This window comes from Scardinius erythrophthalmus (genome assembly GCF_964197995.2).
Source record: "Scardinius erythrophthalmus genome assembly, chromosome: 17".
NCBI lineage: Eukaryota > Metazoa > Chordata > Actinopteri > Cypriniformes > Leuciscidae > Scardinius > Scardinius erythrophthalmus.
The window spans coordinates 11,106,965-11,251,143 of record NC_138237.1 but is presented as its reverse complement, the minus strand read 5'-3'; the positions used below and the strand labels follow the sequence as shown (position 1 = coordinate 11,251,143).

The following is a 144,179-nucleotide window of genomic DNA, read 5'->3' as shown; positions in this document are numbered from 1 at the left end:
TGTGAGGATGAACTCTTGGACCTCTTACCAGGAGTCACGTCCCCTCCGGCCTCCTCCACTTCCTGTTCCCTCTCGGCATCCTCATCTTCAGAGTGGTGCTTTCGTTTAGGACTGGGTAACTGAGGATACAAAATAACAACAATGCTTAAAGGTCCCGTTATATGCCCCTTTTCACAAGATGTAAAATAAGTCTCTGATGTCCCCAGAGTGTGTATGTGAAGTTTGAGCTCAAAATACCCAACAGATAATTTTTTACAGCATGTTTAAATTGACATTTTTTGGGGCTCAGAAAAACGAGCTGTTTCAGTGTGTGCCCTTTAAATGCAAATGAGCTGCTGCTGGACAAATGTAGTCAACTTCTGTTAAATAAAATATCTCGCTTGGCATTGAACTTTGAGCTTTATAATTTTACAGATATTATTTATACTCTAACAACAACATTACACACTAACTAAAGTTTGAAACATGGGATCACGTAGAACGGGACCTTTAATGCAATGCTAAAATATTTAGAATGCACTGACATTGAAAAATTCTGGTTGATAATAAGAAGCTGATAATAATTTCATGTTCATGTTAGTTTCATACATCATGGATGCCAGATATACACTGCTCAAAAAAAATTAAAGGAACACTTTGAAAACGCATCAGATCTCAATGGGGAAAAATATCATGCTGGATATCTATACTAATATGGACTGGGTAATGTGTTATGAACGAAAGGATGCCACATCGTTTGATGGAAATGAAAAAGATCAACCTACAGAGGATTGAATTCAAAGACACCCCGGAAATCTAAGTGAAAAAATGATGCAGCAGGCTTGTCAATTTTGCTGAAATTTCAGTGCAGCAACTCAAAATGTTACTCAGTAGTTTGTATGGCCCCCACGTGCTTGTATGCATGCCTAACAACGTTGGGGCATGCTCCTAATGAGACGATGGATGGTGTCCTGGGGTATTTCCTCCCAGATCTGGACCAGCGCATCACTGAGCTCCTGGACAGTCTGAGGTGCAACCAGGTGATGTCAGATGGACCGAAACACAATGTCCCAGAGGTGTTCTATTGGATGTAGGTCAGGTGAGCGTGGTGGCCCTTCAATGGTATCATTCCTTCATCCTCCAGGAACTGCCTGCATGCTCTCGCCACATGAGGCCGGGCATTGTTGTGCACCAGGAGGAACCCAGGACCCACTGCACCAGCATAGGGTCTGACAATGGATACAAGGATTTCATCCCGATACCTAATGGCAGTCAGGGTGCCATTGTCTAGCCTGCAGAGGTCTGTGCGTCCCTCCATGGATATGCCTCCCCAGACCATCACTGACCCACCACCAAACCGGTCATGCTGAACGATGTTACAGGCAGCATAACATTCTCCACGGCTTCTCCAGACCCTTTCCTGTCTGTCACGTGCTCAGGGTGAACCTGCTCTCATTTGTGAAAACCACAGGGCACCAGTGGCGGACCTGCCAATTCTGGTGTTCAATGGGAAATGCCAATCGAGCTCCCTGGTGCTGGGCAGCCACTAGAGGACGTCGGGCCCTCAGGCCACCCTCATGATGTCTGTTTCTGATTGTTTGGTCAGACATTCACACCAGTGGCCTGCTGGAGGTCATTTTGTAGGGCTCTGGCAGTGCTCATCATGTTCCTCCTCGAACAAAAGAGCAGATACCGGTCCTGCTGATGGGTTAAGGACCTTCTACGGCCCTGTCCAGCTCTCCTAGAGTAGCTGTTTGTCTTCCTGGAATCTCCTCCATGCTCTTGAGACTGTACTGGGAGACACAGCAAACCTTCTGGCAATGGCACGTATTGATGCCTGCACAACCTCTGTAGGGTCCAAGTATCGCCTCATGCTACCAGTAGTGACACTGACCCTAGCCAAATGCAAAACTGGTGAAAAACAGTCCAAAGGGATGAGTAGGGAAAAAATGTCAGTGGCCTCCACCTGTAAAACCATTCCTGTTTTGGGGGTTGTCTTACTGTTGCAAATCTAGTGCACCTGCTGTTAATTTCATTAACACTTAAGCAGCTGAAACTGATTACCCTCTGTTACTTAACTGACCAGATCAATATCCCAGGAGTTTAACTGACTTGATGCTATTCTCTGATTAAAAAGTGTTCCCTTTATTTTTTTGAGCAGTGTATATATATATATATATATATATATATATATATATATATATACTGTATATATAAAAGTGTTTGCTAAATGATTAAGTGTGTGTGTGTATATATATATATGTATGTATATGTATGTATATATTAGTATTTTGTTAGACAATCATTATTTAAAAAAAAAAAAAAAACTTTAAATATAATCAATGGTTTTTAAGGCATCACAGCATTTTAATGGATCTTAAAATTAGCGTGCACAATTAAATATGCAATTTTGACCTATATCGGTAAATAAATTAAAGAATCTAACCTTCGTAAGGTCATTTACATGTTCATATACACAACAGTTTAAAAGTTTTTTTTTAAAGAAATGAATCCTTTTTATAGCAAGCATGCATTACATTGATCAAAATATTTCATTTTCAAATAAATAAATTCTGTTCATCAAAGAATGTATCGTAGTTTCCATAGCTTAAAAAATTAAGCAGCACAAATGTTTTTAACATTAAAAAATAAATGATTCTTGAACAGCAAATCATGTGACACTGAAGACTGGAGTAATGATGCTGAAAATTCAGCTTTGCCATCACAGGAATAGATTACATTTTAAAATATGCTAAAATAGACAACAGTTATTTTAAATTGCAATAATACTCGACAAGTTCAACATTACTGTTTTTACTGCATTTTTGATCAAATGCAAGCCTAGATGAGCGCATTCTTTCAATAACACTACAAAAATCTTCCTGATTCCAAACTTTTTAACAGTAGTGTACATCTGTCTAATGCACTTGCAACATTCCCAGACAATCCAGATGCATATGTGTTAGTCTGTCTGGTGGTTACCTGCTCTTTGTCCACGATGGCCTCTGTGCTGCTGGAATCTGCTGGAAGCTTGGCCTCTGTGTCTTTGATGCCATGCATCAACTGAATGTGTTTCTCTAGCAGCAGTCTTTTGGTGAAAGTGCGACTAGGTTCTGGACAGTGTCTGCAAAAACCCAAGAGAGATCAGTTTGATGTTCATAAATGTTTGTGATTAGCTTTAGAGTAAAATGAAGTGTTTTAAGCATGAAACCGAGGGACCCCTGCTCCAGGCATGAGGGACCTAGAACTGAGTTCAAAAGCATGAATGGTACAGAAACACATGATACTCACAGACATGAGTAGACCTTCCGTAGGCCCTTGTGTTTGATTCGGTTGTGTCTACATAAACTGTGAGAGGAACTGAAGGACTTTTCACACTGTCGACACGGATGCTTTTTCAATTGCTGGTGTAGCAAAAAGAAAAAGATTGATCACAATCACGCCTATACGTGTGCAATAATGTACATACATTCAATTAAAGCTCATAATGTTTCTTCCAGACTTCCTATAGCCCTGGGTCTCTCTGAGCTGAGTTTGTAATAATTTTTAGAGTTGCTTCTCATTATATTTTACCTTCCCATGCTCTCTTTTCATGTGCACGATGAAGACTTCTCTCTGTGTAAATAAGCGGTCGCACTCCATGCAAGTCCAGCCAGGGCAGGAGGTGGACAATGGGTCTTTTTTGGGAAGGTCTGTCCCATTACTTTTCTTCTTTGTCAATGATGTTGGCTTCTTCTCTCCCTTTTCAAGGCTGTTGATAGAGCCACTCTCCTTGTTGTTGTTGTTGTTATTTAGGCTTATGGAATTAGTAGGTTTGGAGCTGAGAGGGAGATTGATGCCCAGGTTTGGAGGGCCCTCGATGGTCTTTAAGGTGCCATGCAGGGACTTGAAAAAAAAAAAAAGTTATATTATAATATATTATAGATTTTTTTTTAAATAAATATGAATATTTAAAAAATATAATGGTTCATATTAAATAGTAAATAATAATAAAATGCCAAAAATTACAATGAGTATCAAGATTTTATATTTAAATTAATTTACTTTATTAATATATATATATATATATATATATATATATATATATATATATATATATATATATATATTTATTTATTTATAACATATGGATAAAAATAAAAAAGGAAAAATTGATAAAGAGAAAAAATTCTAATAAATATAATAAATATAAAAATTAAATAGGATACATAATTATGAAAAAAAATAGATCTATAATATTTTCTGTTTCCAATAGTATAAAATAATAATAATGAATAGAGAGTAATGGATAAAATAATAATAATAATGCAAAAATAAATAAAGATACAACATTATTAATATCATAAATATAATATAAATAAAAAATATGATGATATGATTTTAATTGAAATATTTGAATGACCTGTTAATACAATTTATTATGGCAAATGACAATTAATACATTTTTTACAGATTTTAATCCCCTTACTTTAATATGATCCAACATGAGCTGCTTTTGGGCGTAGTGCACCGAACAATCTGGACACTTGAAGACAGACACTTTCTGATTAGATATATGCTGGTCAAAGTGCGTGTAGAGCAAAGTCTGCTGGGTAAAAACGGTGTCACACATGGAACACTTGTAGATCAGCCTGCAAAACAAAACATAATACATTGCCAGTGAAAACAGTACTTTCTAAAATATTTGGTTGCCTGTTTCTACTTGTGTAGGTGTACATTCCTACTTCTCAGTACAAGATTAAATAGCTCAGGCCGAACAGAACAAACAACATTCTCTGTCTAAAGTGTAAATGATGTGTTGAAGGAATTATGCCATACGGAAACTTGTCAGCTCATTTATGTATCTGACATCTGCATTAAACGGTCACTTGTCAATAAACCAGCTGATCATGTTTCCAACATAGATACAGGTAACACAGGAAGTGCAAACAAACCATCTGGCCTTTTCATTAAAAGTGCTGACAGGCCTCTTGTTCAAAGAGAGGGCACAGTAATTAAAGCCACCGTACATAATTTCTTTCTGCACCTGAAAAGGTCAGTGGTGTATGAGTTCTAAACGAAGTGATTTGACACACCTATTGAGTTTCTCTCCTCTCAACTACTACTACTAAGAATTACCGCAAGCTTGTTTTGTCAGAATGATGGCAGTGTTTAGTGCATGCGTGCGTTTGCACGATAGGAAAATAACACTGAAGATAGATAGTGTTTTACCTTAGTGAAAACAATCCACAAAGCATAAATATCCAATAGTATCATCTGCTATAAACAATATTATCCAGATCTATGAAATACTTGTTTCTGATTGGTCTATTGTAGCACTCTGAGGTCAAATATTTTTATATAATGACTGCTCAAACTGTATAACAGACCATTATTCCAGAAAAACACAGCTGTGTGGGTTTCACGTCACAGTGTTTCTTCTCACATAATACAATTACTTCAAGTCAAATCAATATTTAATGTCTATTATTTACTCATCTGTCAAGTAATAAATAGAATATAAAATCAGATGACCCATTTGGGGTTATTTTGGCATATTGACTGGCTATTTATACATTTTCCTTTACTTCATGTGGTTTCTCAAAAAAAAAGAAAAAGAAAAAAAAAAGACATTTTCAACCTTCAAAACAATAAGAAAGAAAAACAGAAACTGGACAAAGAAGATATCATGAATCACACACTATTTTATAAATTCTGTAAATTTTATAGAGAAATGACTCACTTAGGCTCTCCAATTTTAACTCCTGGATGCTGGGTGTAGGCGTGGGAATGCGTACTGGGGGCCGATTTAAAAGCCATGGGGCAGATGGGGCATTTGTAGAAGATTTCACAGTGGGACCCCTGAATGTGTGACTTGAGAGCAGCAACGTCAGCGAAGATGATGCTACAGTGAACACAGCTACATCCAAAGAAGAAAAAAAGAAAGTGTTACTCTTCTAACCATCTTTTTTGTTTCCATTATCGATGCCAGTCACCCTTAATGCGGCATCAATCATGGGTGAATGGCAGAATAATAACAGTGAATAGCTCTGTGATTGCCATTTTGAAAGCAAGACGAGCCCTCATTTCATGTTCCACTCAAAACCAATTAAACAGCTTTTTTATTTTTTATTTCAACACGTTTTATGCATAAATAGGAGCTTTTAAGTCAACTCAGAAATAAGAATAAAATTAGGTCAGTAGGGGTGGATACACTCATCTCACAATTTGGTTCAATACATGACACTGAAGTCGTGACTCGATACTCTCATTATACTTTTTTCTTGTAAAAGAATGCATGATTTATTGCAATCAACTTTTCATATCCTCAATGTATGTTGCTGCATTTTTTAATTGTGATTTAATGTGGCATCATTCATTGCTACACCCCTAGTGGACAGTGAAAATAACTACACAGTTTTGCTGATCTCCGGCTGAGGTTACAAATCTCCCATTTTGTATTCATTTGCTTTGCATAAATAAATAAACAAACATCTTTTACATGAAAAATAAAGCCATTTCTAGGAATCATGGAGCTTGTTTTTGCCTTGACAGTTATAGAGAGTAATGCAGTACTAACCGATAGCCCACTCTGCGCGTGTAGTGCAGGCAGTTCTTGGTCACATGGGACTGAAAATGGACAGACCGACAGATGGCTCCACATTCAGGGCAGATATATGGAGACTTGTGCTGATGGATCCGCAGATGGGAAGCAAAGCTACACTGGTTTGGCAGTAGCATTTGGCAAATGGTGCAGGTTTTCTGTTTAAGTTGAAGGAAAAGCACAAGCAAATTGTTAAAAAAAAGTATTTGAAAGGATAGTTCACCCAAAAATGAAAATTCTGTCATTGATTACTCACCCTCATGTCGTTTCAAAACCCATAAGACTTTCGTTCATTTTCAGCACACAAATTAAGATCTTTTTGATTAAATCTACAAGCTTTCTGTCCCTCCATAGACAGCAACGCAACTACCGATTGAACTGAGTGGTTAATCCAAATGTTCTGAAGAGACTCAATCCCTTTATATGATGAACAGATTAAATTTAGGCTTTTATTCACATGTAAACATTGATCAGCGAACAAACAGAAGCTCAACCGAACATGCTTGACATGTGAGAACAAACCTTTTGCAGAAGCTCAAACGTGCTGCGTAACACTTGAACTTCATTGGTTGTTGCATGTCAAGCGAACATGTTTGAGCTTGCGTTTACCGCAACTGATGTGTGAGTTGATGAATGTTTATATGTGAATAAAAGCCTAAATTCAATCTGTTCATCATATAAAGCGATCGTGTCTCTTCAGAAACTTTTTACTACACCGCTAAATTCATATGGATTACTTTTACGATCTCTTTATGAACTCTTAAAATTGTCAAAGTGGTAGTTGCATAGCTGTCTATGGAGGGACAGAAAGCACTCAGATTTCATCAAAAATATCTTTATTTATGTTCCGAAGATGAACAAAAGTATTACGGGATTGGATAGACATGATGGTGAGTAATTTATTTTTGGGTGAACTATTCCTTAAACACAACTTTTGTAGTACTCAAGACTGGACTCCACCCTGTTCTGGTCTTGGCCTGGACTCAGACTCAAAACTCTTCACAAATAATACATACACTCACCTGTCCGCCTGACTCAGGAGCCTGCTGGTAGTGCATTGCAAGAGATGACTCTTCCTGAAATGTCTCACTACACTCCAAGCACTTCAGATTCGATTTGCAGACCTTGGCGGTGTCCTTATCCAGTGGCATGGCAGCGACAACGGGGGTTGAAGAGGGTGCGGAGATCACTGTGGTTGGGTTTCCCTTCCCTTGACTTCCCACAATGGAGGATCCAGGATTAGCTGAAGAGGTGGGAGCGGTGGAGGTTATTGATGGCGCTAGGATCATCTGGTCAGCTGGAATTGGCTTCAAGATGAGATGTGAACACTGCATGACAACCCCTTTGTCTTTGTGTCCTCTAGCATGTGACAGAAGGCTACACTTGTTGTAGAAGACCAGGTTTTTGCCGCAGTGATTGCAAGTGACCTCAATGCGAACACTTCTACGGTCATAATGCTGAGTTAGGCTTTTTTCTAGGGCAAAGGAATCACCGCATTCCAAGCACTTGTAGCCACGGGATGGTAAAGATATACAGGCAGAAGTCGGAGGGCTGAGATTGGGTACATAAACTGGCACAGGGTTAATGCTACTCAAAACCTTATTGAAGGCCTCTACCACTGAGCTCTGGGAGCTAGTTAGGACCTGGACCCGAGACACTTTCTTTTGTTGTTGTTGTTGGGCCAAAATGGCTTGTTTGATGGGTTGTTGAGACTTGGTCAGGACCTGGTGGAGCTCAGCTGCTGATGGATTTTGAGGCAAGAGATTTAAGTTAGTTAGGTGGACTGTCTTTGGCACAAGTTTGGTGTTTGTTAGGCTAGAAGCAGGCACCATGACAGTTTGTTGCTGAATGGCATTAGCAGCTTTGAGGATGGCACTGCTGGCACTCTGAACGGATGCCGCCGGTATGACAGTGGCTTTTACAGTTGTATTGTTGGCAAGTTTCAGATTAATTACTTGGGAGCCTGCCGTCTTGACAGCTGAGACGGGTAAGAAGGCAGTGGCCACGGGTTTGATGGTCATTTGTTTAGTTACCTCAATGGCAGAGCCTCCAGAAGTAGCTACTACTGTGGTTGGCAAAGTTGTTCTAGTGGGAGATGAGAAAACAGAAGTCGAGTTTGGAGTGGACAGCAGAGAAGAGAAAACATTGGATGAAGAATCAATACCTTTCTTCAAGACGTCAGGATCAAACTCGGGCAGGACTCTGGTAACTGTCCTCTTAATCTGCCCTGATGATGTCTTGATCGTTTTGATGCGGACTTTGGGAATGACTGGTATGGATCCTGCTGGAGATGCTGGAGACCCTTTGCTGCTGCTTTCACTGGTAACACTGCAAGGACTCTCTGGTTGTTTTGAGAGCATCTTCTTGCCAAGCTCCAGAGCTGACTCCTGCTCTGGTGATTTCTCTGTAACCTTAGGGATCTCTTTAGCCTCTCTGGGTGAGTCTTGAGGTGTGGCAAGGGATTCTGGAGACATTGCTTCTGTGTTAGCTTTCTTTGCACTGAGTGCTGCAATTGCAGCGATGCAGGATGAGAGCTTTGAAGATGATTTGGCCTTGGCTTGGGAGAGGTTGGTCGCACTCAACTCAACGACTGGTTCTCCAGGCTCATTTGCTTCTTGGGATCTGGAGGTTTCTTTGGAGGGCTCCTCAGTTTTTCTTGGTTTTCGAGAGTCATAAAGGTTTGAGTGTTCCACTGTGCCATTAGTGCTACTATTCTCTACTTTCATATGATTGTAGTTGCCATTTGTTCTTGGTCTAGATGGACCATCGGGTTTAGTGAGTTGAGAACGAGGCTCTTTAGCCTTTGTGCTCAGACCGGTTAGAGGGTTCGGTCTAAATGGTAAATTACTTTGTTTGTCGGCAGGGTCATCTACTTCAATCTTGTCGTCATCATCAAACTCCTCGGCACTAGAGATGGGACTAAACTGGTTGAATGTGGAGATATTTCCTGCCATCCCATGGATTTCACTTTTTTGAAGCTTGTCACTCTCTTTGCTGTATCTATTGTTGGGTGAAACAGGCAAGAAACCGTTGTGCAGTCCATTTTCGACAGTAGGATGAACATCCTTCTCTGAGAGATGTTCAGTGGTATCAAAATTCCGGACGTTCTTAACAATAACACTAACCCCAACATCTGGACCAGAGGAGACATGGGAATCCTCTTCATGGTGGTCATGGTGTTTGAGTTGTCCTTCATGATCATCATGGCCGGACTCAATGGCAGCCTTGGGATCGACCATGTCAGGAATGTCAAAGGCTGCAAGTAGATCATCAAAGTCTGGGGTTTTCATGTCGCCCATGGTCTTAAAAGAATGAGCTAAACACCTTTGAAAAAAAGGGGAAAGACATTTTATATTACACTCTATTACAAATATAAAAAATTGCCAGTATTCTTGCCTTTAACATTATATTCTTGCATTGAACTATGCAATATATAAAATGACCACAACCAGTGCAAAATGTCTTATGCACCAAAATGCACATTACAATCATTATATTATCATGCTAATATCTGTTGTTACTATAAAAAAGTAACTCTTACTTGGATACAAATTGAGTTAAATACATGTAAATAAAGGAAATTTGGAATTATTTAGACATGACATTCTGTATAGGACTTTTAGTCTACCAGTATATAAAGGTGCTGAAAAATATTAGAAAGCCCCAAATACAACATGAAAAAAATAATATAAACATTAAAATATAGAGAAACAGAAAACTGTTTATTAAGCCTAAGCATTTTTTGCAAAGGTACTAGTATGCAGGACCAAATCTACAAAAATAAAAGCAATAAATAAAACAGATACTTATAATAACCGAATACATTTGTATAATACAAAAACAACACAATGTAAGAATAACAGTTACAGATTATTTAAGAAATGAATAAAGGACTTAAATACATAAATTATAAAATAAGGAATATATAAAATATAAAAAAGAATTCGAATTTTAAGAAGACCACATTGTGTAAATAATACAAACAACAAAAACAGATTTGGTCCTCCATAAGGTTGATTCTAAAATATCAGCACAAACTAAAAATCAAACAACGTAATTATGAACATCAACATTTTGGAATATTTAAAGTGGTAAGAGAAGAATAAAAAAATATATATATAAATATATATAAGGAAAATAAAGCTGTGTTGTGCTAGTAGGGTTAGCTACCCCCCTCTGCACTGCAGCCCTGCCTCCATTACAGTTAATAACATCTGCACGCACAGGGTATGCAGGGCCAAGACGGCCTTCCCCACACACAATGAAGCCAATGTGGTAAGGCATGTAAGCAGAGGAGCAGCAACAAAAGACAGAAAAAGATATAACACAAGGACAAGAGTATTTTAATGAAAGACATTAAGCTGTTAAAGCTAGTATGGGGCCTAAACACATTTACAGCCGAGCAGCCTGATTTCAGATGAGGGTGCCGCTCACAGGAAAATGACTGTGATTCTCGGATTTCTATCCGAGGCCTTTTAAATCAGGCCACTGTACGACGCAGTAGTCCAATTATTTGAATATCACACATAATAAAAGTGAACACACAGACACACACATGCAAACATATAGAAGTGGAAACATGCAAATGAGCCACTCCTCACCCTTGTTGTTCCGACAACTACAGCAAACAATCTTGCTTTGCTTCCCTTCTTCCTTCCTTCCTTCCTTCCTTTTACCACCTCCACAACAAAACACCACCACCCTCCTCCTCCTCCTTTCTCTCTGACAGCAGAGGGAAAAAAAATCCACTTTTTGCACTAGGCAGGGCCCATCAAGAAACAATCCACCAGGAGGGACACGGGACGGCACGCCAAAGACCATTCTGGATGGTGACCACTATGAATAACAGCACACAGTGACCCACGGTCACCATATCTGCTCAGTTCTCATGGCTGCCTCCCGACCCTGACGTGCATAACCGTCTCAAGGTGTGTAAAGACTGTCTTTCTAACATCCCTGCTCGGGGCTGTATCACTCCTGAAGACCCCTTTGCCATTTTGGCTGCCATGAAGCAGTCAGCTATCTGCCTGTAGCACAGTGACTGTATTGTTTCCTAGCCTCCTCGTCTGCCTCAAACCGGTTTCAGCCGGTTCCGGTCACCCTGCATAATGTGTGTGCTGCAGTGCAGCCACACAGGAGACACAGGAGCTGCCAGTTTCTTCATCAAATCTTCAATATTCCTGCAAAATATTCCAGCTTAGAGTGTGTGTTAATATTATCGAAGAGGTTTGTGTTCAGAATGCGTGTGCAATTCACGTTGCCGAGCTGAATCAAACGCTAGGCCTGAGAAACACAGACTATGGAAGACGTTTATGAAAAATACATGCACACCAGAGGCTCAGAGCTGGCTTATATGGATGGATGGATGGATGGACGAGAGAAGGAAAAATGAAAAGCCAAAAAGCAGATGCACATTCCAAAGGAAAACCACAAGCACTGTGTAAACCAAAACCACAAGATGAGCACAGTTTCCTGACAGAAGAAAACAAGACACAGAGACAGCAAGTAGAATTTAAACAGGCTCGGTACCTGACCTCTTTTTGATTGTGCCTCTCGCTTTTACCCCATTCTGCAGCACTGGACTGTTTCTACTTCCTTCTCTGCCTCCCCTCTCCCTCTCTCTCTCTCCCTCACTCTCTCCATGGTCCCTGTTCCTCTCTTCTAGCCAGTGTCCCTGCTTCCTCCTCTCGTGTTTTCCCCGGAAAACCAGTGAGAAACACGGATCTTTGTCAATTAAAATCAGCTGCTCGTCCCCTAATCCTCCAGCCCTGGGCAACCGTGTCCGGTCTCTGCCAAACGAGAGAGAAAACAAAGGCCGTGACACGTATAAAAACACACACACAGAGACACACAAACAGGGAAAAAGTAGGCTCTCGCCCTACCCCGCTTCTCCTCGGCCCTACTACCGGGAATCTTCGTGGAAAGGCTTATGCAAGACGTCAGTCCAGCCAGGCCCCATTCTGTATGAGTGTGATTTTTTTTCTTCACTATGAGCCTGCTGGTTCCTGTTCTATAGGTCACTCTCTCCTCTGCAGATGCACGGCAGCGCAGGGAGGAAAGGGGCAGTGTTCTGACAAGCAGCCCTGGCCTTTTGTCTTTGCGTGCACTCGTGGGGGGGAGGGGGATGCGGGATGAGACTCTGGCTCGAGACTGCAACCAGCTGCTGCAGCCAAAGAAGACAAACAGATTTGAGGAGAAAGACGGAGTGACGAGAGAAACAGGCAGTGGAGAGGTGGAGAAATAATGAGGGAATATGAGACGGGACTGGAAGGAGGGGTGTAAGGGGAGAAGGGAAGCTCTTCTGGAGTGACGTTTGCTTAGAGAACAAAGGCCCATGATGGCGTTGGCTAGATTGAAGATAGAATGCAGTCGAATCACGTATGCGTGTGGTTTTTTCATGCATGTGCATTCAATCCTATTGGCTCAGGCATGTTTAAAAAAAATAATAATGAAATTAAGAATAAAAAAAAGAACCTCTTTAGTGACATGATCTACAATAATCATTCAATGATTGTGGATGTTTTCTTAATTTAGGACCCTGTGGCACTATTTATAATAAAATAAGCTCTAGATGTTCTTGTTTCTTCTACTAGGCCTTTTCCAAGCAAACAAACTAATCTGAGACACTTAACAAAGCAGAAAATACTAAAGTCAAAACCAACCAAACACTATTACCAACACTAGAAAGACTAGCCCATGAACTTATGAACTCATGAGTCACAAAGCAAATTCCGTTTTGTTATTTTTCTTCAAAGTCAACATGAGTTTCCATTTGCAACCTATTGCACTACTGATCTGATGTATATCCATGTAAAACAATATTCATTTAGATTTCATTCATTCATACGTACCAGTATGCAGTCGAACCAAATGTAAAATGTAAAACAATGTAAATTAGTTTAATAATACAAAATGTTTGGCTATCGGTTAGCATTATCAAATAGCGTTGCACGGCCTATGTGATGACATTGGTAGTATAGTCATTTCACAGGATAAGCAAGTTACAGCATTTTGATTTAAAGGTGCAGTGTGTTAATTTTAGCGCCACCTAGTGATGAGGTTACGAATTGCAACTAACAGAAGTTACGGTGGCCGACAGGAAGAGATGTCGTCGTCTGAGACAGCAGAGAGTAGCCAGTTAAGCAATGAGGTTTCTTTACAAAGATAAATTAATTTTTCAGTAGAACGATGTTATTGCAAATATTATTATTAATTGTTCATCAATGTGTCAGTGTTTTATTCGCTGACTTTAGCTAGCTTCTTTGCACGAAGAACAACATAGTGACGAAACGCGCTCTGCAGTAGTTCGTCCGTTTAGGGCTACTGTAGAAACATAGTGGCGCAAAATGGCGACTTAACGTGTAAGGGGACCCGCGGTGTACGTAGATAGAAATGACTCGTTCTAAGGTAATAAAAACATAACGGTTCATTATGTCAGGTCTTTATACACCACTCAAAACATAGTTATGCATATGATATTGCACAAAGGTTTTTGTCCAAAAATCATTTATAACATGGGCAAGACATGAATGAAGAAAGTAAATGGGGTCCATTTTGATTTCCTGTTGACTTTAAATAAAAATGGAAAAAGTTATATTCCAACTATAATTAATCATTACAAACAATATTGTTGACTGAATATTCAATATTCAATGAGAAAAAATCCAGGACGGGACTCGATTTTATCCATTTGGGAATTGACTGTATTGTGAAAAGTGGGCGTTACGTACCAGTATGCAGCCAAACTGAAAGCGAGTTTACAAAAACACAATGCCTAAAAAGTTCTTTTTAAAGCTTTGCACGGCCTAAGTGATGAAATCGTTTCACAGGATGAGCAAGTTACATCATTTCGATTAAATATTAGATATAAAATCAATTAAATATATTTACTTTATATAAATATATTGATACATTTTTATTAAATATAGGCATTTTCTAAAAAGAATCATTACAAATAAAGTAAATGGGGTCCATTTCGATTTAATTTTGACTTTAAATAAAAATGGGGACATTTCTACTGCAATGGAATATAAAAAAAAAATTATATTCAAAGAAAATGATGATCATTTCTTGTGTTTTATAAAGAAAACATTGGTGGTTGTTCATTGTGGCCTACCAGAGGATTCTTTAGCCCTGGACCCTGAATCATTTACAGGGAGGTTCACTTCTGATGATTTCTGGAATGAGAAGAATATGAATAGATGTAGCTATTGTATGAAAAACCAACAGATTCAAAGTCCAGCTAACAAAAACCTCCAGTCATAAAATCATAAAACCATGACGGCAGCAATGCTATGGTAAATAAATGCATGTAATGTATACTCTCCACACTACACCCCATTATCAGCAACCCTCTTGGCCTTCCACAATGACAGCTATCAGAAGTATCAATTCAAAGAGCAAAGAACAGATGCTGACCTACCTGTGGGTTTTTGTAAGAAAGAGCTTTGTCTCAATTAAAAGCTTGCATGTGAGGGCTCTTCTTCTCAGCAGGGAAGCAAAGGCAAATATCAAAAGCAAGAAGGCCAGCCATGATTCTTGCTGTTGCACCACCAAATTCAGCTATGCACAGCACAACCTAGAATGACAGACATCATCAGTATGCATGAAAGAGGGACTCAGGAATACATTGCAGTGCTGTCAAAAAGCACTGCAAAACGTTGCTCATGGGTGCAAGAAGCCCTCATGACAGCACTGCTCTAAAATGATCGAGAATGCATGGCTTTCCCCCCGCCGAATACAGCAGTAACATGGAGAGGTTGCTGCACACCCCCCGAGATGTAAGCGCAGTCACATGACCGCCTGTGTCCTATTGATTCCTCAAATCGTGTAATAATACTGCCATCTGCAACACTGAACATTTGAGTAGCAGAACGTACTATGATGCCACCACGAATATCTCGCCCACCGCGGAGTATTTATTCGCTCTTTTTAACGGTAAAAAAGACGTTTTTTTTATTTATTATTTATTGGGAAGTGTTCTCTCAAAGCTTGCCCATATATTGCTGCGCGTTTTTAAAAGGATTCGGTATGGCACGAACATTTGTGTTTTATAATCTCGCTTTTTGTACTTCACTGCTTTAATGTTGTGAGCTGAGCTTTTTTGTGACCGTCAATCCCACAAGCCCTTGCGATTTTCACAGCGGCATGATTCAACAAATCGGCTCTTTTGAACCATGTTTTGAACAGATAATTTCCAAAAATGATTCAGGGAATCTTTTACGTCATGACGCAATTGCGTCATACGTATTCCAGCGTAGCATATTATGCTCTAACACATTTATTACGTTTTTTATAAAGTGTTATTTTATGTGTCCTGGTAAAGTTTGTTGCAGCCTTGATTCAGATTCAGAAGTATTTATTTTAGAACCTAGATATTCACAGAAGGCAACACTATTAAGCTGAAATAACCGATTTCCTAATCTTTTTTGTAACTTTTTTGGTGTTTGGCAAAAAGTTATTTTTCACTTAATCCGGATCCCTTTTGAATGTGTGACTTGAGGTTTTGTTTTGAGGAGCTGACTCGAGAAATTATAGGACCTCACCTCTGTTTCGTGAAACATTCGTTCTGTCGGTTCAGCAGGATAAGATCGGCCATAGACATCATATATATGATGTCTATGAGATCGGCTATGTGAACCGGTTCAACTGATTCATTGAAAAGATCCGATTCATACGAGCAATTCATTTACCGCACTTGGATAAAGAAAATCTACGGTTGGTTAATGATCTGAGATCATATATCTCGAAACAAGACCACGTATTAAAATGACTTTATTATGGCGAGTGGCGAAATGCTGGAACATTTAGTGGATTGTTGGTTTTGTGCCACACTTACCCATGAATCATTTTGATTAATAATTGTCCTTTTAATCGTGATTTTAAATGCGGTATAGGCCTACAGCAATTTGCAATATTGCAAATAAATGCTGTTTTTTACAATAATCAGAGCATTATCAACATTACCATAATCAGCTGTGACTGGGATTTTATTATTATCATCGGTTTTTATTATTAATATTCCATAATTGCCATATGGAAGTTTTTGTCCTTGTAAAGGACATCCTCTCATCAACAGATAAGCCACCAGACTAGTTAGTGTAGCCTAATGTGGTTGGTAACCTTCAAATGAAACCAAATAGTTCCATCTAGTGGTGAAAGTGATGCTGTGTTTATTTGCATAAATTACATTTTATGGGTTGCAGGCTATTATATTTTTTACAGTCTATGGTTGCAGGGTAATACTGTTTGCAGTTAGGTCTAGTGTATATATATATATATATCATTTGTGTGTGTGTGTGTGTGTGTGTGTGTGTGTGTGTGTGTGTGTGTGTGTGTGTGTGTGTGTGTGTGTGTGTGTGTGTGTGTGTGTGTGTGTGTATTAGTGCGTTTTAGACCAATTGTGACACAGTTATCTATTATTTATATCTTGCAAATATTTTAGTTCATACATTTAACGCAACATATATGTAAAGTATACTTTGATTTGCAAGATTTTTCAAATAATTAATTCCACTCACTTTTATAACCTAACATTTCTCTTTTGACATTCAACTTCATTTCATAAATTAGCCATTATGATGACGTAAACGACAGCATGAGAAATCCACCTTGCCCGTCTTGCATTTTGCTGGACTGTTTACAAAACTGACAGTGCCTTTGAGTCTCATCCATTCTTTCAGACTTTGCTATCTGGGTCACACTGAACTATTATATCTTTAAACACATCCCTCAATATTATCCCAATATGATAACTCACAGAAAAGCACGCACGTCGCCTCATCTGCATGCACGCATTGTTCACTTGTTGGTTTTTCCATCCAAGTGAAACCACAAGCATCAAAGCGCATCTGTTCTTTCTGATTTACAGAACAATACAGGTTTTTAGGGGATGTTGTTCTCCTTCAGTGCCATTGAATGCAGGCATGAACAGTGTTTACCATGTAATTAACACTATTTAAATTTTGAGGCTTTTCCTATTATCCATGGCATGACATGCTTGTTTGTGGGCTTTGCAGGAACTTCCATTCTGCCATTGTTTGCTGGGTGAGAGATGTGAAATTAACAGCGGATATCATTGAAAAGTGCCAAGTAATTTCATCACGCTTACTGTCCTCAAAAATTCTTAATTCTTCTCCCAGTTATACATCTGCACCAAGCACTTTACAATGATGGACAGTGTTGTATGTAGCCTAACTTCTTCCCTGTGGTATTTAAGCTTTTAGGTAGTGCTTTCACTTCATCCACTATAATGCCTTTTTTTACAGTAGCTGTCAGCAAAATATGAACTCCTTATTTCATAATTGTGTGCAGTCCTTTGTATGGCACTAACTGGGGTTTTGTGACCATTTTTATAATCATTTTATTTGAATCAAAATGCTTGTTTAGCAGTACTAAAAAATATAAACACACACACACACACACACACACACCAAAAAAAAACTGTATTTTCACGTTTTATGAGAACTTTCCATAGACATACTAATTTTAATACTGTTCAAACTGTACATTCTATATCTCCTAAACTTAATCCTTCACCTAACCCTTACAGAAAACTTTCTGCATTTTTACATATTCAAAAGCACACTTATGATTTATAAACTGTTTTCCTCATGGGGACAAAAAAATGTCCCTACAAGGTCGATAATCACTATCTTTGTAGGTCCCATTATGTAGGGTTTACCAGGTCCACACACACACACACACACACAAGAAGATGACGGTGAAGAAAAAAATGTTGATCTTTCATCTTTCTGCAGAACCAACCAGTGTTTTATGTATTGCCTATAAAATTCATCTATTATAATATAAACAGATTTGTAACTGGAGATCTGTTGACAGCTTTAGGCTGCAGTGTCCATTACCAGGAACTTCATTGTTCATAAAAAAAAAACACACACACACAAAAAAAACACTGCCCTTATCTGGACTGTTGGCTGGTTTTACAGGTGTTTTGGGCACTATTTAGCTGGTCAGAATGGGAGACCAGTTAAATTAGCCAACTGTTTTTTTTTTTGTTTTTTTAATCACCATTTTCCTATGACATAAAGCAACTGCAGGAGAAAACAATAAGGAGCCATTTACAAGTTATTTTTACCCCACATCTAATGAAATACCGATGACACTTCACATTTAATCTGTCTTGGGGAGCATAATAGCCCGTGGCTGAGATAATGACAGGTTAGCTCAACATGACATTCTGTTTTATTTTATATCAAGTAGCCTAACCCATCAAGATACTGACGCAGAACCCCTGGGAGGGGGCATTAAACTTTCAGCGTAACACCCTCACGAACCATCCAGACATTGGCACGACAATTTCTCTCTATAGCGCGCAGGAAATTATCGCGTCATTTTCTTTCACTTTCTAAGTGGTCGTCGTCACGGGAGTATATAAATGAACTGATTATCCAAATGCACCATTACAGGGGCCTCTACTAGCAATAACTGTACGAGTAGTTACAGGAGTAGCCAACTGATCAAGGAAGGTGAAGGGACTTGAGTCTTAATTGGGCGTTATGTGCCTCGTATGGAGATCCAGATTAGTGGTGTCCATGATTCTGGTTGTTATACTCTGTGGTGTGTATGCATCAGACGTACAACCAATTGGGAAAGTTTATCCACGCGGGAATCACTGGGCTGTTGGTGAGTGAAAATCTTATTTTTAATTTTCCCAAACCAAAAACAACAATAGCCGTTTGGGTCATATAGCTATATATATAGCATATACTCGGTTTTGGAGCCGAGTAAATGCATTTAAATTGATGTTACGTTACATAACGCAGCAGTTATCCTGCATATTTTAAACATCCAAAACAAGCTTTACTCTGCGTTTACATTTGTTACTTTTTTAAATAGAAAATTCTATTAAATGCGTAGAGTCACTGTTGTGCTTAAATACTGAATGTTGAGAATTTAAGTCAAAGTCAAATGAGCAACAACAGTAGCCTACTTGTTGAAAAGAAGTGTATTTATTTTCTATACAAATAAGTAGTAAGATGTGTACAATAACAGGCTGTTATCAAATATAAGCTATTAAATTAAAACATCAAATTGTAAAATATCAATTTTAAAGTGGAATAAATAAATGATAATACGTTTTTTTTTTAAACAAATATGCTGATCTAGAGGACCTATAATGTAACCTCTAGAACTTTTGATCTCCAAAAAAACATACGCAAAAATGGTTCTGGATAAAAAGATTTGTTGCTGAACGGAGCTGCATGCAAACCATTGAAAAACTGAAGAAATGCTTTAAGAGTTTGCAGTAAATTAAATCAGTATAACTACAGGCAATGATAACAATATAAACCACTTGATTAAACATACCAGTGGAAGTTTATCAAGTGCATGTATTATGTATATCTGGAGTGATTGCAAAACGCTCAAGTGTCACTTAAGCTTTGAGACTGATGAGTGAAAGTGGATCCGTGGGGTGTAAAGAGCAGACTAACACCTGTATCTTAACTGGATGAAAATAGGAGGTGTGCAACTGGCTTTTTCTAGGTTTGTGTGATGAATTTGCTAAGATAAGAAGGTATAATAGGATATGTTCTTTTGATTCTGTTTTTGAGTCTGAATGCATTCTGTTGAGATGTATTCTGTGCTACTGAACTCGTGTTGTATTCAACATTTTCTCATGAAGTCTATCTTTACATGATGAATAGAAGGAATTATGGATAATTTGGCTCAAATTACATTTTCTTTGCACATTAATACCAGACTAGATTCAATATGTGTGTTTTCAAGATATACATAATCTGCATTGTTATGCTTTTTGCTTGTGTAATGGAGGCCATCTAGTAGCTGTGCGTGTAAACCTCACTCCCCCGGTCTCAAGAAGCACACTAGCGACTGACACTAGAGGCTGCGGTTTTTAGTGTCCTTATTAGTGCGCCCGCCTCCTATGACGGTGACTCTGGTTTGAATCCCGCTCTGAGCTGTAAGAGTAGGACCAGTCACATTGGTGCCGTGACCCGGATGGAAGTGAGGCGAGTGTAACAGAGGCCAGCTGTTCAAGTATCTCTCACTCCCCTGGCCTCAAGAGGAGCACTAGCAACTGATGCTGGCTGCAGTCTTTAACATCCTTGTTAGTGCACAAACCTCTATGACACTGGTTCGAATCCTGCTCAGAGTGGGTAGGAATAAGACCAGTCAAACTTGCAACCACATGAAATCCATATACGTTTAGTCATATTTATATTAAGAGCATGCATTTGACTTAAAGTCAGAGCAACAATCAGCCTATAATGACCTATATTTGTTTTAGGGCACTTAATGGGCAAGAAAAGCACAGATGAGCAGGTCAGACCAGAGGAATCAGAAGGTGACGATAAGACCTTTATGACGACCCCAGACCAGGATCTGCTGTTGGAAAGATTCAACAAACATCTGCCCCCACTCCTGTATGCGCTCATGAGAGGACGGACAGGAGCGGAGAGCACGCAGGATGGCACAGAGGAGGTCGATGCTCCGAAACTGCTCGAGCGCATGCTGACCAGGAGACGTCAGTGGGAGGAAGATCACGAGAGAGACAGACAAGTCAAACTGGTGAGAACATAGGAACTAAATCCTTAACAAAATCATTATGTTCATGCATAAATGCATGCAAAACGCATGTAAAGTGCATAAGGTTCTCATCTAATAGTGCTTTTTTATCACATAATTGGTCTGCAATAATGAACAAACATTATTATTATTATTAACCTGTTAACTCTCGTGCATTCACAGCATGAATTTCGAGCGTTTAAGCTTTCGATTGATGAAATTATGATGATTACTAAAATATGTGATAGGGAAAGAAAGCAATAAAAAAGTGTCCCGCTACCAGGAAGACAGTAAACAGGCTAGAGTTTTTATTTGACAAAATAACGATGATCACTGTTGGGTTTAATGCATTTCTAAGTAATTCATTACTGTAATTTAATTACTTTTCCCTTGAAAAAGTAAAGCAAAGGATTACTTTAAAATTTTGTGTAATTTAATTGGTTACTTCGGATGTAATTGCATTAAATATCGAATAGATTATAGAACAATAGTGGATTTAACAACAAAATTTACGTCTAATGTTAAAAATAATGCAATAGAGAGTAATTAGTACAGTAATCTAATTACACTATTGAAGATGTAATTAGTAGCTAGTAAATAATTACTTTGTTTTTTGTCCTTTGTTTCTTCTATACTGTAAGAATGTTTATTTTTGTATATATTTCAGATACAGATTGAGGACTTCTTGTTAAAGGCTTTGAGAATGCAGGATGACAACCAAAGCTGAGGACAAACTGGACGAAAGACTGTGGTTTGAAGTTCACTTGTCCACTGGCTCAAATACAAATCACTTTATTCCACAACATATAAATAAGCATGTTATATTTTTGTATGTCACTATCTCAATGAAATATACATAAACTGAGTGTCATCATTCTGTATATTTAATGCTATTATTTTATAAATGAATTCATCTTCTTGGTAACTGACACCATATTAGCTTTGTAGTCATAGTTCATCTGAATAATATCTATTATCTGCGGTTTATAAAAATGACAGTGTGTATTATGTAGATATGCTACATATAAATACATTGCTTTCCATGCATTATGATTAAACAGTAAATGTACTAAGCTGAATGCGCTAGTATGTGTCACAGAAGAGTAAAAAAAAACTGCATTTCTCATTCTGAGAGTAAATTTATTATTGGTTATGATTGATCTATTGAGGTGACTGGCCATAAACGGCCTATTAGTCAAGCGTTCACTTAACAGAGGCAGGCAGGTTACAGGAAAGCTCTTCACCGCACACCAATGACCATCTGAATAACTAAATCACAATTGTCTGTGAGAACTGGCAGGAAATTGTTGATGGCCTGTCTCGCCCGCTCTCAGCTGTCTGTGCGCAATAATGGCTCCAATTATTCACACCAGTGTTTCTAACAATGAAAAATGTCAATTGGAGCCACTTTCATTTGGTTAAATTCATCGAGTTCACAGGGATGTGTGCTTTTCTCATTTGTCACAGATGAGCGACCACTAATAGAAATTAAGCATCAATCAGAATCTAATGCATCATTGATAAAGTTACTGCAAAAATGCCAAATGTTAGATTTGGTGATGACAGTCGTGATGTGTGTTCATGCAGATGTACATGGGTTTGGTACGGGTGTCTTGTATATTGTAATGCAAACAACTATATTGACTGTATAAATTTGTGAAATTTGTGTCTCTATATGTACCTCTTGAGAGGGATTTTAAAACAAACCTCTATTTTATTTTAAAGGTTTACACATCTTAGTGTGTCGAGAAATAATTATCTACATCATACAACTTTATAATACATGCTTCATTTGAATTTTACACTGTATAAATTACAAAAATTACAACTATGGGGTTGTTATTTGAGGAGTGTATTTGGGGACTAACCCTTATTTATTATAACTCCTGATTATAATAAAAATAAAAAAAGTTGAATGAAGGCGGGAAATAGAACACAACCTAAAAATTCACCACAAATTAAAAAATGTGTAGATTGTAAGCAGTGCTGGGCAGATTGCTTACAAATTGTAGTCAGTTACTGATTCCAAATTACATGACAATTTTTTTTTATTAGTAACGTAATCCACTACATTGCACATTTAGGTAAATATAATCTGACTACTGTTTTACTTTTAGATTACTTTTGAGGAAAAAAAATTTCCATTCCTTGTTATAACTTATCAACAACATGTAGTGCATTAAACTGCAGGGGTTCGTAAAGGGTTTGTTCTCCCAAAAATGAAAATTCTGTCATCATTTACTCACCCTCATGTTTTTCCAAGAGTTATGAAGAATGTTGTTAACCAGACAGGTGACTGCACCCATTGACTTCCATAGTATTTTTCCCGAGTATTTTTTAAAAAACAAAATATGATCTAGTTACAAATACTTAATTTTGGAATCTGATTACGTAATCCAGTTTACTACCCAGCACATTAGTCTATTGCCACAGTGTGGGCGGAGAAGAATGTTCCAAACGCAACCACTAGATGGCGGCACAATGAAGGAGAAGCGCCACAGTGAGCGAATATTGATATATCATTTCTTTCCATTGCTTCACTTGTCGTGTCTCCCAAAATGCCTGATAAACAGAAGTTCTGGTGTCCTCTACAGTGGAAATGTCGGAAATCAACGGCCTGTGTTGTATAACAGAAAGCCACATTTTGATTATAAACCCCATACATTTTCCTGAGATGTTGATTTAAGACAAAGAATTTGAAAATTAGTCCGATTTAAACGATAATTACAAAATATTATCATTTTCCATAAGAGTGCTAAATTTGTCAGTCAGTCATTTTTAAAGACCAAGGAGAAGTTATTGTCATGGTGAAACCTCCATATATTTGTATCTCTGAAGCCCTGGATGTGCATGCTCTTTACAGGACGTCCAGACTGAGACATGTGTGGTGTCAGAGAAATTCACTAAAATATAATGTACACTACAGAGGACAAATGTCTATTCCTGCACTGTAAAAAATTTGCTGTAGTTTTGCAGCTGTTTGCCAGTAACTTACTGTAGATTTAAATTTATGTTATTTACTGGCAACAGTTTGTTCAAAGTTAAATGATCATTAAACATTAACAAGTCTTTGTCTTTAAAGAATAAAATTATAAAATAACAATCTAATGCAAAGCATTCTGGGAACCAGAAATCTTCATCAACCTTTTTCTGTTTATTTCCTTCAGATTTTGGTTCCCAGAATGCTTTGCATGAGGATGTTATTTTAGTTTTATTCTGTAAAGATAAAGACTTGTTAATGTTTAATGTTCATTTCATTTTGAACAAATTGTTGCCAGTAAATAACATCAATTTAAATCTACAGTAAGTTACTGGGAAGTAGCTGCCAGTAATACTGTAATTTCTACAGATTTTTCTAACAGTGTGGGTCCCAGGAGGATATAATAAACAATTTATTACAAATATCTAGGATTATATAGAATTTACCCTAAATATGCAATGATAGTTAATGGCCTGTAGAAATTAAAATGCATTTATAATAAATATGCAATAAAAATGGACTCAAGTTGTATGTAGTCATATAGCACGACAACCTCAACAATTTAAAAAAGCATTATTGGAGACAGATTGCATTTTATATTTTTATGAGCTTGTTTATCTTATTGAATAAAAAAAAATTCATCTGTACAGTGAAAACATACAACAAAAACGTCATGGGAATTGGCCAGCTGCTTTGTACAATACAATGAACAAACCCTATAGCACTGAATGGCTATTTTAAAAGGGACAAATGTGATTCTGTGGGATTAAACGCATGCATTCATAATGCAAACATTATATGATCGATATTTATTTCTATCCTTAAATGTTTTTTTGGTCCAATAATGGTTGAATTATGTGCGAATTAGCAGGGAAGCTTTATTGAACTCTTGATAAAAAACAACAAAAAAAACAGTAATGTACAATGAACAACTCGGGGAGGTTTATGAACGACAAACAGACGTGAAAACCACTTTCAGGACCAAACAGAGTGTGATTTGGAAAGTTAAAGGAGATGCAAACAAGTCTCTGAGTGTCTCAGTCAGTCCAGCATCATTCTCAGTCTACCACGTCTTCCCTATAGACTGGATGTGTTCCTTAGCTTTCATTCTTAGCGAGGCGATGCTTGTGTTTCGTGGGTCTACCTCTTCTAGTGAAAATTTATCCATGAACCCCGAGCACTGATACGCCGGTGGAGGGGGGCACACCGCCCCGATATGGTGGTTGAACGTGGATGAGCTGAGGAACTGTGGAGGGGTGTAGCTGGCTGGAACACCCTGCTGAGGGGTGATGAAGCTGGGCAGGGACTGCAGGGGAGAGCCGGAGGAAGAGATGGGTCCGGTGAGCCAGGGCTCCAGCGGCAGACCGCTACCCAGAGACAGTGGCCCTGATCTGGGGATGGACAGCATGGAGGACTCCTGCAGCTTGATGGAGCTCACCTCCAGTTTCTCTTGACGTCGCCACTTTGCACGGCGGTTTTGGAACCACACCTGAAATGTGACATAAGAAAGGATTTAGTTTATAATGCAGACGTTGCACACATTGAAAATTCACATTGTGAGGGAAGTTTAGATGCTCTTAATATGTAAAAACCCTTCAAATACACTGACAAAAACTAAAAATGGTAACATCTAAATTATCTGCTTGACTTAACCAACCTATATACATCAATTTAAAACTTTTTATGGGATAACCTTATTATCTAGCTCTTTAAGGTACAGTGTACACTTGCAAAAATGGATTCATCTGTTTTCATAATTGATGTTTATTTGATGATAAAATTGTGGGCTATATATATATATATATATATATATATATATATATATATATATGTCAATTGGTTATGGTCGAATCATAATTTACTTGACTTGTTATTTGAAACCCAATTAAATTTGACACCCTTTCCCCCCTAATAAAGGTTACTTAGCTGTCACTAAATTTATTTTCTAATATTTACTCATTTTAAATTCAGTTCAAAGAACATAAAATTCCAATGAAATCAAAGAGAAGGCCAAATTTTCTCTGGTACAACACAAGAAAAAATGACTGATGTGAAATCTCTTATTTTTGCCGAACTTTTTCAAATTTTACTTATATTTATATTATAAAAAATAACTTCAATTATAAATAAATAAATGCGTAGTTACGTACTATCCTATTTTATTTGAGTTTGTATTATATATATATATATATATATATATATATATATATATATATATATTTAAACGTTATTAAAAATATATTTTTTTACTTTTATATTAAAAATTACATTTATTGTACATTTATTAAAAATGTTTTTTTATATATATATATTTAATATATATATTTTTAATAGGCTATATATATTTTTTTAAGTAGGCTAACTAAAGAAACCAATGATGAACATGTAAAAAAGAAAGGTCACATAAATAAGGTGAAATCCTATTTCTAATGTGTCATTATCTTATTCTCAAAGTACAGAGCTCATGATGCCCATCATCTGTGCTGCGCACGCGCCGTGCTCACCTGTACTCGAACCTCTGGCAGGTTCACTTTGAGCGCGAGCTCCTCTCTGCTGTACACGTCAGGGTAATGCGACTTCTCAAACGCCCTCTCGAGCTCGTGCAGCTGAAATGTGGTGAACGTGGTCCGGTTCCGCCGGTGCTTTTTCTTGGGATTTTCATCATCCGATAATTTACCACCATCCGCATCTGGATCCGGACTGACCATGACAGCAGATCTACACACACCTGTGGGAAAATAATGTAAAGTTTTCCTTGAGAAGGTGTGACGTGTTCATATTCTAGTTAAAAATCAGGCATTTTAATTATTTACCTTTTTTAACTACACGTGAAAACATTTTTAAAAAGTCATTCAGCTTTTATTGGTATATATTCCGTATAGCCTAAAATTTTCATTTATGTAATAATATTTTATAGCCCATAATTATTTGAATAATGCAACTTTCTTTCTTTCATTCAATTTTAACGTCTATTTCATTTACAATTTAAATACAGCCTATAAATCTAAACACGCCTAAAACTTTTCAAAAAAACTTTCAACTTATATTAATAGCACATTTAAATGTGCATCAGATGTACATGTTTATTAATAACTTGAAAATGTAAGTTATTTTGCTATAAAGTGCTCTGTTTTAAAGCGTGAAAATGAAACTTTACGCATCTGTTTACTCACCATCAAAGTTCTTGGAGTTCTTAGAGTCCTTTTTCGGGGACAGCAAGAGCTCAGTGTCTTTGACGGGCTTTCCTGATCCATAGGAAAACGCCGGGTGGAACAAATTCTCTCCTTTAAATCCCAAAATGGATTCAATGCTGTGGATCCTCGTTTGGGATCCAGGACTGCGAACCAAGCGCGCGGATGGAGAGAGGCGCTCTTCCATGTCTTGGGACTGGGATCCAACAAGCTTCATCGAACGTTTTGATGTGGAAAAAAACAAAAACAAAGTATGGAAAGCTCAGCTATATTTCCTATTCAGTACACTCAGCAGCACATTAATTTCCAATAGTCCAGACTGTCCCAGCAGAAGCAAGTCAAGCAACTTTCTCCAGTAGTGGTCCTGCACACACTGAGGATGCAGTGGCCCCCAGGGGCCTTATATGGATTCCCCTCGACCGGGATTCTATTGTTGTGAGTGACATCCCCTTCGACACGTCAAGAAACGTCAGATTGGCCGGAGTGAGGAGGGATGTAGTATTGTCCCTGAGAAGAGCATTTAACTCCTCCCAGAGATTCTTCTGCATAATGGCAGCTTTATAAACCGCCTTACATAAATCTTAAATAATCTTTTCCCACTCCAGATGTCTTGACCATGCTGGCCTGTAGAAATGAGAGGAACTGGGGCTGGATTACATCTTTAAGGCCGAAACAGATCATAATTACAAGATCTCTGCACGCGCAAAATAACATTAAAAACGTCAGTTTACAAAAATTCTCCGTGGTAACCACGTGCACCCGAAATAGTTGCTTGTTAGGCACCAGCGTCATAAAAACGCGTACACAGTTTGGGCTAAAAGAGATTCAGTGTAAGTTTATCATGTGAAAATCACAGCTATGAGGTGACAGTAGATTTCTATATTTGTTTCTAATTTTATTTGATTGATTTTTGCAATTCAAACGATCCCTTTATAAAATGTTTAAAGTAGCTAGACCTATTATTTGTTCATGAAGAAATTATTATAATAATGGAATTTGTATTAATAAAAAATATAAAACAAAGAGTTACAAAAATGGGTCTAAATAGCCTTATATAATAATAATAAAATAAAAATAAAACATTTACATTTAAAACTCAGGCTTTCTTGGAAGATTGAACTGTAAAGGCGATAATATTCTATCCTATAAAAATAAAATAGTAACAAAAATAACAAAGTTGGCTATTCATACAAGTTCTAGAAGAAAATGTAAACGTTATAAAGTCTGTTTATGAACAGCAACATATTGAAATCCTTTAAATCTGAACGGAATATGCTCAGAATAGCCAGAAAATTTGATAAATTGGTAGGATTTAACTATTATATCTAATTGAACTGTCATAAGTTTTGGTGATCAAACATTTAAGAAGCCTAATTACCAGTCTAAACCGATAAAACACCGCCAAGAACTCCTTTACGCCTACACTTCGAGCATGGAGTGCTTTGGGCCATTAGGAGATTTTGTTACATGAACAAAACGCGATCTCAAGCAGCAAGCGCGCGACCCCTGAGAGCTGGCCTACAATTGAGGTGCAGTTAATTGGAAGAATTTGCAAACTTCCTCAATATTGAATGGATACGTGTAATTAGCTCCGAACAAAGATTGACAGCAGTCTGATAATCCGCAGGACACACGCTGGTTTGAGGGGATTACACACTTTCCCCCCTCTGTCCAAAACAGCCCAAATCCTTTCAACCGCTTGGCTTTTCCCTAATTACAACAGATAATGTTGGTATTCCGAGATTTATTCAAAGATACACACACACACGACAAACCAAACACCGCAAAATACAAGAACGTGTTTATGAGCTAAAAAAAATATCTAGGCCTATCTATCTATCTATCTATCGATCGTCATATTTTCTGATAAGGATTTTAATATAAGAATATTTACAGAAAAGGGAAAAGTACACATTTAAGTAGGCAATGTTTTTTATACCTGTTTGGTTTGTTTTCATCTTATTATAAAGGTCACGACAAATTTTTAAAGTGCAAATTTCCACTAATATTTGGTCATATAATGCGAAGAGACAAGATTACTGTGTTATATGTCTACTGAAGGAATTTAACTCGTTTTAGACCTTGTAATCCTATTATCAGGTAATCTTAAAACTCCAAATACATGCTCTTTTTTAATAACCACGAACTTAGAATCGTTTCATATTTATTTTCTCCCATCTTGCCATCTGGTATTGCTAAATAAACCAACATTTTTCAGGCCCTTTTTATTGGATTTGGCTGTTTGCTTGTGCATGTAACGCTATAAAATATTTGCAAGTATGAATGTTATGGCCAAGAAAATCTCACAGACAATGACTTATTTTGATCACAAATGCAGTTTTTCAGTCGTCTGTTTTATTCATCGGTTTAATCTGTTTACACACGAGACAATCGATCATATTCATGCCTATTTACCTCACATTACGTAAGTGACTTAATACATAAGACTAAAGAATCCTAATAAACATTACAATATCATATGCGCCAATGCTAGATGATCTGCTGTCAAGAAAAGAAGAAATAACAGCATCACATTCACCTCAACCCTTGTGCAAAAAAGCAGAGCTTCTCCTCCGCCTCTGGTTCAAGTCATTATATGTGTGTTAGATATATTTACAGGTAAATATTGCAACATATGCACAAAAAAAAGGGAAAGAGAAAAGACACTACAACATAATTTATTAACAAAACATACAAAAGAAAATAAGTCGAAATATGGGGCCAAGCAAATGACATTCAGAGAGGCTGAAAAGCTGATCAGATGTTGCAGCGTTGGAAATTAAAAACTTGGGTGACTGTCTTCAAATGAAACTTTGGTAACCCTTTACAACAAGGTCTCATTTGATTTTTCTCATTTTTGATGTTAAAAATGTATTCGTAAATTAAGGTTAACTTAGCTTAACTTATTTTCATAGTTCATTTTAAAGGGATAGTTCACCCAAAAATGAAAATTCTGTCATTAATTACTCACCCTCATGTCTTTACAAACCCATACGACTTTCATTCATCTTTGGAACACAAATAAAGATATTTCTGATGAAATTGAGAGATTTCTGTCCCTCCATAGACAGCTATGCAACTACCAACTTGTGTGACACTTCAAGAGGTTCATAAAGAGGCTTTTATTCACATTTAAACATTGATCTGCGAACATAAACAGAAGCTCAACTGAACTTACTGATCAATGTTTAAATGTGAATAAAAGCCTCTTTACGACATGAGGGTGAGTGATTTTTCATTCCATTTAACAAATGAAACCTTATTGTAAAGTGTCACCGAAACTTGAACAGCAATAAATCAATGCGGAGGGAAAATTAAGATACTGTTCTTGTTTTATGTTTTTTTTTTCAAAAGAAACCAGGGCTGTGTTTCTCAAAAGCATTGTGAGCTAAGTTGAGCTAAGTTAAGAATTACGATGCTTTTGGGAAACGCAGACCTTGGATTGTAAATGTGTGAATTTGCTAAATCATTACATGACAGAACACTTCTCCTCAGCCTTGGACTTCATCTCTGTCAGTGTAGCGCTGGCTTTCTCTTTTATCTGATCCATGTCCATGTTCTGTAAGTTCTGCATCTGCCCCAGGATGGAGTCCTTTTCCTCCTCCTCTGTGGCGTCCTCATCCACCATCTTCAGCAGCTCCTCGGGAACATCGACATCATCTCCTGCCATCTGGAGCATGTTATCGTCCTGCTCACTCTGAGGGGGGAATACACACAGGGAGTCAAACGGGGACAGAAGTCATGCTGTTACTTTTTAGGACATATTTACATTAGTGTTTTTTGAATCTCGACCAGCCTCAACCAATGAATTTCAAGATTTGTCTGTTATACACAATTATAATAAATACATTTAAAAAAAAAAAATTTGGTTCCAAAAGAAGGTTTTCACATAAAAGCCATTTTTGTGCCATAGAAGAACCTCTCAAGAGCCATTTTCTTCTTAGTGTAAAGAACATTTTGTGCAATGGAAAGGTTCCATGGATGTTAAAGGTTCTTCATGGAACCTTAGATGTAAAGAACCTTTATTTTTAACTAAGTTTTCAAAAATTACTGATATTATTCATGTACTAAATTTTAGTTTGATAATGTTTTTATTTAATATTTAGTATTTTTAGGGGATTTTATGGTACTAAATTATATTTATGCAGTAGTTATATTCCATTTATTACCGGTGAACCACTTTTCGAGCAGAGACCTGAAAATTTAACTTAAACTGCTATAAATCTTGAAGGCTTTGGAGCACAAACTTAAGACACTTGGCAGATTATTGCTGAAGTGAAAAAAAACAAAAAAAAAACAAACATTTTTTTTCTATGAAATATACATATTTTCCAAACCAATTTTACTCTAAAACTGTGAGAAATCTTAAAAAGGTTGTGTTCCAAATTTTAGGTTGATATAAAAAAAATGAGCTTTCAGTATGAGTTTGTGTGGGTGCAGTACAAAAAGTTTCCACTAGATGAAATTAGTTTCCCATTCCCAGGAGTACAATTTATAATTTTTACATTTTCAAATCATGTCCATGATTTTTTTTTTTTTTTTGTGTATTCACATATAAAGTGCCAAAAACTTTATCAAGTTTTGTAGCATTCCTATGACGTAAAACATTCTAAAAAATAAAAAACGAATGAGAAGAATGACCGAAGAGTACCAGAGGAGTGTATCAAGCATTTTAGACTCTTTGCATTAATGCATCACATATTGAAGAATTAAGAGAGAAAATTAAGCTGTAAAAAGACAAACAGATGTTGTGGAAAGCCAATATTGTTGGAGGCTTGCGCAGACCTCAGTTCACTCTCTTAATCTGGTTAGCTTATTTATTGGAAGTGCCGAGAGCTCAGAGCCACACAAAGCATCCATATGGGAGAAAATACATTTGTGTGTATGTGCATGTGTGTGAGCCAAATGCAAATTAGGAATTCTAGAGATTAATTATTTTCAACCCAATAAATATTTGTTACGGTAAGTTACTATAAAATTCATGTCACGCTGGAGGACCATTTATGTGCACTGTAAAATGCTATTAGGTTATTCTAAATGCTGAAAACTTGGTGACCAGCATCTAAAACATAGACTTTCCATTTTGCATACAGTTCAAAAGTTTGGGATCAGTTTTAATTGATTTATTTTAACAGTAAATACATTTATAATGTTACAAAATATTTTAAATACATGCTGTTCTTATTCATCAAATAATTCTCAAAAAAAAAAAAAAAAAAACAGTTTCCACAAAAATATTGCGCAGCACATCTGTTCTTAACATTGATAATAAAAATAAATGTTTCTTGATTGGCAAATCAGCATATTAGAATGATTTCTGAAGGATCATGTGACTTAAGAATGCGAGTCATGATGTAATGATGCTGAAAATTCAGCTTTGCATCACAGGAATAAATTACATTTTAAAATATATTTTGTATTTTAAACTGTAATAATTTTTGATTAAATAAATGCAGCCTTGATGAGTATAAGACTTTTGAAAGACAATCTCAGAACTGTAGTGTATATAAATAATCTTACAAACTGATAATAAAAAAAAGTTAAAATGACGATAACGACTATAAAATAAGAAAAACGACTTAGTATTTGAGAAAGGAGGGGGGAGCAAAGTGACTTACTTTAGGAAGCCGGTATTTTTCTCGTAGACAAACCCTCAGAGTAGCCCTCTCTGCTTTCTTGTGCAAGAAATCTGCATCTCGTTCCATTCTGTGGAAATGTTTTAAAAACACATTATCACGTGCTAAGAACAACACAGAGTTTTAAAAAAAAAATTGATTAATACACTATGTCATACAGTGGAAACTAATCTTGTGATTTTCATGTTAAAAAACATACCATTGGTAAACATGTATAATTCACTGGAAAACATGCATTGCACAAACATTGTTTAAAAATCTGTGCGTGACAGAACACTGTAGCGGTAGAACGACATGACCCCTGGGGTTTAGCTTTACAGCTTAACTCTAGATAAAGAGCTTCAGGATGCTTACGGCATTGTTCAGGCAGTGCGACGACTACACTTGAAGCAAAGCTAGTTTACCAGCAACAACTAGATAATAAAATCCTTTGGATGTTTGATCTGAAGCTACACACAGATCTTCAGATGTTTAGATGTAATCTCACAGCAGACATGTGTGTTTATTGTATGAATCATCTGTTTTTAACCTGGTCATATTTCTACTTAAGTGAGCCTGCTGATGCTAGTTGTTATCTCATCTCACTTGAACATGAATAATATCAAATCTTAGGATTAAACTGGCAATAGTTTGTTTTGCTGTACAATTTGATCCGTATGATTTGAAAATCTCCTTATTGTCCCAATACAAAAGGCAACAGCCTTAATGACCTTAAATATAAATATTTTAAATACAGAACCACATGCAGTGTATATAGTGTCATTCACGAAATGAGTAAAAAATAAGTTAAGTAGATAACTCCAACTTCAATTGTTACACTTCAACAGTGAAATAGCCATAAATAAATATCAGCTGTGTCTTTTTAACAAAAAGCAAGAAAAGTAAGGAAGGAAGGAAGATTTGAAATATGCAGAGGTTCATAATTCTCCAATACTTTCAATACTCCCTTGCTACCATGATTGTTTCTAAAAATAGCATTATCCAGCTCAACAAGGCCAGGATAACCCACGCTAAGCTCTGCTCTCAGGACTGATTAGCAGCTAGCATCTGACGCTTGCTCTCTGATACCAACATGGAGTCTGTTCGTCTTTAATGGTTGACATTATCATCATCTTCACACCCTGAGATAGTTCAGGTACAGGTCTTAGCATGAATACATCACTTAGATTTATGAGCTTGCATCACTGCTCATGTTGCTCCATGCATGTTAAGCTGCACTTTGCAATTGAAATCAATGCAGCTTTTAATTTAAACAGCCTAAAAGTGTTTTCTGTAACACATCAACACCTTTAAGGATGGAAGAAGGATCCAAAACAGTTGTCATTGGGATAAATAATACATTAATCCCACTAAGAACCAAACAATCTCCAAAAAAAGATAAAAAACAAACTTAAAAACATAATATACAAGATGCCATATGCATGTTTTTTTCTCCACTTACTTGGTCAAGGTCATTAAATGATAAATATGCAAGGACAAATAGGGCCAGAGAGGCCCGAACTTTACTTACTTTTCCTCCACTACTTGTTTCTGGTACTCCTCATATTCTTCTCTAGTCATGCCGGCGGCCGCTGCGGGGTCCTTGGGGGTCTCCGCCTCAGCCTTTTCCTCACCTCCTCCAAGTCCCATTCCCTTCAGTGGGTTCCCAACCATACTTTTGATTAAAAACGCCATTATTTACCCCGTTGGAGTCTCTAGCTTGACGTCCAATTGTGATTCCTTGAACTCTTTTGGTTAAACTCCTTATAGTTTCCAGTAGAGACGTCCCTCAGATGGATTGTTGGTGGTCTAATTGGAGCTAGGCTAACCGACCTGCCTGTCTGTTATCAAGGACACACTGTTGACTAGAAATGGCGGCCAGGGGGACCAAAAAAAAAAAAAAAACGTTTATGGTGCAGCCATAATCTGGATTAAGATACAGCCGTCTACTCTGAGAGGCAGATGGCTGTGTGCTTTCTCTTTTCCACACAATAAAAGTGAAAGAACCCAATGCATTTATCAATCATAAGCTGTAACTAGAGGAAAAAGATATCAGTAGTAGTCACCGATCAGAGAGAAAACTATGAATTTTGTGTTTTGGAGATTAGGTTGGCGTCCGCCATTGACGTCACATTTGTTGTATCCACCCACTGACTGCTAATCACATTACTTAATGAGGGACTGACCAATGCAGCTAGTTCCCAGATTTTCCATTTATACCCCTTCTGAGCCCAAAGAAGCACAGCTACAGGATTACAAACCTGTTTATCTGTTTCACAGGATGTGGATGAAGACGAGGAGATGCAAATTTATACACCATATTTGCTAGCAAACGTCCAGGAAGTGGTTCATCCGTTCTTCAATACTTGTCTGTTGAGATGTTTCAAGAAAAACAGAAAATGGTTATTAAACATGACATTAAATACCATAAAAAATAAAAAAGACTTACCATGGATTTTTGGTGGTTTAGTTTGTCTCCCAATGAGACCAAACTGGTCTTCATTGTTCTAGCTGGTCTTCCAGACTGGTCAAGATGGTCTTCGGGTGGTCTAGCTCTTCAGAGATGGTGGTCAGCTAATTTAGCTGAGCTGATCTTCCAGACTGACTAGCTAACAAACTTTTTTAAATCTTTTAAACTTGACCAACCTGGTGTCAGGTAAGTTAAGCACACAACTTCAAAATGTTCAGCTGTTAAATTTTGCACGGTTTAAACAAAGAACAGCTCATTTCAGGCATTCAATTCACCAAGTAGCATATTAGCATGTAGCATAGCATTCACACACGGAGCAGCATAAACTGAAAAGAACTACTGAAAGGTCTCGTTTAATTTGATCATTTGCAGTTGACAAGTACATCAGGTCAATTTATGTTGCAGTTTGACTATTGTCTTACAAAACAACTCTTGAATGTTGTGCTCTCATTTTGTGAGTTAAATATCTCTTAAAGCTCTGACACATTGATTGTCCTGTGTAAAAACAGCTTAACAGTCTAGGTGGTGTACCTCAGACTGATTTAAGCTGTTTCTACCATAAGACAAATTAGATTTTGCATGGTTTAAACAAGAAATAGCTCAGTTATCAGATATTGAGACAATACCCAGTAAGCATCTTCGATTCTTTGAGCTCCCATGACCTTTGTAAATTAACTCAACAGTTATTGATCCTTTGTCCTAAAAACGATTATCGCGCTTTCATTTTGTAAGGTGATTATCTCCCTTCCAAGCTTTGACACAATGATTGTCCTGTGGTAAAGGTGGGATACCTACAAATTATTTTATTATTCACAGATGATGAATTCAAAGAATCAGGTCAATTCATGTCGCATTTCGATTACTGTCCCTCTTTTGTGGGGCAATAGTCAAACTGCAACATGAATTGACTTGATACACAAAACAACTAAACAAATTTTGTGAGGCGATTATCTCCTATTAAAGCTCTGACACAGTCACAAACTGAAGCTGAGATTGCCTGTCCAAGGTGAAGACACTTAAAGCAACAAGGGCACCATTGTGTCCCCACCGTCCAATAACTGCTCCATTATGAGTCTATTGGAAGCATAAACACGGTGAAAACAAATTATTCCTGAAGGAAAGGTCATTTAAAGAGTGGATTGTTGTGCAAAAGGTCTTAAAATGTTAATTTTCGAGGTGACAATACAGTTGCCTTGGAAGACAACTACTATTCATACAGGAAGTTTGAAGGTAAAATGCAAATATAACCTGAACGTCACTTAGCACTAATAATAAATTAATCCAAAGTGTCCTAAACTAACTAGGTGAATTTAAAACGTATTGGAGACCATTTGAATTTGTTGCCAATTGAGACAGCTTGTGCTCCTATAGGTCCAGTAAGCGTGTGCTGGATTGATTGCACAGCATGGTGGGATGGAGTGACAGATGTGCTAAACGTACGTGCCATCTCTCCATGTAATCCCCTGAAAAGAGAGAGGAGGGGGTGGGGAAGAGAGCGAGAGTACGTGATCATCTGAAGCGTAGAGCAGTGATGGAGAGCGGAGAGAGACAGAGGGAGGGAACGGCTGGATTATCAGCACTAAGAATCATTGGCATATCCCCGTGCAATTCTCGAATGTCACAAAAGGACGCTAGTAAAGAGGACGCTGAAAGCCTGTATCATCCACACAGTGATTCCGTAACTTCCTGAGTATAATTATTTATTAATATGGCATAACATTTTAAAAAGCAATTACCGGTACGCAAACACTAACTTTCGATATGTATGGTGTATTTAACATCTGCTGGCTAGTCGGGATACAAAAACAAAAAACAATGATATGATAGCACCACAAAAAAAAAAAAAATAAAGCTAAAAAAAATAAATAAAAAAATAATAATAATAATAATAATTAAATATTATAAAAACAAATAATATAATATTAATAAAGTAAATATAACATAATATAAAAAAAAACAAAATCTAAAAATAATACAAATAATATAAAAAACATAAAATTTAATTAAATAAATAATTTAAAATAAAAATAATATAAATATAATGTAATATGACAAAAACAAACAATATAATATTAATAAAGTAAATATAACTATATAAAAAAACAAAATCTAAAAATAATACAAATAATATAAAAAACAAAATAAAAATAAATAAATAATTTAAAATAAAAATAATATAAATATAATGTAATTGATAATGTAATATATTTCACTATAAAATAATACTTACAAGTAAGCTACATTTCTAATATTTCCCATAACAAAATACTTTTCGGCCTGTTTTTTCAAAACATTCTGGATTGTAATCGCTAGCGTTCCTTTTCCTCACCATTGATAGAAAGCCTTTAAACCAACATGTAATCAGTTGTTTGTGATGATTGGAGCTGAATGAAGGTGGAGAAAGTGTGTTAAAGCCCTCTGTCTCTGATCTAATCCCTAACGATGGCCCGGGTCACAGAAGCTTCTATAGAGCAGCACTATGGCTCACGGCTGGGTTCCTTACATAATCCCCGGCATGAGGCCGTCCCTGTCAGACAGAGTTACATCTGCATCCAGGAGCTCAAAGCTTCCGCACTTCGGTACTCATTTAGACACTATGAGCTGTGAATTATATTACAATATATTCTTGTAACAGGCATAAATTACCTATGAAAACCTTTAAGAACTTATAATCTTTGGCAAGTTTATGACTAAATGCTTATGAATATTATTAGCTTTTAAAGTAGAAAACATAATGTGTGCTATGTATGACTAACTACTGATATAATTAACTTTGTTATTATTTTATAGAAATAACTAGTGCTGTCAAATCGATTAATCGCAATTTATTAAATCTAACATAAAAGTTTGTCTATAACATTTTTTCTCCCCCCCGAAAACACCTGATATGCATGAATATAATTTCTACCAAAAGACAAAATGTGACAACACCAAGGTCATTTGATTTGTTTTATGTAAATTGTTTGAGAAGAAAAACATTTTTGTTTTTTTATAGATTCAAAAGAACACATTCGCACCCTTTGGGTTCTTGCTTTCGCCAGTACAATAAAGCTTTAACACTTGTGGAGGAGAAATATGTCTTATTGTAAAGGTATTACCAAAGTGAATGTGTTAAAATACTCGATCTTACTGTAATTACTTCAGTCACCACAGTTCAGAACGTTCCTGGGACAGTGATTGAGATCTTGAAATGATTCCTGGACCAGTATTGAATAGTAAATATAATGTCAGACCTCTAAAGAATATATTACATCATATTCAGGAATCTTCCATTGAAAATGCCACACACACTTGGAAAAGAGCAGTCATTCAAACCCTGTACAAATCTGATCAAATTAAAAATTAAGAATTAAAAAAAATTCTCAAACAAAATACTTCAGTCTTCAAGTACAATAATTTACAGTTTGCAAACAGAAAACAAACAAACTGGAAATTAACAAAAATGGACAATTTACATGTGTTGGGTTTTACCAAGAGCTACGAATCATCAAAAAAACTTCTTAGCTGCTGCTTCCTGTTGACTCCTGAAAGTAGATGAGAGAAACAAAAACAGAGAGAGAGAGAGACGCATTAAGCCAGGGTAGGCGATTTGTTCCAGAAACAATCTTTGTTATACTGGTTGAAAGTCTCTTCACATCCTGATAGCAATCACTAAGTTAAGTAGTCTAAATGTATTTATATGGATATATATTGTCCATGGAAGGCGTAGGACCATAAAATGTTCGTCTAATAATTGCAGCCGGTCCGAATACAATGGTACGTTGTCATATCTGCCTATAAGTGTCAACATATGTATTTTCATACCTCTGCGCATCTGATCGCACAAACATCACACATCATCAGCGTATTTAACTATGCAGAATTAGACAGACGTCAGTCACTGAGCGGCACAAACAAAACAGAAGCCACCTTTTACAGTTCCTTCTGAACCAAAACAACGAGCTTTTGCTGCGTTCACGCCATAACTACTGTAATTTGAAAGAGTTTTGAAGGTTTGCGACTCAAATGTATGCGTTTCAATGTCAACACCATCAACGCCAAAATAAATCTGCAGCAGTCAGGTAGTACAGATCAGAGCTCTTCAAGTTATGTTCATTATTATTAATGTAATGTGCTTTGAGACATGAGGTAGTTTCACACCGTCTCTCGTGAAGCTTTGCTGATTCTGCAGTGTGTGTTCATGTGTTTTGAAAGAGGCGTGGCTTTGGAGACGCTTTAAAAGGAGGATGGGATCTTATACTTTCAAAGCTAATTTGCTATTGCTAACCACTCTGAAAATTACCTCTTTATTTTTGTTCCTTGCATACAAAATCTCAGTCTTTATTAATTTGTCTTGCTTTTTTATTATTTGAACAAGAGAACATTTAATTCGAAGACACCGAGAGAAGATTTCAGAGCTTTAACTACCAAAACATGAGGAAGCCAATGTAAGAAACAGAACTCTTTTACACACCTCTTAAAGAGCTTTGTATGGACACTACAACATAAAGATTCACTCACTTGTACATAACGTAGCCGAAGAAGAGGAGGGACTGAATGACGATGAAGACCACGAAGTGTGTGGTAGAGAGGCAGGAGGGTAAGGAAGGAAGTTCAGGACATTGTACCTTTTCTGCGGGATTCTAGGGAATATGTCCAAAATGTTTTATACATTTGGTAGCTGCATCTTTTTTTGCAATTGTTATAGAATTTTAACATTGCCAATTTAAGACCACAACATCACAACCATTTTCATTTTAGTTAAAGTTTGAGTACATACACACACACAAAAAAAAGTCTATGTAGTTTTCATTTTTTTTTCAGTTTCATTTGTAGTTATTTTAGTACAAGTTAAACCATCAGGTTAAACTAAATAAAAATGAGAATGATGCCTTGCAATTAGTTGAAATAAATAAGTTATTAATAATATTTTATTTCAGTTAAACTTTTTTTTATTCAAGTAACATACTTTTTATGGCTTAGTTGATTAGTTGGTTTTAACCCTGACAAATACTACACCAATAAATCGTACCAAAAACATTTCCATTTATACATTCAGCAGACAGTTTTAGTCAAACTCTGAACAGAAATATGAACTATGACTATGAACAGAAATCCAACAGTGCGCTATTTCTCAGCTAAGCCACACATATGCCATGCTATAAGATATATTTTGTCCATATAAGAAATGCTGCTTTATTGGAAACTCACCACATTTTTCTGAATGATGTGTTCGATGTTCCTCTTGACGACATGCAAATGCTCCTTGATGTCATTGAAGTGCTGGATTGTCTCGTATGATCCAAGTCCGCCTGCGTTACCCTGCTGTTGACCCACTGCCAACTGTTTCAGTGAGCCTGACAACGAGTCCCTACAAACCACAACATTAGTGCAATGCTTCATTTGCCCTCAAGTTTTGAAAAACATTCATGAATCTGATAAGGATCAAGTCAGACACAATATGAAACACTTAATTATTCAAGAAAAGTTGAATATTTTTAAAGATTTTTCATGCCAGATGGTTCAACATTAAGGCTTTAAAAAGAAGGCTAACTCATTTTCTGCCTGTTTACATACAAGGAAACAGTATGTCATACAAGAGGATCGTATCAAACAATCAATTCCTCTGAGACACAGTGTCACAAGACTTAATCTGAGTTTTAAATGCATAAAACAGCTTTAAGCTTTGAATATCTGATCTGATTCTTAAAACAAAGCTCATGTTTTCTGGATTTCATGACATTATTGCTCCATTGTAGACATGAGCATGCAAAAAGATGATTTGCACTTCCTGTCTTCACTCAAAGTATTACAATAAATTTGCAGCATTTAATGCACCAATCATTAAAGCTAATAGACTTGATTATGATGATTATACTTATTGCTATATAAAGACAAACAACATTCTGAAATTTGAATGCGTTTCAATAGAGGATTCTTTTTTCTGGCGCACATGTAGAGAAATATTATATATACACACACACACACACACATACAATATAATATATATATATATATATATATATATATATATATATATATATATATATATATATATATATATATATATATATATATATATATATACACATACACATATATATTATTTCCATACGACTTTTAAGATTGATCACATTTCAATATCTTTTCCAGGCATGGAAAATACGATTTTAATAAATTCCCAGATATTTCCAAGTTTTACATGACCATAGGACAAATATCCACCAACAAAACTAACCTTTGAAATAAAATAAAAATACAATTATTTGTACCTGATTTATATTTCCAAATTTAAAAACTGTAGACATGCAACAAAGGACTGTCAAATACGGATCTCCTGAACTCCCTCATGTCTCAACGAGCAACAAACCAAACTCTTCAGCTCTGGCTGGTATAAAAGTTGAGCAGTTCTCTCACCTCTAGTGGTATCTCAGGAGCACTGCATGCAAAAAACGCTGGTGAAAAATCCCTGATTACACTGGCAAATGACTTCTGCGCCCAAGGACTTCGGCCAAGAAAATCTTAATATTACAGTGAATTGTCCCAATCTAATCTTTTAAGCCTCATCTTAACTCTCCCAAAAGGCCATTTATCCTTCAGCCTCATAGAAAAAATGAAATTACCATGGAGCGCAAGCAGGAATGATTGCTAAATTAATCTTCCTAAAAAACATGGTCCTTTTCTTAAACATATTTCAGATGATTAAGAAATACCCATTCGGGCCATGCCACAGCTTTCCTCGGGGGGACACTTTCATTCAGCTATAAATAGTCATTAAAGATGTAGCACAGATGTAGATAAATATATAAGAAAGATGATGCATTGGATGATAAACAAATAAACAATGTAGAAATACTTCAGTACTGTATGATTAAAGAGAAAACCCTAAGGAAATTAAAGATCTGTTTTGTTTCTTATAACGTTCTGGGAAAAAAAGGGAATTAAATTAAATTTAAGATGAAATTTTTATATAAAATTCTTATAATATATAGTGAAATGTGTAATCAAAACAAGGTCAAACCACATTAAAAAAAGAGCAGCGTATGGTTTAACCTTTTAATCAGGAACACATCTTCTAGTTTAACATAATTTTTTTTACTGATCACGTATTATCCTGTGCCTGAACCCCATTTCTTTGGATATCGTCTTCAAAATTCTAAGATGATTAAAAGGATAAAAAAAAAACACAAATAAATATATGAGGGGATGGGCAAAATGAAAACGTTTGGTAAGTCATAAGTACAGACTCCTTGGGGAATTACAAAGACAAGAAAGCAATCAGAAGCAGACCATGTATTCGCTGGTGTATGATGGACATATTTAAAGATTCGCATATAATCCATCAAACAGAGGCCCATAAGGAGCCTAAACGAAATCAAATTTGTTTCTTAAGGGGGGGGGAGACATAAATCTCCCTTGAGGCAAAAAGTGAACATTTAGAATCTCCCAGTAATCTTTATCCACTTCAAATGACCTATATGTCAGAGGAAACCATTTTTTGAGTAATATGAAATTATGAGAAAAAAAAGAAAAGGTCAAAATCTTAATATGTGCATAATCTATAAAATGAATTCGATCAACTGAGTATTTTTTTTGTTGCGGACCAAATGCTGTTTAAATGCGCGCCAATAGGATTAGCCTAAATGAACAATCGACACAGATTACTGATCTTTTCAACGTCTTTCCGAAAACAGGATGACAATGTGGCCTCAATGCTGCCCTTTTGATGAAGACTGCTATGTCTTTGCTAGAAGCAATATTTACATATGCACTAAATAGCGAACGAATACCTTTTTATAAACGCTGCATGCCTTGAAAAATGACAGATTCGTTCAAACGCCATCTTGTTGACAGAAAAGATGGTGTAAAATATTCAAGATTGTGCAGATAAGGAAAAGATAATAAAGTAACTTTGTTGTAGTACAATTCTGTTTTAATAAAAGTACATGATGTAATTGGGTTATTAAGAAAATCGTAATCTAAATGCATCCGTAACAAACAAATCTCTTGGCTAAATCCCAAACAACAAAACCACCGGTAAGTGTTGTGCTAAAAGTCGGTTTAACAATCATTATAGTTTGGTCACATCCGAGTTAAAGAGTTGTAAAAACAGTCTTTTGAGGGCTAATCCTCTACTTGCACGGCTAAAGAGTTTTAAATGCTGTATTTTGGCATCTAATCCTAAAGCCTTATTGTTCGATTTTGTCTTTGTGCTTTAATCCTTGTTCGTCCACACCTCGCTTAAAAAACACCTGGAAGAAAACAAACAACTGTCCGCTAACAAAACAAAAAAACAGTGCTGACATTACAGAGGTCAAACCAGAATAACAAACAAATGTATTTAATCTGGATTAAAGGACGAACATCTTTAGATCTTTACGTAAAGACACAACAAACAAAAGTTAACAGATGAAACCTAATTTGATGCGTTGTTCAGTTTTTTGCAAAGGCATGTAATGCGCTAAGGCCTCTAAGTAGTTGTTTTACTCAGAGATTGTATGCGATTTAACACTTCATTGGCTAGGGATTTTTGGCTAGGGAGCATACCGTATTTTCCAGAATATAAATCACATCTTTTTTAAAATCTGAAACGTGCTGCGACTTGTATTTCCAGAAGCGGTTTACCTCATGCAATAACATCAAGCAAACAAAACAAAATTTGCATTTGTGTTTGCAAGTTTATTTGTGTAGCAGCCGCTGGTTTTAGCTTCACTTTAAATAAATTCATTTATAACAAATGTTGTTTATAATGAATGCCACTATAAATTGTTTGTTTTGTACTTATTTTCATTCCTGCTCTGTTCTAAAAATCGTTAAATTTAAAGGATTTGTTGTGAAGTAAGGGGAACTAAAATAGATGTTTATAATATTTGTAAATGTTTGGTTTTATTTACGAGTATTATTTCTGAAACATATCTTTTTTTCTCTCTCTCTCAAAATGCAATTTCGACCCAGTGCAACTTATAGTCTAGTGTGACTTATAATACAGTAATATTCCAGTCAGGTTTTGTGACAGGAGAACAATATTTTTCTTGGCGACTTACCTTACTTCATTAAGGTTTCTCAAAACCTCATGTTGTGTATTAATAATGGTGTCCATTTCATGAGTGGGAGCCTAAAAGCAAGTAAACTATAAGTTAGGCTCAAATACATAAATTCGATTAATCACTGTAAGAATGTATATCAACAATATAATTTTGGTGCTTTACAAACTGAACAATTTAAAGTCTCTATTACATCTCATGAAGGATTTTGACTGGATCTGAGATGACACCATGGCATTCAATATAAAAATCTGGTCAACGTAAGAGTGTCCAGTGCTGTTAAATGCATTTGTCATGTCCTACCTGTCCTGACTGTGCTTGTGGTGCGCGTTTGGAGATCTCCTCTGTGATGACTGACACATAACGGCGTTGTTCATCCAGAATCATGGCCAGCTGCCTGTTCAACTGCTTGATTTCCAGGTGGATTCGATTCTGCCCCTCAAACACCTGACGGATTTCCCGGTCGTTAACGCTTTCAAACAGGTCCTCAACTGCCAGAAGAGAAACACTGAACAGATGTTTTTCTACAAATATGGATTTTCATTTTTCAACAAGGCATTTAAAATGAATCAGAAACAGAATCTGTTGTAAATACATCTGTGAATAAACACAGAGAATGCATGGTTTAGGGAAAAATGTTGCGCCTAAAATGCCCTTAAAGATGGTTAAAATAAAAATCTAGATAGAAAAAAAAAACAATAATAATAATATTAATAATTATTATATAAAATAATATAATTTTCTATAAAATATAATATTTTTTAAAAATAAATAAAAGCAACCAAATCGAACTTGTCCAATCAGATCTATATGGAAGCTTGTTTCCGCAATGCAATTAAAATAATTAAGGTAATTGCGACTTTTTATCTCAACATTCTGACTTTTTTTCCTCGCAATTGCGGGTTTATACCTCACAATTTGGACTTTAGAACTTGCAATTGAGAGTTCATATCTCAATGAAGCAATTATTGCTTTTTCCTCACAATTCTGACTTTTTTTCCTCGCAATTGCGACTATTTTTCTCAGAATTGCGAGGTTATATTTTGCAATTCTGACTTTTTTCTCAGAATTGAATTATAAACTCGCAATAGCGAGTTGTAAAGTCAGAATTGAGAGAACTGACAATTGAGAATTTATATCTCAAAATTCTAGGGGTGTAACAATATACCGTGTCAAAATATATTGCAATATAAAAATGCAACAACATGTATCGTGTATAGTTCACCCAAAATAAAAATTACTGTATGAGAAAAAATTCAAGTTTTCAGAGTTTTAGTGTCAGTACTACATTAAACTACTATATATAATGTATAATAATGCAATGTGGGAATATTTGTAGGTCCTGATAATGCCAAATATCTTATGCTACCAGTAAAAAGTGGCCTACATAATTTTAAATGTATCTAGTTAGCGACAGAGTGCAAGCACATTCATCTAAAATAATCCTGTATTTTCAGCTTCAGAATCATGAATATTTTTATTCTTGTGTCACTATTGTCCCATGCATTGGGTTACCAGCACCAATATATTCTGAATATTTTCTTAGAATTGAGAGATATAAACTCAAATTGTGATAAGTCAAAATTGTGACAAAAAAAAAAAAAGTCACAGACACATTTTATATTTTTTACTCCATGACGGAAACAAGCTTCCATAGATCAGTAAGATCAGTGAATTGGGAATGGATGCATTTTACCATTCAAGATTTCTGTGTTTTTATGCGAGTTTCTCTTAATGTTTCCAGGCCATTTCTATTGACTATAAACATGATGAAAACTCAAAGCTGAATGTGAATCTGAGGGTCAAAACTTCAGACAGAATGAGAGCAACTCACTGGGCTGCCCCTGGACATCAGGGTGCTCTTTCTGAAACTCCTCTTTCCTTTTGTCCAGCTCTTGTTGGAAATTCTCAAATTCCTCCTGGTACTTGTCCTTCTCCTCTTTGGGAATCTCTTTTTCTGGGAGAGGCTTTATAGAAAGACAAAACACACATTCAAACACAATCACGCACATAGACACACTTACGCATACTCCAATTATAATGAACAAGAGGAATGGAGTAAGAGGTAGACACTTATGAAATAAGTATGGCCGATTCTTCGTACTTATTCATACTTAAATGTGTGTATGCGAATGTGTGGCGAGGAAAATGCGTACCAGATTCTGCCCAGGCTCTGCAAGTCTGAACAGCAAAAATGACAGCACATCATGGTCATCTGTTGAAAGAAATTTAGACACATTTTTAAAGCTGCAGAGTGTAATTTCAGTGCCACTAGCAACACTAAACACGTTTCGAAGTTTTAAACCTCCTCTTCCACAGAACCTGCTATAGAAATGGATACAAACCGTTCATTAGATTACTTTCATATAACTTAATGTTTGAATGCCAGCCATTAATCTTTGTTGGTTCAATTTTGATCCAGTTGGAGGGTAACAGACAACATTAGACCTTCAACCGGAAGAGAGAAAACTCTGGATTTGGATAAGTAAAAATACCAGCAAGTCCTCCGGTGGCTGCAGAGATCCCAAAATAACCAGACTCAGGAATGACCATGTTTTCAACTTTGGTGCAGAACTCATAATCGTCTTTATCAGGAGTGAAGCCATTATTGATGAAAACCTGAAACAATTGAGAATATATTCAGATGTTATTATAGCTGGGAAACTTCATATTTTCATTTCAATTTAGGTAACTTGCTCCTTTTTTTAACGATATCATATTGAGATGAATAGATTGAATAGTCAAACAATTTACCTGAACACATCCAACAAACTACTATAGTATTGCCAGTTGTACATGGATCTATTGTTGTGATGTATATTTGCAATGCAAGATTCACCGAAATACACATTTAATCATAAAAGCTATTGTTAAATTATCAGGGTCAAAAGGTTTAATTATAGTCAGTTCTTTAGTATTAATCTTGAAACCTATTATAAGTTGATGATATAAACTTGACCTACCGATAAAGTTTGCTTGTAGTAGATGATTTTGGCACGTACAGGGTAAGGTTTGTTTCTGAAGTCTCTAAGACATGTACCCAGAGCCTGCGTTGAGCCATCACTGGAGGAAAAATATTGTTTATCAAATACATACATATATAAACACGACGACAACAGGTTTCCTTTCCATGTCAACAAGTTTGGCCGAGGTTTCTCTTTAAAATGTCATGAAATATTGAACTGATGATGTGAAGGCTTATGTGTTAGCGCAGTCTAGCTAGTACATATGCGGCTCACAGATCTAATTTAATGCTTTCACTGTTACTGCACTCCGATTAAGACAGACAGAGGATTAGACTCTCTCTCTCATAAATAATCATATTTCCTAATCTCCTTTGAGTTGTAAAAATGAGAGCGCTGATGTCAGCAAGGAGGATATGTTTACTTACTTTTGATGGTCATAAACAAGTTTGCCATTGTTTCCCACCACCAGGACAGCAGGGTTGTTTTTCTACAATAGCAAGGTCACAGAAGACAGGGAGACATAATCCTTATTTAGTTCAGAGGAGACACAAAGCAAGTCTACTGAGGTGCTTTGGTGTTTGTTGCTGAGGCAAAAGCTAAGCACATTACCATAATCCTTTGATAATATATATATTTACCTCTACCTTAAGATGTTTTGACTGAAAAATGCACATCGGTACAAAAAACACATTGTTGGTGCATTTTACTGACACAAACAAGTGTTAAAATAGTCATTTTTCAATAATCTACTAATTATAATAAATTACAGTGCAGCCAAATAATTGAAAACAAATTTATTACACAACATGCTGATTTAGCAAATACTAATATTTGCCAAGAAAAACCCTAATATTAAGATTTTAAAAGCTTTACATACATATACAGTTTTTGAAAGAAGTCTCTTATGCTCATCAAGCCTGCAGTAAAAAAAAAAAACAAAAAAACAGTAATATTATGAAATAATATTTCATTGAAGGATCATAAGACACCAAAGACTGGAGTACTTGCTGATGAAAATTCAGCTTTGCATCACAAAAATAAATTACATTTTAAAATATATTAAAAAAAGAGAACCATTATTTTAAATTGTAATAATATTTCATAATATTTTTTTTTTTAACTGCAGGCTTGATGAGCATAAGAGACTTCTTTCAAAAACATTAAAAATAGTAATGTTTCCAAACTTTTGACTGGTACTGTACATTATATATACATTTTATTTTTATTATGTGTGTGTGTTACATAAAAAATATGTTTTAAATAATAACTTCACAAACACATTTAAAAATAAAATTTGAATTAAAATGCAATTATTAAAATTATACTCATGTGCAATCACCTTCCCATCATTATCAAAAGAGTCAAAGAATATTCCCACGCCGTTCCACTGATCAGCAGCCCCGTACACAGGACCATCCAGACCTTGACCAGCCGTGAACCATATGGCCTACACACACACACACACACACACACACACACACACACACACACACACACACACACACACACACACACACACACACACACACACACACACACACAAGTGAGCATGGGTAATTTGGTAAGTGGTGCTTGAGATCAGTGTGGTCTGCTCCACTGGACTGTGGGACAATTCAATGAAAGCACATGTTACTCGTACAACACTACATTCTAATTACTCACTCAATACTGCGAATGTTGAACAAAGTTCATGAATTATCAAGGATGACCTATGGATGCCTTTTCTGATAAAATGATTTATTCTGTGCAAAAAGAAGTACCTGCGATAAGACGAAAAAAACTGAACCTCATGACTGCTAACAAATAAAGTAAATCATATATCGTTTAAGTCAAGTCTGTAGCACCAGTAATGCAGCTGCACAAAGTAAGCTCATATATGACCAGGGTGGAGAGGAAGTGAAATGTGTGACATGAAAAAAAAAAAAAAAATTATTTTAAAGTATAATAAGCACAAAATACTAAACATGGTGAATCTATGTGGAATTTTATGGCTTGTTAAAAGCAATAATAGTAACATAAAACTAGATTTTTACATCTTATGAAGAAAATGCAACTATTGTTTGCCCATGCAAACCTGCCGCCACAATGCTAGGGTGTTCTGGGTGGTTGCCCGGGTGTGACTATGCAGGTGTTCTGAGTGGCTGTTAGTGAATTTCTATACGGTTGCAGGGCCAAAGCAAAAAACGTCCTGCCACCAAGTCTCTATGATCTTCTGATCTCTAGATATGACTTCACAGGAAGTACCCACACTGCTGTTTTAGTGACTCTGATGACGGTGCAAACAGGGTCTTTTACACATCAGTTAGTAAAGTCCACCACAAGTTTTGAATGACATTGTTTAAATTACCAAAAAGCAGGATTGATTTTAAAAAATATTAGCAAGTGCAGTCAACATATAATTTTATAAGTATATTTCTTGCAATTCTGACTTTCTTTCTCACAACTGCCACTTTCTTTCTCACAACTGCGACTATTTCTCACAACTGCCACTTTATTTCTCACAACTGCCACTTTATTTCTCACAACTGCAAAAATTGTGAAAATTGCAACTTTGAGAAAAAAGTCAGAATTACGACTTTCTCAGAAATGCAACGTTATTAGTCCCAATTGCAAGAAATTGCAAGTTTATAAGTCTGAATTGTGAGAAATAAACTTACAATTCACAGAAAGAAATACAAAATTGAGACAAACTTGCAATTGCAAGAAAAGTCAGAATTACAACTATTTCTCACAACTGAGACTTTATTTCGCAACCATTTTTCTCACAATTGCGACTATTTCACAATTTCTTTTCCCAAAACTCTATTTTGCAAATTTTTTTGTGACATTTTTTCTCACAATTGCGATTTTCTTACAGTTGCGAGTCTAAATTGTGAGACAAACTATGAAAAAAATCTGAATTGCGAGACACTAGCAATTGCGAGGAAAGAGTCAGAATTTCTCACAATTGCGACCATTTCTCACAACTCTGAGAAATTGGAAGTTTATAAGTCAGAATTGCGGTATATAAATTTACAATTGCAAGAAAAAAGTCCGAATTGAGAGATCGTCACAATTACCTTTTTTATTTTTTATTCTGTGGCGAAAACAAGCTTCCATATAAAAGTTGTTAAAAAAAGTAATATTTTACAAAATGACTGTTTTGTTTTTTTAAATCAAATAAATGCAGCCATCGTGAGCATATTAGATTTCTTTTAAAAACATTTCAAAAATCTTACTGACTCAACACTTTTGAATAGTAATGTACATCCAAAGTAATTTCTAGTACACTACTTGCAGAACTCCACAAGGTTCACCCAGATCTGGAATTCAACCCATGGCACTTGCTCAAAGCTTTCATGTCCCTAAAATGGGTCTAAATGACCCTCCACAGTCAAAACGATAACAATGTGTGTTTGTGCTTCTGTATGTTTACAAATGCCCATTGCCAAAAATGTAGAAATGAGGCTCACATACACAATATAATAATGATTATTTTCCCCCCTCTTACCAATCCATCTGCTCCCATTCGTCCCCGTCCGGACACACGGAATGCCACCTCAGCTTCCCAGTGTTCAAAACTTACAGGGGATTTTGTCCATACCCCACCCTTCTGGCTCCGCAGAGAGGGGGTGATTCGAATCTGATCCGCACCAGGAATGGCGTCTGGAAAGAAGATGGACATTTGAAAATGAATGAACTTATAATTAGTTATACTAACTACAAGTAACTTTGCAAGTTACAAGTAACTTAACTCTCATTAGAGTAGACTGTTAGGTTAGCGTTAGGTGTTATGGTTCAGGTATGTAGAATAAGCTGACATGTAGTTGCAAAGATACTTTTAGTCAGTAGAATGTCTGTTGGGGAGCATCAAAATAAAGTGTTAGCAGATATTAAGCAGACGGTCTACTAATAACATTGACATGTAGGTTAGTAGTTAGTAGAATGTCTAAAGAAGACCATCGGAATAAAGTGTAACCATAAAACTATAAAAATCACTGCGCAGTTAGCTAAACCCATCAGAATATCTTATTTAAGAGAACATAAAAAGTTTTATTTGGCAATTTGAGACAACAAAAGATTTATGTTACATAATTTCATCATTATCACACGCCCATTTTGTAATATCTGGCACACTACCAAGTATACGAGTCGAACTTCCCTGACAGCATACTTCTATGTTGACATAGGCTAAATTTATTTAAACAGAACTTATGACAGAAACATCAATATTAAATTCGAGGACCAAGTAAACAGCCCTAATTGTCCCTGCCGGCTAATATGTGGTGGGGTATTTGAAAGATTTGGGAACTGTTGTAACACAGAACTTTGCTCTTCCCAAATGCCGAGACAGATTTGTTTAACCCTTTAGGAAAACTAGTGCCATGTCAGCTGTTAAATTGTTTTTTAACAATGTAACCACGATTATGCATCAAAAATGATTAGGCTATGTGAATTTGATAACTAATCACAATCACACTTTTATTAACACATAGAGTATCTGATTTAATCATAGGACAAAAGCAACTAACAAAGCACCAAACATATCAGAACAGAAGTAGAGCATTGATTTTAAAATGCCGCCATATTTTAACTTTAAGATGTGTTACACATATCATAATATGCATTATTACAACAAGAAACCCCTCATGCACAAGCAATGAAATCCAAAATCATTCATTCAAAAATGCAATACTTGCACCACTCAGGTTCAGTTCACTTTAAATTAATGCAACCTCGCATAAACTTCACGGGCCATTTAAACTACATGTAAGTACATGTACTAAACATGCTGACAGATGACAGACAGAGATACAGATGGATGAGAGAGATCAGATAGACACCCATCAATAAACTTACTCCCAGTATGAATCCAGAATGGGATTCTTCCATCACTCTGTGTCAGATGTGGCCCTTTGAAACTGTATTTATACTCAAAACGCCGGTGCGGCAAGTCCCCGGCAGCGTTGTCGGCGAAAACGTGCGGAAATATTAAAGAAATTAGTAATAAATAGGCATAAGCTGCCAGGAACTTAGCTATGGGCACCGCCATGTTTGAGTCTGAATGCTGACGTAGCGCAGAGAGGGGCGGGAGAACTGGAAATGCTGAAGGGCCAACAGGGCGCTCTCGCATTGGCTGAAGGGCCAACAGGGCGCTCTCTCATTGGCTGACACGCTAGATTGACACACGGGGAATTATTAGGCGAACCGCCTTGAGCTACGTTTTAAGGCACCGTAGCACTGATGACTTCGTAGCCTACTAAACTTGTCATAGGCATAGCATACAAAAACGTTACCACAGTAACAGAAATCTTCGCCAAAAAGATTTTAAGAGTTTATTTTGCCTCTGTAAATTTATAATGAATTAACATGAGAGCTTTTTCAGACCTTTTATTAAATGATAATAGATTTACACACACACATACACGCACGCACACACACACGTATGTGTGTAGCCTACTTATTGTAAAACATAATATATAATAGCCTGTTGTATACTGTATACACACACACATATTATAATTTTATATATAGATATACATAATAGCCAGGCCTATAATACTGATTATATTTAGCCTATATTTCATACTTAGTCAATAGTAAGTATACATATAGCCTACAGCTACAGACTCACACTTTTCTCTCACACACGTTATGTAGGCTATAGATATACATATACTGATTATATATTTAATATTCTTAGTCTATAGTCAACAGTAGGCTACAGTATATTTATATTTAATTTATACACACATATAAATTAAATATGTATAGAATGCACAAGCAATGAAATCCAAAATCATTCATTCAAAAATGCAATACTTGTACCACTCAGGTTCAGGTTATTCTTAAAAATAAAAATCTGCCTGCCTCTATGGGAATTTAACATAGGGGTGTACTCACTTATGCACCATGTATTTTAAGGAAGAACATTTATTTATTTACGATACATTATTCATTCACAAAGAAAATTGGTGTCCTTAAAGGTTGGATTTTTCCTAATTTTTTAAATTAAGGCATTAAGTTCAATTTCCAAAATATGATTTTTTATTCCTCTTTTTAGTCAACTTTAGCATGGGTGTATTCACTTATGCATTGCACTGTATATATATATATATATTTAGCACACCAGGGTGACTAAAATAGTGGTCTTAATACATGATGTTGAGGAGGAAAGTTCGAGTGGCCAAAGACTCACAAATGGAGAATTGCAGAGATTAGTTGAGTCTTCGGGTCAGGAAGCACAAAAAAAAAAAACCCAAAAAAACATTCCAAATATTTCAAACAACCCCTATATCACCACAAGTTGTTTGGGAGGGTTTCAAGAAAAATCCTCCTCGCTCATCCAAAAAACAAACTCCAGCAAATTCAGTTGCAAACACGACTGGAACTTCAAACGGGACGGAACATATGGTCAGATGAAACTAAAAAGAGTTTTTTGGCACCAAACCCACCAGATTGGTTTGGTACAACAGGTCTAAAACGTACGGCTTCTGCTAGAAATTTTAAAATGGGCCGTGGTTGGATCTTTCCTCAGAAGAACGATCCAAAACAAACATAACAATCAACACAAAAATGTGTCACTGCGTACAAAATGAATCTTCTGCCATGACCGTCCCAGTCCCCTAAACTGAACCTTATAGAAAACGAGTGGGGTGAACTGAAGAGAAGCAGCACAACAAGGACAGGTCTCTGATCTCCTGTCAGGTGTTCTCCAAACTCATCGGGCATTATGGGAGAAGATTCAGAGATTCAGATTATCTTGGCAAAAGTTGGTTGAAAAAGTATTTAATAAAATGGTGCAAATAATTACGTGTTTTGGAGAAAAACATTTACAGGAACAGGAACATGAAGTGATGTGCTCAAGCTTGTGATGAGAACATTCCCCCTCCCTCTCACACACACCTTGACTGACAGAGCAAAAGTGTTATCCTGCTAGTGAACCTGTAATTAGGGTCTTAATGAGTGCTATCTTTATGAGATAGTGAGGTTGGCATGCCCTTTCCCAGTGGGCGGCAGCAGGTAGATGGTCATTCTGACCAATGATCAACCCCCTGCTCTCAGGTCAGTGCTAATACAGCCCTAGCCCCGCGTGGAAGGGATCAGCGCCCAATGGAGAGCAGGGGCTCCTGAGGTGTCTTTTTCATGGGGGAGTCCCATTCCCTCAGCAGGGGATGGTCTGTTATAATCCCCTGCCATTCACTTTCTATGCTAATAGCTCAGGGCTAATGAGGGGATGGATGACCTCACTAGAAGGTTAACATCAGCTGACCCTGACACAGCTAAAAGAAACTGAAGGGTCCGCAATGGATGACATGCAATGTCATTTGTGATTTGTTATACCAAAAATCATTTTATGGTGATCAAAAGTGGATATTTATTTGAAATAATGTCACCGCAATGAACATATGATATGCTAAACTTATTTTAAAGTGCATTTTTATAATTAGTTGTACTTTTGTTCATTATTGTGCATACTTAAGGATTAGACATCTGAATAAACCCCAAACCAACTTCTGTATGGAACTTGTCCTGTACCATTTGTGCTATAAATGTGAATGATGGAGTTCCTCAAATCGCTTTGGGCTATTGATTTTATATGACATCTGATGTACAATTTTAACAGGCAGACGATTAAAAATAAAATAAACTGACAGCATCACCATGGATGAGAATAGAACATTGAATTGACTAGTAAATACCAAGCAACCTCATGTCAACATGCTTAAAAATTGCACAATGTACAGATTCTGTATACATTGTATCGTATTCTTTTATAGCCAATATCATTTTTCTGTTTTATTTACATCCTCTTGATAGTTTATATATATATAAATATTAGGTATATATTTATATATATATATATTAGGGCTGTCAAACGATTAATCACGATTAATCGCATCCAAAATAAAAGTTTTTGTTTACATAATTTATGTCTGTACGGAGTATAATTATTTTCTATATATAAATACAGACACATGCATACTATTGGATACATCTACTGATGCTAACTAACACAGTCACTGACTGTGCATGACTGTAGCTTTCAGCCAGGAGAAGATGTCGTCAGGTGGGTCCAACTTTCACGGGGTGTTTCGACCCTGAACCACAACACCCTCCAGTTGGCGGGTCGGCAGTGGTGGCCAGTCACTGCCCACCTCCTCCTGGCCCCCAGCTCAACTCCTCCCTCCTACTCCAGAGCCAACAAGACGCTCTTTCTGCTGCCTCACCCAACCTACGGACAGCTGCCTTCCTCTCCCTTCCTGCCATACCCAGAGCTGTGAGTGTCTTCCACACAGACTGCGCCGGGAAACCCCTACACCCGACCTCAACCGGGAATAGCCAGGCCTGCCACCCTTTGGCCCTGCACTGCTCAACAAGGTCCTGATACTTGGTGGCTTTCCGCTCATAGGCCTCCTCGCACCCGTCCTCCCACGGGACCGTCAGTTCAATCAAGATTATCTTCCTTGACTCCTCAGACCACAAGACCATGTCCGGCCTCAGCGGTGTTTGCACAACCTGGGGGAAGACTAGTTTCCTTCCCAGGTCCACCCTCATCTCCCAGGATTGTGCTGCTTGCAAGAGGCTCTTTTTTGTCTTCTTGGGGGCTGGTGGTTTCTCCCCTTCTCTGATGAACTGGATGGATATCGCTGGCCTTCTACTGGTCTGGCGCTTTTTCTGCCTCTCCCGCTCCAAGATGTCAGCCAGTGCACTGAGAACCTTGTCATGGCGCCACCTGTATCTTCCTTGGCTAAGAGATGTTTTGCATCCTGCCAGTATGTGCGCCATTGTTCCCCTCCCTCCGCATAGCCTACACAAAGGGTCCTCCCTCATTCCCCATCTGTGGAGGTTTGTTGGTGATGGAAGGGTGTCGTACACTGAACGGAGCAGGAAAGAGATGCGAAAGGGCTCCAGTCTCCAGATCTCAGGCCACGTGATCTTCCGCTTTGGCAGATCCCACTTTGTCCAGGCACCTTGTACTCCAAGTTCGACGGCCCTAGACCTGCGCCTTTCTTCCTCCAGGTGTCGGACCTCGGCTTGAATCATGTCCCTCCTCTGCCTTGGGTCTGCTTTTCCCCACTGCTGGAAGTGGGTGGATCCGAGTCCTTGCCTCCCTACGCATGGGTTTCCGATGATGTCCTTCAACTTCAATGCGCTTTCAGCTTGCGCCACTGATGTGTCAGCCGCCCATTTGCGTCCTGATCTCGTAATGACGCCTGCTCTTCTGACTTTTTCATCAGTGGAGTCTTGGTACATCATCACAACCCGGCACTTTGCCACCTTGAACTCTTCCACCACTGACGATAGGGGTAGTTGTACCTGGCCAGACCTGGTATATAGCCCTACTGACGTGAAGCTTGGTGGGATTCCGAGCCACTTGCGAAGGTGTTTGTTTACTCGCCTCTCGACTCCTTCCACTGCTGTCATAGATACTTCATAAATTGTCAGTAGCCACATGAGTCGTGGTAGCAGGCCGTGCTGGAAGAGCCAGGCCTTGAACTTTCCTGGCAGCCCTGACCCCTCGATCTTACTTAGCCATGCATCTGCCTGTTTCTCTGTCCTGGAAACGTTGCATCTGTCGGTCAGGGATGCGTCGTACCATTTCCCTAGGCACTTAATTGGGTTTTCCTCAATTGATGGTATTGTCTCCCCCTGTACTCGCAACTGGAACTTGCTGGTCACTTTCCCACTTCTGATCACCATACTTCTTGATTTCCTTGATTTGAACTTCATCCGAGCCCATGTTGCCACGTCATCAAGAGCCTTCAGGATCCATCTTGCCTGCACATGGGTTGAAGTTGTTATGGTAAGGTCATCCATAAAGCCTCTTATAGGAGGTTGGCGGGTGCCAGACTCCATTGATGGCCCTCTGGATTCCTTTCCTGCAGCTGTTATGAGCAGGTTCATTCCCATGACAAACAGGATGGGGGAGATGGTGCAGCCTGTCACAATTCCCTTTTCAAGGTCCTGCCACTGGGTTGTGAAGTGGGCAGTTTTGAACCGTAGTTGGAATCCTCCGAAGTAGCTGGTAATTATACCCCTGGTGTGATGGGGGACATGGTAGTGTTCCATAGCCATGTTGATGAGGCCATGCGGGATTGAACCGTATGCGTTAGCCAAGTCGAGCCAGACAACTGTTAGGTTTCCTTTGCTTTCCTTGGCCTCCCGGATCAGCTGGTTGAGGATGCCCGTATGTTCCAAGCACCCGGAAAAACCTGGAATTCCGCCCTTCTGGACTGATGTATCGATATATTTGTTCTTCACCATATAGGTGGTCATCCTTTTTGCCAGGACAGAAAAGAATACCTTGCATTCGACACTTAGGAGAGAAATGGTTCGGAACTGACTGATGTTGGAGGAGTCCATTTCTTTGGGTACAAAACACCCCTCTGCTCTTTTCCAGGATGCTGGAATGATACCTTTTGTCCATATCCTTCGCAACAGTTTCCATAACCTGCGGAGGAGCATCGGGCATCTCTTGTATACTTTATAAGGTATACCGCTTGGTCCTGGGGCAGACGCTGAACGGGCTTTTTGTACAATGTCCTGGACTTCTCTCCATGTTGGTTCACTGGTATCAAGCTCTTCCTCAGGAGTTTCAGCAGTTCTGCTGATCTTTGGATGTGCACCACATGCTTGGTTCCTGAGGGCGTCACTGTGGCTTTCCTTAAGGAACTCCTCTACAACTTCCTTAGGGCTGGTCAATCTTCCAGATCTAACTTCCCCCAGCAAGGTTTTGGTGAACCTGTATGGGTCCTTAATGAACTGAGCTCGCTTGGCCTCCTTCTCCTTCCTCAGTTTCAGAGACCTTTCTGCCCTTCTCAGTCTGGAGAGTTGCCCTCGAAGTCCACTGGTTAGATCTTTTATGCCCTTCCTTTCTTCAGCACTTGCTGTTCTGAACTGCTTGTTGAGGGTCTTGATCTCCCTCCTCAATTGCAAGATCTCTCTTGCCCTCCTGTTGGGCTGATTTACCTGAGTTCCGCTGCTACCCTTTCTCTCTTCTGTGCCAAAGCGCTCTCTGGCCATGGTGATGATGATTGTTGTCATACTGTCGATTTTCTTCTCGGCTGTTCCTGCTAATGTGGCCTCAAGAACTCTGTCTAGGTCCCCATCTAATTGGTTCCATGCAATGTAGTTGTTTGCTTGGGGCCATCTCACTTTCTCTGTCGTAGGTTGGGTGCCTGAGGTAGTGTTAGGAGAGTCCCTCTTGTGGCTTTGGGATGGAACAGGTGCTGAGAGGTCTCCTGTGCTGTGGGGTGCTTCCTGACTGGAGTCCTCCTGCGTCTCACTTAGTGTCTCCACTATGCGCTGCATCTGCTTCTTCCCTTCTCCACATTGGGTCTTGGATTGATGTATTTTAAGTCCCCGTGCGCTCTTGCAAAGCTTCCCGCAGTGGCACTTTACTTCCAACACTTCCCCTGTAAGTGTGGTTTGGGTGAGCCGTCTCATTATCCGTGTGTTTTCCATAGCCATAACCGTTGTGTCCGTCCTGTTGAGTCTCTCATCCTCCCCCCCTCTCGGGAGACCCTGGGGGTATTGCTCATTGTTCCGTTTTGTAGCTTTGGTTGGTGCCCTCTTGCGAGTGCTGTGATCAAGGTTGCTAGCCTCGCCCACCCACGCCAGTCTTTCCTGGAGGTCATCTGTCTTTCCAGCGTCACCAATCTACCTTGGTTGCCATCCAGCCTTTCCTGGAAGTCACTGGTGTCCCAGAGGAAATACTATTGGATACATCTACTGATGCTAACTAACACAGTCACTGACTGTGCATGACTGTAGCTTTCAGCCAGGAGAAGATGTCTTCAGGTGGGTCCAACTTTCACGGGGTGTTTCGACCCTGAACCACAACACCCTCCAGTTGGCGGGTCGGCAGTGGTGGCCAGTCACTGCCCACCTCCTCCTGGCCCCCAGCTCAACTCCTCCCTCCTACTCCAGAGCCAACAAGACGCTCTTTCTGCTGCCTCACCCAACCTACGGACAGCTGCCTTCCTCTCCCTTCCTGCCATACCCAGAGCTGTGAGTGTCTTCCACACAGACTGCGCCGGGAAACCCCTACACCCGACCTCAACCGGGAATAGCCAGGCCTGCCACCCTTTGGCCCTGCACTGCTCAACAAGGTCCTGATACTTGGTGGCTTTCCGCTCATAGGCCTCCTCGCACCCGTCCTCCCACGGGACCGTCAGTTCAATCAAGATTATCTTCCTTGACTCCTCAGACCACAAGACCATGTCCGGCCTCAGCGGTGTTTGCACAACCTGGGGGAAGACTAGTTTCCTTCCCAGGTCCACCCTCATCTCCCAGGATTGTGCTGCTTGCAAGAGGCTCTTTTTTGTCTTCTTGGGGGCTGGTGGTTTCTCCCCTTCTCTGATGAACTGGATGGATATCGCCGGCCTTCTACTGGTCTGGCGCTTTTTCTGCCTCTCCCGCTCCAAGATGTCAGCCAGTGCACTGAGAACCTTGTCATGGCGCCACCTGTATCTTCCTTGGCTAAGAGATGTTTTGCATCCTGCCAGTATGTGCGCCATTGTTCCCCTCCCTCCGCATAGCCTACACAAAGGGTCCTCCCTCATTCCCCATCTGTGGAGGTTTGTTGGTGATGGAAGGGTGTCGTACACTGAACGGAGCAGGAAAGAGATGCGAAAGGGCTCCAGTCTCCAGATCTCAGGCCACGTGATCTTCCGCTTTGGCAGATCCCACTTTGTCCAGGCACCTTGTACTCCAAGTTCGACGGCCCTAGACCTGCGCCTTTCTTCCTCCAGGTGTCGGACCTCGGCTTGAATCATGTCCCTCCTCTGCATATATATATATATTAAAGAAAATGTGTTATTTATGTATAAAATATTTATATATAATATAAATTATATATAATATAAATATACATACACAGTATATACATGCAGATATTTCTTAAATATATACATGCATGTGTGTGTATTTATATCTAGAAAATAATTTTACACCGTACACACACGTATTATGTAAAAACAAACTTTTATTTTGGATGCGATTAATCGCGATTAATCGTTTGACAGCCCTAATATATATATATATATATATATATATAACTAAGGAAACATATTTTACATCACATATATTTAATGTATATATGTATATATATATATATATATATATATGTATATATATATATATATATATATATATATATATATATATGTATATATATATATATGTATATATATGTATATATATATATATATATATATATATATATATGTATATATATATATATATATATATATACATATACATAGCCTATATTATGTATATGACAAATATAGAACCTTGAAATCAGAGCACCTAGCAACCACACAGCAACTCCCAAGCACCCATCCACAACACCTCAAAATCTTTATTATTCATTGCATATTTATTATTATAAATGCAGTTTTAATAACCTCACAATTGAGAGACATACAATATTTTAATGGAATATATATTTTTTTAAATTGACATTTCAGGACTAATAAATTAACTTATTATTATAATGTTATTATAATAATAACAATAACATACATTGTCCTTACATATTCATGGAAATTTTAACCTTTAAAGGCACTTTGCAGGACTATTAAATGAACATCAAAAAAGCTGATAGGTGATTAAAAATAGGGTAAAATAATGGTAAATATCATCTAACAATGTACATTTGGCTAATAAGTGATTAAAATAGTGTGTTAATAATATCAACGCTAAACAGTATCTAACAATATGCATATCCCTATATATTCACAGAAAGTTTAACCTTTAAAAGGCACTTTGTAGGACTATTAAATGTACACCAAAAAAGCTGATAGGTGATTAAAAATAGGATACAAATATTTAATAATAATAACGGTAAATATCTAACAATATACATTTTCCCTTATACATTCAGCTACTATGCGATTAAAAATAGCGTAAAATATTTGTATTATTAATAATATCAATGCTAAACAGTATCTAACAACATGCATTCTCCTTATACAGGGTGGGCCATTTATATGGATACACCGTACTAACATGGGAATGGTTGTTGATATTAAAGTCCTGTTTGTGGCACATTAGTATATGTGAGGGGGCAAACTCCTCAAGATGGGTGGTGACCATGGTGGCCATTTAGAAGTCCACAAACAGGACTTTAATATCACCAACCATTCCCATGTTATTACGGTGTATCCATATAAATGGCCCACCCTGTATATTCAAATAAATGTGAACTTTACAGGCAGACTATTAAATGAAAAGCTAAAAATAGGGTACAAAAATTTAAGAATAGTATCAAACACTATACATTTTCATCTTTAAATGGAATTCCAATTAAATTGATGTTTAAAAAGTTGATGCTGTCAACTCCCGTAAACATTTTGGTTTTGATGTGGAAATCCTGTTTTTTGACTCATCTCTTGCCTGAAAAACCCATGTCATGTTGCATTTCCCCAAACCATCCTTAGACATCCCTAAATGTCATGCCTTGTTCCGAGAAGGCTGTTTGAACCCATCCGAGTTGAACAGTGAGTAATCCATCAGCATCACTCGGGCTGATCTCTTCCTGTGGCCTATTCTCCGGCTCACGATACTCCCCTAATCATGACAAGTGTCTCTCTTGTTCGCGTCATTAGTTTAGCCCGAGGAGAGAGGTTGTAATTGAGGTCCCTTCTCTTTTGTGTGAAGTTCATTAGGAAGTTAATTCTCACAGTTTGGAGGAAATGCACGATTTAAATAACAAAAGATATGCAAATGGATCATTTGGATTGGAGACAAAGAAGCCTGATGGGAGCTAATGGATTACGCATCAGGAGAATACCTCGACAAATTAGTCAGCGCAAATATTTGGCCAGCTAATTATGCAGCCGCAGAATTGTTATTTTTGGACAGGCCACAGTTTTAACATGTCAAATAAGGCGGCCATGGGAAGAAGGGTCACATGAACGGCTGATGTAGAAGGAAAAGTGAATTATGGCAGAGAGTGTCTCCTAACAGGGCTCATTGTGTGTGTTCTTTGTGCGGTGTAAAAAGGTCTTTTCAGGTCATAAGGGACACAGAGCAGCTGAGCATGGCTTCTCACCTCTCAGCTGGGTTCCCTTTTCTGCATTCAGTGTGTTTTTTCCGCATTGAATTCACGAACGAATGCAAACACACAAAAAACAACACGTATTTCCACAACAAAACCCTAAGTAAATAACAGCGGCGTGGAAGAAAAGCAGCATGTAGCATGTTATTATCTTTCACCTGCAGGGAGTTTACATCACTATGGTGAGCACTTCAGCCCTAGATGGCCTATTCATCACGCCATAGACCCGACGTTAAGATTTGACCTCTTTTGGACCACAAGCTTATGGTGAAGATCAACTAATGAATAGACTGATAATGTTTGCCAGTGACTTATTTGAGTGAACATATAGTAAATGAAATAGTATTGTACCGTTTTTATACTATAATACTTATATAACAATTGTCATAAATAAATAAATAGTATATTTTATGGTATAATATAATTTATATTCAATGTATATAAATAATCAGATGAAATATAAAATAAAAATAACAAGAAAAGAATTTTAAAATAAGTGGATTTTTTAATTAAATGAATGAATATGTATATATATATATATATATATATATATATATCAGCTGAAATATAAAATAGATACATAATTAAAAAATACAAAAGTATTTAAAAATAAGTGGCAATTAAATGAATATATATATATATTATATATTATATAATATATGTATGTATGTATGTATGTATGTATGTATGTATGTATGTATGTATGTATGTATATATATATATATATATATATATATATATATATATATATATATATATATATGTATGTATGTATGTATGTATGTATGTATGTATGTATATATATATATATGTATGTATGTATGTATAACAATAATATTATATTTAATGTATAATATAATTTTATTATAGTATATTTATATTTTATATTAAATATAAATATTACATTTAACACACACACACACACACACACACACACACACACACACATACATACATACATACATATATACATATATATACATATATATATATATATATATATATATATATATATATATATATATATATATATATATATATATATATATATTTATATATGACAATTGCATATATATATATATATATATATAAATCAGATGAAATATAAAATAAAAAATAAATGCATGAATAAAAAATAAAAAATACAAAAGTATTTTGAAATAAGTGGCAATTAAGTGTATATATATATATAAAAAAAATATACAAATAATCAGGTAAAAAATATACATATACTGTATATATGTATATATATAAACAATGAACATAAATTATATAAAATTTTCAAAAGTATTTTAAAATATGTGTCAGTTAAATTAGTACATTAAATTAGTGTTAGTACATACTTCTTCGATGTCTTACGGCACCTATTTTATGCGCAAGTGTGTTTGAGAGTGTGTGTCTACATAAAGCAACAGTGCCCTTTGTGTGTGGTGTTTTGAGCACTCAAACATTACCTTAAAGTGGCTCAACATGGTCTTGTGTGTGCGTGTGTGCGTGTGTGTGTGTGTGTGTGTGTGTGTGTGTGTGGAGTACTCTCATTATCTGCCCAAACTAAAGAGCATTCACCGGAGAGGCCGTGCCCTGCTCTTATTTACCGACACACGAAAAACGAAAGGTTCCAAACAATATGGAAAGGATTCCTTTATCCTCACAAGTGCTCGCCATCTCCTCCACCTTTGAATGTCCCCCCTTTTCAGATACCTGCACGGAAGAAGAAAAAAAACCCCAGAAGAATAAGAAGAGAAATTCACGACAAAAGGATATCCTCAACTTTCCTCAGCGGCCCCCTCGCAGAGATGGAGGGCCTAGTTTAAGACCTTTATTTGTGTAAAACCTCTCATTAACTCTGCTCATGCTGTCTCCCTCGGCCTGCTGTGGTTTAAGTAGTGCGCTTCGCGAAAAAAAAAAAGCGACCAATTAGTCACCCATCAGCTCCAATTAGAAGAGACAAAACCTGTATAAAGATAACTCAACGAGAGCGACCCGACGCCGAGCTTTCCTTACCCACCTTTCTCCTCCTCTGCCTCTGTGAGAGCCCAGTGTTGTCGAGATGGGAAGCCAGGCCTCCCAGGAGTCTCAGAAGGAGGGCTATTCAGCCCCTGTACCTGTTTACGGCTTCTAAAGCGTTCGGCCTGCACACAATCGGCCTTTGTCCTCCCGGTGCTTCCTTTAACTAAGGCCTCAACAAGAGCAAGCTTTCACTAGCACTCTCTTTCTTTTCCGTGGAGTGAAGAGAGGGGGGAAAAAGAGAGAGAGAGAAAAAAATGAGCTGAAGGAGTGGCTTTCGCCTCATTAAAATTGAATTTGCACTGTCCTGTAATTACATGGGAGGGCAACAATGTATTTCTTCCCCTCAATGAAGGTTTTTTGGGGCAGTTAATTTGGTGCTTGCGTTTAATCTCTTAAAGGCATTAATTAGCGCGGAGTGAAACCCTAATTTCCTCCGTCGCCGGCGCTGCGGTGCCGTTCGCCTCCCGTTCTTCCCGACCGAGGCCAGGCAAGCAAGCGCCGTTAATAAAATTACCTCATTAATGACTTTTATTCTAGCACAGTGACTCATTCAGGATCTGCCATTAAGCATTAGCTTGATGCTGTTTGAACGGGCCCGGGCCGGGGGCCCCCGCGGAGGGCCCGCATTCACTTTCACTTGTGTTTTTTCCTTCATAGTGGGCAGTTCTAAATAATGAGGAAGGCAGCCAGTGAGATATAATTAGGAACAAGGGGGCACTTCAGCAAATATTTGAAATCTTTTAAGGCTGGCTCTTGTACACTGTCCATTAATTACTTCCAGATGGGATTTCGGGAATATTTCTGGCAGTTAATAATGTCCTGTTCACCTCCTCCCTGCCCCTCTTTTTGTAAAACATTGTTTGTTTCACGCAGCTTTTCTTTTTTTTTTGGTTAACAATGCTGGTGTGTTAAATGTGACTGGCCCAAAATTTACTTTTTGGACAAGAGGAAAAAAATCATTAATATCTTTATTAACACAACATTTCCGATTCTTAAAGGGACAGTACAACCAAAAATGACATTTCTGTCTTTTTTTTTTTTTAATACTCATGGCATTACAAACCTGCATGACTTACTTTCTTCTGAAGAATAAAAAAAAGTACTTTGGAAAATGTCTTGTTTTGTGTGTGTGCGTGTATTATGAAATGCATCAACATGTGGGTAATTAAAAGTTAATTTTTGGGTGAACTGTCCCTTTAAATTGGGATTTTTAGTTTAAAATGGAAAAAGATCCATTGCCATGTTTTAATTATATCACTAGGTGGTAATAAAACAGTATTTTGATGTAAGGGAGACCGGGGTTAGTTGTCAAACAGGAAGTTTGGGGTCAAATGTTTATGTTTTTGAAAGAAGTCTCTTATGTTAACATAAGGCTGCATTTATTTGATAAAAATTACAGTAAAAATGGTCATATTGAGAAAGATTATTACAATTTAAAATAGCTGTTTTCTATTTTAACATATTTTAAAATGTAATTTATTCCTATGTCAAAGCTGAATTTTCATTACTTCAGTTTTCATTGTTGCATGATCCTTCAGAAATCAATCTAATGTGCTGATTTGCTGCTCAAGATACATTTCCTAATATTATCCTTAATGTTGAAAATAGTTGTGCTGCTTAACATTTTTGTGGAAATTGTGATATTTTTCCCCAGGAAAGTTTAAAAGAACATATTTTGTTCAATCATTTCTATCAATGTAAAAGTCTTTACTCTCACATTGATCAATTTAATGCATCCTTGCTGAATAAAAGGATTCATTTCCTTAATTAAATAAATAAAATTACTGAATCCAAACTTTTGAACAGTAGTGTATTTATAGTACAACTCTGCTAAACACAGTTAGAGCAGCTTAAAGTAGCTATGGTTAAACCTACATTACTGGCATAATTATTAGTGGAAACATATCTAAACAGGGATGGACTTTAATTACAGCCTGCAGGCCAGGGGAACTGGGGCGCAAATTAATTTTTTTATATTAGATTTAATTGCTTGTGTGAAGTGCTTGCAAGGCATTGTGTGAGTAACCACGCGCTCCACCTGATTATCTCATTAGGACGCGGGAAATGAAGACACAAAGAATAATGGTTTTCAGTGACCTGCTCAGTCTTACAATGAAGTGGTAATTTAACTCAATGTCACAACAAATTAGAATGATAACTTTTCACCAATTTTCATTTAAAAGATTTGTCATAATGATTTACTGAATCCTACCACACGACGGGACAAATTCTGGAGATTGTGTGTTGTTGCTGCCATCTTGTGGAGAACAGCCACCTCACAGCATTCAGCGATAGAGCATTGAAATACACCGCTGCTGCCATCTGTTGAAAATAAAATAAAATAAAATAAAATAAAATAAAATAAAATAAAATAAAATAAAATAAAATAAAATAAAATAAAATAAAATAAAATAAAATAAAATAAAATAAAATAAAATAAAATAAAATAAAATAAAATAAAATAAAATAAAATAAAATAAATAAAAGATTAAATTTAGGATTCAAATGGCAAAACATACAGAAATAAAGTCAGAGCGCAGTTTAAACATATTTCTCTTCTTCTGTTTAGGTTAAATCCAGTCTGACTATTCACTTTCTAACGACTATTTCAGCAATATTCTTGGCTGTCCTTTCTCTTTGAACCTTATGTATTATATTATCATTCTTCCTCATATAATGTATAATTGATTATTATTAAAATGTATATATATATATATATGTATATATATATATATATATATATATATATATATTGTTGATCTATGTTGACAATATTCCAAATAAATGTGTGTAAAATGTCTCAAAGGAAATATAAGGCCCTTGTTACATCTATACATGCACCATAAATTATGAAAACTGTAGATATACGGTAAGATAAAATGGCATACAACTCTCAGTGTTAAATTTACACGACCAGTGTTTACCAGAGTGTATATAATCTTGTGTGGATTCTATAAACACTGGCAGTGTTAATTTTAACACTTGGGGGGGTTTTGCAATTACACTGTGTAATGTGGATCTATTTTTCACTCACAATTTGCAAAAGAGATCAAGTATAAACACACATCTAATTCTTGTGATACGTCATTCTTTAATAAAAAGGTCATGTAAACTTAAACTGGCCATCTCCAAACTTTCATATTAATCTTTTAACTTGGTCAAATCAAAATATTGTCTTTGTCCTTCACATAGTACTCACAGCCTAAGTTGTTCTTTTGTCATTGGAAACGATGTTTTGATGAAGTTTGTATAACTGGCCTACAGGGTGAACTGGTCGTAGTTGTTGGCTGGTTCCTTCAGACAGCTTCCCTTCACGGGCCATTACTGAGCAGCTCTCACAGGGATCAGTACAATTTAACCATGAAATGTGGAGAGGAAAAGAAGTGTTAGAATCAGACGGATGCCCGACTGTGGGAATGTGGGTAAGAGGTCAGTCAAGCATGTTTGGAACCGATTTACAAGCTTCAAATGGCAGAATTGACCACTGAATTAGTATTGTTACCTAAACTAGGAAACAGATTTTTCATTAAGAGACAGGTTATCTTTGTTGTATGCTGTATTTTGGTTGGATGATATTTCAGATCACACTGCATTGAACACTGTATCCCACAATGCAATGCGCTTGACTTGACCCTCCATTTCCAGTGCGATGGATGGCTTATCCGCATTGTTTTCAACACCGATAATAATGATAAATGTTTTTTGAGCAGCAAATCAACTGATTTAAAATGATTCCTGAAGAAAAGGATCGTGTGACACTGAAGACTGGAGTAATGGCTGCTGAAGATTCAGATTTGCCATTACAGGAATAAATTGCATTTTAAAACATATTAAAACAGAAAAGTTATTTTATATTGTAATATTTCACAATACAATTTTTACATTATCTTTATCAAATAAATGCAACATTGGTGAGCATAAGGTACTTATATTGTATATTGTTATATTTAATTAATTATAATAAGTGCAATTAATTATAATATCATTTATAATATTATTTAATCTTGTACAAAAATGTCTTAGAAGTGGCAGATATTACCTCTGATTCATTTATCCCACTGGAAACGGAAGGTCAAGGTGACGGGCACCAACTACTCACTGGTATTCCACAGGGATCGGTTTTCGGACCGCTTTTATTTTACCTCGTGTTCTAGTTTTACAGGGCCCTCAGAGTGTTTACAGACAGCCCGTCCCAGAGTTCCTCAGTCATGTCAACACCTATGGAAAACAGAACCTACAGAAGATGCAGAAGCAGTTATGCATGATCTTGTTTTCCTCAGAGATAAATGAGTGTACAGAAAGGTCAAACGGCAATGGCGTTCCGTAGCTGTGATCCGCTTCATGAACTGTGAGGGGAAATACAAAGAGAGAGTTCAAAGACGTCAAAGTGTATATATGTGAGGATGACGGAGAAAACAGAGCTGTTGGGCCCACTGCAAAATCTCAAAATGCAAACTCACACTGATTGGCCTCCATTACCGCTGAATAATGGGTGTGAACTAAGCGTCTGATTTCATAATGCTGATTTGTTGGCCTGGATTTGAAGTGTGACTAAAAAGAGTAAACTTGAAGAAACATCTAAATTGGACTCAGTTTTGTATGTAGACAGAGTTTGTTTTCATCGCCTATTTCATAAAAGCAAAACAAATTTTCACAATGTGTGTGGTACTGCTATTATCATGACATCAAGGGTTAATGATGCGCACATACTGTACACACACTCAAATTTAGTCAAGTAAACTAAATTATATATGTAAAATATTATAGTAGTTATATGCATTGTATACACATACCAATCAAAAGTTTGGGCTCAGTAAGATTTTTTTAATGTTTTTAAAAGAATGCTCACCAAGGCTGGATATATTTGATGAAAAATACAGCAAAAACAGTAAAATTGTGAAATATCACAGCAATTAAAAATAGCGGTCTTTTAAATTTTTACATTTTATTTATTCCTGTGATGGCAAAGCTGAATTTTCAGCATCATTACTCCAGTCTTCAGTGTCACGTGATCCTTCAGAAATGATTCTAATAGGCTGATTATTATTATGATTATCAGCAATGTTGAAAACAGTTGTTCTGTTTAATATTTTTGTTAAAACAGTGATATATTTTTTTCACGATTTTTTAATGAATAGAAAAAAAGAGCATTTATTTATTTACTGTCACTTTTGACTAATTGAATGTGTTCTTGCTAAATAAAAGTATAATTTTTTTTCAAACAATACTGGCCCAAAACATACTTGCCCCAAACTTATGAACAGTTGTGCACTGCATGTTTTATGGTTTTGAAATACTTCATACCTTTTTGGATTTAAGTTGGAAATGATCCTAAATTCAACTTACAATGATTAATGTATAAATATATCTTCATAAAAACTATAAGAATTTTTTTAGAGAAATATTTTTGGACCTACAAAGAAATTAGCGGTTAAGAAGAATAAAAGAGATGTGTCACCTATTAGTTATTTTGGTAGACAAATGACACTTTCAAAATGCCCAAATTGCAAAAATGTACATCCTTTATGTTATAAAAATAGAGATTTCATACAATGAAATACATTCAGCCTTTTTTCAGCGAGTATACAGTTAAATAGCAGTCATTCTGTGATATTTACACTACTCATTCTCTCTTTAATCAGTTCTTTCTTTCAGTTCTGACTCTGTTCGAGGACAGTCTCAAATCGGCCAATCGGGATTGTTTAAGGTCCGGGGCAATTTCCTCTTTCTGGTGCTCTTCGGGGGGCTCTGGGGTTTGTAGTCTTCTCCGGAGCCGAAGTCCAGACTTTCCTGGGTATCCCTCCAATTGTCCGGGGCAGACGGAAAGTCCTCTCCTGAGGAGTGCAACGGTCTGCTGAACACTTTGCTCTGCAACTCTGCGATGTCGTTACGAATGTCAGCCATCAAGAGTAACAGGAAGTCAAAGGATCCCGGCGGGCCCTGAAAACGCAAACGCATCATCATCACATGAATAATCACAGATAATGACAGAACAATTGGTTGATAGACAGAAATACAGAACAAACGATAGACAGATAGAACGACAGAACAAACGATAGATAGAACGACAGAACAAACGATTGATAGATATAACATCAGAACAAACGATTGATAGATATAACATCAGAACAAACGATTGATAGATATAACATCAGAACAAACGATTGATAGATATAAACAACTGAACAAATGATTGATGGATAGAAATACAGAACAAACTATAGATATAATGATAGAACAAACGGTTGATAGATAGAAATACAGAACAAGCGATAGAATGATGAAACAAACGACAGATAGAGCGACAAACGTTAGAGCGACAAATGAAAAATAGATCTAACAACAAACGGTAGATCGATATAATGACAGAACAAACGGTTGACAGAATGACAGAAACGACTGACAGATAAATCGAGAGAACAAACGATAAATAGAAATACAGAAGAAACGTTAGTTAGAACGACAGAACAAACGATAGATAAAACGACAGAACAAACAATAGATTGATATAACGACAGAAAAAACGATTGATAGATATAACAACTGAACAAATGATTGATGGATAGAAATACAGAACAAACTATAGACAGAATGATGAAACAAACGACAGATAGATAGAACGACAAACGTTAGATAGAGCGACAAATGAAAAATAGGTCGAACATAAACGGTAGATCGATATAATGATAGAACAAACGGTTGATAGAATGACAGAAACGACTGATAGATAAATCGAGAGAACAAACGATAGATAGAAATACAGAAGAAACGTTAGTTAGAACGACAGGACAAACGATAGATAAAACGACAGAACAAACAATAGATAAAACGACAGAACAAACGATTGATAGATATAACAACTGAACAAATGATTGATGGATAGAAATACAGAACAAAGAACGACAAACGTTAGATAGAGCGACAAATGAAAAATAGATCGAACAACAAACGGTAGATCGATATAATGATAGAACAAACGGTTGACAGAATGACAGAAACGACTGATAGATAAATCGAGAGAACAAACGATAGATAGAAATACAGAAGAAACGTTAGTTAGAACGACAGGACAAACGATAGATAAAACGACAGAACAAATGATAGATAGAATGACAGAACAAATGATAGATAGAATGACAGAACAAATGATAGATAGAACGACAGAATAAATGATAGATAGAACGACAGAATAAATGATAGATAGAATGACAGAACAAACGATAGAAATACAAAGACGATAGATAGAACGACAGAACAGACGATTGATAGATATAACGACGGAACAAATGATAGATAGATAGAATGACGGAACAAACAACAGAGAACGACAAACAATAGATATATAGAACAACATAAACAATAGATAGATAGATCTATTTTCAGTGATTTTGCATGCATTATTTTACAATAGCAAAATATTTACGTACAGAATTAATTTGAAACGTAACAGCAACTACAAATACATATTGTTAGGGGAAAAAAAGATTATTTAAATGACAAGGGTAGAGACCAAAAACGTTGGCTTTGATATAAATTATGTAATCAAATTTCTAATACTTTTTTGTTACATTAATAATAATTCTTGTTACTATTACTATGAGTTGCTATTACTGATGCTAAGCTGCATGGCACAGTTTCCAAGGGTTAGAGATTTTAGGTCTTTTTCAAGAAAAACAAATCTTCTAGATTTGATTTTGTGAATAATCACACTAGGATGTCTGCTTTAGTACTCTGAGAGAGAGACGGACAGATGAAAGCCGATCAAAGGTGAGAGCGAGAGAGGCTAACACAGACAAATATATTTCAGACATAAGAACCATGAGAGAAAGTGCCATGATAAGAAGTTCTTACTGGAGGTCCGGAAGGGCCGGGAACCCCTTTCTCTCCCTGGAGAAACCAAACAAATATTTGGGTTAGCAGGATTACAGTAAAGAAGCCATGAGAAGTCCAACAGGACAGTTATTGCCCGCTATCTCTCAGTAACATGATCACACGTGAGAAAACAAGCCGTCGCTAGTCGAAATCAAACGTCTCTACTCCATCGTTCAGCATCTCAAACGCCAGCAAATGAATCACTACACAATACAATTTAACTGGTACATAAAACCTAAACACAGCGATGGGTTCATTCAACATCACAAATGCTATCTGAGCACTGTTTCTGCGCACCATTTGAGGCTGGTCTATAGCTCATTTGGGGCGAGGTATGGCAGTAGGTACCACACAGACAGACGTTGCGAGATTTTGACCCCTCCGTGGGGATTACGTAGGGTCAGGGTTCACGGAGAGGTAGTAAGCGGCCCAGATGTTTTTAATTTGTGGATACAAAACCAGAAAAACACACTATACACACATACTATACGCGGATCAACCTTGAACCTCTCCGTGCACATACATGTCGGAAAACAAACAAAATGGAAAAGCATGCTTATATAGCAGTTCACCTAAGGCCTGAGACATACTTGACACACTAGCGGTCAAACATTTGGAATAATTATCTTTTTTTTTTCAAATGTTTTTGAAAGAAGTCCCTTATGCTTGGCATAAACAGAGTAAAATGGTGAAATATTATTATTATATGTTTATATTATATGCTAGTTTGCTGCTCAAGAATTTTTTATTATTATGGTCAATGTTGGAACAGCTGCTTAATATTTTGTGGAAACCTTGATGCATATTTTAGTATGCTTTGATAAATTGATTTAGGTGAACATTTATTTAAAATAATAGAAATCTTTTGTAACATTATAAATGTCTTTACTGTCACTTTTGATTAACGTAATGCATCCTAGCTGAATAAAATTATTAATTTCTTTACTTTTTTTATATTACTTACCCCAGACTTTTGAATGATGGTGTATTACAGTTTCATTAAACATTTAAATTGTAATAATATTAAACAATATTACTTATTTTTTTTACTATAAATGTAGCTTAAAGAATCTTCTTTCAAAAACATAACCCCCCACCCATTTCATAATGCGAAAACAGTGTTGCAACAGTGAAGTGTTTACTTCTGAAATCAGTTTTCTCTTTTAGATCAATCACAGTCACAGTGGGACAATCAATCTGGTTAAAGTTACTTAAACTGACGACATATTTATAGCTAGCTACCTGAATTATAGCATCCGGTTTAATGGCACAGACTTTGAAGGCCACCTTTTACCACCACAGTAATGCAAAAATAAACTTTGTGTACTTGCATTGTTTTGAACAAGCATTTGCTCATGTATTTGTGTGCTTGTAGATACTTAAACCATTTCTAATTTAGTTATTTTTAGTGGATTTTAATGTCTGTCTCCAAGTCTAGCATTGATGGCTTTAAGTGACCTACCTCAATTATACTGTAACATGAACAACCTTGTAATTTAGTTCCATAATTTAATATAATTGTTGGCAAAACAGGCAATTTTTACCATTGTGCTTGTTTTTAATATTGTTTGTAGATATGAGCTAGCAGATCACATGCAACGGTTAGACTTGAGAGTAAACGGCAGTACTGTGCTATACTTGATTTACATGTGCTGACATAGACCTTTAATATATCTGCAGTTCACAAACTTTGACAGTTATATAATAGTATACAATATGATAAATATAAAATATAATATCAAAGCTTTTATATACCAAGATTATCTGTGGTGTATTGTGAAATCCCTCAGTGTAATTATTTAATAAAAACCTCCATATTTTGACTAATCATATTTGCCATTTCAAGACCGTAATAATAGTGTTTTGACATTCTGAAATATCTGTAATTCGTCACGCCATCTATGATGTCATATTTGAACATTTTGGCCTTTGGTCATCAACACAAGAGTTTATTTCATTAGTGATTGGTCACCACTGATCTTAAACATCTTTATCCTGTTTTTCCAAATATTTGCATTCTGCACATGGAAAATAGCCCTTGGCCATGGCTTTGAAAAGTGGTGGATAGAGATAAAGATAGATAGAAAACATACCGTACCTTCATGCCACCTCTCCCTGGAGCTCCGGGAGGACCCTAAACAGACAACACATTTTGATTAAACACAAAACCACATACATCTATAAAAAATGTTTTTCATAAATAGCATATAGTTTAAATTTGTTCAGTAAATGTATAAGGGCATAGCAGATCAAGTCTGCCAAGACCAAATACATTAACATTCAATAACACGCTACAACTCTTCAGAGAGTTGTCATGATTGAAATATCTAGTTCAGTCCTAAAACTCTAGAGGGCGCAGGCTGATAGGTCCTTTACATAGAATCTGCAAGCAATCACACCATTTCCACACGGCACAAGCTGATTGGCCTCTGCTGATCCTGCAGCCAATGAGATTGCTTGCTCAGCATTTAAATAATCTGGTTCATTGTTTGCTGTAAACTTGTACTGCAGCATACTATCAGAGTTCCTCGGAAACAATCCACCTCCCTTATTGTTTCATTGTTTTTAATATAATTACAAACATTATAACATTTCCAAATACACAACTTCAGGGTTCATATAAGTTTTGGAAAGTTTTTTTCGAGTATGGCCCTGTATGATGTCATGAAGGGTGGAATTCCTTGTATGGGCACTTCCAACACTATCTCACGACCAATTCGTACGAATTCGTACGAGTGATAAAAAGGTGGTTAATTCGTATGAATTCGTACGACCTCACTTGTACGAATTTATACGATTTGTCTAAACCCACGTGATGGGTAGGTTTAGGGGCGGGGTCAGGGGTAGGTCATTCGTATGAATTCATACGAATTGGGCAATTCGTAAAATATATACGATTTAGCAAAAATCGCACTAATTCGTACGAGTGAGGTCGTATGAATTCGTACGAATTAGCCACCTTGTAGAATTCGTACAAAATTGCAGTGAGATCAGGCTGGCACTTCTCCTGGAAGAGCGCACACACACATCAACCAGAGCGAGAGCAAGCTCGCCTCCAGGAGCTCGACTGTTTTCGGAAAGAAGCGGTAAAGCTGTATCTGTCTTTTATAAATCTGATAAAACTTAAGACTCTTCAGAGATATGAAGGATGCAATACTACTCTATAGGTCCTCAAGATTAACATGAGATTGGCAGAAACTGTGTGTTATGTCCCCTTTAATTCACAATTGATAAAAGTTCATGTCTTTGTTTTGTATTTGTAAAGATGAGGCCTGACCAAAAATAAAATTCTGCTTACACCACTGGTATGTCTATTTATGCAGCAGCATATCTTACATGCTCACAGCAGTGGGTCTGTGTATCTGTTTAAAATAGTTTTAGATGGATCATAGCACATCACTGCATGGCTTTGTCAAGACTCAAGACAAGGTATATTTGACTAAAGCCATGTGCACACTGTGCGATTTATAATAGTCCTTTACGATTGTTGCTTGTCAGACTGTACTAACGGTCAAAGACTTCATATTTTAGCATAGGATCAGAGAATTCTTTTAGGATTTGCAAAATTTGGATGATGAACTACATCAAGATGAAGAACTACATCAAGATGTTAGGTCTGGCAACTCTCCATAGACACGGCTCAATCTGAGGGGCGGGATAAACGGCTGTCTTTCAAATTCCCTCTGCACGCAATAGGACAGCGCTTCAACCAACCAGAGCGTTTTCCCAACAGCGGAGCTAACGTTAGTTGATAGATTCAACTTTTGCCATATCTGGCCGGCAAAACTACGAACACATCTTCCTTTTTTAAGAATGACTTAAGTGCCATTCTTTGCTCTTTTCTCAAAGAAAAGCTTAACTCCAAGTCCTCCAGAGTTCCAGATTCGAAAGACCGCTGTTCGTCATCAGCCATTCTTTGTTTTCAAGTAGCAGAATTCACGCAGAACAGTCACAACTCTGTCGTCATTATGTTAAGCCCGCCCCGCCTACTCTATACATGATGTGATTGGCCTGACCAGAGTTTGTTTTTTTCCAGCTCGAGAGTCAACGGAGAGTTGCTAGACTACCCTGGAAGCAGAATACATTTTGCTGCCGCTAGGGTGCGTCTAGATTTCTAGGCTATCAGACGGCCAAATCGTGGCCAAAATGGCACAGTGTGCACCCGGCTTAAATTAGATTCCAGAAATGTAGAAATATAATAATGTTATTGTTAATAAAAACTCTATCACGCTTTAAAAATACTACTATTAGAATTGTCCTTTAAATAAAAACCAACAAACAAACAAACAATCAAGAGATCATGCTTAAAAGTTCATCAGTCTTCATAAAATAGCTTTTTATCCGAACAAACCCATTTGACAGCTAAAGGCCAAAGTAAGGACTTTCTGCAATCCAAGAAATACATATGTAGATTCACCAAATTATAGATTTGATGGTCCTGTTCATTCAACTTTCAAATATTTTCACACATCAAATCATGCTTGTCCAGATCTCTAGGGCAGATCTGAGACGCATTTGTACCAGAATGGAAAACATGATTCATTGATCTAAAAATACTGCATTGAATTCTGTTTTTATGCGGGTGATTAGAGAGAGCTGGTTCTGGGCCAGCGGCAACGTCAACAGTCCTTTAGTAAAGACACAGAATACGTGTGTTCACGGATGGAGCGGTTGTGACAGACAGGGGAGTCTCATGACTACACCCGTAGGGTCTCGGACTTGTATTTATGCACATGCAACACACAACACGATCCCACAGATGCAACTGGCGGCAGCTCTTTAAACAGCCTTTTCCAAGTACACTGTTCCAAACGGCATTACTTCTCATTTATCAAATTAAAAAAAAGAATCTTTGAACACTCTCAAAATAAACTTATATTATGAGCTACGACTCCAGAGCATTGAAGGGCTCATGTTTCAACATCCAGGATTCATAAATTATTACACAACTTCAGAAGTATTTTTCTTCATTGACGACTCACGCTTTAGTGATGTGGTCCAATGCATTAAAAGCAAAAGGTCGACTCTATCGGACGGGTTAACAGTCGGCCTCGAGAAGCACACGGGCCAAAGAAAGCAACCCATGTGCAGTAACGCAGTCAGCCTTTTCTCTGTTATTGCCATTATCATTTGTCAACATCCAGAGGTAGGATGTATGTTGTGTTTTGGCATATTGAAAAATGTACACTACTTGGCACACAACCAGCTTTTTTGATCAGAAATATATCAATCGTCGGTTGAAAGGATGGATTATCAAATATGAAAAAGGAGGACAGACAAGAACAAAAAAGGAATTTAAAAAAGGGATGAAAGTGATTCCTGTTACCCGTCCTAGTTTCCACCCCACCTGCAAAGACGCCCCCCTTCAGAGAGTCAGAGGTCAGCCAGCTGAAGGTCAGGGGGTTTAGGGGACACGTGTTCAAACGCTAGCCCAGACGGAGGTGACCCAGCTAGGCATGAGCCGATAGCATGATCTGGAGAGCTGAAAATCTGTTGTTTTATTGGAGCTAGACATTTGCAAACTTAAAGCTATATCCCTACTTTATTTAAATTATTATTATTATTTTTTTTTTATTAATGTTAAATAAATATATTAATATTTAATTTATATAATATACATTATACATTATATATAAATTATACTTTATATAACATAAATGTATTCATTTAATTCATGTATTCATTAATTAGTTGAATAAAAATTCATGTATTATTATTCAATAATTTTCATATTAATTTTAATTATATTAATGTTATACATTACTGTCAAAGCGATACTTTGAAAAAGTATGAATGTGGTTTTAATTGATTTAAATTAAGTTAAATTACAATTAAAAATGTATAAATACAATTACAATTAAAATATTTATTAATAATAAAATCAATACAAATCTAATACAAATTACTTCAAGAAATATTAAAATAATTAAATAAGAATAAATGTATAATTTAAGAATATATTTATACTGTCAATAAATTCATTTTTTTTTCCTTTTGATATCTGGCGCAGATATTGTTGCATGCATGTGAAAAATAAAAACTAACTGCATATTAAACATCAAATATGCTCAACGCAGAATCTGCGTAGCAACACCCTGGCAAACATATCATGGTGGCAACTGTATGCATGAGCAAGAATATACAATGTTGTTGATTTGTACTAATATATTTTTATATATAAATTATGGGATGTTACTGCAAGCAATGTTTTGAAATTGGGACTGTTTATATAATATTTTTAGCGGGTTTGATATGACACAGTGATTAACAAGAAAAAAAATTCAAGGGTACTTCATGTCAAAGAAAAGTGTGTCTTGGCACGGTGTTAAATGTAAACACAGTCGATAATGCCTTAAATGAATGTAAACAGTCAGGACATAAAACCGGGTAAGTGTCAAAATACTGGCTCTGGCCATTAGGACTTGCAGTGTAATAGTGTGATAAAGTCACACACACAATCTCTTCCATCTCTTCCATGTAAATTCAAATTAGTCTCAAGCAGGTTCAACAGTGAGAAGCAGGATATTCTGTTGCAATCTAACTGGTCCAAAATCCAACACCGCATTCGCTGGTAGTCCAAAGCCTTTTAAAATTATTTTAGTGCAAACAAAACAGATCCTGCACCTGCTGATCAGTTTCAGTCTTACAAGGCTGTTGAAACTATTAAGAGCCTCCCGTAAAAGCAAACACGAAGTGGAACTGCATCCAAAAAACAAAGAATTCCAAGGCTACAAGAGCTCAAAACTGATTATGGCCCAAATGAGACCAGACATTACAGATTTACTCAGCGTTCATGACCTTAGAGTAAAAATATTTCAACTACAGATGCATCTTAAGTGTATAAAGAAAACATTCAGTGATATTTCCATGTCAACAACATACCTAATTTCTCAGTAGATCTACAAATATTTGCGGTCATGAACTTAAGACATTGTCTCCAGAGGCTAGATACACACATGCCGCAAAGTGATGATTTGGCTGAAAAGGTTAACATTAGAAAGTCTGCTGTGATTCACAGCACTTGAAATTTAAGTGCGAAAAAGTGTGTGTGTGTCTGTGTGAGACCGTCAGTCTGGCGAAGAATGTGTGAAAGAGTAATGAGGGTTAACAGTCTGTAACAGGAAGTGTAAAGCGTGTCACCGTCGATGGCAATCGCAGGTCAGCAAGCTATATCACTATCATGCTGTGTCTAAAGTGAAGCTTGGCTCATTAAATCTGCAAATGCTAAAAGTGTAAAATGAAGAGTTTAAGATCAAGTACAACTAACAATTAAGTTACTCAGCATCTTAAGAATGTAAGTGTAATGAGATGTTTATAATCTGTACACCAGGGGTGTTCAATCCTACTCCTGGAGGCCTAACTTCCAGCAGAAGTTATGTTTAAATGCCTGTCGCACCAAGTTCAGAGTTCCAGCACTAAAAACACGCGTCACATGATTTCAAACACAACAACGCATATCTATGACCTTACCATTTTTTAGCCAAAGGCAAAAAATGTTACTGTTTGAATGTTGACCACCTTGGCAACTAACTAAAATAAATAAGTTGAAGTTTAAGGACTAAAATTGCTAACACTGAAATATAAAAGCAAATAAAAATAAATAAATACTATAATAGTTTATAAATAATTCGGTCACATTTTAGATTAGGGTCCAATTCTCATTATTAATAACTAACTATTAACTATGATTTTTGCCTCAATCTCCAAATTACTGCTTATTAATAGTTAGTAAGGTAGTTGTTAAGTTTAGGTATTGGGTAGGATTTATGGTCATTGCAGAATAAGTCATTAATACATGCTTTATAAGTACTAATAAATAGCCAATATCCTAGTAATATACATGCTAATAAAGTTAGCATGCACTAGTTAAAAGTGAGAATTGGACCCTAAACTAAAGTGTAACGAATAATTCTAAAATAACACTGATTATATTATATTTCTATACAATATATATATAACATATCACATAAATGATTACTACTACTATTATCATTATATTGTAGATTATTTCACAAATTTAGAAAAAAACCAAAACGATTTAATGTTATAGTAGGGCTAGAACTAAACCTCAGTCTGAAAATATATGTCCAAGAGAAGGATCGAGCACCACTGATTAAAAAAACTTGAACCTGCTTAAGTACATCCTTTAGCTAGTCATAATAAATGTGGACACCCAACAAGACTTATGGTCAAGAATGTAACCCACAGGCCACCCGGATATCAAAATGGATGCTGAGCCAAAGCAAGTTTATCTTCATAGAGCTTAATGGTGAAGCACAGATAAACGGCAATGGAAAAAAGCACCATTGCACCGTGTCCGAAGCAGACAGCATTAACATACATCAGGATTAAATGGAGCAGTGCACGACTAGGCTAATTATAATGATTAATATAGATGCAGTAAAATGAACTAGTGCACATTAGTCCTCAAATCAGACACTTTAGGAGACTGATTATAGCGGATAGTACATGGTTTGTGAGCTCTCTAGGGCTACGTTCAGACTGTAGGCAAAAGTGGCCCAAATGTTTTTGCACAACACTGTGAACAGCACAAACCACATGGAATCTGATCTTTTCGATTCTGATTTGAGCCACTTCCATCCGTGGTCCTAAACCAGATACAAGTCTGATGTTTTGAGTGCGACCTCAGTCTGAACAGTCACATCGGACTTTCAAGTCACTCTAGAGCAACATTTGTCACAATTCTGCACTGCTGATTTTTCATACCGGTGTTTTTTAGTCAGTGGAAGGACAGTGAGCTGTTATATTCCTAAGTATTACGGTAACAGCTCTATACAATCAAAACTTGAGGAAAAACTGTACGAGAAAAACTTTGCTTCCTTTCTCCTCATCGTTCTTCAGCATCACACCACTTTATAAATGTAGTGTGAACATAGCCAGGTTACTTAGGAGGATTGATACGTACCATTGGGCCACGTCGGCCCTGTTTAATATGAGACAGGTCCGGTGAGGGCCCAATGGGCCCCATATCTCCTCTGGGACCAGGCAAACCTGGTGGCCCCATCTGTCCTGGGGGGCCAGGGAAACCTTTGGGTCCTGGGCTCCCTGAGAGAAACATAAGAAGTGACATGTTTAAAGAAAGGCATTATGCAAAAAAAAAAAAAAAAAAAAAAAAAAAGGATGAATGGAGAAAATAACACCAAATAACTGTCACCCGCCTTTTTGAGCATAGACACATAAATGCAATTTCTAAACTTGTTTGTAATAAGTGAATGCTTTGGAATAAAGACCTGAGGTTGGTCTATTTAAAAAAGAAGAAGAATTTTTTTAATTAAAGAGCAAAAATGATATAGAAGTTAAAATTTACTGTATAGCAAATGTACTGTACTAAAAAAAATATTTTATACAAAATATTTATGTTACAAAACAAGTTTTACTCTAAAATTGCTATAAAATCAAAGCCATATGTCCAAGTTGTGTTCCAAATTTAATGTTGACATCACAAAAATGAGATTTTGTTTATACCAAAACTAGCCACCAGGTGACACCTACATGCCACTGAATTTTTTTATGCATTCTCCTGTAAAATATTAATACATCTCTGTCACAATATCACTTTTAGCACAAAACAGTCACCAAATATGGAATATTTAGTCTCAGACCTTTCCAATGATATGTGTTTAGTCAAGATGATTAAAAAGTTGATTATAAAATAGTTAAAATATATTTTGTAATATGAAACATGACACCGCCTAGAGGTAGGAAAAAGGGTTTAAAGTACCGTTTTCATGCTAACGCAATGTCCAATTTAAAAATGGTTTTCACAGGATGAATTCTGAGTGTATAAGCTTTTGAATGATACCTAATTTATGATGATTACTAAAATATGTTATAGGAGAAAAGCAGATTTAAAAAAAGAGCGGCAAGCGTCCCGCGAGCAGGACGGTTACAGTTAAGGACAGTTAACAAAGCTTACCTGAAGGCCCAGGTGTCCCTGGAGGACCAGGTAAAAACGAGTGTGTCATCATCATCTTTTCATTGGTCATCTGCTTATTGACTTCTGTGTTGCTTGGCAACAAGGCAATCTAAGGAAAGGAGAGTTAAACAAAACACAGCTCATCCAGGGTCTTGCTGTTTCTTGCATTACAGGACTAGATCGAACCGAAGACCGAACAGAAACACGACATGCACTAGCTTTTTGGTTCTGAAGCTCAACAGAACCAAAAATGCAAGACTTGCAGTTAGTTTTACAGAAAAGAAACCCATAAATGACAATAAAAGTTATTATTTGCTCTCTCTCATGCTGATCCAAACCCAAAATGTGGTTATTTCTTTTCTGCGAGAAAAAAAAAAAACTTCAATAAAACAATCTTCATGAAAAATAAATTAATGAATGAGTGATATAGATAACAAGCCATATGAACTACTTTTGTTTTTTATTGTATGATGATGCCACTATGAATGAACTACATTAAGATTATTCAACAAATCTGAGTAAATTTGTTAGAACTATTTCTTCAAGCATATGTTTAATGATGTTACGGTCACCTGATTACAGTACAAACTACAATTTTTCGGGTTTTTGAAATTAGTCTCTTATGCTCACCAAGGCTGCATTTATTTGCTAAAAAAAAGTATATATACTTGAATATATTTAAAAAAAGAGAGAAATTAATACTTTTAGTCAATCTTTTATTCATTCAAGGATGCAGTAAATTGACCAAAAGTGTCAGTGAAGGCAATTATAATGTTACAAATGGTTTCTATTTAATAAAAGCTTTAATATATTTAATAAATGCAAATAAATGCTGTTCATTGAACTTTCTATTCATAAAAGAGTCCTGAAATAAAGTTTCACCATTTCAATTATTACAATATTACTGTATTTTGAATTAAATAAATGCAGCCTTGGTGAGCATAAGATACTTTTTTCAAAAACATTCAAAAACCATAATCTTTCCTAATATTGGAGCGGCTAAGTGATATAATCGTTCAGTTTATGATACAAGCGTGAAAATTGGCATGAGCAGTCTCCATGGGTCACTTGACAAGAAAATTGTCCGAGCCACTTGAAATTTCAAGATTTTTCATTTTTCAAGATGGCCGACACCTTAGTGGAGCAGTTAAGTGATATAGTGGTTTATTTGGTGATACAAACATGAAAATTGCCATGAGCAGTCTCTGATGGTCACTAGACAATAAGCCACCCACAGCTACTTGAAATTTCAAGATGGCAGCCATTTTTCAAGATGACCACCACCTTAGTGGAGCAATTAGGCTCATGGCAATGTTCATGCTTGTATCACCAACTAAATGATTTCTTAAGCCTAATTGCTCCACTAAGGTGGTGGCCATCTTGAAATTTCAAGTAGCTGTAGGTGGCTTATTGTCAAGTGACCCACAGAGACTGCTCATGCTAATTTTCATGCTTGTATCACCAAACTGAACGATTCTGCCAAACATAAGCGCTTAGCCTCTCCACTATAACCTTTGACAGGTACAATACATCATCTGACAGGAGGGAGTGGCTAAAATATGTGATATTACAAGGAAGATATGAGAATTATAATTGAAACCGAAGTAACATGAGCATGTAATCTGATCTATAAACTGTAACATCTGTGTACATGCCATTTACAAAAACAGGAAATCCCTGAATTATTCAGGTAGGTGCATGGACTGAGATCAGTGCCTGTCTTTTACAAGCGTTCTTTGTGGAGTATTTCACTTCAAAGAACTGAAAGTATCCATTACCTGCTAACCTCTGAGCTCTGGACATCAGTGCATTCACACACACACACGCACACACAGACCTTTGAGGTCTCGCCACACACAGCAGATACAGCCCTAGGCCAAGCGCATAAATCTGCACAAGTGTCTGTGTTCAGCCCTTTGCTAGCAATTTAAATCTCATTTGTCATTGTTTCTGGTTTTGATTTGTGTCGGGTTCCTCAGCCTGCACATATTTCAATTCAGTGCCAATATCAACCACTTATGATGCCGCGAGAGATTAGCAGAATTATGTGCCGTGAAGAACAGTCTGTAGATTGTATTTGAAATAAAACACTACAATTCTAATTTAAAACCCAGTGAATATTGCAGTCTGCTGCCTAAATAGTAAGCTACCTTCTAAGGCACCATCCAAACCGTCATGTAAACTCATAAAGTTGGTAATCACACAATATTTTGAACAGGAAAAACATTTTGAATTTGACTTCAAATATATTTTAATGATACCATTGAGTATTAAATTACACACCAATCACAAACTTTTGAATGTTAGTGTAAGATTTTTTTAATGTTAAGTCTTTTTTGCTCACCAAAGCTGCATTTATTTAATCAAAAATACAATATTAGCAGTAATATTGTGAAATATTATTCAATTTAAAATAATTGTTTTTTTAAAATATATTTTAAAATATAATTACTGTGATGGGAAAGCTGAATTTTCAGCATCATTACTCTAGTCTTCAGTGTCACATGATCCTTCAAAAACCATTCTAATATGCTGATTTGCAGCTCAAGAAACATTTCTTATAATTAACAATGTTGATAACAGTTATTTAAAAAATAAGAATGTTTTTACATCACCCTCTCATAGAACCAAACCTTTTGCCTCACTCTTACCAGTTCACCACGTTTTTCCCTCACAGTCTGTTGGACCACACACACAAAAGCTATATATCAAGCTGTGACCATGAGGGTGCTGAGTAGATTTGTTGACAGTCTCGCTCTGACTGCAGAACACTGACTCTGCGCCCTCAGCCCGTCTAAACCGCATCACTGCGTTCAACATGATTTACTAGCCTGCAGCAAGGACAGACATAAGTCACACTACCAGATCGCTCAGCCATTTGGGCCATGTTTAAGCGCTTTTTATTTCGCCTATAAAGTCGCCAACACATCCCTGGAGACCTGTATAACCTGACTCTGACTTGCTCGTGAAATGTTGGCAGGTAGGTTGTCGTTGGGTCGGCTTAAGTCTACGGATTAGGACATGCATATAAAAAGAAATCTGCTGCTTGTTTTAATGAATAAGCCCTGCAGGTGAAACTGGAATAGTGTACCTTCTGTTTGAGTTGGAGAACACTCATCTTCATCTGATGGAAGTCTTCACATGTGGCCGAACACGTTCCCTCTTTCATGACGTTGTCTGACTTCTCAAACAGCGGAGCTGTAAAGAGACAACATGCATGTGGAATTTAAAGAAGGTTGTTGGACAAAACCAAAATTGCAACAAGCTCAGTAAAAAGAATCCATCCATGATGGCAGACGGGTTGAGGGAACTGTTCAATACACATATTTCATGAGATAAAAAAAGTTCTCAATGAAAGTTCTCTTCAAACTCCTTAAAAATTACTATTTTACCCATTTTTTTTGTGCATGTATTTTTATACATGCATGTATTTGCATGTAGCTTAGCAATTTGCTAACACCAAATTATAATGAAATCAACTGTCAAGCCTTGTGAAAAAGAAGTAGACTTAAGCATACTTTCGAAAAAAGAGTATTTATGTAAATAATCTACTTTAAAAGAATACTAGTGCAAACTGAATGTAACTGTTTTAACACTTATTGCATGTTAAAAATTAAGTTAAAATGTATTATAGTTTACATTTACAGTATATTAAATGCAATTAGTTGAACTTAAGAGTGCTTTTTTGATCCACTTAATAATTCCACTTAATAATTACTTCTATTGTCTTTGGAATATGGCAAAAGTGTTCTGCCGATTGTGCTGAAAAGATTTTATGGTAAACTAAAATATACTTTAATGTAATTTCTATAGAAACTTGTCTATTTGTAATTATTATATTTGTATATTATATTCATATAAGTTACAATTTAGTACATTTAAAATTTATGTATAGTATAATCAACTACTTTACATGTGCTTTTGTATGTTAGTCAACATTAAAATAAGTGTACTTCTTTAAAGCATGGCAACAGATTATTAAAGCAATGATTTAAAATGTACTTTATTAGTACTTTATTAATTCTACATTATAAAAGTGCTTACCGTAAGTGTGTTATGAAACAGTCAGGAAACACTACTCTAAGTAAGTATACTTAAGTGGCCTTTTAAACATTTACAGTTACAGCACGTACAGCTGTCGTCTATGTAGAGTGTTCTAAATCAATAACTTATGAGATTCCATTTCAGTCAGTAAGATCTTATGAAGGCAGTAGACAACAAGGTTACTCACTAGCTTTAGGGGCAGATCAAATGTTGCCATCAAACTGTGCCATAAACTTACAACAAAGATCTTAAAGTCCCCCTGTGGTGAAAATCAAGCTTTTAATGTTGTTTTATGTTTAAGTGGTGTTGCCTTTAAGACAAACCATGTGCAAATTCATCAGTCAACACCATTGCCGAGTATTTTCTACTAAAAACTGCAGTGAACCAAAGACAGTCTCAAAAACGCGGTTTGAAATCACTGGTGTTTCATTACAAACTACCTTGTAACCAATCACGTCAATGAGTGGATCTCTGAGCTGGTGTGAGTGAATGGAGGCGGGGCTAATTTGCATATTCATAGAACCACGTATACTAAATGAGGCAAAGGTGTAGAGTTACAATCAAGCTATTTTAAGGCATGAATAATTTTTTTCCAAGGAAAAAGCATTTAAATATGTCAGTTTGGTGATCAAAGATGAGTTTTAAGGGATACAAATATTGACTACTGGGGAAGTTTAAGTCTTATGCAAGGTCATAATAGAGGCTCACTCTGTACAGGCATCATCAGAATAGTACTAGCTCAGGCCATTCCTGCCAAACGTCCGCTGAGTTATATCACAATCTCCAACAGCTTAGTTTGACTCATAGCTGATAACCTCATCTGATCCACACACTGTAATCTCAGTGTTCTGGAATTCTCAGAATTCTTTTTTGTACATCTGGGTTGTTGCATCCCTGAATGCCCCAAAAGGTCATCCTGTTTTGCACTCAAACTGACCCAAAAGAGAGGAAACAGCACACAGGAAACTCTGACAGACTTACACGCTCCACAAGAAAGCCAAAAAGATAGATGGACAGAGGAGAGGAGAAGAGGAAGTGATTGATGCTAATGCTAACCGCTAGCTGGTGTCCAAAGTCATTAACCGCAATGGGTCAGTGGACTTCCTGCAGGGAGGCAGGAAGCAATGTCTTATAAATATGTCAAACCAGAAGAGGCTGCAGAATGGATTTTTTTGTAAATAGTGAGGTGATTAAGAGTTAAGCCATATCTGACATGAACTTATGATGTTCTTGGTATGCAACCAAAGCCAGGTACAAGGAACATGTTGCACACATGCAAAGTTCCAAGTTAAATATGTCCCTATGACATTATTCAGATACAAAGGAAACATAAAAATGTAACATCCACCCTTTCCACTTGGCTTATTTTCTTCACATCTCTGCTTGCATTTGCATTGCTACAATAAGACCTTAAAGTTTAAAGATGCATCCATGACCAGTCGGAGCATTTTACAGACCGCACTCACTCCTTTCCACACCTGTGTGATAGAAAGATCTGTGCATGGATAGTCAGGCCCAGACAGGAAAACGAATATCTCTGGTTCTTCGTGTTCAATTTAAAACTTCACACAGCAGCGATTCGCCTTTTCCGTGCTCCATTTCTGTTGTTTGTTGGAAATGCATTGGCGAATCAAAGCAGAACTGTGAGGTTTGCAAAAGCCGCTTCCAACGGGGAAATGGCTCTCAAACTGAACAAAAATCTCACAGAATTGTTTTGGAAATGAACTACAATCCCACAAAGTATGGCAAATCCTTTAATCAAATTAACCAAGATGATTCAACATAGAACTACTGACAATACAAATAACTTAAAAGTAAGCATACAAATATGCTAAATTCAAAGGTTATTAGAGCATTATTTGAGTGCCAAGTTGATTTATCTTTACAAGCGAACAACAACTTCTTTGGACCTTGCTTCAGGATTACAGGTCGTGAAGTACTTAATTTGGGCAATTAATCATTTTTATTACGGCCGAAAGGAGGGGGTCAGTGAACAGTGTGGGGCCATTAATAAATTTAACAAATGGGTCCAAAAAAAAAGTGTGACAAACACTAAAGTACAGAAGAAAAGTAGAAAGACAAATTCCAAATAGAGAGCAAGGAAACTAATAGAATAAAGATCTTTGTTGAGAAAGACAACCAAAGATCCAGAGCATACACTCACCTCTCTCGCCCTTGGTGCATGTTTTCCCATCATCCTCTAAGTAGAAGCCTCTCTCGCACTCACACTGGTAGCTGCCGGGGGTGTTCACACAGATCTGTGAGCACACCGTCTCGTTATTGTTGGCACATTCATCAATGTCTGACGCAAGAACAGAGAGTGAAAGTGTGAGGGACGGAAAATTGGCAAAGCACAAAAGACGTGATATTTGCTCCTCAGGCACTATAAGGAGCGCTTCTGTGATATCAGCCGGAGAAACAAAATTTGACTCCCATCAAGTCAACACTTCAGAAGTCTGGGAGGTCAGACCCTTTAAGAAACACTCACGCTGATATTAAAGAAACATCGAGAAATCAAGCCCCATGAACTAAAAACAACCTATAGAGGGTGCTAATATCTTCATACAGTTAAATGTATTCCAGATCAAGCAAGTAAAATTTCTAAACATCTTAATCAAATTACAAGTTTAAAGTCTTCTTTTGAAAAACAAATTTTACTGCAGCAGAGAAAAGGTTCTATATAGAACTTGGAACGGATCGTTCATATCATAGGATCACAATTTTGTTTAAATTCATTTTTAATTATAATTAAATTTTATGAATGAAACTGCAAGTAAACATACTTTATCACTAGAAAAAAATGAAATAACCCTAGGGGTCTATATGTGACCCTGGACCACAAAACCAGTCACATGGGTCAATTTTCTGAAATTGAGATTTATACATCATATGAAAGCTGAATAAATAAAGTTTCCATTAATGTATGGTTTGTCACGATAGGAGAATATTTGGCCGAAATACAACTACTTTAAAATCTGGAATCTGAGGCTGCAAAAAAAATCAAAACATTGAGAAAATCGCCTTTTAAAGTTGTCCATTTATGTTCGCGATTGTGCTGCATTCTCACAAAAATAAATGTTTTATATATTTACGGTAGGAAATTTACAAAATATCTTCATGGAACATGATCTTTACTTAATATCCTAATGATTTTTGGCATATAAAAAAAAAAGATAATTTTGACCCATACGTTTTGTTGGCTATTGCCACAAATATACCCATGCGACTTATGACTGGTTTTGTGATCCAGGGTCACATATAGAACCCCAATTGAAACTTTTTTTTTCTAAGAGATGATATTAGGGTTCATGGGTGTCAAAATAAATTAAAATGACAAACCTTTAGATTTTTTTTAAAGAAGATGCTTATTAAGAATTATTAAGAAATAATTTATTTATTTATTACAATTTTACAGTTTAAAAATGAAATGGGTACATGTACATTAGAGTCTCAAAAACATATAAAATGAACAGGAACACATGCAAATGCAAAGTTTAATGAGAAATTTTAATGGTAAAAATGGTAAAAATTTTATAAACATAAAACTAAGGGCCAGATTGATAAACAGCTGGCATCAGCGCAAGCCCTCTTTTGGCGTTAAAAAACTACTGTCAGGATTTACTAAAGACACGTAGGGAAAAATTAGCGCTGAAAAGGTGTGGACAGGGTTATTTTTGCAGCTGACCTAATTTCATATGCATTTGTAGGAGTTTCCCTTTCAGATGCAAAATTTATGGGAGGAGAGTATTCAAATGAATTATGCAAGGTGATTTACTAAGGCTTGCTCTACTAAATTTACTGGTATTTGCGCCATTATTTACCGCCCAAAAAAAAGCATATCTTAAACCAGACTTTAATTCGCGTTGCTCTTGGTAGATTGCGTTGGTCATATGGAAATGCTCCGGTTGCATTTGTGTTCTTTAATTTGCTCGTCGTCAGTAGATCACAAGCTGAACTTTCCACGAACATTGGCACTTTTTTGGAATTGCGCTCTCACACTAATTTGCCCTGTTTAGTTAATCTGGCCCTAAAATGGGTATATGTACATTAGAGTCTCAATAAAAAATAAAAATAAAATAAAAAATAAATTCTGGTTATGATTGATGCATTCACAACTTTGCAGCATTTTCAGTGTAAAAACTGTGAATTGTTTTCTGGAACATTTCAGTTATTACCAAACTCTACCACTCTCTGTATTTGAAAATACTGTAAGTACACTTTTATCAATATATTCATATAAATAGGAGTAAAATCTTACCCAGGCAGTACGGTTTCTCACGGTTTCTATGTCGTTCCCGGTCATAGCGGTACCCAGAGTAGCAGGTGCACACCACACGGCCAAAATGATCGGTACACTGCTGTTCACATGGAGCGCCAGCACACACATCATAGTCTGCATATACAAACACACCCACAAACAAACAAATATAAACACACCAAGAGAGGAAAGTACAGGATTACAAACATAAATCCTAGCTATAAAACAAAAACCACAATATCGTTGTAATTTCCAGAAAATCGTATGCAAATGTGCTACTTCAAATCTTTTCCCTTCAGAATTTGAATTTAATAGTACAAACAAAACACTGTGGTCTAGGAAGCCAGTACTGCAAGTTTCAGCCCAAGAATTCTCGCATCTTTCCTTATTCCACAATTTATCCTTGAAGAGCCAAATCCATCTCACTCACAGCATGTGCAGTGTGAGTTAGGGAAATGTGTGTCCATTCTCAACCGGTCCTTTATGTGTTTCTCATCAGTGGAGAAGGGGCAGGTGAGGACACCAGAGAACATAAACAGCATAAAAAAGAAAAAAGACTTTAAAAACAAGCTCTAGACTGTCTCAAAGGGCCGTTTCAGAGACCAATATACACCCTCTCAATGTGGCAGGGCGAACCGCAGAACGCAGACAATTTAATTGCATGCTTTTATTTGACAGTTACGAGTAAAAACTTGTTAGTGGTTTGAACCCCTCAACCAAAGATCGAGAAGTATATTACTGTATTCATAAGCTAATATACAGACCTGTTCCCACTATAAAAATAAACACGCGGTAATCAAGATTTCGTTACTGGTTGGGAAACTCTGCCAAGCTCTTTAAGGTGTGCTAGAAATGTTAAAACAACATTAAAATCACCCGCTGAGTTATTTCCAAAAGGAATGATTTTGTTTAGAACCCTAATGGGAGACGAGGGAAAACCCGTCCAGAAATATCAGAGCAAATTCAACCCAGAGGAGTCTAGCGTGGGTAGAGAGAGAGAGAGAGAGAGAGAGAGAGAGAGAGAGAGAGAGAGAGAGAGAGAGAGAGAGGGAGAGAGAGAGAGAGAGAGAGAGAGGGAAAGAGGTCTTACCTTCTGGAATACACTGTCCCAGTACAAACTTAAAACCTTCACAGCACTTCTTTCTGAAAGAGAGAAGAAATGACAGAGAAAATGTTACAATTTATTTAAAAGTATGATTAAGGCTTACCCTTGATGCTAGGGTGATGTGTATGGTTGCCAGGATGTTGCTACACTACAGTTCAAAAGTTTGAGGTTAGTAAGACTGATTTTTGAGAATGACATTTAGGGCCAGATTTACTAAACGGGGCAAATTAGCATGAGAGCGCAATTCTGGCCCCAAGAATGTTACAAAAGATTTCTATTTCTTCAATTAATATTGTTCTTTTGAACTTTCTATTAATTAATGAATCCTGAAAAATGTATCAACAACATTAAGCAGCAAAACTATTTTCAACATTGATAATAAGGCCCTGTTTACACCTTGTATTGAGAATGTTTTGGTCGATCGGATCACAAGTAGACGAGGCGGACAAATACCCATTTACACCTGGTGTTTTAATATCTTTTGTTCACTTTCAACCTGTCCTGAATTCTCATAAATTTTGTTTCTAAATGCTCAAATTATGACAAAAATAAATACATTTCAAGCTGGACCAGCCAAATGCGCATGTGCAGTCATAAGTGCGCATCTCTGAACACTGACTGTTTCTGTAGCAACCGGAGCTTCTAACAGCAGCTGACATAATGACTTCGCCAATTGACGATTGGCTCTTTCATTTAGAAGGTGCGACTTATTCCTCCATATTTTTGAGTAGCACTTTCTCCCATTCAGAATAATACTAGTGCACCGTCTTTGTAAATCCAAACTCTGGCTGGGACGGGTCAAACACATAAGTTTAATACTCAGGGGGGTTATGGTTTTATTCAAACCCCCAACTTAAAGGATGAGCAATGACAATAACTTCAAGCCAGAACAGAGGTTCCAATCCAGTCTGAAACAAGTGTGCAAAAATGTCTGTTTTTATGATTTTCCTAATCTGATTTGATGTGATATCCATGCCCACAATATGAGACAGACAAACAGAAGATCCAAAGGAAAAAAGGTGCTTTTTCTGGACAGTGATGGAAAACTCAGACAATAAAATTACCCCCATCCTTTTCCCTCTCTAAGTGGTTATTGTGGAGAAGTTCCATTTTCGGAATGACAAGGGAACAACTCATAAGCACTAACAGAAATGATTCAGTTCCAGACTATGCTACAATGATTCCCAAATGTTTCAAATGCTCAAAAAATGAAAAACTAAAAAAAAAAATACAACGGGGGAAATGGAATTTGGATATTAGGTAATGGCAATATCCTTTCCGAAAGTATTACTCACAAATTTTGTGGAACTGTTTAGTCTATTCTGCCAGTGAAAGCTCTGTTGGTCTACTCTGGAAGCAAACTGATCAACAATGTTTAAATAGTGCATATTAAAAAGGATATCAGCATGTTAAACATTTAAATGCACTAGTTTACAATTTAATAAGAACATAAACAGCTAATATATTTCCACACAATCACTTTTACAGCCACATACAGAGTACGAGGTCTGAGCTGGGCTACAAGCTAGTATGGTTTGAATCATGGGAGTTGTTCAAGTGGTCTGATTCACACAGAAAAAACTTTATTGGTTTGTTTGCCCCAATATTAAGGGGCACCATCTACATCTTGATGTCCTGAAAAAATAATAAATACACATAATAACATACTTCAGCTACATGAAACCATATGATATTCCTTTACGGAAATGATATTACAAAATGTAATTATATAGCCTGATATTTTAAATGAGTGAAGTGGAGAAATAGCAGATCATTATTAAATAATCATGACCCACAACTTGGCATTGAACTTAATAGACTTGAAACACTGACTACACTAGCTTGTTTTCAGACAAAACTTGCAGTCTTTTTCCACATCACACCATTTTTTCTGCAGCATGTTGCCCAGAACTAATGTGTGTCTTTGGAGTCCCCTCCAAGATAAAGAATTTTCCCACGTTAACAAGAAACTTTAGCATTCAGGCTACAGATACGTTGACTGGAGTTTGTTCCTTTCTAGACTTTCAAAAGTGATTTTAAAGTGAATCATGATGTCATAGGAGAACCTTTTGAAATCATGATGCGATACAATAACCTTCAAAGGGGTGGTTGATTATGATTTCACTTTTTTAACTTTAGTTAGTGTGTAATGTTGTTGTTTGCGCATAAACAACATCTGTAAAGTTACAACGCTCAAAGTTCAAAGCAAAGGGAGATATTTGCTTTTAAAGAAATCGTTTTTTTAAGGACTACAACAAATGGCTGGTAGGGACTACACGACATTCCTCCTGGGTTAGAGACATCACTAACCCTAAAATTTATATAAACCCCTCCCCCGGGAACGTGATTTATAGATTACTACACATAAACTACATAAATTCATCAACTAACCATTCAGAAATGTCCTGTTGCATTCTACATGTTGTCACATCTTCATGAGTCTCTCCATTATTGTCCGACATAAACATTGAAATTTTCAGTGCATGTCTGTGTGAGTGCAAGCTGTTGTAGCTCCGCCCCCTGTGCTGGGAGCAGCAGCTCATTTGGATTTAAAGGGACAGACACAAAAATTATGCGTTTTTGCTCACCCTCAAAAAGTGACAATTTTAACATGCTATATAAAAATATCTGTGGGGTATTCTGAGCTTCACATACACACTCTGGAGACATCAGAGACTTATTTGACATCTTGTGACAAGGGCATTTTAAACCCCTTTAAAAGACCTTTGGTGACATAATCTTTTAATGTTCTTATGTCATAGAAGACCTTAAAGGGTTAGTTCACCCAAAAATGAAAATTATGTCATTAATGACTCACCCTCATGTCGTTCCAAGCCCGTAAGACCTCCGTTCATCTTCGGAACACAGTTTAAGATATTTTAGATTTAGTCCGAGAGCTTTCTGTCCCTCCATTGAAAATGTATGTACGGTATACTGTCCATGTCCAGAAAAGGTAATAGACATCATCAAAATAGTCCAAGTGACTACAGTGGCTCAATCTTAAGTTTATAAAGCGAAGAGAATACTTTTTGTGCACAAAAAACAACAAAAATAACGACTTTATTCCACTATTCATTTCCTTCTCTCGTCTCTCTGCCTCGAGTTAGTTCACGTTAGTTCGCGTAGCGCTTCTGGGTTGTACGTCACACGTAAGTTCACTATTGGCCGACGCTGGTCATGTGTGTGATGCGTGTGATGTACAACCCAGAAGCGCTACGCAGTTACACTACGTGAACTAACTCGAGGCCCAGAGAGAAGGAAATGAATAGTCGAATAAAGTCGTTATTTTTGTTTGTTTTTGCGCACAAAAAGTATTCTCGTCACTTTATAAACTTAAGATTGAGCCACTGTAGTCACTTGGACTATTTTGATGATGTCTGTATTACCTTTTCTGGACATGGACAGTATACCGTACATACATTTTCAATGGAGGGACAGAAATCTCTCGGACTAAATCTAAAATAAACTGTGTTCTGAAGATGAACGGAGGTCTTACGGGCTTGGAACGACATTAGGGTGAGTCATTAATGACATAATTTTCATTTTTGGGTGAACTAACCCTTTAAGGTATCAAGATGCAATATGAAAAAAAAAAAAAATAAAATAAAATAATAATTACATGAACCCTACATAAATAAATATTTTTTTCTCTCTTTTTTTGTAGTATATGTATTAAGGCGGCTCGCACTAAAACGCAGGAGCTGTAAAATCAACTGTGCAGTGCCACACAAGTGCCGTAACTCACATTTATGGTGAGAAACAGCAGAAATGGAAAGAGTCCATGGGGAGGAAGCACTGAGAAGTGGAAGAGGAGGGCAGAGCAGGCACAAATCTCCTGCTTTGAGAGGTGATGATGGTTATGACAGCTGAACGAGGTGGAGGTGATTTTCACACTTCGACGCATGTTTGCAGTCATGTACACACAGACACTCACACATGCATATGCACACCGCTATAGAAACATAAACAGCAAGGCGTGCAAATGAGATAAGTTTAAGATATATTAGAAAAAAAGGTAAAAATTCTCTAGTAATATCATCTTACATGTATCTCCTATCAGAAGATATCTCAACAATGTGCTCAGATTTATAAGTATACTAAACTATGTAATTGATATTCCAAGAACTTCCACAAACACATACAGTACAGTACAGTAAGGATGTAGGTTTATGTTCATAGAGATTCAAAAGAGAAAATCGTTTTCTGGTATGCTGACACCAAAACCACCCTGATCCTCCACAAATACACAAACTCTAATATGTCCCCATCTTAACAAACACGCAACACTCAGAAAGGAGAATGCACAGAGAGAACAGCCAGAACTGACCCTGGACCTGTGTCTGCTAGGGTAAGCTTTCCAAAAATATTTTTAAAGCTTTGTTTATTGACTCTCTGAGCAGTTTATTCTCAGGTTTCATCCATCTGGTGTTCACAAATATTAAAAACTTTTTTTTTTAATCTCTTTATAAAAACTCATATAAAACACAAACTTTGAAACCTATCATGAGTACATTTTTTGTTTTTGTAATGATGTATTGAGTTCATAATCAGTATCATGATATCTTTATTTACCCTTTATTTTAGTTATACAATGTACTGGATGTTATAAGATATGAGGCATGCAAATATAGGATTTTTAAAAACAAAATCTGGACTGCATGAAAGTATTTATTAATGCATGCGTCATTAATATGAATAATTATGCAGGCTTAATGGACAGGAGAACATGAAATCCAGCTGGACCAAATCCCATAATGATCTAAACAGAGCCAGAAATGTTCAAACACAAAACCAAGCTATACTGTGTACATCACACAATCCAAAACCATGTAAATATACGAAACTTCACAAGGACTATAATATTTTGCCTTGAGCGACCCCAGATGTTCTGTTCTGACGTCTTATATAGACTATGGCTACTTACTTGCTTATTCATAATCTGTGTGACAATCTCAGAAGCCTGAAAACACAAAACCAATCGTGAGTCTGTGCAGTCTAAGTGTTCAGGTCTGTTTCTGAATAACATCCACTGTCCAGATGAACAGCAAATTACAAAATCAGTGGGGGAAAAACTAGACTTTTTTCTAAAGATCAGGTCAATAGCACTAGCATTTAAAAACATGACACATATTAATGTAAATCCTTTGAATCACTCCCCATATTAGTGGCGTATCTGCCAGAGCGGTTAAGCCTGACAGCCTGATGCAGGCCAGAATCTCTAGAGCGACCATTTCTCATGACAGGACCTTTGAGAGACACTCCAGCCTACTGGAGTCTTCATGAATGAAATTAGACGCATGCTTCTGTGATAAGTTTCACAATATAAAGCACATATACATTAAAAAATACTACAAAAAACTTGGACAAAATACTATAAAACTAGTACTTTCAAAAGATCAAAGACAATTTAATTTGTTATGACTCTTAACTCCTCTTAACTCTTTCCCTGCCAGCGTTTTTGAAAAAGGTATTTTTGATCATTTTCACAAAAGCTTTATGGCCCCCAGAATATTTTGTTGTATGAATATCTGAATATGCAATATATCAAAAGAAAGAACAGACCCTCTGCTTTAACAAAACAACCCCCCTATTTTATTCTAGCTTCATGCATTCCTTTTTATCAATACTTGAATGTGTGTAAGTTTCATAAAAAAGCAACATTTTGAGCAAAAAGCTGAGAAAAATCACATTTTAGTCAAAGACTACGTTCAGATCGGATTCAGAACAATGATCAAAACAGATCAAGTCCATCAACACCCCCAAAGCTTTAAAGTCCTATAGCTCGTCCTGGGTCGACATTTCATTCGGTAACATTGTGCTGTTTTGATTTGTTTAATTTTAATGATCGTGTTATTTTACATATGCATCAGCTTGCATATAACAGTGAAATTTCCACCAATGGTAGGGAAAGAGTTAATAAGCTTAGTACAATAAAACACAACATACTTTACTATGCATTCCTCGTTTAAAAGCTAATTAAAGAAACTTACATTTTATTTCTGCATTGAACCTGATAAACTGTGAGTGAAACTATATTTCTATGGATTAGGATAAGCAACTACAATTGCTCCGATTTGTTTGTGGGACCTTCTGTCACACAGATGTTTTCACGCAGTAGGTTATTATTCCAGAATGCAATGCCACTGCAGGCTTTTACATCATTTACTATTCTCTAGGGGCCAGATTGTAAAGATAAGATCACATTGAAGAGCAGAGGAGGATGTGGGACACTGCAGTGTGGTCCGATCGCTCCAATGGTGTGCACGTCTCAGGAGGGGAGGGATCCAAATGTGAACCCAACCTCAGGAGGTTTAAATATGGATGAAATGGATTTGTTCAGGTTGAGTCACAACCAGACTTCTAACCAAATCAATGTTATGTAAGAGAAAAAGAATTAGCATGCAGTGACACAAGGTTCAGTACAGATCTTTGTAAGTGAATGGAAGAGAAGTCTTGTCACATTTATTCAGTATAACCTATTGATTAACACAAATGCTACTCCATTTAGAACGTTCACCTTGAGCCCTGTTCACTCACTTAAGCACCTGATCTCGACTCTTGAGAGCGTTTTAGTCCTCACAGAGCAGGTGCATTTACTCGCAGATGAAAAGGAAAAGTTTAGTTATTCTGGCACGTTAAAAGGGCTTACAACAAGTCAGACAGCAAAAAATAAAATAAAAAATGAGCTGGGAGGGTTGTTTAGATACATTAGTGTGGAAAAAGAAATGTTTTGTATTTTTTCAGCCTCTGCTAAATGATAGATGAAAATTATGGGGAACTCCATGAATGAGCGGTTAGATTCCAAGACCATGTCCAAATAAAAACAGGTGCATTAACACTGAGTCACATTCGCTTTTAAACAGAGATTTTACTTGACTGTCAGAAGTTATTAGTGGGTACGGTAGCACCTGTGCTTTCCTAATGTTGTGTTTATTTAATTTCCCACGTGGATGGGGATCCGGTTACCAGGAGAAAAATCAGGTCTGGATTAGCGTGACCTCAGCCCCACTCGCTGGGCTCTGAGAGATCTCTAATTACCTTATAAACAAACAGAGTAGAGACCTGGAATAAACACACACGCACAGACAGTTCACATGGAGGAAATAACATTACAATTTGGCTACACTGAGAAATGTACCATGGTACATGGAGTCTATAGCATCAGTTTAGTTCAAATCAAATTCTGCCTATGAAGTGCCTGGTGCCCTATAAAAACCCTTTTAAGGTCCTATAATGTCATGACAGAACTTTTTAAAGATCCAAAATATATATTTTTTGTTCTCTAATACAGTTAAAATCAAAATATATTCAAATTATAACACATCAACATGAAGCATATTCTGCTAATTTTGCAACATTTCTAAGTAAAACAGTATTTTTTTAAATGTTGGGTGAGACTTTATATATCCACACGCACACAAGCACACAGCGTTGGTGATACAGCATTACAATTAACATGAGTTACGTAATCAGATTACTTTATTCAAGTAACTAAGGCAGCACATTACTTTTAATTTACAACATAATTTCTGTAACTTTATTTTACAGAGCAATTACGGAAACCTGCAATAATTAGATATGTTTGTAATGCATTACTTATAAAAGTAACTTTCTCCAACACTGTGTGTGTGTATGGTCACTGACACCTAGCACATGTCAGACTAAAATTTAGACTTAACTACACGACTTGGAGGAGTCCATGAAAGTCGCTGAAAGTCAGAGCCAATCTGCAGATTTTGGTCAGTTGGAAATGACAGATCTCACAGAAAATCGCATAGAGTATGATGGGCACAGACTCTGTTTTTTTTTTGTTTCAGACTATGATTCCATTCAGTCAGAGGACATAAAACATGTTGGATATTTAGAGACGATTTCAGAACTCATATTGTCTTCAGTTATCATGCGTTTCCTAGCAATGAGGTGCACATTTCTGCATGAGTTTGATGTGTACAGAATGAGTTGAAAGTCTGGTAGTGCGTGATCCTGAGTCGTTTAGTTTACGATGCCGAGTTTTTCCTCTGAAACCACTTTCAAAGTCGAAAAGTGATGGCTAGTGTTTGAAAGTGCTCAGATTTGAATATTGTATTCCAGCTTTAAGAGGGAGGTAATTGCAAAGGCGCTAATGAATCATGCACAATAAGACCAGGAATGTGAATCAACAAAATTAATTGGGGCCATTTAAAATCCATCCATGATGACTTCAAGCTTAGCATAGCACTTGAACTTGATACTTTTTATTTAATACTCATAGATACAGTTTCCAGACTATCCAGCCAAGCACAGCACGAAGAATCATCAACGTTCACAGCTGGATATCACAGGCTAACAAACGCATAACAAAATCTCAATTTCCTTCATAATTAACATCCACATAATTGGCCAGGAGCCTAAGCCATTAGCAGCTGCATAAGGTTGTATTATTTCATGCAGGCATCTCTCCGCTTTTCCTCAGCAAAAACCGCTACAGCTGGAAACTGTAAATTACACAGACCTCCGTTAAAGTTTGACGATATATAATGAGTGTGTAACTTAGCGCAGGCTTTGTGTAAGTGTGTGGGTGTTTGAAGTTTCAGTATTACACGTGTAAGGGACCTATTAGAGTCTAGATATCATTGTATCTTATATTGTATGTCAGTAAACGCCCTTTGGTTGAGTTGGGCCTCTGAAAACAGATTTGATCTTAGTGCTTTTTTAATGCCAAGTGTGAGTATACATGTTCAGGGGGGTCTAATTGTTTTGATGGTACTCTGACGCAGAGGGCCACTTCACTTTCTCTACTTTAATGCTTAGAAGAATCTTGATAATGTGGCACCGATCAAGAGCTTGGAACACACACACACACACACACACACACACACACACACACACACACACACACATTGACAAAAACTCACCCTACATTCCTCCACACTGGCCCCAGATGTGGTTCCTCGTTTTTCTTGTCTTCTCTCACTGTAACACCACCCACAGGTCTTTTATAAGAGTAGGGAGTCAGTGTACCTCCGGTAACTCACTGGACTGAAGTCTTTTTTTTCCCCTCATGCTTTAACGTTCACGTTAAATCACAGAAGTGCTGGTGCTTGTTTAGGTGTAACTGCTTGGAATCGGGCCTGACAGAACCAGCCTGCCAATGCAAAGATCTGCCTGTCAACATTTCAGACATGCTGAGGTGATGAGAAATAGAAATGAATTCAGATTGATGGTGTAATGGGCATTTAGCTTGTCTGGAAACCCCACACTGGCATGGGCCCCATAGAATCCAGTTATAGTCAGACACTTTTTCTTTTATTATGCTGATTAAAGTCATTCACATGTAAAGTAATTCATATGGCACGGTGTTTAACAGTTGAAGTCCACATTTCATTTGAATTTAAACTGTGCTGGTCAATTACTTCAAGCTGATAAACAGTGTACAATTATAACACTTTAAATGTATAGAGTATTATAAAAAAAATAGGGAATGAGGTGGGTAATAAAATTAAAGTAATAAAATAAAATAAATTAAATAACATAACTATAATTTTAAATTATATATTTATATAATTATAAAGAACAAAAATATTACAAAATAACAATATAACATTGATTAATAATATAATATAATATAATATAATATAATATAATATAATATAATATAATATAATATAATATAATATAATATAATATAATATATTTTGGAGGTGTACCTTTCCTAGCCCTCTTGTTTTCACCGTCACAAGTATTATTTGTACAGTGATTAGACGACCTAACAAGGAGTTTTACATAACTGTGATGTAAATGAATACCAGGTCACAAATTTGCACGGGTTCAGTTTTAAATGTATATCGGCCACATCTAGAACGCACATCAGTGCTTTTAAAAAATGAATTCCAAAAAAAGTTCCAGAGCAAGACTGGCAAGCTGGAGATGTTTCGTGAAACCTGAGATATTGGAGAAATATAATCTCTGTGTTGAGTTGTTGCTTTGGCAATCCTCCTTTCTTTTTTGCTCTGCCTCTCACTCTCCTCTATTGTTCTCATGCCACTCCTGTTCGCAATAAACAGCTCGAGAGAGGAATCTGGATCTGGAGCAGGCCAACTTTAGAACAGAAATAACTTACGGACGTTTTAATGTAATTCCGTCGAAGTATGCATTGACTGGATCTGTCTACCGTTTAAAAAAAAAAAAAACCTAGTTGGTTTTCCCTGTCCAATGTTTAAGATATGATATGTGATTAGAAACTGCTTCGTTGTCTCTCACCGTAGACAAGCCAAGAACTGGAAGCAAACACATGGGATCAGCATGAGGAATTATTTGGAAGTTGTTCAACATACAGTCTAGAGCAAAGTATGAAACAGTGATCAAGCGCTAATATTCCACAATCATTCAAAGCTTTATTTATAACAGTATACCTCACATTAAAGCCCTTTTCTCGAAGGCTTATGTTAAACCCCTGAGCATATGATGTTGCAATATTTAGGAATCCCCAAAATCTTCAATAACAGCAGTTTGACATCCATCACAGTCCTCTGCGGTTCTCAGCGTCCTTCAAATATCAACACATGGGCTCCGCATACAATCTCAAGCCCCATGAGTTAAAAATAAAACCGATGTTTGGGCGATCAGCTAACTTTATGTAACGCACTTTATGTAAGCTATGGCAACACCGCACAAGCTATCTGTCAAAACGCATACTTATGAATAAACCGTTCATCGACGCAGAGGTGAACCAAATGTCTGTCATGGTGCGCAGGTTACTCGAGCGAGCAGTGAGAACAAAAGGCCTCGCCAGAAAGTTCAAGAGAGGAGAACGGCTGTCGGAAAATACTAGTGTTATGTCTCCAAAACACATTGCCTTGTGGGAATACTGTTACAGGAAGGCATAAATTACAAAGAACAGTTACCTCTGAAAAGTGCTTGGATATCTTTTTGTTTTTTAATATTTCTTCTTCCAAACGTCATTTTTGGAGGAACTACCTACCACTGCTAAAAATATCTCTGTCAAACCACAGGATGCTTTGCAGACCTGAGAAAAGTGCCTTTTATCACGAATTGCAAATAATCATTAGAAGGAACTGCACTTTTTCATGAAAGGTATAATTCATCATGTCTTTTTTTTTCACTGGAGTAAAATGTTTTTCCTGTTACATTTACTTCTTTACTCCCCCTTCAAAGTCACATTTCAGCAGCTACAGTTTCCTTGAGACTCTAACATAAACCTAATAGACTGAATTGACTCAGGCATTTATGATATAATTGTACTAGGTACAGAGGACAAGGCAATTTGTCTTGAAAAATGATATTACTCCAAAAACGTGCTGTGCACAGGTCAGCGTCTGTGACGCTCTGATTGGGCAGCTTTTCTGTAAGAGAATAATGCTGGATCAAATCTTTACGCTTCTGAACTGTCTAGTCATCTTAAATGTTAACCAGCCAAAGTTTAGTTGGTCTCCATGGTGCTCTTTACAGTGGTCACGCACAAGCCACGAAAACAAAAGCCCTTGTACTATTCTGTGTAAAAGAATAAAAAAGTAAGTACACTTGAGGGACTTCTTGGTTATGCTGCCTCAAAATCATCTTTAAAGGGGTCATGAACTGAGAAATCAAAGTTTCCTTGAGCTTTTGACATATAAGAGGTCATCATACTGTAAGAATATCCTGTAGGTTTCAGAACTGAAAACTTCCTTGTTAGTACAAAAACAGCTTTTATTGTTGTCGAATGTGCCTAGGTGAAAGAAAATCAAAGCCTACTTCATCACTGCAACTTTGTCCCCGCCCACTGGTGTGTTAGTGAGATGACGAGGATTTAACATTTAATATTCAACAATATTATTGATCTGCCTTACTGTTCTAGAAACAAACTTTGTTGTATTATTTTCATGTTATTACTGTGAAGCTGCTTTGATACAATCTTTATTGTAAAAAGCGCTATATAAATAAAGGTGACTTGACTTGACGAGGAGAGAAGAGCGATACAGAATCAATGGACTAAAAATAACATTACCTTCCCAAGGATCCTAATGCTAGGAATGTGGTTATTTATTTTCAACAATGTAAATGTCTCAGTTGAGCATTATTTATTTGTATTCTCTACATTTTACCTTGGATTCTTTGGTAAATCAGTCACAATTTCAGCACATGATTTGCAAAAAGACTTTTGTGATATGGGCGTGACAGTATTGCCAAAACATGTAAGTAACTGTTAATTCTAATGCCTAATCTGTGACCAGTGATATGTTCATGGACAGTCAGATGTTTTTTGTCAATGTGTCAGTAAATCAAACCAGAGACTAAACGTCAACTTCACATTGATTCTCTTAGTAGGATGAAAATGATGTTATTCAAATTGTGATAAAAAGCGTTCAAAAAGTTTATCAGTGACTGAGTTCTGGACTCTCGCCTAAAAACTCCCGTTATAACAAAGTCCCTTTTATCTATAATCTATGGTTATAATCAACAAATCTATTATTTACATTGTGTTTGCACTCTTAGTTATGATGAAAGCATTTGTTAGTGTGCAGAAATTGAGTTAAAATGATGAGATCACTGCATTCATGCTCTCAACATGTCTGTGATCAGCTGCAATGCTCATCATTGCAAGCTTTCATGCCACAATCTAAATATAATGCTATAGATCTAAATATAATGCAATAATCAACCCTTTTTAAATCTTAGGGTAAAATCAGAGTAGGAAAAATGCCTTTTATTTCTAAATTATGACAATGTTTGATTGAAATCATATACTAATATTATAAGTGCACCCCGGGAAACATTATAAAACAATAAAACAATGCAGTTCATGACCACTTTAATACAAGAGAGGAAGGAATTTACACTCTTTAAAGTGTCTTCTAACTAAGCATTGGATTTTGCATTTGCATTATAGAATTATCTGTTCAATCAAATGTTTACAGCTGCTTGTGTAATTTTCTGATGTGAAAACGCTTTCTCCTCCAGCTTTTCAAAACCCCTAACCTGATTATTAAACTTAATTCATGCAGCACCTGAGAAATAAATTAAACCTCAAATTAATTGTCTTATTGGGGACAGATGTGCTATTAATTTTCTATGAGTTGTATAATTTTCATCTGGCAGATAATAAAAAGGCACTAGACTAGAACATCATAGACAACCCCCCAACCAACAATTCAGAACACCCTAGCAACCACATAGCAACACACTAAAAAACACCCCAAAAAACCTTAACAAAACAAGCATGCACATCATCCTAGTATCATGATGAAGATTTTTTTTAACAATTTCTGAGGGATAATATGACACTGAGGACTGAAGTCATTTTGCAAAATTTTAAATATAATGGATATATTTTATAATATATAATATATTTTTATATATTCTAAATATTTACATTTAAAATATATTAAAATATAGAAGAGTTGTTTTGACAATATAACAGAACTTTACTGTATTTTTTTTATTGAATAAATACAGACTTTGTGAACATAAGGAGACTTATTAAAAATGTTTAAAATCTTACCAACCCCAAACGTTTGAACTGTAGTGTGGGTATATGACAGTTTCTCCAAAATTCCCTGTCAAGCCTTGTCTTATCCAAAACAAACAAAACCATATACATCAAACCTGCATGAATAGTTTGCTTAATTTAATAAAGTTCACTTCACACTTAGTTTCACATTCCCAACTGTATATTGTCAGTATTGTCAGATGTTCAGAAAATAATAAATCAGTTGCCATGCAGTCAAATCACAACATTTCTCACAGTGTAAATGTGCAGAATGATCTGCTACAATGGCCAACATCCTCCACAATATCAGAATATTCACAAAATGTAATTGAAAAGAAAAAAAGAAAACTGCTTTGATAATCACTTTTGGACGTGAATTACATGAAACGACCTGCTGCAGAATATTTATGTCATTATCGTGTGAGGTCTTGTTTTTCCCATCACTTTCAAAATTCCCAACCTGAGACGCACATGTGAACGTCTCGGTTTTTGTTGTTGCACATGCTCACTGACATAAGAAATGGCAAATTCTTTGTTGTCTTGACAACAGTCGTAGGGTTCTAGAAAAGACCCCCCAAAGCCCATGTGGTTGTGGTTAGATGCAGTTCTGTGTCTCCTTTTGGCCAGTAATCACATGTGGAGCAATCTCTCTCCTCATCTCCATCTCTCTCTCTTGACACTCAGTAACCAATTTCGTTATCTGAACCATCTAAATATCACACGATATCTCTTTTGAGCCTGTAAAACGATAAGGGTAATTAAAACAAACAAAGAAAAGATGTGTGTCGTCTCAAATACACAAACCCTTGAAACCAACCGAGTGAACAACCAAGAAATCAGTCCGAAATCTGCAACGTCTGGCTTCAATATACAGCAGGCGGAGGAAGTGAAGGTATCTTTAGAAGCGTGTTAAGGAGGACTGGCACTGAATCTAACCTGTGTGATGTCTCTCACCCTGACAACCCCGGAAATTACAGAGAACATGCCCGTCCATAGGTTGTTATGCAGAATCCACGTTTACGGACATCCTCTCTGCACTTTATACTCTCTTAACTCGAACCATACAACACCCCTGGCCTTGGGCCAGATCAATGATGAAGAAAGGGCTTCGACTACTGGAACCCTCAATAGACTCACGATTTGCACAGTAACGGGAGGTTTTTCCAGGAAAATGTCAAGTGCTTAGCCTGACCATTTGGGCCGCTTTATAGAAAGTGACACCTTTACTGCCAAAGGACATGAATGAATGATGGGATGAATGAATGAACACGTCCCTGTTTTGTGAAAAATAAATCCTGGAGGCACTGACCTCTGGAAAGAGGTTTACAAAAACACCAAATCAGCACAAAAGTTGTTGCTTGGAAACAAATGATTCAGTTAAGCGGAAAATATATTATATACGTCAACAAGGCGATTTTAGCAATAGCTGCAGTTAAAGCATTCTCAGACAAAGAAGTTTTTTCCTTCACATCCAATTTGTTGGAGAGTCAAAGGCTTATGGGGTATCAGATGACCAAGTTTTTCCCTGCGATTTAGCAAGAAAACCGAGCTTGTACAATTTGCATGTCCTGAACTGAAAGCAGTATGTCTAAGTGACTAAGATTTATGTATGACCTGGAAAGTCCATCTGACTGACAAAAATATTAAAATTCAGTAGCATACAAGATTATAATGGTGGTTCAAAGACAAAATGCACAAAAAAAGACCGGCCTGGCATCCGAACGCTTGAGCATCCAGCTGCTAGCAATAGAAAATTATTACTACTGTAGCACAGTGCAGAACATTTCCTTTGGCTTGTTAAAAATTATCGTCTATGGCAGAATAAATTAAGAGTTAAAATGACCACAAATTGTCTATAAAGCAAGACAGCAAAACAGAAACGAAAAGCTCTGCCAGTAAAATATACACTGCAAATCCCAAAACGTTAGCCAGCTAAAAGGAAGAAAAAACCCAGACTGTGGTTTTGTGGAACCCTGTACAATTTCCTATGCAAACCCACATAAACAGTTTCTTGACAATCCATGCTTTACTTCATTATCCACTGCAAATCAATCATGCAATTTAACACATTTAATGTCTTTCCATATGAATTAAATAAGCACAGTTTAGCTGTGATGGGAATTTATAGCTTTGGTGGATCCTGTATGAAATATGAAAATCTTACAGCACCAAAATGATCCAAAATCATTTATTCATAATTATTCAAATTCATTAAATTCATTTGTTTAGATTTCTTTAAAGCAATCTTGGTTTTTAGAAAGGTGTAAAATAAATAAAACTATGACTACTATTACTACTACTACTACTACTAATAATAATAATAATACAAAAATACTTATTTGGAAACTTTCATTCTTTTTCAAACTTTCAAACAGCATTCAGAAAAGCCAATTGCGCAACAATAGTTGAAAAAGCAACAAACTATCCATTCAGCATAATAATTCATAGATTTGTTTCAGCTTGAGTTTTAAAGTTTAATGCTTCTGATTCAAGAATGGAAACTATATTTTTACACCCCGTCCAGAGGGGTCATGTAGATGCTAAATGTAGTGCCACTCTTGCATTCACCTTAAATAATCATTAATAATAATCATCTCTCTCTCTCTCTCTCTCACACACACACACACACACACACACACACACACACACATCCACACACACAGTACAAAGCCCTATACATCATCAACCTGTGTCTCGACCATCCTGTTTTAATTCAGGCCAAAGCCAACATCTGTTTCTCCTTAGCAAGCCAAATCCTCAGTAGTCTGCATTCAAACTATTGGCACCTATTCAACACAAACCCCCCCAAAACCATGGAAGGGGCAAATGAATAATGTCAAAATGATGTTTAAAAAGGATAAGTGTGTGGCAAAGACAGAGTGACAGTGCTATTGTTCATGCAGTTGGAAAGAGCCAAGGGTTTTGCCAGTACAGCAGGGGACTGAAACGGTTAGATTATTTTGGTGATGACTAGACTCATCCTCACAAGGGAGTCTGTTAAGGTATTGTCTTAACAAGGTAATTTGGGAGGGAGCCACGTTGAAAAGTTTAACGTGCTCAGATACACTGAACTGTGGAGTTTAAAAGGATAACATAATTTCCAATTTCCAGATCCAGCTTAATTTAATTAGTTTTCAGATATTCGTATGTGACAATTACATGTGAATTTTTGTAAGTTTGGATGTACAGTGAAATATGTAATATGGACATAATAACATTAAATTTTACATTCAACATTCAAAAGTTTGGGATTAGTGCTTTTTTTTTTTACTTGCTTATATATTTAAATTCAGCTAGAACGCATTAAATTTATATAAAATGTGACGGTAAAGAAATGTATAATGTGCTTCATAATAAGATTTTCATTTCAAATAAATGCTTTAGAACTTCAAGTATCGAAATTTTGAAATTCAAAGTATCATTAAAAAAATGTATGGTGGTTTCTGAAGCATCAAAGTAATGATGCTGAAAATTCAGCTTTGATCACAGGAATAAATTACAAATATATAAAAGTAGAACAGGTTTATTTTAAATTGTAATAATCTTTCACAATAGTAGTGTTTTACTGTGTTTTTGATTAAATAAATTGATCAGAAAAGCAGAAGAGACTTCTTTCAAAAACATTAAAAACGGTACTGTATGTAACGGTATATATATATCCGAGATATATATATATATATATCTCGGATATATATATATATATATATATCCGAGATATATATATATATATATATATATATATATTTGAGGTAAATGTTTGGAATTAATTACATTTAATGCCATCACATTTATGTCACTGATTAAATGCAATAAAATTAACCCATTTAATTTCCTGAAGTTTATATTCTATGAATCTACCGTAAAAAGGATTCGTAAACATTTTAAGGTCTCAAGTTAAAGTTGTTCATACATAAAATGCAAACTACATTTTATGTACAAAACCCTACTGGTAACAAGTTCACATTGCCCATCCCATTTTTGCCTTCTTCACTCATTTCCGGACCTCTCGCTAATAAAACTTGCAAAAGTAAAAGACAAAATATACATCAATTAGACACTTAAGATCTGTTTACAACAGTGATTTTCAGGTAAATGGTCAATTAACGCACAAAGCAAGCTATGTGCAAAATACACAATGAATGTGCAGCAAAGTAAATAAATCAATATTTTTCCTAAGTTAGAACTATAGCTTTTGCAAGCAGCGCACAAATATTTAGTAAAACAGGATGTTTCAGTCATGCTTTTACAAGTGAGCTAAACATGAACAAACAAACCTATCATAGCATTGTGCAAATTAAACAAGTTTATAGAACCACATGCCATACCCATAACAGCAAATAATGAGCAAGAAACGAATCATCTATGATTAACAGAAGCTTGGAATTTTGAGGTAAATATGTAGACAGGATGAGTGGACCTCTGCCAAGCTAAAACCTTGAGGCTAATCCACACCAAAGAGAGACACGGATCAAACTCATCATTTGTTGGCAAATACGTGAACGTTTTAGCTACCAACATGCTCGTTCACATTCTATTTGACCCGATCGCTGAAACTCATGGATTACAAAACGTTTCAGTGCCCAGCTAACAGGTCTAGACAGCTAGTATTAAGTCTGGCACAAAATACTAAAATGATACTAATGCACAATTACACAATTGTACTGTTTTTGTGCCAATTTACGTCATCTTTAATTATATACAGCTCATCATCTGCCATGTCTGCCATTAAAAAAAGATCATCTAAAACATTATTAATATAAATGAAAAGGTAATCACATTGAAAATATTCACAGCCCCAAACAAAGATGCAAACAGAGATATTTATCCAAGCCTAAACAAGTTAAATCCCCTTTGGTTGAAGGTCTGTTTTTCTTTAAGCTCTTCTTTGTTGGTAGTTTTTGTAGTGCTGAAACCTGACCTCAGAAGTGAAAAATCAATGGGAACTGAAGCACTTATAAAGGATCATGAAGGTCATTACTATCATTTGGATAAAACAATCCTGGCAAAGGAATGTAACAACCATGCCAGCCACATTCAATGAAATGAACAGTAAACGATGATTAAGTACTCAAGCCAAGGCTATGAAAAATAGAGACATCATATGCCCTGATTAAAAAATAATTAAAAAAATAGGTAAATTACACACAAAAAAGAACAGAAAAAAGTAAATGGTCATTTGGTGTCAATCTTAGGAGAGAGCGTAAAGGCAATTTTGGAGCACTTTCAAATCCATCATTGGTTATGTACTAATTTTAACTCTGTACACACTTATAGTGCTGTTTTTGTGTCTAAATAAAATAGTTCATAATTTGAAAGGGGTGCCGCAGGCTTTAAGTACTGTAGACAGTATTAAGCCATCATAAGCTAAATTTAAATTTAGTAAATTATGTATTACGCCATATAACAATGAGCTCAAAGAAGTAACGTGATTAAAGGCCCGTTCACGCCAAGAACGATAACCATAAATATAACCATAAAGATATAGTTCTAAAAATTGCTCTAAATATAAAAGAATAGCAAAGTCCACAGCACAACTGTAGCTAACGATAATGGCACCAAGAAATTATATAGTTGGAATCACTTTCAGGCAGATTTTTTCCAGCTGATGAATGATAAAACATCATATCTTTCTAGCCAATCATAATCTTTCCAACATTAAAGAGCTTGAGCCTTTAAAGCGGCAGTGCTATCGTCCGCTGGTGCCTTGGTGTGAACGGGCCATTAAATTCAGATTCAGATTCATTCTTTATTGTCCTCCATAGAGGAAATTTGTAAGAGTTATTAGAGTTTTAGATATTTCTGCAAAGTACAAAACCATGGTTATAGGGTTGACTATTGTTGGTGCTTTTACCAAAAAAAAAAAGACCTTTAACAATTCATTGTTAAAAGTGTATAGAGTATGTGTCATTTTTACATATCACTGAGGCCCTCAAAAGGCACCAGATTCATAGAATGACCAATGTGTCCTGAAGAGGGCACTTTACTTCAATCTCAGAAAATGACCTTTCTCTGTAATTCACTTCAATGGCCTTGTGTATTGCCCTGGTACATCCTGCCACAAATAAGAGAGATTCTTAAAGCTTGGCACACAAACATAGAGACTATCAGAAAGGAAGGACAATCCACAGACAACTCTGAAAGGGAATTCAAAAGCTCTCCAAATAGTGTGTTGATCCCTCTGTACTAATAAACAACATGCAGCACTACATTTTAATGCATTATGTAACAGCAAAATGCAAGTTCATCTGGCCTGGTGAGAGCATGAGGACAGGAAAATGACTGGGAAACTACTTACATTTCTGTAGGAATTCATCTATAACCTTCTGTAACCTTCCAATACACAGTACCTATAAATAGGACATTTTTCCCTTCAGTAATCCAGAAATATGAACTAGCGAAATGAACCGAATCAAATGATTTCATCTTGAACTCAATATTGCTTTATTATAAAAAGTCACGCAATGGTATAATCCTGCAAATAAAATAAGACTGCCTACAGCTTTGGTTTATGGCTGCCTTAGAGATTGAGAATTCTTACCAAGCGTGTTCATGATGATATATGAGACTTAACAGATATATATGACATTTATAGCGCTTGTTTGCCAATCCTCTGGCATATCACAAGATATCCTGCTGTGATACTCCAATACCAGCGTACTTCATTACATATCATGAGCCTAGGAAGAACGCCAGTGCTATCCACTGGTTGAGATTTAAGACTGCCATATACATTGAATATTAAACCCATTAATTTGGGTTTGTTTAGAGCTACCTGTCAAATGTTATATTCATCCAAACTCTCTAAACGAATAACTGCTTGCATTGGCTTTGCCTCTGGCTCTTTCTGGGTGGAAAACATAAGCAATTAAATTTAGAGAACATCAATCAATGCCTCTATGTCTCAAATAACTACTGCTTGACATCATCTGAAAAGAGTTGAAAAACATGGCAAAGAATGTGTTATGCAGAAATGTCGTTTTTAATTAAAAAAATTGTCAATAAATCCAGTAGATATTTGTAGATAAAAGCAAATTATGTCTTCCTATCCTTCATAACTTCAACAACATGCTTTGTTAACATGGCTAACCCAATAAAAATGGCTGGACAAATGGCTCTGGGGAGGGAAAGACTGTATAATTTTTCTGTTTCTCTAAACAGTGGAGATAAATTACTGAAGGCCATCCAAAAGAAACGACAAAGAAACTTTCGCTTATTTACAGCTCCAAAAAAAAGGCGCTTCAAATCTTTACAGCCTTGAAAATGCGAGGAAAATGGGTTCATGCACAATTCAAGCAGCACTATATGGTTTCACAATCAGCAGCTTATGCAATGATTTTATCATAGCAGAAAACACTGGAATCGTATAAACAATTTCATTTACGGACAGCTGATGACATAAACGTTGAGTTCCTCTGGTGACATCTACACAGTGTTTTCGTTAACTGCCTCTGCTCTACAATGTTCTCAAAAAGACTGACATGAGAACAATAAGAAACCTACATTAATGGCAGATATCAATCTACACGCATTGTAATTGCTTACAGGTGGATCACAAATCTTGCCAGGTCGGAAATCAAATGGCTGACATGGAAATTTCACTTCTGCATTTATAGGACTGGTGCTTCATGTGTGTGAATGAAAAAACAGTGTTTTAAAATAGGGCACAGATGTGCTAAATTATAATTTAAATATGACATATTTTACTGTTAAAAATGTTACTGTTAAAAATTATCTATAGATAAGGTATGCCGTACAGTATTTGCTCATTTTTGCTCAAGTCAAAACTAAAGTGTAACCAATAACGATTAACTCAAATCATTAAAATAGCAATTTCAATAGCAGATTGAATTGCTATTCTCAACATTTCTTTCCAGGAATGTACGGTACATCTGATTCTGTAGGTCATTTGATAAAAGCATGGATAAGAAATTGAATTGGATGGATGACATGGCAGTTTTCGCTTTGAGTACGAAACATTCAGGGTTCTAGCCCACTCTAATATGACTTGATTTTAATAAGCCAAAATTGCAGCTGTACAAAGATGTATATCAGCAGTGGGAACACATTTGTTTGCATTTTGATTTGTGATTTCACTGGAACGGACAGTGGACCGCAGAAAAGCAAAAGGGAGGTAGAGCGCACAGCTGTGTGTGGTAGACAACATGGACGCTCTACGCCGCTGGACACAAATGCAACAATAACTCAGCAAACAAATTACAAAATTCCAGCAGATCGACACTCATGAAAACACATGCAAACAAAACACACACTTATGCCTCAGAAATGGAGATGCTTATTAGAGACATGACTGTCGCAAGTAATGGGAACATGATGTCACTGTCCTTACTGTAAATGATGCCTATGTATGACATTAAAAAAGGATGAAAAACGGAGATGGGATGGATAGCAGGATATAATGATGCGTAATCGGAAAACGTGAACGAGAGCAAGACCAGAGTTCCAAAGCATTTCATACATCACTGAGGAATGCAACACAACAAAAACAACACGTCCTCTCCCCCGCATGCCTGCCAAGATATCCCAAACAGCACTGCAGACTCCCTGTTGCTCAACTGTGCTCTCAGATTGTGCCGAAAAGATCTCTGCTTTTTTCAGTCAACTACTGGAAAAAATGGGCTTTTAACAACGAGTTTCCCGGATCTCCCTAATGCCAGGATGGAGAGAGAACACTACATTCGCTTTAGCCGAGAGGTTTCTCAATGAACTGAGGTACTGAGTTATTCATCCTGAACGACTGGCAGAACTCGAGAAGAAAGGGTCCTGCCAACGATGTCTTTGAGGGTTTTGAGATTCACACGCAGCCAGCCATAAAAAACCCAACCTACACCAAAGGCAATTCAAGTGATGGAACAAACTGAATTTATTAAAGTGCCCCATTAAGCTTTTTCGAATATTACCTTTCATGCAGAGTGTAATATAGCCATTTGTAAATGTAAAAGGTCTGGAAAATTTTAAAGAAAATTGCACGACAAATAAAAGTTACTGTCTCCTAAAAGAAAGAATAGATTTCGAACTGCTGAAATAAGTCATCAGCAATTTAGTCTCACTTCCTGTTACGTACTTACATAATGTAGCAAAAATGCCAGCCCAAGTTCTTCATTGTCTACATTGTAGTTGTAGCTGAGGCCTGAAAGAGTTTGGTTCGTGTTGCCGCGAAGACGCTGTTTTCAGTGCTGTGATCAGCACTTCAAAAGGATGAGGGCTCAATGGAACTTTTACGGAAAAACCAGTGTTGGGGAAGCTACTCTGAAACTGTAGTTTGACAAGCTACAAGCTACTCGGAAGTTAAAGTAGTTAAACTACAGTCAAGCTACCCTTTTGGAAAAGTAGTTAGCTACACTACAAGTTACTATCAAAAAGTAGCTAGCTACATTGAAACTACTTTAGATTTTTTTGAACAACGTATATTTAAATAACTGAATAAGTGTCTGAGGAATGTTTTAAGTAAAATATTTAGTGTTTAAAACAATGCAACACAATTATGATTTCAAAGAGTATTGTTTTATTACACACAACACTCAAATATCTCAGACTGTTTGTCAAAAGTGCAAAATTGTTTCTCCATCCTCCAAATCTGCCGCCACGTCTTGCTCCATCATGGATAATATGGGTGTGTCTACTCACTTCTGTACGTCAGTGAACCGTTGGCCGCAAGATGCGTGATTAAACAACAGGTGGCGGTAATGGCAAAAAAAGTTGTTTGTAATCTAACAAGAAGAAGAATATCCTTGCATCGTGCTGATTCGCGCAGGGCAGGCTCGACAAAACGCAATGTAGCTTTTGCTCGCGCTACACCGCTACTTGCTGCAAAAAGTAGTTAGCTACTGGAAAAGCTACACTGTTTAAAAAGCAACTGAGCTACTGCCAAGCTACTGAAAAATGTAGTTAAGTTAGTAGCGTCGCTACTTGTAGTTAACTACTCCCCAACACAGGGAAAAACCAACGCCATCGTTACTGTTCGCATCACTGTGTATCAAGCATTGAGAAAGCCTCCGGAGCTGAAATTCAGATACGGTAATGAGCGTTTCATTTCCGACATGCGCTGTAAGTGGTAGGCCAATCAAAAAAGACTGAGCCGCCTGACCAATCAGAGCAGAGTAGGAGTTTAGAGAGACTGAATCTTCAAACTAACTATTTTCTGACTAGATTGAATCTTCAAATTAACTGTTTTTAGACTCTTTAAGAAGTATTTTTTGACCTTTGATGGGTGTAAATCTATTGTAGGAGACTTTTAAAATAGCACAATGGGGCACTTAAAAAAAAAAACAAGTCCTTGGAAATAGTGCAAAAGGTAGGGGTTCAACTAGACAATTAGTTCTGAATCACATTATTTCAGTGGCGCTTATTCAATACTTTTTCCATTCACAAAGTAAATAAGAATTGAACTGCGACGTAGATGTGGCAAGATTGTCCACATTCATTTGGGATGTGTAGCTATGTCAAGTGTTTAATAAACTAACTTGCTCCATAATAAACTAACTTACTCCTTACTCCATAGTGCTTTTTACAATACAGATTGTTTCAAAGCAGCCTTACAGAGATAACAGAAAAATAATGCAAAACATCACAGTCGAGCTTAAGTTAAGAGTAGCACATCTGTTTTCAACACTGATAATAATAATAAATGTTTCTTGAACAGCAAATCAGCATAAAAGAATGATACCTGAAGGATCATGTGACACCGAAGACTGGAGTATTTAACTGAAAATTTAGCTTTGCATCACAGGATTAAATAACATTTTAATACGTATTCAATTTGAAAACAGTTCTTCATAATTTCACAATATTATTGCATTTCTTATCAAATAAATGCAGCTCTGGTAAGCATAAGATAATTATTAATAGATAATTAAAAAGAAGCTTTTAAACAATCTTACTGACCCCAAACTTTTGTGTATGGCAAACTAAAATGTCTTAGTTAATATCAACTTAAACATTAGATACTTACAAGTGAAGAAATGAGGTAATGGGAACTGGTTAAAAGACAACATGACTTACTGGATTTACCACAGGAGGCCCCAATTATTCAGGTTGTTGCCCTTTGACCTTCTAAATTGCATGAGCAAACCATTACCGGCCTAACCATGAGTCTGTATCGGTTTGACTAGTGAGACAAAACAGACCACCATTGCTTCTAATTACTGCAAAAAGAGCAGCGATTATTAGCAAAAATATGTAAAACTGTGGTCAGGTAATTAACCTTTTTGAATGTAAGACAGTGAGAGGGATGGCCATCATTTGTATGTGACACCATAATGTCATGTCACAATAACACGGTAAAACTTTGATCATTTATGAAGTATATTTCTCAAAATAGGATTTAAATACAGTCCCGAATTAAAAACAAAACAAGGATGCATCATTTTTATACCTTAGTACAGTAGTTTATTTAGCCTTTCAGTTCCCATCCTATATAATTTCAGAGCCATTCATAGCATTTTATATGAGAGATTTGATGGAGAACTTTTATAAAACCCACAGCTGATGATCAAATTTGATAACTGTTTCATTATATTCATAAAATCACATGAGAAAATCTGTCTGAAGTTGACACCATTTGTTTAGATGTCAATGGGGCGTTACAATTTTCACCTCTGATAATTTCTTCAAGACGGATATTTCAAAGAAAGCTCACAAACACATCTGAATTCATAGGTTACAGCTGTGTACACACTCCAATGCAGCATCACCAACCAGACCCGTGTTGAAAGAAACAGCGTCATTACAAGATGTGGAAAGCAAAGAGAACATTTTTAAAGGAGACTGCTAAAAAACAAACACCTATTTTCTTCGCAATTATCACAGAATCCATCAGAGAATTGTGCAAATTCCAGAGGTTGTTGGGTAATGCATTCGGTTTTCTTCATGCTTTGACTAGCTAGGCTCAATTGATCTCAAACTAACTCTGGCCACATACCAACTAGTATCACTCAATCTAACGGTTCCTGAGCTGGCTGCAAGCACGCTGAAAACGCTTTTTAGGGGACATTCATTAACTTTTGGGGTTTTTGGAGAAGAGAATGAAGGTCATCCCTGTCGTAAATACCGGCCAGTTGAAAAGCCTATAAATCAGCTTGAGTGGTGTTGACTCAGTGGTCAGTGGTCCATTTGATTTAAGCATCTACAGAACTCATGACTCATTTGTGCTTTAAAAAGATACATATTCAGCGTAACCCCTGCATGAAATAATTGTGGCTATAAAATCACCCCATAACACTTTAACAGAGCTCTGTATGAGCAAACAAGAAGGAATTCGTATGATATTCAAAAAAACAATACCACAAAGAAAAGACTGGTGCATTGACCATGGTTTGATCTGCTGCCATTAATTCCCGCAGACATCGTAAAGAGACAACAGAGAACAATGCAAAGGATTTCCTGTTAAATCACCCTTTTCGTTTCATGGGTCAAAAACACCAATATCCTATTCCCTGGAATTTCACGAGCTGGTGGTCAAACTGTTTGTATGACAGCGTGTTTGACCTGATGAGCACTTTGAGCTGATTGATGAAGACTTTCACTGATATGAACCATCTGGTCAACTTAACCAAGAAGGGAATTAATCACTGTAAAATTGCATGATATTTCTGCCTAAGTCATAAAATTAAATGTACCGAAATCCCAAATGGCAGATGCTCTGAGAGTGACTCGCATCAATTACTTCCAGCTTGTGGCTTTTAAATATTAAAGGGGAGGACAAAACCTTCATAAAATGTTTGCTGGAAATAAATCATCCTTAAATATTGTTGCAATTAAGCAGTAAAGCTATCTTACGTCTTCAGCCTGCTCACGTGCTTCCGCATGTGTTAATCTAGATGACAGAGTTTATGCTCATAATAAATATATTAAGATGAACTGTTCCTGATGAAAAATGAACACTGGCAAAGTCTAAATCAATTAAAAGTGATGTATTTTAAAATCAATTTACAAAAACAACATTGAAAAACCTTGTATGAGAACACATCAGCTTCTCTAACAACATTTTGATCCTAATCTGTGCCACATTTTTCTCTTCATCACTCTGTTCCAATCACAGCTTGTCTACGTCTGTGGACTTACACAATTGATAAACAATAAAAGAAGAAAACTTAAATATCCCCATATATTTAAGTAGACAAATAATAAATCTGTTGCAAATACAAAAGAAACAGGACGCTGACAGATTCTCCAACTTCAATTGTCTTCTCTTCAATACAACACATTTTGTGAAAGGCAATAATGTCATAGTGTATTTATGTATTCATTTGGTGGGGGATGCAGGATAGGGCTATACTTGTTTTGTCCAAACAATGGAAGTTATGGGGCAAAAGGGACAGTAGGAATGTTTTGGAAAACATTTGTCCTTCAGCCTTAAGTCCCAAATCTTACAGTACCTGAACGATCAATCCTGAAGCTGTTCAGCGGTAGGTAACCAGTACCCTTGTGAAGCCATGTTGCAGGTTTTGGTTTACTGTGCATATGCCAGACACATCTGCATTTGCTCAAAGGAGCTTTTGGACATGTCTGGGTTGAAAAAACAATAGGATCTTGTTTCTTTTAATGGACACTTTTGGAAATAATCTCCCTAGACACCAGTGGATATTAAAGATGAACTAGAGGGGTGAGAAAAGACATGCGACTGGACTCTAGAGGGTTCCCAGTTTGTATAAAGGTTCAGCCGATAATTAAAAAGCTTGCCGCTGGCGACGAACAAGTGCTTGTGGTCAGATGAACTTTATGTTTAAGTTCATGGCTGGGTTTCTGTCCTAAAGGGGATAGTGATAGGGTTTATATGATATGGCCTTTGTCTGTTTGGTTCACTTTGCCTTTTGCCCTGGAATGCTTCTCCTTCAGAGCGCAGAAACAGGCCTAAAACCACCAGAAATATTTGGAAGAATTACCAACAACCAAGTTCTCCAGAAACATCTCCAGTAAGTTCTGGAAAGGTCTATTCTGATCTGGCTTCACATGTTGTTCCTGATCCCATTCCTGTGAAACAATACATCTTTTAATCCAAAACTATAGTACTAAATCACTTTGTACGCTGCACTTCATTTAAAACAAAGACCTATAAATTCTATGGCACTATATCAACAACTTCCCAGCAGCCTTTCAGAATACACAGCTTTCCCCTGTAAAACTATATCCTCCAATAAAGCTTAACACTAAATAATGGAAGGATCCATGACACCATTAAAAATAACACATCCACTTGTTCCTGACGCTAGTATCCTTCTGAAGTCTCTACAAAAATGAGCAAATTAACCGTTTAATCGGGATGCTTCAAAAAGCGAACGTTCCTTTATGTTTCCATTTACTCTTCCATTTGTCCTGTTGTCAACAGACTCAAGTGCGTGGAGTAGAAGGCTGCATTGAGATTGAGATCCCGCAGGTCCAAAAGCAAATCTTGTGGGAGCGGGCGGTTTTACCCATAGACTGTAAAAATAAATATGGTAGTATATACCCGTATAAATAAACTCGTATATAAAGTATAAATAAACCCGTAGGTTTCTGAAGAGCATTTTTGAAGCCCAGAGTGGGTGGAGCCGGCCGTCGCCATCTTGGCAGCGCGTCATTCCCAGATAACCGAAAATAGGCAAAGAGGCGGGGATTAGCTGAGGTGACGGCTAACAGACAGTAGACAAACGGCTAGTAGTGACAGCAGAGCAATCCACCTGTCATTCCAGTGGCCATGCCCTTAATTATGCAGAACTTTAAGGCTTAATATAATTCAAACAGATGAGTTATAAAAATTAACTATATAGACCAAAACCTCTTTTTGTACCAGGCTGTAAACATTTTTTTTCTGCTGTAAAGTTGGGGGGTTATAATGGGACTGACTCTCTTTTGGAGCCTGTCTCTACTGGCCAGTTGATAAATTGCAGTTTAAGTCACTTCCGTGTTGGATTCAAGAGAGAGACCGGAAGGTTGCTGCTTGGTTTTACTTTTCTACGGGTGGGAGTGAGCAGTCAGAAAATACAGCCGAATAACAAGGACTCTGCTGAAAATTAAGTTCCCCGCAGTCGATTATTACCATTCTCTTCCTCCACAGCAATCTGGAGTAGCTAGACCAAATGATTCATTATTTAATTAATTTAAGTACGTTTAATGTAGACGTTTAATTTGCTACGTTAATTAGCTACATAAACACCTGGGATATTTGTGAGGTTTTTATTTGCTATTTATAATTTTTATTTAATTTGTTTTATATTTAATTTGTTTAATATTTATTTTGTAAGTAATTCAATTAAATACCATGCCCTGTTAGGTTACCAGAGTTTAACTGTTATGGTTGGGTGTGTGTGTGTGTGTGTGTGTGTGTGTGTGTGTGTATTGTTACGCATATGTTTAAATATGTTTTTAGGCCCCACTAGTTAAAACTCTATCAACAAAATAAGGCTAATAAAAAACTGGCCGAATGTGTTTGTCATGTGTGGTGCTAGCATTACTTTATCTTAAGGTCAGTTTAATGTTTTATCCCTGTTTTTCTGAACGTTTAGCATAGCCCTAATGTTTGTGTAATTTTTTCACAATTTCAACAATTGTAAAAGAACATTTGCGGGTGCGCAAGGGAGTGGAACATACACGTTGCAGAAGCTGGCGGTAATTAGCGAGAACGGGATCAAGAAATCAGTCCCGAACAGGGCTGTAGTGTGGAGTATGTCAGAGAGTGAACAGGCATCTGTATACTGTATTCAGTGTAGACAGCGCCAGTCACTATAATGGGTTTTATTTTATTTTGACGTGACACTCGTATCCGGTGTAGGCAAGTGTCAGCTGTTAAGTGACTGATGCCAGTGGGCGGGGCCTATGGTGTGATGATGTATAACTATTCATTGATGTCTCCCTTTGGAGGCGATCATATGCAGATGTATTTGTAGTGCGATGTCTCAAATTCCACAATATCGTAATGAGACATTTTTGGAGCTCGATTAAATAAAGGATGTTTTAAGATATGAAACTTGTAGGATGTTTTAATGGTACAAAGACCTCTTATATGTAAAAAGATCATGGCAAATTGTATATGTCATGACCCCTTTAATGTTAATTCAGTGTGAGTAATTATAATGTATAAATGTCAGAGGCGTACAGTGGTGTTCTGAAATGAGAACGAAACTATCCTTACAGTTTTTTTTTATGTTTTTTCCAATGTAAATTCATGTTAGTTACACTTAATGTTGACACTTAATGTTTCCGGGTTAATTAAACAGTACTTACACTATAAAAAAAAAAAACTTTCAGGTTTCATTTTGCCTTGACAAAGTGGTGACATCATAAGTGGGTGAGTTGTTTACTTTTTAAGTCTTCCCATTAACACCGTTCATTTAGGCTGAATCGCGGATGTGGAACGCACATAAAACAAGAGGTGGGATTTATCGCGAGAACACAGCAATTACCCAATCATAGTGCGATCGAGGCACTGCCTCCCCTCACGTGACTTTTCCCTGTTCATCCTTAATTACCCCCCACCAAACTCATGGCACACTTAAGGGGTCTGTTAAAACTCAATGGGCTCAAGGGAGGCTATAGACATGCTGCTTCCCGAATGTAACTTAAACCACTGGTGTCGCTGTTGGAAAGTGTCACTTTAGAAAAACATGTGATTTACACTTTTGAAGTCAAATTTTTTAATATTTGTGTTTTATTTTTGTATTGTCGATTATTTTCTCATCCATTTTTTAGCAGAATTGTGTTTTTTTTTTCCAGAAAATATTGAAACTTTAATTTAATTAGATAATTAGCACAGCTGGTAGTTTGATTTAGATATGTAATCGTTAACAGCCTATTACATCTGAATCAGTCAGCCACAAGCAAATTGGTACAACATTGGTACAACATACCAAAATAAGAGCCAATAAGAGCTCAAAAACGGATCATTCATTGATGGACAAAGTTTTAGCACTACATCCCTGGCTAGTTTTCACAGCTATCAAGCTCTAGGATGGATCACAACCAAAGACAATGTCAAACTGCAATGCATGAACATTCTCCTTAGTTAGACATTATAATCTATTCAAGAGACAACCCCTGGCTTGCAGGCATGTTTCTAACACAAGAACAGATGTGCAGAAAATCAAATCAAATCAGATCACATCAGAAGCATTAATTGAACAATAAATGACACACAAATATTTCCAAATATCCCATCACGAGTTTGAGAGCCGCCAAGACACAACCGAAAAGAGGTGTGGTGGCTTATACTAACTGCACCTGTTAATTTACGATGAGCTCATATCAAAACAGCGATTGAGTCATTTTAGTGATCTGCATATGAGCAAATGGTACTGACAACCGTGCTCACTTGAGACCCAGTGTGTAAATACTCTCAAAGCACGCTTGAGAGATTTAGGGACTCCACAGGTCACCAGCGCTGGCGCACCATACACGCCAGGAATTTACAAGGATAAGCTTAACAGCGATTTTGGCAAGTGTTTCAAAGCATCACACATCAGCGCCTGCTGAAATAATAATAAAAAACTATAGTAGTTTGTGCTTTAACTTGCTACTTCCAGCTTCCAGCATGCAGGTGGACTGAAATGCACCACCACAGAAGAGAGTGCCACAGTTATCAAGTGCTAAAGGAAGGGAGAATAAAATCATCTACAATTTTGATTGATTTCTATTCTAGATAAATATTTAAAGAAATAGTTCATCCTAAAATGAAACCTGCCATTATTTATTAATACATTTCCAAACCTGTGTGACTTTATGCCATCCATGGACCACAAAGAAGAGATTATGAAGATTAAAAGTAGTCCGTTTGACCGAATCATTTGAACCACATTTAAAATACTTTATGGTGCGTTCTGTCTTTTGCAGAAAGATCCATGCTTTGATGTCAAGTACATTCATAAAAACTTCTTCAAACATATGGGTTTAAAAAAGTTATGAGAGTTTGTTAATGTAAGTAGATTTTTATACCTAACGAACTATACCTTTAACTGAGGGGGTGTGCAGCAACACAATAAACCTTGATAATAATCTAACCATCCCTTGGCAAAGTAGTAGACTGGAACGACGAGACCTGCTTTCAAAACTAGCTTAAGTTACTGCGCTAAGGCTGAGGAATCTTGGTCTGCATTGCATCCGGAGCCGGCTTAAACCTCCAGCATCATAATCCCCAACCTTCAAAGAATAATATCTCCATGCTTTCTTTCACTAATTCTAAAAGGTCACAGGAATGAAAACAGGATTACTTAACATGCCCCACACAAAACACCAACACAGCTAACCAAGTGAAAGAACACCCAGGGCACTTTATGAGAACGTGACCGGCTGATTGAACAGATTTTAGAGTCATTTTCAATATGAAAGGACACAATGTGGGTCTCATTTTTAAAATATAAACTCAGTATATGGTTCTTCCATCTGCACATAAGAACTGCATTAAACACAGCTGGAGTCTGTGTACTGTTGGTGGTGTAGAATGCAATGGCACATTAAAAACGGTCTGCTGTCAGAAATGGAGCCAGTGGTTCTATTTCAAACTTAACCATAAAACAATTTTTTCACAACAAAAAATGTCTTGGCAGCCTTCCTGCAAATACGATTTTTTTTTTTTGAAAAACTTCAAGCAATGCAGGTTTCATTGCATAAACATGTAAAATAACAATGATAGACAGACATGGCACTTATTTATTCATATGAGAAGCTGTCAAATTCATTCAAATACAAAACGTTAAATAAATCACAAAAGCGATTACAGACAATATTCAAGAGAACAACCTACAGAACGCTAAAATGTACAAGTAAACAGTTCCTTACCTGTAGCATGTGGTCACCTCTCCCGTGGATTTTACGCACGAGTATTTCGTCGTTGCGATTTTGCTCTCTGAACACACTTCTCTGTAAGACAAAGAAGACGTCAGCTGTTTCTTTTTACAGAAACAATTCTTCCTCACGCACAGGAAACAAACTTTCCATCCTCTGAGTTGGTGCAAGCAGCGAGCTGACAGCACGCGCACTTTACCTGTCCACATCCTCCTTCTCCTCTCGGAAAGTCCACGGCGTTCCCAATGAGAAGAGTATTACCACCACAGCGAGACTGAGAGGAGTTCCTCTGCCCGTGGAGCTCATTTCAAACACTCCGAGATGATAAAAAGATATTTGTCCGAATAAAGCCAGTGTCTTGAAGTTCAGAGCTTGTTTCTGAGGAATTGAGAGAGTATTGATTGGTTACCTCCTGCGAAGCCCCACGCGCAGATTCCCTCCGGCCCCTCCTACTGCAACACTTGATCAACTTCCATAGGTTCAGAAAAGCAAGTTATAGATATATTTAATAATTGCCGCACGTAACAGTAAAGCGATTACTGAAAATAAGCTTAAAAAAGTGAAAACCCAGGGGGTGTGAGGTTTGAGTTAAATAATTATTATTTTATTTTATATAATATTATAACATGCTTAAATAGACACGAATGTGTGTGTATATACAATATATAAATATGTCATTTATAAATATACTTCTGAACATGAAGATATATGTCTCAATTAATGAGATTTTTAATTATAATCATAGAATAATTGGGAAAAGGGTTAACAGTTTTAGATGGAAAATGTCAAAATGATTAGCGGATATTTCAGCATGTATCTTTTTCTTTTCTTAAAAAAAGATGCTGCATTGGCCTATGACCTATGACAAGTGTTTAATTATGTACATAAGAATTTCAATTGCACAAATAACCTTATGAAATAAACGTTTTATGAAATAATGAATATAGAAATGTGAAGTGAATGAAAATATGAAATTATAAAAATAAAAATAGATTTAGCCTCCCATTGATTGCCCTCAAAGGTTAAACTAGGCAAACTGCATCCCTCACAAAAGGAATTGTTTGCACCAAGTCTTCATCCTTGACCTCTGACTAATGACATAAGCTGTTAAGGGACCCAAACGGCCCACAAGGCCAGGGTACTGTTGTCACAAAAAAGATTTATGCTAATAGTATAATTCTTGAATTGTAGTTATTTCAAAGTTAGTGTCATTGATGCCCATCTAATTCATAGAACTATTTCAGTTGTGGCCACAGATGAACTGGGGGACTTTTTGAAAGTTTCGCCCCCTAGTGGCCGACAAAGCAGCAGCTGTTTCTTGTTTCTATGCAGAGGAGCCATTCCCAACCATCTGAAGAGCGATAAATAAAGATGCTCTCACCAGAAAAAACGTCCTGATGAATAATCTCGTATCTCATGAGTAAGCAACTCTAAACATATCAGACGGGGTCGACCTCAAGTGCTTGGAAGCGCAAATAAATGATCTGCTTCCAAAGATGTGTTTCCATGGAGCTGTTTGCATGATGCTGCTGTTGAATCTTGGCTGAGATCACTTTTTCGTGCCGTGTTTTTTTGAAGTGATAAACCCTCCTTGTCTTTTTCTTTCAACACTTTCATTACAATTCAAGCAACAGATTTAAGATGCAAGGTTGATGTCATCAGGGCCAATGTCTAGACTTTATGGAGACTTTAAGTTAAGTATTACAAGTTCACTCATTGGTTTCAAGGCTCAAAATCTAGGCAGAAAATTTGTTGCAAGAGACTGTTCTTAAAATGTCCCTATTATGCTATTTTAAAGTTTCCTAATGTTGTTTTGGAGTCTCCTACAACAGGTTTACATGCATCAAAGGTAAAAAAAACTTAAATTTTCTCATAATATACATTTGCACATCACCACATTTTCAATGATTCTCAAACGACTCGTCAGTTGAATCAATCTCTCTAAATCCCTCCTTTCCGCGAGCTACTCTGCTCTGATTGGCCAGACGCCTCAATCTGTTGTGATTGGTTTACCGCGTACAGCGCGCGTGTCGAAAACAAAAAACGCCCATTGCCATAACAACGTCAGCTGTCCTGAGGCTTCCTAAACCGTAGAGTAGACTAACACAGTAACGAACAATGACGTTGGTTTTACCATATCAATCCGAGCGTGAGTGGGATGATGAAAGACTGGAAGAACTAGTTATTCAACCTGAACCTCCATCGCAAGGACGACTCGAGCTGGACGTTTCTCGGTGATACACTACTCATTATGAGTACATTATGAGATGTTGCAACTGTAATTCCTCACCATCAGCATTAACAAGTGCATGTCCATCAATAAACCGATTATTTTACTTGTACTTATTTATTTACGGAGTATTTTCTAATTTAATTCTGTGAACATGTGGAAACTGTATCAGTAACAGTCCATACTGTACATTAGCCGAGCTCTAGAATGACTGATGTAACGTTAACATAAACGTTGGTAAAACAAATCTTGCTTCATGTAATCTTTCCTCAAAGTAGTGAGAACGATAGACGACACAGTTTTAGGTAATAGTGGCCCACAACTGATTAGCAGAAGTAGCCTATTTCAGTAAGACAGTAACCAGTTAGCAGGAGACCTACACAATATAAAACTCAAAACTAAGTATTTTGAACACCATCTTTCAAGAGCAAGTGATTTGCGAATCCTGCACTGAAGTCGTCAGTAAAATAAATGGAACACAGCCAAAGTTGAGGATTATACTGCTGAAGTATCGTGGTAAAGATAATTTTAACCATTGATTCTTCACATGCTCGTCCTTGAGCAGTGGGAAAAAACTGCCTTTATCTTCACATTGTAGAGCACAGCGTCTACTCGACATGATGCTATCCAGCATCCACAGGAGTCAGCTGCCGGTTTGAGGCCGTTCAAGTTTTCCCTGGTGACTGCGCGCGCAATAAGTGGGCGGGCAATATGCTAATGTTTCGTCTTGACGTCACAACAAAACGCTTATGACTCGTTTGAAAAACGATTCATTTCATTGACTCTATATAAACTTTATATATGGTGCACTTACAGATTTAAAACTTTGCAGGATGTTTTCATTCACTTAGAGCTATGTTACACACTACATGAAAGGTCATTTTCAAAAATCCAAAAAAGGGCACTTTAACCTTTATTTCCAATCACAAAACAAGGGTGCAGAGCTTGACACTAAATGCAGGTTATTTTAGCAGTGGCGTGTAACACAGTCACTACTAGCCACTTTGGCAGGTTAAATTATAGCCTAGCCTACATTTTTTAACTGGAGTCTTTTTAAAAGGCATCTGAAATGTTGTCAAAAATATAGATTTTTCGATATATTTCGATATAGTGAAATATATGAAATGCTTCCAATAGCCTACTCATTTTCCGCATAATAAATGGGCTATAAGATACCATTTGCGTTTTCTCGCTCTCTTCAAATGCTTTCTAGAGTTAAGCGTCCTGCCCCCATATTATAAATAGACGCTGAAGCTGCGGCTTAAATCGGTCACTCTTCTTCACACATTTACTATTTTCTATATGGTGAATTACAAGTAGTGCACTATACATGGGGATAGGGAACGATTCAGACAGTGTAATTATGCTTTCCCTTAGGGCGAATGAAGTCTGGTTTCACGAAGAGTCACGCGAACCGCCGCAGCGCGCGCACACAGTCTGCTTCGGTCGAGACCATGGTCGAGACACGATAGAACAGAGCGGATCATGCGAGTCAACGCAGACCAGAAAACGTATCGGGCTCATTTGAATTCTTCAACTAATGCAGTTTATATTTCAGAGCGATATGGAGGAGAAACGGTTAGAGATTAGGAGGAAACTGCGGTTTTACCGAGCTCAACGGTTCTGGCCGAGCTGTGATATAAATGAAATGCTATAGGCCGTTTTCAAAATGGCGAGAGGCTCTTCGATATGTCCCGCCCTGTCTTCCTGTTTCAGAGGAAATTACGCCAACAGATTGAATAATGCTGCGTGTTTCAAGAAACTTTATTGGCCCTTTAAAAATATCTATATCACAGTTTTTCCCATAATATTGATGTCAAAATTCTGAGTGGCTATAATAGCCTAACTTTGAAAAACCACAGAGACTGGGGAGCAAAAAACGTGTTCAATCTCGGAGTTCAATGCAGGATTCGCAAATCACTTATTGTACTCAAATATCATACTCTTGAAAGATGGTGTTCAAAATACTTAGTTTACAAAATACTTAGCCCTGTGTGCGTGGATGTAGCCTATACTAACATTTAAACTTCCATTGCAGCATTTGTTTTCAAATTCTTTCCAGCTGTTTATAGGATTTTTTTTCAATCTCAGGTGGTTGCATAATTCATGCGGAGCTATTCAAAACACCAAAAAAGTAAATAGAACAAATGAATTGTTTTCAGACAGAGAACACCTGCTCTTTAAATAATTTTGCTCCTAATCAAACAGCAATGAGCAATTTAAGTTTTTATTGTTTAACTAAGCAGTTTATGTAGCTGCAAAGTGATAACAATTTAGCATTTTGTTGTGCTTTGTAAGGGATGGTCTGATGATTTACATAAAAGTTAAGAATTGTGTGGACTGTTATGAGTCAGCCATGATCGCAATGATACAAATATGTGAGTGAGTGTGCTTGCAAGTTTTGTTTTCAATAAGGCATAGGAAATAGGTCAAATTGAGCAGCGTAACAGCAGGAAAATATGCAGTCTTAAAAGCCTTCCAAACATTTTAATGTCAAGATGCAAATATTTGCAATTGGGTATGACTGAAGAAATAAGATCTGTTTTCACCCCCACTTCTGTTGTATAATAGCTGCAAACATTCCAAGTTCCAAGGAACAATGATTTGTTTCAATGTAATGAAGTCTTGAGCCAAAAGTCAATTACACAAATGTGTTTTCTAAAGCAGGGGTTTTGTACACTTCCATTGAAAATTTTGAGGTCAGTAAGATAAATGTGATTCTTTTGAACGTTCTATTCATCAAAGAAATCTGAAAAAATGTAGCATGGTTTTAATAACAATATTACACAGCACAACTGTTTTTAACTTTGATAATAATAAGAAATATTTATTGAGCAACAAATCAGCATTATTAGAATGATTTCTGAAGGATCATGTGACACTGAAGACTGGAGTAATGATGCTGAAAATTCAGCTTAAACATCACATAAATAAATGTATATATTTATATATATTTTTAAGCATTAAAATTGAAAACAGTCATTTTAATTTGTAATAATATTTCACAATATTGCTAATTTTACTATATAAGAGCATATAAGAGACTTCTTTCAAAAACATGGAAAACTACTCAAAACTTTTGAATAGTGTGTTTCAAACATCTACTGTTGTCCACCAAACCAAATTTAAATATCATCACGTTTATTGCTTTAGCTGTTGTGTAAACGAGTGAACACAATAAAACCACACAAGCATATTCATAATAATTTAAATTCTCATGTCAAATGTTTTTTCTCTCTCATGAATACCGGTTTGAGACAAGTTGTCACATGTTTTAAATGTAATTTCGTTAGGCTAATTACATGATCTGTTGGCCTAAATATGTATTTATGCTTCATGAATTTGTTTTTTTCATAATAGTTGTAAGTTGTTTTAAATTAAGCTTAAAAAATATATATATATTAAAAATAATTATATGGCATATAATAATGGCAGTTTATACTTTGACAAAGTTTTTTTCTAACCTCACTGACAGATTTTTGCTTGTTTGTTAGTTTTAAGCATGAATTTGCTTAAAATCAATTAAAAAAAAATTTAAACAATGTGTCATTTTGCCTCTCAAGTAAATGAATCATGATTTAAAAGTGGTATTATACTGAAAAACAAAACAAAAACACTTTTTTTTTTTCAGTGCAGAAATGCTAATGCTTTGAAGTGCATCCAAATACTTTTTGGTGCCAAATATTTCAATTAATCTATAGGCTAAAGATCTCTATTTAAAAATGTGAATGATTGGATTTGGGACCTGTGCCATCTTTCTTTACACAAAGTGAGAATCATATGTGTTCTGAAACGAAGGTTCAACTCCTTGTGATAATGACATTTACATGTGTGTACTTTAGTGTGTAAGAACAGGAAGAATTTACCATGCTGACCTCTGGGTCGCCCAAATCAATGGTCCATAATCAAGGTCATCTGGGGGGCTCAGCACTGTTATTTTTTCTCCTTCCCTTTCTCTCTTCAGCTGATAGTTGACACATGAAGAAGACAGCTCTGGATTTGAATGTGAAAATGTCTGAGAACAAAAAATGAAGCTGTGGGATTTACAACCACTCTGCATCAACATCACAATGTCCAGTCAGGATGAGAGAGACCTACGATTTATATTTATCATACTGGAACACAGAGAGAGGGGGGGGGGGGGGGGGAGAGAGAGAGAGAGAGAGAGAGAGAGAGAGAGAGAGAGAGAGAGAGAGAGAGAGAGAGAGAGAGAGAGAGAGAGAGAGGAAAATCTTGAGATTTGCCGTCTGTCAGATTTTCTACCTCACATGACCTGCATACTAAATCTGTGAACTGAGATTTACTCACTGGCTGGTCTGTGTGTCGCTACAGCAATGCTCATCCTGTCATACATGTGAACTTTTTAATGCTGGCATAGGGGCATAAGGTATCTCTTGACCAAGGGAAAAATCCACAAGAACACGTCAAACTGCAATTGCAGTACCGCTGTTGACCGCTAGATGACTCTTCGGCTCCAGTGTAGCGCTGCACACCTCCGTCATCGTAAACAAAATGGATGACCAGTGTTATAAATACCGGGGTGCGTCACGACTAGGGAGGGTGCCTGCTGTGCCATTTAAGTTTCTGCAGTTTTTGATGGCTCAGCAGAGAGGAGGAAAAAGGAAGATAGATAAATTAGAGAGAGCATGGTCATATGGTCTCCAGGTGCAAACATCCCTCACAGCCAGTCTTAAAGAAGAGAGGCGGTGTATTTTCCTGCCTCTCTTCTTTATAGCCTATAACGTTTTACACAGGGCATTTTGTTTCGTTGTTGTGCAATGTGTCTGTGTATAGCTCAAATTAAGGTGAATAACTTGAAATAGCCTTGAAAGTCCCACCTTTGGGGTTTCTGTTGTCTCTAAACAAAACATGCAGTCTTTTTTTATCATTATTGCAATCGTTTAGTAAGAAGCAGTAGGCCTATAAAAAGATGACTGAAGGAAAAAATAATGAAATTGCAACGCTAAGTAGGGACAAAGTCCAACTTTTAAAAATAAAAATGGCAACTGTTAGCCTATGCTATTTTATAAAACTCGAAAAAGAATGAAATGGTAACGTGGGGTTGAATGGAAGTTCGGCTTTTCAATGAAAAGATTGCATTAGCTGGACCAACTTTGAAAAATAAAATTGTAATTTTTTTTATTTTGTAAAAACAAAGATTGATTTTGAGCTATAAGAAGATATGATTTAATTGTTGTCAGCAGTATTTTTTTAAATACAGTATTTGATTGCTGTATTTATTACAGTGGTGACATAGCCTACAGGGGAGTCCAAATGTCTCAAAAAAAAAAAGTAATAATAATTTGGAACCCACTGTACATTTTGGACAGCGTGACAAACAGTCACAGTCCCTATTCAAGAAGATAGTAGCAGATGTGCTTACGTGACTCGAAAATAGCAGCCAGGGTTTTTCGCCAAGATGGCTGCCAAATGAGCAAACTTGCTCCAGTGAGAATTTTGGTCTAGCAGATAGAAGACTGGAAAAGATGGGGAACGAGAGGGGAGAACCAGATCTGGATATGCTACAAGTTGGAATCAAATGCACTTCGCCTTAATGAGCCCCACTGCTCAATACGTCAGAGCATGTGCACTAACTACTAGCCCACAGGACCTTAGAAATGCAGGCAATCTTCTAAAGAGCAAATTCATATTTTCATTTAATGGTATAAAGCATATAATTCAATACCAGTGCTAATGTTTAATTGTAGCTACAGTGTGCATGTGTATCTTTGAGTCAGGCCTGCAGATGTTGCAGCATATGTCCTATTAGAGGATCCTGTGCACCACTTTACCCAGGAAAGTGTCACCATAATAAGTTCAAATGGCTTTTGTTTTCCCCCTTATATTTTTCTCGGTCCATTCGGTTACATATTATACCTTGCCTGAAAATTGGGCCTGTGGACAGGGAAGATTCTCTGTGGTGGGCATAAGGTGATTACACAACGACTGGCACACCAATCACGGAGCGGCACCATGCTGACTCCTGGACACACACATGGCCAAACTAATGTCTCTTTCTCAATTCATCCTTCTGTTCCATTTTCCCTCTCCTTGATTGCATCTTTTCCCTTATCAACCATTTTATTTTCCTCAATTCTTACGTTTTTTTCTCCTCACCCCAGGCTAACATATTCCTGTTCCAGCCCCAAACTTTGTCATTTTAAATGACTTTTGGGCTCTGTAACCCTGCATTTTCAGCATTTGAAAGAACGAGAAGTACTAATTTATGTATACACATTTATATAATCATTTACTTTATCATGTTAAAATATGCTCGAGCATCCCCACAATTTCAAACATTTTGGAGAATGGATATTTGATATAATTTACTTTATTATACCGTTCAAAAGTTTTGGGTCAGTAAAATTAGTTGTTGAATGTAGTTAATACTTTTATTCAGCTAGGACATTAAATTGATTAAAAATGACAGAAAAGACATTTGTAATGTTACAAAAGATTTTTATGTCAAATAAATGCTGTTCGTTTCATCTTTCTATTCATCAAAGAGTGCTGAAAAAATGTATTACGTTTTCCAGAAAAATATTACACACCTGTTTTCAACATCAATTATAAAATGAAATGTTTATTGAGCAGCAAATCAGCATTTCAGAATTATTTCTGAAGGATCATGTGAAGGCATCTGTAGGATCACTTAAGACTGGAGTAATGCAAAAAAAATCAGCTTTGCTATTTTAAAATGTATTTAAATAAAAATAGTTATTTTAAATTATAATACGATTTCATAATATTACTGTTTTACTACACTCACCTAAAGGATTATTAGGAACACCTGTTCAATTTCTCATTAATGCAATTATCTAATCAACCAATCACATGGCAGTTGCTTTAATGCATTTAGGGGGTGTGGTCCTGGTCAAGACAATCTCCTGAACTCCAAACTGAATGTCAGAATGGGAAAGAAAGGTGATTTAAGCAATTTTGAGCGTGGCATGGTTGTTGGTGCCAGACGGGCCGGTCTGAGTATTTCACAATCTGCTCAGATATTGGGATTTTCACACACAACCATTTCTAGGGTTTACAAAGAATGGTGTGAAAAGGGAAAAGCATCCAGTATGCAGCAGTCCTGTGGGCGAAAATGCCTTGTTGATGCTAGAGGTCAGAGGAGAATCGGCCGACTGATTCAAGCTGATAGAAGAGCAACTTTGACTGAAATAACCACTCGTTACAACCGAGGTATGCAGCAAAGCATTTGTGAAGCCACAACACGCACAACCTTGAGGCTGATGGGCTACAACAGCAGAAGACCCCACCGGGTACCACTCATCTCCACTACAAATAGGAAAAAGAGGCTACAATTTGCACAAGCTCAACAAAATTGGACAGTTGAAGACTGTAAAAATGTTGCCTGGTCTGATGAGTCTCGATTTCTGTTGAGACATTCAGATGGCAGAGTCAGAATTTGGCTTATGAATGAGAACAGAATGAGAACATGGATCCATCATGCCTTGTTACCACTGTGCAGGCTTGCTGGTGGTGGTGTAATGGTGTGGGGGATGTTTTCTTGGCACACTTTAGGCCCCTTAGTGCCAATTGGGCATCGTTTAAATGCCACAGCCTACCTGAGCATTGTTTCTGACCATGTCCATCCCTTTATGACCACCATGTACCCATCCTCTGATGGCTACTTCCAGCAGGATAATGCACCATGTCACAAAGCTCGAATCATTTCAAATTGGTTTCTTGAACATGACAATGAGTTCACTGTACTAAAATGGCCCCCAGTCACCAGATCTCAACCCAATAGAGCATCTTTGGGATGTGGTGGAACGGGAGCTTCGTGCCCTGGATGTGCATCCCACAAATCTCCATCAACTGCAAGATGGTATCCTATCAATAAGGGCCAACATTTCTAAAGAATGCTCTCAGCACCTTGTTGAATCAATGCCACGTAGAATTAAGGCAGTTCTGAAGGCGAAAGGGGGTCAAACACAGTATTAGTATGGTGTTCCTAATAATCCTTTAGGTGAGTGTATATTTTAAAAACACAAAAAACGCACATGGCAAGACTTTCTGGGCAACGAGGCAGCCTCAGGTTTCAGATACAGCCTAGGAAAGCATTGCAGCTGAGAGAGGACGTTGCAAGGAATTCTGGGATAAGCAGAGAGCGAGAGCTGCAGTGCAGCCACCATAATCTGTTTACGGTGACTGTCTGTATAGATGCCAGCTTCTCTTCTCCTCTCTCACAGTTCATACTCTGAGCTGCAGCACTACACAAGGCAGTCGTAGCAAATGGAGGCTGTCATAACATCAGCATCCATCAATGTCAGACAGGCACCAGTCAGCTAATACAGGATTGTCCCATAGTACTATTGCTTCAGACAAACACTCAGTCCCTCAGGGCACCGCAAACCCACGCACACATAAACCAACAGTCTGTCTGACCACCTGAAAAGAGGAGGTACACCTACTTGTGTTTTTATATTTAACATACACATAAAAACTGTCATGAGTCATGACCCAGACTAATATGTTTGTTCACAAATAAAGAGCCAAAAATAGATGTTTTTATATTCTAATTGCCCATGGAAAACTTGCTACCATAACACCAGATAGTTGCAGTAAAGTGTTCAGATTTACAATACTTGTAAAATTTGACAAAATTGAATTAAATATTTTTTCATGTGTTTATAAATTATATTTTTTCTGAAATAACACCACATGGAATGTTACAAGGTCACGTGACAACAATTTTGCAAACTTATTTGACATGTATATTTAAAAATAATTTTCAAATTAATTTGATGCATGTGTTTGTGTGTGTGCTGTTTATTTTTGCATATATTAATATATTACATATATTATAAAATATAAAATACATATATTTTAAACATAATTGGTATACAGTTAGCCAAACTCTATGTTCGGAAAGGAAATTTTCTGCATTCTACAGAGCCCCTAAAGGGACCTGGTGATGAAAAAAAAAATATGAAAAATATATTTCAATCCTTTCCTGTTCTCTCGCAATTCTATAGTTAAGTAATTATATTGTATGTATTTATATTGTATATTGTAGGCCTACTGTAGGCTATATTGTATTTGTACCGCTATATGAATAGGCTATGCGGATTACTGAAATAGTTTTTTGAATGTGCGCTTGCTATTCACTTTCACTTCGAATTTGCGTTCGCGTACTCTGTATACGAAGTGCAGGTAGTGACTGACCACACATTTTATAAGATTAGCCCAACATATTTGTCAATGACGCTCATCTGTTGCGCACCAAATCCTCCGACATCGCAGTCAGTCATCTCTCCCTGCTCTTCACATGATAAGTGAAATCTGATGTAGCCTACTTTAAAGTATCCACCTTAGCAAGACTACGCACTGTTTCACACAGAACATGTTTTTGCTGTTAATAATGCGAGGCACAAAAAAAAGCGCAAGATCTAGAGATGCGTTTTTTTTAAAGTTGAACTTCTTTTAGGTTCTTCTTTTTTCTTTGAGAACCACATTTTTAGAATGCTGCAAAAGACACGAGCGCAACGGTTAGACATCCCTTTAGCACGTGTTTATATTAAAAAACAATGGAAAAGTAGCGCAGTGGAATGGAAAAACGCGTTCTGTCAGTGTGAACGCTGAACGGCCTCTAACCATGTCACTTTAGGGGCTCCGTAGAATGCGTTACTCATTTTCCAAGCCTTTCCGAATTTAGGCTTTAGGCATTTCTAGTATGCAGTAGGCAGTGCACTAATATTTAATTCCTAACATAGCCAAAAAATTATTTCACATGAGTTATCTGCAGCGTAAAACCCAAGTGGTCATGGTCTGGCTGGTTAGCTTCAGTTAGTCTCTGCTCATAAATACCATAACTACAGCATTGTGTGGTTAAAAAGGCATGACTGAGTGATGAGAGTATGCAGGTAAGATGACACCTCTTGTACAGTTCTTGTGTAACTCCAGACACTGTGTCTCCACCTGAGCACACCGGATGGCATCAGACCTGCTGTCCTCTGGCTGTTGTCCGCAGGGAGCTGCTGTCACTGTCTAGCCTGAGAGCTCAGATAAGACAAATGATTATGTAAATTGTAATATGAGCTATTTGAAGCTATAAAGATGTAAAGAGGTTAAAATGATACTTTGTATAATGTGTGTATTACTTTTAAGTGTCCAAATAGTAATAATAATAAAGTTATTTCATTTACACCTATTTGAATAACAAAATGAGTTTACTGTAACTTAAACAGCTGCCAGACAAAGTACTTAATCAAAGAGTTGATGAAAAAAAAACCACAAACTCAAGCCTTCCGTGAAGCATGACAAAAGTTGTTAGCATGTTAAAACTGTTTAGAATAATCACATGCATTCAACAAATATAAATCCAATTGATTCAAACACGACATTAGAGATCATTAAATATCAATAAAGAATTTTTGAACACATCTGAACAACTAATTTACATAATAATAGACAGCAGTGACCTCTCTATGGCCCCAATCAATATACCTTATTGCATATCAGGAAGTGTCTACCTTTATAATTACACCTAAATGACTAAACCAATTTTTAGCAAATCATATCCATTCACTGGCCTTTCTCTCCCAATGGAAAAGCAAGTAGATATTTAAAATTCTATGATTATATAATGCCAGTGCAGTATGCTGCATTTCTGTCAATGCTTGAGTTACTGTTACATTCTCAGATTGGGTACCATAGCAGCCACCCGAATGCAGAATACCTTCACAACCATATAGAAATGCTCTATAGCAACCACCCTCCACACCCTAAACCACTCATAGTACATTAGCAAAAGCATAGCAATGTCCTAGCAACCACAATAAAGCACTCAGAATACTTTAACAACCGCATAGCAATGCATTAGCAACCACCCTGAACACCCAAACCACTCATATTACCTTAGCAACTGCATAGAAATGCCTTAGCAACCACTCTAAAGCACTCATATTCAGAATACACATACTAACGCCCTTGCAACCTCACTGAACACCTAAAACCACTCACAGTAACATATCAAAAGCATAGCAACACCCTAACAACCACCATAAACCAATCAGAATACCTTAACAACCACATAGCAATGCTCTAACAACCGCCCTCAACACACAAAACCACTCATAATACCTTAGCAACTGGACACCAATGCAATACAGGCACACCAAACCGCTCATAATACTTAAATAACCACACAGCAATGCCTATCACCCACCCTGAACCACTTATAATACCTTAGCAACTGCATAGCAATGCCTTAGCAACCACCCTAAAGCACAATACCTTAACAACCACATAGCAGCCAACCACCCTTTTTACTATTCAAAGTCGTAATTGCAGGTTGTAAGTTTTCTCCAGTTGTGTTCCTATATTTCTATTTTCATTATAGCTGTACATGTAGATTATAGTCCAAAGCTCTGTCTCCTGTTTTAAGGGGTTAAGTGTTGCTGCTTCCCCGTGACAGCCGCCTGTCTCTCTGACTGAACATTTCTATCTTACGCAACACAAAATTGAAAGCCAGCCCTCCTGTGTTTTAGTCCTCTGGAAATTTAACAGCTCTCGGAGAGAAAATGAAACACCTTTGTAGTCACATCCTGTACAGAGTAGAGCGACAGAAAAACCGGATGCTCTGCACCCACGTCTACAAGGTTCTTCTCAGTACAATGGCTTCTCAAAGACTTTCAGCTACGCTTCTGCTATTCTCCTCACATAAGAATGGGCATGTGACAGCTCACCTGACAGACACAGAATGTATACACTTGAGATATTCCATAATCCCCTTCAGACAAAGCTGTTCCTTGTTGCTACAAGGAACTCGGCACATCGATGGCCTCAGGATTCAGTCCTTCCGACCTCTGGAGATCTTCTGAGTTAGCCATGTATTTCTGCACACACAGATCAGCCCTGGAGGTCACCACATTAGCCACACACCATTGGCACTTCAGCGTGACATATGTTTGCAAGATGTGCGACTATGTGTTATGTGTTTATCTTGGTTGTGGATATATTGTGAAATATTTTGTGCTGAAATATTATGACCTGAATTAAACATTTTACTGTGTTCGGTGCTCCAGCTGACCACTGCAGTTGAATCCGACATCTGCAAAGAATCAAATGCCATTGTAACAATGCATTTTTTCCCATCAGGTTATGCAAAACTGCTCTTCAGATGCTCAACAGCCGACCTCGGTGCTGTGAAAACATCTTGTTCACTGAATTGCATTCAACTCTTGATTCCAAGGACAGAAATGTGTTAGAATGCTGCAGTAAAACAATAAAATTGTAAACATTGAAAATAAACCTAATTGATAAATTTCATCATTGATTTGTTGGGTCTATAATGTAGTTATAATATAATATAATATAATATAATATAATATAATATAATATAATATAATATAATATAATATAATATAATATAATATAATCAAACAATCAAATGTAGAACAATTTCAATAAAATGGCGAAAGATTAGCCTTGAAAAAACTTTAGATTATTCAATTATTGATCACAAAATCAGCAATTATCAAAATAGTTATTAGATGCAGTTCTAGCATTAAAGATCTCAATTTGAGCTTTATTAATAGTGCTTGGACGCAACCGCTTAGAAAAAGTCAGAGGTGTTGGTTTTGTGCGGAGGAATAGCATGTCCTGGTGTGTTTTCTCTGATGAGTCCTCTCACAGGGCCCATTGCACTGGAATAAGTGAGTGCTCAGGCCATTCTGAATTTTTCATTGGCCCCTGGAGTTCAAGACACACATAGTCTCGCAGGTGTCTGCTACAAGAATGTGTGTGTGAGAGAGAGACAGGTCACCTGATCTCTACCCAAATCAGTTAGACAGTCATTCTAGACTTTAATCGGACCAGGTCAAGAAGTTTTGACCGACAAGGGCAAGTGTGGGAACCAGAGACTGAGTATTTGAGTGTGTTGTCAGACTCTTATGTGTTTCTATATCTTGTGGATTTATTTATCTGAAGGTCATTTGTTTAAACATCATGATGTCTTCTAGAGTTTCAGAGGCGGATGTTGTGGCTGTGACTGTCAATCATGTGTCTCTTTCACATCGATGTGACATCCCAGCCTGGAAGACCAGTGTGTATTTGTGTCTATGTTTTCTAGTGTTGTCAAATCGATTATAGGCCTACATATTTCAGGGCTGTCACAATTAATGCGTTAAAGCATGCAATTACTTTTTTCAGTTTATCGTGTTTAAAATATTTAACGCAATTAATGCAGCATCCATTTTTTTTGGCCATCCTTTGACTTGCGTTACATTATATGATCACGCTCTTATTCATGCAAATGCTTTTAATGCATTCAAGCGCAAAAAGACGCAAAAGAAGACGCAGTGCTGTGCTGGTGCGCCTTTGTAAATCTCCTGTGCTTGGACGGACAAAAACACAAAATGGTGCCAAAATGCCAGTTTTGTCGAGTATCCTTGCAAGCACAGTCTTAAATGAGTTAAATGAAGTCTTGAACGTTAAGTGAAAATGAAATGCTTGTCATATCCGCGTCATGTGAAAGAAAGAGGTATTTTTTTTATTAAACATAATAGATTGTTTAGGCCTGATTTAACCCATAGATGTAGGGCTGACCATATATCACATGTATATTGGACTTGAAATTGGCACAAACTGGATTAAAAAAAGCCAATCATTCCCACATCAACATACACACTATTAAAAGTAAATAGTACCATTTCATGGGTTTAAAAAGGTGGTGTTATAAGAAAATAGTTTCAAAAGAAAAATCACTAATCAAAGCATGTTTCACAGTTGGGAAACTATAGACATTAAGGGCTCAAGACCAGTTTTAGGCTCTTTAGATGAAGGTCTTAACCTAATCACTCAGATCTGAAGGGTTTTACACAGTCAAAGTAGTCGTCACTTTACTCAGTGAGCTCCTGTGGTCAGATATGATTGCAAAGGCTTTCATCTTCTGAAAGGTTGCCCATATAGGGTTAGTTATGGAAAACTTCTCAAGCAATTAGATTCAAATAAATAGATCTCTTTTGCAGATTTTGATAGATCTTTAACCATAGTCTGGAGATGGGTTATTCAGACATAAACATATGGTCTGTCTATCTTTCAATCTCCCTACCTGTTTTTTTTCTCTGTCTTTCAACCTGTTTCTTCCAGGTATTGACCAATCGTGGGTAAAATCGCCCACTCCAGTAGTCTAGCCAGAGGAATCCGCATCACTCTGTCCAGTCCAGCTTTATGCAACATCTGCTGAACTGCGGTTTGATTTCTCCATATAATCATCTGTGATTAAATGACAACTGAACATGAAGGGCATTCATGTCTGTTTTATAGTACCCACTCTTTTTTTTTTATCCGGAATCATTTTGCATTCTTGGTAAATCACAAACATCTGGTCATTCCCATCTGCTCTAACGATTTGAGGACGGGACGCAGAGATTATGAGACCAAAAAAAATATATTAATGTTGGGGTCATTTAGAGACAGGAGAAGGTCAGAACTGCTTTTAAATACAAACATCTGCAAATAAACACATTCTGTATGTAAAACAATCCACAGAAACCTATGTTTTTACTGAATACTTGTATTCATCAAGGACACATTCAATTAATCAAAGGTGACCAACGTTTATAACGTTTCAAAAAAATAAACGTGTCTTTTTTGAACTTTCTATTCATCAAAGAATCCAGCAAAAAATGTATCAGAGATGAAATCAGAAATGTTTCTTGAGCAGCAAATAAGCATTTATTTATTTATTTGCAAATCTAATTTTATTTATGTGTGAATTTTATTACATTTTTGTGAAGCTCTTTACATTTATTTGTGAATCTCAATATATTTATTTGGAATAATGCAACAATTCCATCCCCACACGGGAGTAAAGGCCCGTTCACACCAAGCACGATAACTATAAAGATAACGATAAAGATAACTATATATGCGTCCACACCAACGACCAATAACGGTCTTTTTATTCTAAGCACGCGCGCGCCCGCCCTGCGGTTTCAAAGTAGCGAAAATGGATGACCTGCTAGAATGGATTCTGATTGGCTGTCAGTGTTTTATCGTTTGACAGCTGGAAAAAAATCGTTCTGAAAGTGATCCCAACGATATCGTTCCTCATATTTTTATCGTTATAGTTGTGGTGTGAACTCTGTTATTCTTTAATATGTAGAACGATTTTTACAATTATATCTTTATCGTTATCTTTATAGTTATCGTCCTTGATGTGAACGGGCCTTATAATCCAGTACCTGGCCTGTAGACCCGTTCGCAATTTGGTGTTGGGGGAATTTCTCACTTGAACTGAGTTAGTGGGTCCCCAGACATGAAAAATCACAGAGGTGCTCGTCCGCCATAGTGCCACGAATTACGTAATGGTCAAATAAAAAATGGCCGCCATCGGATGATGATGATAATCCAACTTCTTTGCTTCTGAATGTATATACACATGTAATACCTCTATTTAGACTTATTATGGTATGTGGAATTCATTTCTGATATTGTTATGGCCATATTGGCTGACTTTTTACATTAAAAGGTCATGGTCAAGGTCATTTTCCTATTCTTAAGACCTTGGCCATAACTTGGCCATTATTAGGAATAAAAAAAACATATGCAATAAGTCTAATTCTACTAAATGTGACATTTAACATTCATTGCTAATATTGGTTTTAACATTAAGGATCATCTTGTCATTGAAATGTCAATGTCAACATCATTTTTCAATAACTCGATTAAGATATCTTTTTTTATAGTCACTTTTTATTGTATCTTTTTCCACAATGTTTTTTTATTATTATAACAAGACATGAAGAGAAGAAATGTAACAATTATAATCATCCCTTTGAACTTTTATTTTAATTGGGTGCAAATGAAACTATGTAGCAATAAAAAAATCATACCAAATTAACTAAAAGTGCAACATATAGTCTGATTTCTCTCAAAGCGTACTGTATGTGTGCATGCATGTTAGTGGGATGGGTTTTTACAGGATAATTTTTCCATTTTTCCATGGCAGAATACGGTGAATGAAACTCCAGCAGCACGACAGCCACATCGCCGATTGTCACACTTGCCTGCACACTTACATACTGTGAGCAGACTTGGTGGTAAGGGCTTCAGACATTTTGATGGCAGGAGTGTGCCAAAGTGCTCCTTCCATCCATGTTTCGTTGGCTCTAGTCTTGCTTTGGCGTCCTTGGCTGTTGCAAGCTAGTGGCATGCCGTATGAACCAGAAAAGCCCCTCGTTGGATGTGGCCTCTGATCCCACTACTTGTGGGAGGGAGAGCGTCAATTCCAGCATTTCCACTGATGTATATTTCTACCCTGAAGTCATCAAATGTCTTAGCTGTTGTAGTTGACCTGGCCCCAGCCCAGACACACACCAAGTACTTCTCAGCCAACGCTGCATCTTGCTCTGTCAAGGCATTGATGACCACACCTAAAGTAGGGAATTGTGCTAGAGGCATCTGTCGCATCTTCGACATGAAGTCTACCACAACATGAGTGGCATAAGTAGACTCAGGACTCCATTGGTTGAGATCAAGTCGAGGCTCAATCTCACTAACAAGTTTTGACTTGTTGACATGAGCTGGAAGGTCACCATCAAACAGGGGAGATGCTGAAAGCACATCATGAGAAAGTATCTGCCGGATACTCATGTCCCGCTTCTTAGCAATGTCCATACTCCTATGTGCCTCTGCCATGTCTTTGGATGAGACTAACTTCTGCTCCTTCATACTGATTGTCAGTGTCTTCTGTGGTTGTTCATTGAACTGAGGTAGTTTTCTCTTTGATACAGTTGTGCTCATTTTCTTGGTCTTCTCAACTAACCTCTCCTGCCTGTACGAGCAGTAGATATGCTTCCCATTTTGGAGACAGTTAAGCAAGCGAGGAGCGACACCTCGGTCAACATCCTGCTTGGTGAGCAGATTGTGCAGTGGAACAGGCACTGTTCTAATGTAGAACTGTCACTGAGTATGGATTCTGCCGCTCTAGCACAAAGTCCAGCAGCTTTGAAACTTTTTGGTTGAATGTAAGGCGGCGAGTGGTGCTCAGTGCATGCTGGAGATGGCATTATGTCTGTTTCAAAGTGTGGTTGTTGGTGAGAAAGTTGAGGATATCAGTGATCATCCCAATCTCATAGAACAAGAGCTCAAACTCTGCTACAGCATTTGCATTGTGTGTGGCTCCTACTACATAGTGACCTCCAGGACCCTTTGACACTCACTGAATGGTCTGCTCGACCTTCATGTCACCTCCCACAGCACAGAACCAGCCAGGGCGATTCTGCACAACCCACTGGCCTATAGAGAAGCGCTGGTAGAGCTCAGGATGTGTGAACTCTAGCACCTTGATTTGTTCAAGATACCATGACGAAGGTAGTTTATGCAGTCACATTCTGCAAAGATTGGCATAGAATCCTCTATAGTAGCCACGTGTAGGTTCCAGTTTCCTTCTCTTTCGGAGAATACAGCATTTTTGATGATGGCCACCAATTACAACCAAACTCCAAAGAATTGGCAGAGCTCTGACTTTGCTTCACACTCCTTCTCAAACTCCAGAAAGTCCTGATTCAACTTCTGCACTTTCAATCAAGGCTTCAAACTGCTCTGGGCATCGTTGATTTGCAGCCAGTGTAGTGTGCAGTGTCTCTACCTGTGCTAGCACTGGATATTCTGCGACCTGATCACATCCTCCACAATCAGCATCCCAGTGAGAGCACGGACATAATGACTTCCATTTAACACAGACTCTTATCACGCCAGGTCCAAACACTTCACACTCCACCAATGCATCATCCATGCCAGAACCTCGAAGCAGTTTTCCCTGACATCTGAGTAGAACACAGGTCCAATGTAAAGGGCCCATGCAGAGGAACAGATCCTTGAACTGTTCTGTCTCATGCAGGTAAATATCTACAGCCAGGACAAACACACTTTCATCACACCAAATCGCCATTGACGCCTGATTCAGTTGTCTGCGAACACTCTGAAAGTTGGTGAGGCAATGTCTGATGGTCGGCATGCTCAGTAATGGGTCTTGGTATGACAGGGAGGAAGCCAACACGCATCATTGGCACCACAGCAGATGAGACAAGTGTGTGCACAGGGGCCCATATCAGAGGG

The 144,179-nt window shown here is 36.9% G+C and overlaps 6 protein-coding genes across 10 annotated transcripts in view; 1 reads left to right on the top strand and 5 right to left on the bottom strand.

The window, feature by feature from the left end:
* Positions 1 to 12,266, bottom strand: part of znf532 (zinc finger protein 532) — a 14,246-nt gene extending 1,980 nt beyond the window's left edge. The window contains exons 1-10 of one of the 4 annotated variants that reach the window (XM_081391545.1): positions 12,097 to 12,221; positions 9,688 to 9,886; positions 7,585 to 9,562; positions 6,539 to 6,720; positions 5,702 to 5,878; positions 4,448 to 4,610; positions 3,553 to 3,864; positions 3,271 to 3,383; positions 2,962 to 3,103; positions 1 to 119 (exon numbers count right to left, since the gene is read on the bottom strand). The exon at positions 1 to 119 is cut by the window's left edge and continues 1,980 nt beyond it. In XM_081391545.1, coding sequence (XP_081247671.1) covers positions 1 to 119; positions 2,962 to 3,103; positions 3,271 to 3,383; positions 3,553 to 3,864; positions 4,448 to 4,610; positions 5,702 to 5,878; positions 6,539 to 6,720; positions 7,585 to 9,562; positions 9,688 to 9,833 — 3,332 coding nt within the window. In that variant the 5' untranslated portion in view covers positions 9,834 to 9,886; positions 12,097 to 12,221. Of the gene's footprint in view, positions 120 to 2,961; positions 3,104 to 3,270; positions 3,384 to 3,552; positions 3,865 to 4,447; positions 4,611 to 5,701; positions 5,879 to 6,538; positions 6,721 to 7,584; positions 9,887 to 11,163; positions 11,719 to 12,091 lie in introns of those variants that run through there. The other 3 variants (XM_081391546.1, XM_081391544.1, XM_081391543.1) reach the window with 3 other exon arrangements.
* A 6,559-nt stretch (positions 12,267 to 18,825) lies between these two features.
* grp (gastrin-releasing peptide) lies at positions 18,826 to 23,324 on the top strand. The gene is made up of 3 exons (XM_081391547.1): positions 18,826 to 19,207; positions 20,832 to 21,112; positions 21,777 to 23,324. Exons 1-3 carry the CDS (start codon positions 19,081 to 19,083, stop codon positions 21,834 to 21,836), a joined length of 468 nt encoding a protein of 155 aa, XP_081247673.1. The 5' UTR covers positions 18,826 to 19,080; the 3' UTR covers positions 21,837 to 23,324.
* A 1,343-nt stretch (positions 23,325 to 24,667) lies between these two features.
* rx3 (retinal homeobox gene 3) lies at positions 24,668 to 27,655 on the bottom strand. Its single transcript, XM_081391185.1, has 3 exons — positions 27,263 to 27,655; positions 26,594 to 26,817; positions 24,668 to 25,578 (listed from the first exon to the last, which is right to left on the bottom strand). Exons 1-3 carry the CDS (start codon positions 27,495 to 27,497, stop codon positions 25,153 to 25,155), a joined length of 885 nt encoding a protein of 294 aa, XP_081247311.1. The 5' UTR covers positions 27,498 to 27,655; the 3' UTR covers positions 24,668 to 25,152.
* A 3,094-nt stretch (positions 27,656 to 30,749) lies between these two features.
* Positions 30,750 to 34,590, bottom strand: cplx4a (complexin 4a; the record flags this gene model as incomplete). Its single annotated transcript, XM_081391629.1, has 3 exons — positions 30,750 to 30,977; positions 32,899 to 32,986; positions 34,427 to 34,590. The coding sequence occupies 3 exons, from the start codon at positions 34,588 to 34,590 to the stop codon at positions 30,750 to 30,752; spliced, it is 480 nt and encodes a 159-aa protein (XP_081247755.1).
* Positions 34,591 to 38,176: 3,586 nt separating this feature from the next.
* lman1 (lectin, mannose-binding, 1) lies at positions 38,177 to 52,412 on the bottom strand. Its single transcript, XM_081390069.1, has 13 exons — positions 52,194 to 52,412; positions 50,845 to 50,999; positions 48,694 to 48,801; positions 47,780 to 47,841; positions 47,352 to 47,451; positions 46,884 to 47,007; positions 46,545 to 46,603; positions 46,223 to 46,355; positions 44,692 to 44,879; positions 44,389 to 44,459; positions 40,556 to 40,715; positions 39,866 to 39,987; positions 38,177 to 38,889 (listed from the first exon to the last, which is right to left on the bottom strand). Exons 1-13 carry the CDS (start codon positions 52,384 to 52,386, stop codon positions 38,853 to 38,855), a joined length of 1,512 nt encoding a protein of 503 aa, XP_081246195.1. The 5' UTR covers positions 52,387 to 52,412; the 3' UTR covers positions 38,177 to 38,852.
* A 16,807-nt stretch (positions 52,413 to 69,219) lies between these two features.
* On the bottom strand, positions 69,220 to 124,332 carry ccbe1 (collagen and calcium binding EGF domains 1). Of its 2 annotated transcripts, XM_081390443.1 has the most exons (12): positions 124,275 to 124,332; positions 124,065 to 124,179; positions 123,860 to 123,940; positions 91,615 to 91,667; positions 90,525 to 90,659; positions 88,431 to 88,568; positions 85,314 to 85,420; positions 82,223 to 82,331; positions 81,212 to 81,351; positions 74,384 to 74,419; positions 72,265 to 72,300; positions 69,220 to 70,353 (listed from the first exon to the last, which is right to left on the bottom strand). In XM_081390443.1, exons 2-12 carry the CDS (start codon positions 124,169 to 124,171, stop codon positions 70,093 to 70,095), a joined length of 1,203 nt encoding a protein of 400 aa, XP_081246569.1. In that variant the 5' UTR covers positions 124,172 to 124,179; positions 124,275 to 124,332; the 3' UTR covers positions 69,220 to 70,092. The 2 variants fall into 2 exon arrangements, with proteins under 2 accessions (XP_081246569.1, XP_081246568.1); XM_081390442.1 differs by lacking the exon at positions 124,275 to 124,332 and having other exon boundaries at positions 124,065 to 124,262.
* Positions 124,333 to 144,179: the final 19,847 nt, after the last annotated feature.

Bases quoted from the DNA above. Each gene is read 5' to 3' on its own strand.
- ccbe1 (XM_081390443.1), bottom strand. From the start codon at position 124,171: ATGAGCTCCACGGGCAGAGGAACTCCTCTCAGTCTCGCTGTGGTGGTA. The intron at 91,668-123,859 runs GTAAGGAACTGT...TCTCTCTTTCAG, and splicing joins GAGGTGACCACATGCTACAG to AAAGAAGTGCTGTGAAGGTT. The intron at 72,301-74,383 runs GTACGGTATGTT...TGGTTTCTCCAG, and splicing joins CAGGGAGAGGTGGCATGAAG to GGAGAGAAAGGGGTTCCCGG.
- lman1 (XM_081390069.1), bottom strand. From the start codon at position 52,386: ATGGCGGTGCCCATAGCTAAGTTCCTGGCAGCTTATGCCTATTTATTA. The intron at 47,842-48,693 runs GTGATTGCACAT...TTGCTATTGTAG, and splicing joins CTTTTGATAATGATGGGAAG to AAAAACAACCCTGCTGTCCT. The intron at 39,988-40,555 runs GTGAGTTTCCAA...CATATTCCCTAG, and splicing joins ACATCATTCAGAAAAATGTG to AATCCCGCAGAAAAGGTACA.
- grp (XM_081391547.1), top strand. From the start codon at position 19,081: ATGTGCCTCGTATGGAGATCCAGATTAGTGGTGTCCATGATTCTGGTT. The intron at 19,208-20,831 runs GTGAGTGAAAAT...TATTTGTTTTAG, and splicing joins CGGGAATCACTGGGCTGTTG to GGCACTTAATGGGCAAGAAA. The intron at 21,113-21,776 runs GTGAGAACATAG...TATATATTTCAG, and splicing joins GAGACAGACAAGTCAAACTG to ATACAGATTGAGGACTTCTT.
- rx3 (XM_081391185.1), bottom strand. From the start codon at position 27,497: ATGAAGCTTGTTGGATCCCAGTCCCAAGACATGGAAGAGCGCCTCTCT. The intron at 26,818-27,262 runs GTGAGTAAACAG...ATTTTCCCACAG, and splicing joins GAACTCCAAGAACTTTGATG to GTGTGTGTAGATCTGCTGTC. The intron at 25,579-26,593 runs GTGAGCACGGCG...GTCACATTTCAG, and splicing joins TGCCAGAGGTTCGAGTACAG to GTGTGGTTCCAAAACCGCCG.